Here is a 142,402-nt window from a genome sequence, read left to right as displayed (position 1 = left end):
AAGGATGTGAATTTATACCTCATTATTAATGTAAAGATTTTATTGGTGAATATTATCAACGTTATTTGAATCTTTCATGTCTGTTCTGATTTTGTAAATCTTTATATATAAAATCACTTCAACTTTTATACACAAAAAAAGAAAAAGAATGAACAAAAAAGAACAAGATTGCCTCTACCAAAATCCTTGGTCCAAAAAAGGACATACTAAAATTCCTGGTTTCCAATTTCAACAGCCTTGAATGCTTTAGGCAGAATACCAATTGTTAAGTACAACAATTAATCAATTCCACGTCATTATGATCTGTATGGGAATGAGTAGATGATATGGTCGGTGAGTTGATGATTAATCTTCGTCAGCTTTGTCATTCCAATAATGTAAACACAAAGTCAAGGGGGGTGGTGAGTGGGGAAGGAATGAACAGATTCGCAGGTTAATGCAGGATATACCCAGCAGTTACAACTTAGGCAAAAGTAAATGTTACTAGTAAAAAATAAGTGAATTACTTACCTTTCCATGCATTACTCAGAAAGAAAAATATATACTCATGGAACATGTTCTGTAATGAAAATATATTTCATGGAAGAGTTAATTCTATGTTTGAATGTTTGTCACTCAAACCGAATGTGATTTAAATTAAAAAATAAATAAACAATTTCATTATTTGGACATAAAATATCTTAATACCATATGTGATATCATGTATAATCATCTCTATCTATCATTTATTTTCTGCTTTTTTTCGTATATACATATCTCAAAACTATACTCTAAAATTAGAGAAACAACATTTTAGTTGTTCTCCAATTTTCTAATTAATAAATGTTTTCCTAAATTAAAAGTTAATGATGATAATAGTAAAAGTGGATTATGATTTCAAGGGCACTTTATCTATAATTATAAGAGTTTAAATCCTTTTATAAAAAAAAGAGTTTAAATCCTGAAATCATCAATATAAGGATAGGCTGGAGTTAAAAAAAAGGATAGACTTTATAACCACAACTTTCGACCCACGAATTAATCTCACAGGAAACAATTAAAAGCAAACTTTTTCTACTTATTTATATTTTAAAATTATATAGAGCTTTCAAATGGATTACTTTTGCCCAATTCTTTTCTAGCTATATGGGCGTGGGTCAAAAGTCCATAAAATAATAATAAAAAAAACCTTCAAGGCAATGGAAACTTAGGGACTATTTATAAAATTATTTAGCAAATTAAAATTAGATGCTAGAATTCCAATCGCAGTCAACCCTCATTTGTGTCTTTAGACTTTTGAGTTTTGACTATACTAATATTTGACTAAAAGTTTTTATTAATTCACCATTTTTTCAACTAATTAATAAAAGGTGGAAATATATATGTAATTTACAGAAGGCCATGCATCGCAACTCACAAGTACACGTAGAATGCGTATCCTTAAGATTGGAGTGCATATCCAGCAGTGTCAAGACTTGTGATTTTGCAAGTGGTTGTTGCAACTTGCAACAACTAGTTGAGTCAACAACAACGCATTGAGTATGAAAGAAAAGGGCAATGTTTTACTAGACTTAAATATGCATAATAATGAAATAATTTTCACCAAAAGGAGAGTCAACAACAAAGTTATTTCTGTAAAAAAAAAAGACTAAACTTATAATTAACTAATGTTGCATTTGGATTGTTGGAAATAGGGAAAAAAGAGAGAGATAAGGGGAGGAAGATAAGATAGAAATATTAAATTTTATTATTTAATTAAGAACAAAATTAGGATGAAGGAATTTTGTGCACTTTCATTTTTGCTAGCAGCACCAAAATTGCATAACAGACTAAAACATTTTCTTGTCTAAATTGACAAAATTATTAAGTTCACATTAATGATAAACATATAATCATCACATATCAATCAAGATATATCAAAAGTATATATAAATTGAGTTCTTTCATTTAATATGTTAGTAAACCTAACATAACTAGTTGAGTTCTATTAATACTATTATCAATTAGTTTTTGCATCTTCTATGAAACTCAATGAAAAACTAAACAAGAAAATTCTAAATTATAAAACATGAGAACATAACACTTGTTTAATGCTTTAGATATAGCAACAATGAAGTGCCACTTGATAAAAGAATTAAAAGACTGAGGTGTGAGCTTGTTACCCAATCAATCACCCGCCAAGCCTCTTTTGGGAGAAGCCACGGAGAAGCGGGAGAGAAGGCAAGTAGGAGAAAATAATTTAGGAATTTTTGGAACTTTACCCCTTTTTTGGTCTTTTCATTTAATATAATTTTGGGAAATTTTCCCTTTTTGGAACTGCCACTCTGCTTTTCTTTCTATTATTTACATTTTTATTAAAAATTATCAAATAAGAATATATATAATATTCTTTTATTCCAGCTCAACGGTGTTTGACGGAGGTCAACCACCATTTTTGGTGGTTTGCCTAGCTAAGAGGGGCACTCCATCCAGTGCAGAAAAACATTATCATGCTTTGCAAGATAATATGCGCAAGCATTGCCTTCCCGTAACGTGTGACGGAACAAAATAACCCAATCCAAAGCCATGAGATCATGAATGAATGAAAAAAAAAATGAGGATGATACTGATCACAATGATGCTGAATTAACTCCAAAGTAAGCTTTGAATCTGATTCACAGATGACAGACCTGAAACCTTCATTTCATGCCTTTTGAAGACCAAATGCCTTCATTGTGAAATAAAATAACTTTGTTTTTTCTCCTAAACTTCTGCCTTAAGAAAATTGGACAATTATGAATAGAGTGAAAAAAAAAATATTGAATGGATTGGAATTTTGAACTAGGACTAGAGACGTCCATCCAAATGTATGGTCTACTGTAGATTTTAGTTGTCATCAGTTTTTTTTTTTTTTTTAAGAAAATAAACTTAGTTGTCATTAGTTACAAATATAACTTAACTTTTTATTTATTTATTAGAAAGTGCTTCTTAACGCTCATCACGATTTATGGTTTATGAAAAGATCCGAAAATAGTTTTGCATTCTTTGTGGTTCAAATTTCTTAACCTTGGCGATAAGATCAAAACATTACTTGGGATGTATAAATTTGTCATCAATTACTTTACAAGTTTGTTGTCCCCAGATCGAGCTTACCGAATATAAGGGCCCTATACAAAAGGACATGATTAATGTTATAGGACAGAAGTGAGAGTCACATCCTTAATTAATCTTATAGCACATACTCCATCTTATTACTACGGCATTTAGCTAAGTCCAAAATAAATATTCTTCTGGAATATTAAAACGGAAATTAGTAGATCAAAACGGAAATTATTATCATCTATAAAAAAAAATAGGAGTTTGTAGATCGAATCTAACATCTAATTTAGTAATTAGTATTTAAAGATCCTCACGGGATACCGTCCGCATTAATTTGAATTACGATTAAAACTGCAAAACAACACAAACTTTAGTAACATAATCAGAATTGGAGAAAGAGGCGATTGTTTTCTTATAGATAAAAGTAATATAAATAACGATTACCATTCTTTGTTAAACTATACATTGCTTGTTACAAAGAGGAACAAGATCGCTTAAAAATATCAATAATCAAGAGATTATGACAAATTTAGTTTGGAAATTGCGATTTGCTATCATTTTAATTCTCGGATTTAAGGACATTCAAAATAAGTTCTAAACTATAATTCGTTTAATTTAAATACTAAAATTTAATTACCTATAGTTATTTTAGTCTTAAAATATAGTGTGTTAATATTATCATTTAAACTGCCTGTAATCTAGAACTGAAGTGAGTGAGAAGGATATTTTTTTCAATCTCAAAAGGTCCATTAAGAAAAAAGACGAATAAACAAACTATTCTAATATCCTCTCATGATGAAGAGTCAATCTTACTTCAGAGTTTAAAAAAGAAACACACTAAAGAAAACAAAATTTAACAACAGGTCGGCGGCAAAAAGAAATAAATACAAAGAGACTATTTAAACAAACAATTTTTGAAGTTTTATTAGCATAACTTTTATGCATTTTAATGTTATGGTTGACTATTTTCCTTTCATTATATATATTTCACATTATGTGTTTTATTGTGTCAATTTCATTTTATTCTTATATTATTCTTATAATAATATTTATGTATAACACTTATTTTTACCTTCACATTACTCAAATTTAGTTGAATGATCATATTTTAATTTTAAAATATTTCCTTATAAATATATAAATAAATATAAATTATCTTAATTTATACATAATTTTTTTTAACTCGTTTAACCGTGAATGATATAAAATATAAAATTATTTATAAACCCGTACATCGCGGGCTCTATGTCTAGTTCCCATAATGATGAAACTTTTCAACTGGTTTGATTATTGTGAGGGCAGCAGGGTAGAAGAAGAGCAGCCATGTCCCAGACGGCAAGAAAAGCTCCCAATCAAGTCAATTCCTTGCACCAATTATGGATCATCAAGCCACCAAAGTGTAAAGACAACTTGAATTGGGACATGCAACTCAATGAAAACACTGAAATGTGTCCATTGTGTGGGTCAATCTGTCCCCAGCCACATGGTAGAAAATGACCTCAATGAAAGTTACAGTACCCTTTAAATCAATATTAATGCACGTATGACCAAATAATTAAAAAGTATCTTTCCAATTGTAACCACCACTCTAAAATAGGAAACCCATAATCTTCTCTAGGCAAATCTCTAGAGCACTTCATGCATTTACGTAGTCCAGACAATGAAGATTAGTGAAGACAAGCACCCAATACAAGGTACAAGATGTGAAGATTAATGAAGATAAGGTTCTTGTTAGATCATTACAAGATAAATGATAATTCTGTAGTTATACTTTAACTAGCTAATAATTTTTTGAGTGGCAACGTTATTAAGTTGGATGAGGAGAAGGTTCACATTATATTTTGTGGTGTATATATTATTGGCGACTATTTGTTATTCAATTAGATTTAAAATCTCAGACGAACCTTATTAATTATGATAATTAAGATCTAGAGAAAGTTCATTTATATGGTACCCTCCAAAATTTAAGGATTTTGGTATTGTTACTGAAAATTTCTTTCTTCCTCCATTTTTATCCTTCTTTTTCTTTGTCTTGGTGTGCGTATTGGCCCAGTACCATAACACTAGGATTTCTAAAGATACCCTAGCAACTCTCTTACTATAAAGCATAGATTAATATATATACCCTCAAATTTTTTTGCTGCTGTAACTTTTTTTTGCTGCTGAAGATATATAACCTCAAATGATTAAAAGGAAATAACACTTATTCTTCGTATACAGGACAACAGTTACCTAATTGAATAACCAATAGTTGTCAAGCTTAATACTCTTCTTCCTCATGAATTGTACCTACAATAGAGTTAGCTACTTAGTTGTCCATGAACTGTAAATATCCAAGCTAATTTTACAGAATGGAAGAACATATGTCAAAATCATAAATTCATAATTAATATTATAAAACACTTGAATTGAACAAATCATTTGAGTTACCTAACTACAATAGAGTTAGCTGTCACATAAACAGGACAACAGTTGAAACATAACTAAATAACATGATAGAAAGATTAAAGAACATTTTTGTAATTAACTCTTAATACATATGAATCTTTCAAGGTAATGAAGGTATGCTTGCTGGTCCAATTAAGTGGCTCTGACAAGGGGTGAGTGAGGCATTGGTGAATGGGGTGACATCATGTGAGGTGACATAAGATTCTCATCAAATCTTCTAGAGTTGGAGAAGCTGAGTCTAAGGTTACTTTTCCAACGTTTGAGTTCCTTTGGTGGCTTCCCTGTCTCTTTGCCAACAAAAGCCCTGATTCTCATGAGTGCAACATCCACAGTTTCATCATCCATGTTTGCAAAGCACACCCTATACCAACCAGGCTCAGGACAATTGAAAGCTGACCCTGGTGACACATTGAGCTTCACCTCATTGATGATCACACGCCACAGCATCATTTCACCCTCAAACGTTTTCTCCTTCAGCAAACCCTTCAAGTTCATCCAAAAGAAAAGCCCTGCATTACTTGGCAAGCAAGTAATGTTCACCTTTTCAAGCCCCTTTGTGAAGTGGCTGTGCCTTGCAGCCAACCTTCTTGCACTCTCTGCCAAAAACCTCTCCACGAACTCGTCGTCGGAAAGCAATGCAGCAAGAAAATGCTGTGTCTGAGATGATACCAATCCAAAGCTAGACATTTTCCTCCCACTGTTCACCACTTCATCATTGTATGAATAAACTATGCCAACTCTGAACCCTGGAAGCCCCAAGTCCTTAGACAAACTATAAATAATGTGAATTAAGTCTTTTTTGCAATGCTCCATGTCTTGCATTACTTCAGAGACACTCACAAAGCTAGGGGCTCTGAACACCGTTGCTGCATAGATTTCATCACACACCAAATGGATGTTCTTTTCATTGATGAACCCCACAATGCTCTTAAGTGTTTCCTTGTCTATGGTGGTTCCTAAAGGGTTTGAAGGGTTTGTTATGATCAACCCTTTTACGTTGATGTTACCCTCTTTTGCTTTCCTATATGATTCTTCAAGAGCCTCTCTTGTTATCTTGAAGTTGTTGGAGCTGTGACACTCCACAGGAATTAGTTGTGCCCTTGTTCTCCAACACAAGTCGCGGACAAATCTGAAATTAATAATAAAACATGCAGAATATATGTCAGTAAAATCAAACATGTTTTTTCTTCTAACACGTGATTAAACGTTTGATATAGTATAATTTAAGTGGTATATGTTAACTTTGACACTTCTTATTTAAGTCATAATGTATGAAGCTATGTTCAAATTTGTTGACCGATTGAAGTGTGGTGGTCTTTGGGGTCAGACAAATTAAAGATTTAAATTAGTTGACTAAAGATTTTTCCACGTACTGGTAAAAGCTAAGAAACATTCATTACTCGATTTTATAGACTGCAATTTTAAAAAAGCTGTGACGATTAATAATATTCTTGGCTTAGCCAAAAACAAATGTCATATGAAATTTCTTTAACTAATTAAAATTTCAATTATTTTGTGAAGATGTTTTTGACTGTGCAAAATTTCTAAAGATACAGTTGTTTGGGATTTCGATATTGCTAAATTCCAATTTGATAAATTCAACGTGACCGTGAGCTATGGTCTGGTCATGGTTTCAAAGGTCAAAGGCAAATGTCCACTCAACCATGTGTATGATTTATCAACTGTCTATTTTGTATTTACATCTGGGCAAATACATGTTTTTTTGTTGACTTTATTATCACTTGGTAGCAGCCTAGCAGGTTAACTATTATGAACGTGCATTTATTGTTCTTGGAGTACATCATAAAAATATTCATTATGATTAGTAACTTTGATTAAAATGCAGTAAAAAAAAACTCTGATTAAAATTATTTTGTTTTAATTATTGAAAATTACAGCAAACTAAGAAGAATATTAAATTTTAATTGTGTGTTAAAAAAAAGGACCTGTTGTCAATCGAGGGTATTTTGTCTTTTAAAATTAGAAAAAGACATTGATAATGACTACTGGTGGTGGGTAATATTTCTGCAAGAACTTGCTTATTTAAGCGCAACTCTTAAAAGCTTGTTTGTTTTTTTTTAACAAGTGTTCTAGGACACTTAAAAATTATTTTTTAATAGAAAATCTTGACCTAACTCATTGAATCGAATGATATATATATATATATTACTTTTTTTTAAGTTGAATGTGTTGGGTATCATGCCACTAAAATAAATACACGAAACCTTTTAGTTTACGATTGAGAGTACACCTCCGTAGTTGGTAGGAGAGTTGATCAAGTCTTTCTGAATTTATTTCAAATTTTCATAATATAATATTAAGTTGCAAAGACTGCAGTACGTTTTAATAAGTCTTTTTTTTTAATTTCCATTTTAACTGTACAGAACATAACAAGGATTTTACTTGAGCCGTGGCAACTTTAAGGTTTATATATGATGGTTAAAAACAAAAATTTTGTTGAATAATTTACAATTCTGAGCACCACTTGAATGAAGCCACCGCCAGGGATATACCCTTTTAATCAAGACAAAATAGTTATTACTCTTTGTGGTTGCTTTAATTTGTGTCCACTTTTAACGTTTTGATGGGTGTGAAATAGTGTGATTCATTGAATGAAAACAGGCGTGATGAAAGAGAGGGCACATACGCTGGATAATAAGGGCTAGGAACCAGAAAAGCATCTCCAGCATCAGCCAAACAGAACATTATTAGCTCGTTTGCTCCTGTGGCCCCTCCACTCATCAATATACGGTCAGGATCAAATCTCACTCTCCCACCTCTCACTTTTGACATGAAATTTGCCACAGCCTGCATAAAATATCAAAAATCCATCTATTAATATTATATGATATGATGATAATTGATAAAATATCAATTTTAATTTAGTTTCCTAGCTAAAACATGTTCTAAATCATTGTGATCATATATAGTCACAAATTAATTAGTTAGCCTACATTTCTGAACTCTGGCAATCCATGATAGTCTTGAAAGTTTGCAATATATTTGAACTGGTTCACTCCTTCAGCAGTGCAAATGGAGGCCTTAGGATTGTTCCTTATCCACTCTTGAATCATATCAAAGCACAGCTGCAAATTTAAGAGAAATACTTTAGTCAAATTATCAAATCTCATTGTGGGTACAAACTGTAAATATAATATAAACTATAAAGTATAAAAATATATATTGAAACATTTATGTGTACCTGATTTTCTGCAAGACCCATCTGGATGACACCCTGAGGATTTTTTGTGGGGTGGAATGGGTTTGAATCATAGGCCTTCCATCCATCAAAGTATGGGGAATTTTCTCCATGCTTGTCGTTGGTTGCAATTTTCGACAGAAGCTGGTGACTGTTGTTCCCCAAAGCCATGTTAGTTTAGTAAGTTTTTGTTTTGTTTTGTGGAGGAGTGAGGTTACTCTTGGTATAGTAGCAATGGGGATGCAATTTGGAAAGTTAAGTGGTGCAGGGAAATGGGAGGGAATTATGAGAATTTATAGGAGGGAGGCGTCTGAGATTATTGTTGGTATAATAAGGAGGAAAAGTCCACTTCAAACATTATGAATGTTAAGTTAGACTGTTCACCAAGAAAATAAATATGTGACGGATTTTATTATGACTCTTTATTTTTTGGTCAAATAACTCCCCAGTGCTAGCTAGTTTCCGTGTGTTCTTATGATGTCTTGAACTTGCCACATGGGGAAGAAAAATAAAGTGCACCACAAAATTTAATAACACATTTTTTAATCACTATTTATTATTGATTAAATTTTATTAAAAAGCTAAAAATTATTATACATTACTCATATATATTTTATGTGCAGGTAGATATCAGGGAGTGCATTTATAATTTTATATCGTGTTCATTTATATATTTGATGTATCTATTTATTCTATTGAATAGTAGAAATAACTGTTTTATTCATGAAATGGTAAGCACACATATTAAATCTCGTTTAATTATTGTATTCGTGTGTATGTGTGTTTATTATGTTGTTTAACAGAAAAAAGTAAAAGTAATTAAGCAAGAGATAAAACCCATAAAATTTGTAACTTTTAATAATTTTTTTAAAAAAATGTCTTAAAAAAAGTGTTACTAATTAACCTTTTTCAAAGTGCCTAAGAGGAAAAAATGGTTTTTCATTTGTCAAACTAGCTAGCTTCGGACTACATTTCTAATATGCTGACTTACTTTAGCCTTGAAACGGAAATTAACAAGAAGGATCCAACCTCTAAACAATTTAATCATAGAGACCCTAATAATATACTGTGAGCCATCTCAATAACATATAGCTCCAAGGATAAAATTTAAATACAGTATAATAAATATTATTAATAGGGTTTTTAAATCAAAATTAATATTTTATTTTAGTAATAGTTTCTGATTTAAACTATTGAAATAAAAGAAACATGTACCCAAATGAATATAAAATTAATTAAAAATTGCATTAATAATACTTATATAGCATTTTATCTAGATTTGGTTCATTAAATTATAGGTAAAAAAAGAATGTAAGTTGCATATATATATATATATATATATACGTATGTTTGATAACTTTTTCTTTGGGGAAAACCAGGTTAACATGGAAAAACAATATTATGGGGAAATTTTTGTGCCGCGGGAAGTTTCCTCTGAAGCTACCCATGCTTCGTTCAAAGCTAAGGTAGAGAAAAAGAATTAATACGAGAAATAAGATGGAAAAGAGAAAGAAGAATAGCATAAGAGAATAAAGGAATATGTACTTATTGTGAGAATCGATGTTACTAGACAATAGTACATGTCTGGTTCAACATAAATAGTGTGACAACTTATTCACCTACGTGAAATTAAACCCTCCCTCACGTAGAGAAATTCTAACATTTGGACGGCGTACCATAAACGTTTAAATTAACTGTTAGCATACATAAATACATTTTTTAAAATTATATATTTAATATAGTCAAAATTTAAACTATATTTTATTTTTCTACTTGTATATAGATTGATTAGAATACCCTTATATCGAGTATAAAAAAAAAAAAGAATACCCCTTATATTTTTAGTGATAAAATGTATTTTCCTTTTAAAAAAATATAAAGCTTTTTACCCCTGGACTTTAATTAGACTTGCACATCACATTTTCTTTCATATAATGTAGTTGTCCCTTTTCTATTTTTGTCCCTAATATACAGTAGTATTTTAATTCCGATAATACTAGACAAACAAAGGAGATGAGATCGAAATTTTGGGTCCGTAATGGAGTCTACTCCCAAAATGGCAAACCAATTAAACATTTCCACACATATATAGGGAGCTGAGTGTCCTTAAATTATGCGACAACATGTATATATTGCAATGATGTTAAGGGTCAGTCCCCACGCTTAATTCCACATTTTTCGAACGTTACTTATTTTGGTAGCTTGCTTCTAAGCACATGAAGTCTTTGTTGCTCCATTTAGTAAGCACGAAGTATGATGAAACACACCAATTTTGCTGGGATAAGTTGACACTTTTTGGACGTGTATCACACACTGAAGTGATTGCATTTGCAACTCATTGAATGCACAGTACAATTTAGGTATAAAAGGGAAAAACCTCACTTGCATCAAACTTTGTGGGGATACCAAGTGAGATCCGCGCCACGATTCTTACGCGGTTGATTATTCATCCTTTTGAAAAGCATCCCATTAATATTATTGCCAAACTTTCCTTCTAGTTAATTGTTCAGTTTCATCAATTTTAGCTCTTTTCATAATGTTCTGGTTTTTCAATCTTTGTGCCTAATAAAGATCACGCTGGCTCCAAAATAGCAAACACTCTCCCCTTACTAATTAGTTGATATGAATGGCAGGATATATATGTTCAGCTTTTCCAAGATAAGTTAACTTAATGAACATCTCTTTATATATTAATGTTTTGTAAAATATTAATGCCGTCATTTGGGAGCAAACATATCTTACAAAATCATTCCTTACGCATGTTTTTTTTCCCCTTCATTTTCTTCACTTTAGCTAGTTTCTTCTAATATGTTATACCAGATTCGAATTCAGTCCCTTATAAACTTATCTCACCGATAATTATCATACAGATTAAAAATGCCGATATTTGATATAGTATCTAACAAGACTAGCTTTAAACTATATATTTTATTTATGTAAATATTAGAAGTGAAAAAAGCGTCTACAAGATAAAAGACAGATCATATGGGGAATATGGATTAGATATATATATAGAAAATAGATGATGATAAAATCATTCTTATCTGCTACATGTAAAGAAAGAAGAAAGATATAGAAGATTTTTCTCTACTGGATAATATTATCCATTACCCGCCTTTATTTTTTAAGGAATATTAATAATATATTCTATAACACATTTTTTTCTAATACACGTTATATCATTGGTTAGATTAATTTAAAATTGTAAAATTTTGGGTCAGAATCCTAATTTTTGCATTTCGAATAACATTTTTAAAATGATTTGAGAAGGATTAATTTTATATGAACGGATTTAATTTTTTATGTGTAAATACATGTTTTCGAAAACTTTACGTGTCTTATTTGTTGGGAATAAATTTAAATGCACACAATCCAAGTTATCATCTAATTAATTCTAATCTTAAAATATTATTTTATTTTTATTGTCATATTTCACTATTTAATTAAATGGTCCATTTGATAATATCCTTGATTAAAATAAAAGATTTGTTATTATAATATCGATTATGATAATGAGAAACAAGTTTGTTTCAATTTTAATCTAAACCGTTCTTGATCATAGAATTATTGTAAATATGATATCAATAATTCGGATAGATTAATATATATGTGATGATATTTATTAGATAAATATTAATAGATCTCATTTATTAATTTACATATATAGATGAGTCACATGTTGATCTGATCATTGAACTGACTCCATTAAAATTTTCTAATGGTTAAAATTTACCATAAACTTTCAATAGAAAATTTTTAAGAAGAGATATAATAGTTTTCTTTGACATGAGATTGTCATAGTAATTAACAGGTTATTTGTTGTATTTTGATTTCGGACACCTAATGCTTTAGAACATGTTGAATGGATATTGAATATGATTAAATACCTGTAGAATTAATGATTAATCAAGAAGGAATCCATCAACTCTTGGTAATGATTTTGAGCTCTATGAATAAAATTATATCCTGATCAGAAAAATTAAATGAAAGAAGAAATGAGTTTTTAAGTCATTATGAGTTAACTCAAAAGGATTTGACAGTAATATCATACCCTAGAGTTAACTCAGAGCGGTAGAAATGGAAGAAATTATTACACTACTTTTCTAATGGTTCTTGAAAGTAAAATGTTACTTCATGCTATCCGGACGTTAAGGAGTGTTGTTATACGTCTACCTTGATTAGTATATTAATTTGATCAATATATTACCGGCTTAGTATTGAACCTATGGGTCACACACAAACGAGTATTCTAATCTCTGTTAAAGAAATTATTTTAATATTTGATGATTAATTAAATTAAATAATTTAATATGATCAAATGATTAATTGATTTCAAAAAGGTAAAATATTATTATATTTTTGCTAGCATTGAAAATATAAATAATATGAAAGATTTAGTGAAAAAAGAGAAACAAACATATATGATTTTGTATTTAGAATTTGGGTTGAAAAGGTGACTAAATACAAGTTTGACTTGGTCAATTATTATTTCAATTTTAATTGTTAAATGGTTAACAATAAAAGGTAACAAGAAATAATATAGCTTAAAAAAGGATATTATCAATAATGATCTTGATTTGATCATAAATTTGGTATCCTTAGTGTTCTATGGGTAGAGTCTTGGGTTGCATGTTGAAATAATCTTAATATCACTTCTCTATTCTTATTTTTTCACTTTTCAAAGTTGTTGACGAATAGAGGTCAGTCTCGGTGTGGATATAGAATCTTCACACTATTGAAAAAAAGTTTATACTTCAAAAACTCATCAACAAGGTACATTTTTAATTAATACGTCATCTGTTTATAATATAATTTAAATACAAAATAGATCTTTTTATTTCACAATGTGTGTTTTTTGAACACCTTTTTTCTTACATTATTTGTATAATCAATTCTAAATACTCAGAAAAAAAATCTGTAATTTTTCTCTCTCAAAATCAATTCTTTTTATCAAAAAATAATTTTGAGAAACCAAAATCATAATCAAACAATGCACATTACCGTAGAATCTCATTTTTTGTTGATGAAAGCGCTGGTTCAAAATTAGCCAAAATAATGATACAAGTAGAAGATTGACGAGTTAAAAGGATTAATTAAAAATGGAGAATCCTTTTTCATTTTAGAAACTATCCCTTTGTCTTTCTCCCTGTTCTGCTTTCACTCACTTCTTTCTTCTAAAAGTTAATTTAGTACTAAAATTGAAAATTTGGCATTATTATAATAGCGAAGAAAATGTTTGTATATAATACGCCAAAAAAGATTAATTAAATGGGTGTTAAAAATATTTGGCATACGAGAGGGACGATATAATTAGTAGAATGTCATAGATTCAAGTTGTGATTCACTAAAAAAAATCTAGTGAAAAATCAATTTATTGGAGCAAATAGTATAGCCACAAAAATTGCATTTTGTCACTAAATTCAGTCACTAATAAGATGTCATTGCTATTAATTTTCATTACTAGTGTACTAGAGAGTTATTTAATTCTTATGTTTGTTTTAACATTGTAATAGGTCAATTAATGACTTCTTAAGTTTAATTCTTTTACATATGACTGAGTTAAGATTAAACATTGTGTGGAAACCCTTTAAGAATGAGTCAAAATGTTTCACAGAAGTTTCCATTTCCTTGAGTACCATTAAGAATAATTACTGTTTGAAGCTAGGATATAATTAAGTATCTTAAACACAAACTAATATGTGAATGAATTGACTGAAAATTGCTGGTCTTGGTTTCAGATAACCTTGTCTACCCGGCTCAGATATGTATGAAGACTTTTGAGGTTGGGCGTGAATCTTACTCACCAAGGTTTCTCTTTGTCACGTGACTCCACTGTTCATTCATTGCTTCCATGACTGTGCTTCTTAATCACAATATTCACACTGAATTCAGGAACTCAAATAACATGTGGGGAATTAAAATAAGAAAGAGGGAAGAAAAGAACAAGTTACATGTAATAAATCATTGATATCACGTTATATAAAAAGGCATACACCAACAGAAAAAATTAAATATTATATATTTGGTGAAGGTATATGCCTTCACTAATATCATTTGTTTATCATAAATTACATTATTAATATATATACTGTGAATCTACACTAATAGTACGATGTACGTACTAATAGTATACATCAATTTTCATGTTAATATAATTATTTATTAGTAATATATAATTATTTTATTTATTCCAATAATTTAATATCAATTAAATAATTACTGTTTAATATAGGCAATCTAATAACCTAATGTATATATGACTTTTTTAATAACACTATATATACAGGAAAAACAAAATTATTTGACAAACTTAGTGTGTACAAATAGCCTCTTAACACTTTATTAAGGAATAAAAGGTCATCTCCTTGTACTTACCTTCACTTTTTTAAGCTTTGTATAGTTCACAAGGAAGACAGTGTGCTTTTAAAAAACAAGACAGTGTAAAGGGATACAAAAAATTTACAATAAAAACTTTAAATTACAAAAGTTCAATTTTGATTAATTCTTATAGTTCAATAAATGTGTAGCACCATTTATTCAACCCCACAAGCCTTTTAAAAACCAACAAGTCAATGTGTATATATCTCCGAGACTGGTTGGACTTCCTATATATATAAGGAAAACATGGAGCAAACACACATCGACAAGACCTAGAGGAGTGACATGTGCGGCTTCAAGAAAGAGTGCACAACATTCTTGCATGTGTGTCATGCTTATCTGAAACCAAGTTCATTAATTATAGTCAATTAATCAAGCCGTGATATGCTGACATGTCGCATGGAATTATATTAAACTTGCATTCCATTGAATTATTTTTTTAATAGAAATATTGTATTATATTATATTAAACGTATTAGAATTAGTATCGTGGATGATAATCTCGAGTTGTAGCATATATATAATATATATGGTGCGTGGCACGTTATGCAGCATGCACACGTGTGCCACATTTTCCTTCTCCTTTATTGTATACCCAATACTTCAAAACATAACCCTCACGATTTATATATGAATAAACAGATGAGTTAGAAGTACTTTCTCTTGTTAGCAATATAAGTGGGTGACACTTGACAGCTACTCTGCATGCATATGCCATATCAGAAATTTGGGGCCACACAACAAAAAGTTAACAAATAACAACAAACTGCTATAGATTTTTCTTTTGTTTTGTGGATTAATAAAAAAAAAAAAAGGACGGTAGCATTTGAAATTAGGGCTAACAAACGTGAATAGATTTTTAGGTTGGATTATAATAGATAGATTGAAACAGTTTATTATTATTTCATTTTGATGAATTAAAAATTCATTAAAAAATCCTATTACTTATCTGAAAATAAAACTAAGTGCACATAAATAACATTCATAAACCAACAATAATGATGTTCATAAACTTTGACACTATTTTAATCTTTTTGTTTTTTTTTTCCTTTTGATCGATCTCTTGTTAATTTTTTCCTATCATATATGGCATCTTTTATTAATTAATTTATTTTGCTGTTCAGTCACTAAGTAGGTTGCATATATTCATACGACGTACGTGTACGTACCAATCGTTTTTTCTATTATAAAAGCCAACACATTCATATGACAATATGGCATGCCTTTTCATATTTTCCAACGTGACCCTAAATGATCCAAATAGTCGTGCTACATATCTCTGCAGGTTGAGCAAGCGTGGTTATGACTTTTGGATGTTTAATGCTAGCTATCTACCAATTGTAAAATTGAAATTTTAACTTGATCGAATATTAAATGGAAAAAGGAGTAAACGAAAGTTAACATTGGTACAAGGGTTTGTATTTACATCATTTATTGTCCTCTTTTCCTTTAATTATCTTCCCCACCATACACCTAGCAGAAAAATAAAGTAATAAGCGTAGAAGAAACGGAAAGAAAAATGTTGAGTTGTAAGGCTGATGTTCGCTGAACAGAAGAGGAGTGTCCAACTTTAGTTACAAGATTGTGCAAGGTAAAAAAAAAAATGTTTAAAGAGTAGTTAGGACAAGATTCTGAAGATAAATATTATATTGGAAAAAATAGTATTTATGAAAATATTATCAGTTTAAAACTTTAAAATAAGTAACCATTTAATTAATTGAAAATTCTTAAAATTAAATAATAGTGAAGCATGTTATTCACTTAATTAATTATTAATCATTTTAGAGGTAAATTCTTTATCAATGAAAATAACTTGTATCAAATTAATGTTTCTCGTCTCCAAAAATAAAATATGTTTCAGTGCTTCACGCAACTTGGGGTCCAAGTAAATGATTTACAGCTCGTGAGTTGATCAATATGTAGCTTTACCTGATATCTGTTCAGATGAATCCATATATATTTGTCTGCGTGAAATTTTTGAAGTCAGAAAAGTTCTAGGAAGAAATTGTTATGTAATATATGATTTATGCTACGAGACTCTAAAAAAGTGAAGTCTAAAAGGTCCTCTTTAATATATTATGTGTTTTCAAATAATTACTCTTTAAAAATGACAACTTACTTATTCACCATTTCAAAAATTAAGCAATTCATTTTTTATGTTATCGTTATCTCTTAATACTTTTATTAAGGAAAAGGAAATCACATATAGCTGTACACTTTTACAAAACAAATTAATTTTTTTTCTATTTTCCATATAAAATCTCAAATTAGAAATAAAATAAAAAATATTTTGTAAAGTCAAAAAGAAAAACGAAACATCGTATCAATACCCTTTTGACTAAACCTCTTAGTATCAAAGTGTATCAATGGGCAAGACCACAGAATTTTGATACCTTTTATTTATATATTATTTTATTTATGCCATTATCACGACCAGAAATTGCAATGTTAGAAAGTTCCGGAGATATGCTCTCTCAAGAAAGACAATATCAATTTTTATTCTGTTTTGTTGATGTAGTTAAAGGAGTTGAAGCTATACCTAGGACTATGCCGGGACCAGGGAGAAAAGCATACATAAGCAATAGAATTTTAGGAATATTTATATATTGAAGCAAAAGTAACGACAATTAGTAAAAGAAAACTGAGAAAAGTAGGGTTGATCAATATTTTTTGGGTAAGCTATTAGGATTAATATGAGTTAGTTTACTTGCGCGAGATTGAATAAGATTAATATAAAAAAGTATAACGCGGTTTGTGATAAGATTTATTGATGAATTATTCATAATTGTCATTGTAATATATTAATCCTATACGAAGCTTCTAGCATGCATGTATCTTCTTAATTTCAAGCATAAAATTCGAAAAATGGAAAAAATATCACTATATATACACATTATTCGGTCAAAAAAAAATACACATTATTAATTTCAATTTACTCATGTGTATGACAGTATGGCTATATTTATAAGCCTACAGCCATCACAAACCAATGCACGTCAAAAGTGTGTTAACAAATCCAAAGTGGAGTTGGCTTGACTTGTGAAAGTTGAAATCAAAGCCTTCACAAAATTTAGTTTCCACACGAACGCATCCATATTCAGCATGCTAATTTTAGAATGAGCTATTTAAACATGAATATATATATATCACGGTTTCTTTAAGATATGGTGGCATTTGTATTGTAATTTTGGGTCAACGATATCTATAATTAATTAAAAGCTTAAAATGTGTGTTAAAGTATATTTCAAAACTAAAAATTATCTCATCTTTTTAATTAATTAAGTCTATAAATTTTGTCTATGTGTCTCAACACTTTTCAGCTTAAGATTCGCTTGGGCTAAGTGGTGGAATGGTCTAAGCCTTCACAACATTTATCATCATTGCCGTTGTTTTGTAATAGATTAATGCTGCTAATGCCCACTGCTTTTTAATAGATTAATTAAAGTGCTGTTAATGCTTCGACTGAGTAATGCTGCTAAAACCCACTTTTTGCACGGACTTGAAACCTTCCATGACTTTATTAAAAACCCATATCATTTTTAAATCATTATTCTTTGAAATCTAATATAAGAATTAAATAATTATTGAATGTTTCAAAACAAAAAATAACGACTGAATGGCATTCCATTTTATTAATTTTAGTTAACAAAATAATAAAAAATAAATATGAATTTCTTTATCATATTATTGATGGGAATTACCCACCAATTTTATTAATAACTAATTTCTTCTAAAAAATTCTAATTAACCATCCATAATGAATGTTTTTCTTTCAATCACTACATATTTGTTCATCAAGCACTTGGACAAACATAATGTTGGTATATAAAACTTAAAAATAATCAAAACCATTTTAATTTTATAAAAAATATTTTAAAATAGAAAATAAATTATTACTTTCTCTCACTCTTATATATAAAGAAATAAAGTTTTCAATAAAAGAAAAGGACTTAATTTCACTTTTATTCCTTCTAATTTTTCATTTTTTTTGTGATTTTTCTCATATTTTTTTATCTCATTATTTTAATTATATAATTTTGGTTCACCCATTAACTTTGCAACTAATATTCGATAAAAATATCAATTCCACAAAATATTCACCGACTTTGTCAATAATTAATTTCTATCGATTAATCACTTTTAGTAAAATCTCCCCTGCAAACACAAAATTTCAGTTTATAAGACTTTAAACTTAAATTTTTCTTAAGAATCCCAATTTAGTTTCATTCATACCAATGTATCATTGAATAATAAAGGTCCACAATTTTTTTATATATAACAATCTATCACTCCTTAAAAAACAAAAAACAAAATCATTGAATACTAAAAGTTAATAATTTTTGGGATGAGATATAAAAGTCAATAATTTTATTATATATTTTTTATAAGCAAAATATTATTAAGAAATAGAGTACAAATAATATTCTAACTAATAGATGTTCATACTCATTGACAAGTGCACCAATTCGTTCAAGTAGTAATTAAAACGGTAAGACCGAGTGCGTATCGTATCCACAGGAAATTTCTTATACTTCAATGACACATATTCAGTTTATAAACAATTTATAATTGGAGTAAAGTGAAATTCAGCCAATCATTCATGTCGTAAAGTAAACTATAACAATTTTTCTAACTTAAGAATGAATACTAGAAATAAACGGTGAGTTTAGTGAACGAAATAAATACCAAGTTTAATATGTCGGGGAACAATCTACTAAACTCTCTCTTGACATGATTATAAAATTTTACTCTAACTACAATTCCTCACATGAAAGAGCCTAATCCTCCTAGTTTCATTCTTGATACCTCAATGAATTCAGTCTAAGCGGGCCACATTACGAATTAGATGCAAACTGTACTAAATTCCTTCACACTATTCCTAGAAATGAAGAATTTTAGTTGTTCTACCAAGTTCTAAGGATTAAAAGCATTTTTCAACACTAAAATCCTAACAAAACATATAAATGGATGATCAAGCCACATATATGAAAATAACCACAAATAAAAGCAAAGACACTAACAATAATATTAAATAGATAGTAAGAGTTTTTACATCAATAGTGCTCAGTGAAAAACTCCTTAACAATGGAGTGTTTAGCCCTCCATTAGCATGGAGAGCTCAAATACAATGGCAAGAACAAGGTAGAAATGGAATGGTGAAGCAAAAATAGGAAGAAAGCAGCTTGCTTGTCTTCCTTCAACCTTGGTGCTCTATTTTTCGTGCCTAACGCTGCAAGTGTCATTTCATTTGCCCCTTTCCTCCAGTTTTAAAGACTTTTGGGCTTCTCAGTTTACGAATGTGCGCTCAGCGAACAATGTCTCACTAAGCAAGAGTTAGTGACTGGGCGCTGAGCAAATGTGGATGCGCTAAGCGCGAGAAGCAACAAAAGCTTCGCTGGACGAGCTGGTTGTGCATTGAGCGCACTGTTCTCTAACTTTGTATTCTCTAGGGTTCTTTTTCGTACTGGGCGAGTTCTCTTCCACGCTTAGCGGGTCACCTTGCTTAGCGAGATCTTCAACATGCACTTCCAAATCTTCCTTGCTTGAAACCTGAATAATTCAAATGAAAACAATATCAATCATCAAGATGAAGCCTCCACTGTGTAAAACTCACAAGAAATCAATTATTTATAAATCTCACACAAGAAACCATAAAATTGGAGACACATTGCTACTTTTCATCTACTTTTTGATGCATTATGTGCTCTTGAATAGCAATTATCAATATACAAACGTCTTAGATGGTAAACCAATCATATAGATTAAGATAAACAAAATATAGGATCAAAATATTAATTAGAAAAAGAGTAATGAAATATGTTCATCTTGACTTTGAATCATGTTTAAGATCTAATATTTATGAAGTCTAACGTATCTTTAAGATTAAAAGGAATATCTTAAAAGAAATATCAAGTCTAATATTGTTAACATAATCAAAGTAGATCATATTACAAGATGTAAAATAAGATGTACACAAAAAGATATAACTAAATTTGATTTGTCACTAGACAAAACCGTAAAAGATAACAATATACTTTTTCATAGGATATAAAATGCACTAGATATACCCTGTATTTGAGAAATAATTTTGCCATACATAATAACCATTTATTACTGAATAACAACATAGTTCTAATATTAAATTTTAGAATTAGAGGACAAGATGTGAATATATGATAGTGAAAGTGTGACCACATTTGTCAGAATCGGATGGCGTTGTTATAGTTAGACACAGCACGCAAGTAGCAACAATGTGTGGCTTGGGCTCAGATATATAGTTAATTGGAAAACGTTATCCAATATCCATCCTATATGGTCGTTATCTCATGGTTCCTTAGAGAGAAACGAATGATGGATGACAACAAAAACAAGGACAGGAAGGAGAACAAGACAGCATATATCACTGTTTAGTGTTAAAATGTTGTTTTGGTTTTGAGTTGGAGTGGTAGGAAGTTAGGGACCAAGCATTATTATTATTAGTATTATTAAACCTAGGAGCCAGAAAGGGTCAAAGAGAGAGAGAGAGGGTTGGGACTTAAAAGTTGTGAGAATTTTGGGTTGGGTTGGGTCAGCAGCAGCTGCTATGAAAACCTAAGACTTGGGCCTGTCTGCGCTATATGCTAGTACTACTTCTTATGGCTGCCTTCAACTTTTCCTTACTAACACGTGGGCAGCCGCAGACGCACGTGACTATTACTCTCTCTTCACTGCTTAAAATACTTCACGTGGCTTATTTATCATGTTGCCATTTACCAATGATATTAATTTAGAATATTCTAATAATTTTAGACTGTTACTGAGGATAAATTATATATTTTTTCATATTGTAAATATTTTTTTATAGTGAATTACTTGAAACAGCGAAGTTTCATGAAATTACATAAATATTTTATATTTTTTCAATCATTACAACAATCACTGGAAGTGTTAGTATAATATAATATTTTTAAATATTGAGGGAATATTGTGCATAATTTATAAAAATAAAAATAAAAATTCAGGAGTGTGAGTATAACTTACACATGCGTGTTTTTATATTATTTTTAATTATTATTTTTATATAATAAAAGAAATTATATAAATAATATTATTATAAGTCTTAATTTCGTAACAAAGGTTGCATGAGAACAAGCTAACAAAAAATAAAATAAAAGTAAGATAAATATTAATCAGTATCCTAAAAAATTAAAAGTAGAATTTTTTTATTGGAATATAGAAAATTGTGTTTTTTGTGGTTTTTTTCTATGCTTTTTCTCTTATTTACACATTAAAATTTTTCTATTTTTTTAACATTTGTTAACAAAGACTCTAACATAGTATTTGGTTTAAGAGATAGAAATAATATAGAAAGAATGTAAATAATTTTGAATATTTGGTAAAGAAGAAATAAAAAAAAAGTTTAAAATTGATGGCAGCCACTTTTACTATATATTTATTACCTATTTATACTCATCTCTCCATTTCTCTTTTCATCTCTTCTTTTATTTCTCTTTAACTAAACATTATTTATCACTTTATTTCTCATTTATTTATATTTTTTTTCATCTATTTTATTTCTCGGTTATCAAACCCAACCTAAAAGTAATAATTAGTGTAGGGAATCGATACTACCATGAATAAATTCTTCGCAAAATTACTAAAGTATGATGTCCTTCTGTTTCACTCTCCTATTCAAGTTTTCTAGAATGATTCAAATATGATTATCTTACAAGTTGTGAAAAGATTATAAAAGTCATTAATGAAAACATGTGCAAGTATTGTCACCGAATACTATGTTAGAGTCTTTTGAAGTTCATTAGCTTTCGTAGACTAGACAAGTTCAACAAGCTCTATTTAGAAACAATTTAAAATCCAAATTAAGTCATTATTTTTTAATTTTCTTGTAAGTTATTGCGCACGTTTTATTTAAATTAATAAGAAGTTTGTAATAAAATTATATTATATACGTAACAATTCGCGGATGATCACTACTTAAATTCCTTTTTGTTATAATTAGCACTATTAATTTTAATTCCAAATAAACTTTACCTAATTAAAAATATAAATTTTAATCTCTATTCCCGTGAAGTAAGGGGTGTTGATTAATCAATCTAACCCACTATAAATTATATGGTAAGTGAACCAAACAAAATTGTAATAGGAAAAAAATGATTTTTTTTCATATATAATTTAATTATTGTATTTCATAATTTATTTTTCACTCCAATTTTTGCTTTAAACCCTATTCTATCTTTAAAAAAAAATAACCCAGAAACCTTGACAATGATGGTGTCAGAGACATCAACAAGATCACCCACCTTGAAAAAATTAACTAAAATGAGATGAGATGTTGATTGTGGCCAGGTATTGATGGTTTAGAGGTAAAACTTCTCAAGACGGCGCATTGGAAAATGTTAATTTGTTGGAAAAATTTAATTGATTGTGTCTACCATGTTACTTTTGGGTTGTGTCCAATCAAGTCTTTCTCAATTCTTTTTAATGTTGTGTTTGGAACAAGGTAGAAAGGAATAGAAACAACATGGAAGGAAAGATGTTAAAAAAACAATTTCATCCACTTTGACTTCCACGGTTTGGTTGCTCAAAAAATAGGAAAGGAAAAAAATGTTTAAAGTGGATCCCAACCTAAAATGCAATCATTTCAATTTGGAGAGTAAATGAGGAGAAAAAAATTGTCCTAAAATATTTGTGTAATTACATACACGGTACAATTTTATATTAATAAAATGAAATGCACATCTCATAAATAAATAATAATAATTTATCTTAAATATGTTTATATAACAAAATAATTATAATATCATGTTATTTTTGTTATTATATATATTTTCTCTATTCACTTTTCTCTGGTAAAAGTATTTTTACAATATTTTCTATTATATTAGTAAATGGTATTCAACCATTCCTTTTTTTTATTATTTATGTCAACATTTCTTATATTAGTAATACAACCACAAGGAAAACAATAACTTTTTTTATGAAATGCGATAATTCTGCTCTTATAGAAACTAGCTAGACCTGCTTGTCTAAATAATCACTAGCGTTAAAAGAGAGAGAAAGCAAATTATACTTTTTCTCTTGCTAGTCACTTACCAAATCGCCCATCCTTCTTTCTTAGCTTCCTCCCTTGTTCTTCATGAATAATGTACATGAGTGATTGGTTGCTAAGAAACCTCTCACCTTTAATTTCTCAGCTAATTAACTGATGATGCATGACCAACTATTATCGGCTTTGCTTTAGATATCACCTAGAAGAATCGTATGAATTTGTCTTCTAGAATATTATATATAAGCCACCTAACGCAGTCAACAACATCGATCATGTTGTCATTAGCCGTGCCAAGGAGTTGCTAATTTGGAGCCCTATTTCAGTAAACTATAGCAAAGGAAAGGAATTACTCAATCTCAAGTAATTAATCAAGTGGCATTTTGTTGGAATCCTTCCATAGAAGACTTCATAAAAATAATTTCTGGTGGGAGAACAACCTACAGTAGGCATTTTATTTTACCGTGTACCAACCCACCTCCTCATACAAAACTTTCATTGAATGAAAACAATAGTGAAGTATTTCATTTAAGTTGGTTCCCTGCTTTTCCTCATGCTTTGGTTGCTTCAATGTCCAATTTTATATAGGGTCATCTTCATTATGTTTTTACTACCAAGTCCGTTTGAGATCGAGTCATATATATATATATATATAAAATCATATTTTTTTTAGTAATCACATGTTATTAAATTTTAATCATTTATGTTTGATTATACAGTTTAAATTTAATCATCTCACTCTTATATAAGATATCTTTCTCTTATATATGATATGTCCTCTCTCTCTATATATAATTGCATTAAATAATTGATTATAACATTTATTTCTTTAGAGTGATCATCCTCGGTTCTAACATAAACCTTTAATGAGAATACTCTTAATCTTTATAAAAAAAACATTTAAAATAATTAGGTTTAAAAAGACACAAATAAATTAAAAGTTAATGTGGCTATATATATATATATATATATATATATATATATATATATATATATGAAAATATGAAGATTTTTAACATGTAAGGACTAAATTATGATAAAATTCAGTTTTTAAAGGACTAAAGAAAATTAAAAGGCACAACATTGTCATTGTCTTGTAAGTTTATTAAATTTTATAATAATTATTTTAAAATTGATTTTAAAGATAATTTAAATTCATTAATTTTATACAAATTTTTATAATTATAGTTCATCAAAATTAAGCTTCTAAATTAATAAAAGATGTGTCTTGTAGGGACTAAAATAATGTTTCATTAACATTCTTTCTAGAAGAAAATAATTGTTGGGCAAGTGGCTAACCCTCCCGTCTTGCAACCCATGCTAAGCTTTTATTGGGCCGAAACAATACGTGACCGAAGCTTGATAACCACTTGATACGAATTTATTATTTACACCCCAAGTTTGTTGAGTACACCCTCCCTTTCCTTTATATTTTCTTCTTTCCATTTATACACTTTTATGTGTTAAAACATAGTTTCATGAATACTTTCTTAAACAACATATATCAATTTTAAAAAGTAAATTTCACAATTATATATTAACAAAATACACATAATTCTAGAAACTATTGTATAGAACAACATATATCAATTCTGCTAAGTAGTTTATGGAATTATATGTATTTTGTTAAAACATAATTTTGAAAATTACTTTTTGAGATATCATATACCAATTCTAGAAAGTAATTTGGGGATCTATATTTTAACAAAATACACAGTTTTGGAAACTACCTTCCAAAATTAATGTATGTGTTGTTTTGGAAAGTAATTTTCAGAAGTCATTTCTGGAAAGTAATTTCCAAATGTCATAAACAAAATATGAAACATCAATTGTTGGATGCATACTAATTTCAATGCTAAAGACTGAGAGACAAATAACCATGGATGAAACATGAAGAGACACCTAACTTTACTCTTATTTTCATTGTGTAAAAATAATTGAAGTATCATGTACACTTTATAATAGGTGAAGTTAATCATGAATGATCCTTGAAATATAGTGCCACATGAAGGAAAACATACAATGTTACAAAAAAAAAACTTGATAGAAACATAGTATTACACAAACAAGATTTAAGGAATAATGAATACAAATGATGATGCATTGGGTTTAAAATTAGGGTTTAAATAATAAAAAGATAGGGTAAAAAATAAGATTTAAAAGGTAATAAACAGGGGGCTTATATATTGTTCCAAAAAATAATTTTTGTAATTGTATATTTTGTTAAAATACAGTTTCAAAAATTACTTTTCAGAATTGGTATATATTGCTTTGAAAAACATTTTTCGGTATTATGTTTTAACAAATAAAAGGGTAAACTGAACAATAAAAAATATAGATATTAACACAAGTTCAGTTTAAAAATTCTCTTGTTTTTATCTTTTATCTTCTTCTTGATGTTTAATATACGTTGAATGTCTATACATTTCAAAACAGATACTTATCTTTAAATCAGTGGGATGTGTATATATTAATGGACGAAATTTTAAAATGTGAAATAAAGAATTATAATAATTGTAATTTATACAATATCGATTTCATGGATGGTGGATGTTGTTATAAGAAATTTATACATCAGTTCTAATTAAAACTGATATAGAAATATTTTTCTAAAAAAAATATGGCTTGTTCTCTTTGTTTTTCTCCCATTAACCAATTGCACGTCCTGCTACAATGAGAATGCATAGTTACATAAAAAAAATGCATTTGAATAAATAAAACAAATCTACAAATATTCAACCAAAAGATACGGGTTCAAAAGTAATCCGAATGTAGTTCAAATAAAGCTACAGGAGTTCCTATTTGCCTGTCCACTCACTTGAGTCCCCTTTAGTCTTGGTTATGTTTTTCAATTTCTCATTTGTAGCCACGAGTTCATCAGTTATGCTGGTTCATTGGCTGAATGCCCTGCATCTGGAACCACCTGAAACCATTGTATGATTAAGTAACTTGACCATGTTTTGCTGAATATTAGTATGAGTGTCTTGATAAGAAACAAAATATTAAAAAATGAAACTTTAAGATCTCTATCCTGAAACTTGACACTTAATTATCATAGCATGCAGAGAAGTGAGAGAACCAATGTATGCAAGAAAAATGAGCAAAAGCAACATTCTAGTTTCACCCTAAAATCTGCCTCTGGCCAAGCTTTATGAAGACTTGAAGTCCCAGCCAGAAATCATAAGACAACAAACATCATATCTTCCCCACAATGTTAAGAATAAAAAACATTAAGAATCTATGTTTTAAAGAATGCAGTATAAAAGTTATTTACCTGAACAATTGTGGTGTTCATATGCCTTATTTTATCAATTCTGTCCAACATTGTTCACAAAATAGTGGTTTACAATCCTTGCAAATGCCTGATAGAAAAATGTAAGTATTTGTTATCACTCATCAGTATAAGTTAAAGAATCTCAACCACAAACAACAGCAAAACACAATCATAAACAAATCCTAAATTAATAAGGGAAAAGATTCTACACTTCTTTTTTTGAACTTGTTTTCTCCCTTGTTAAAATTTGTAAAGTCAGACAATCCCTAGTCAAATAGAGTTACTTCTTTATATATAAAAGAAAGTCATCACAATCAATATCACCATGGTTCAGTTCTTCACTGCAACAAATTGTCCTCCTTCTACTCTATTCATCACAATCAATAACCAGGCTTTCACTTAATATATCAGTGAACAAATTAAAAGGAAACTTTTATTATTTAACTTTCTTTAACAGATCCAGAGAATTGTCTGAAGAAGCTAACCTGATTCGAGCAGAGTACAAAAGCATGAGGAACTTTGAAATTAATTTACGTGTCACTTGCAAACTAAAATCTCGAAATTCAGAATTTAGCTAAAGGCTAATTAAGAGATTTTTTTTTCTTCTAATAAATATGTCCTTACCATCCATAAGGAAAATGATGACTGACTCCACTTATTCAAGTGCCTTTGCCCAAATGTTGTGTCCTTTGCAAGCCTGAACCTCTTAGGAACTGCAATACGGAGATGGCCAAGGTCGGAGTTAGATACAAAAAAAGAAATATAGAAAGTAGAAAAGTATATTTGCCCCAATTTTCAAAATTGTCTGCTCTACTTACGTGGGATTGCATCAAACTTTATTAATTTGTATCTTATACTCATGGTGGATAAGTATCAGAAACCACCCAATGAAGGATTAAATTCTGATTTTTGTCCCATTTTCTCTATTCTAATAAGTTACAAATATTAGCACTAATCACGGTACCTATGCTTTACAAATGATATATCATGAAAAATAAAACTGACTACCTATAAGAACAATAATGCAATCAATGATCTGAAACAGGATAACCATGTTTGGGATAAAGGAAGGATATGCACAAGAACAATGCAGACCAACATACCAGAACTTTGGCACTCCCAAAATCACATAATTGGTTTAGTTAAAAAAAATTAAGTTATTTACCATGTGGTCGTAGGTTTAATTCTCACAAAAGGGGCCAATGATGTAGTTCAGTTCGAGATATTCAACTTTGATTTTGACTGAGTTCTGAGATGCACTAGTGATGGTTTCCTCCTTTGGGACAGTTGAGTTTCAATGGAAATGAGTTGGGATACCTTTAAAGACACCTCCTAATGTATATAACAAAAGTTTAGTAGCTTGATATTGCTAACCCTAGTTGTTTTTACATGGATATCCCCAGGCTGGATTAGAATACATAGTGCAGGACCCAAGATATTTATAAAAAGAAAATTACCCATTCTAAAATAAAATGCTATTAATTTACTCCAAACCAAAGTATATTTTCAAATTTCAAGATATATCAAAGTTGTCTTACAACTAAATCAAGGCAATCTATTTCATTGAGTTAGGTTTCTATATACCAGTCTAAAACAAGGTAATCTATATGAATAAGGTATATATACACACCAAGAAAGTTGTGAAACCAATCCTACTCCACAATAAATTAAAACATGGCATTAATCATTTTGCCATATGATTTGCATCTATTTATTATCCATCGATTACACATGGTAAGGGAATACAATATAAAGTAATCGATTGAGACACATGGCATTAATTGCTCTCACATGTGGTGGGACGCCTCTGCCAGTCTGCTATTGTGATACCTTCCTTCCACCATGAAATGCTCTCCCTGTCTCTCTTTCTCTTTCTATTTGATGAGAAACTAAGTGGGAATTCTGTAGTTAACTAGGTTTCTTATCCTTTCTCATAGAGGAGGTACCTTTCATGCATATATATGAGACCTTAATTGATTCTGCCAAGTGTTTAACTATGACCTCTCTTGTGGTTATCCATTATTGTATCTTATCTTTCTTTTTTTTTCACGGTAAAGAGAAATCGAAATTAGGGTGGGTGCGGATATTTTGTTGGAAATTGAATATATTATATAATCTTTGTACATTTTTCTTATTATAACATGTATAAAAAAAATTCAATAAGGATATTTCCCAACTGATAGTGAAAAATTAATTACTTTTCGAGATATAAAAGTCGCCAAAATATATTTTGTCTTCCTAAACAAAATATTTTTCATACACATACATAATCAATCAGTAATCGAAGCTCAGCATTTGACCTTGTTAGTATTTATAACATGTATCATATACTAAATATTTGTCATTTGGTTGTTGGTCACATCTTGTGCCAAATCCATCATAGTCATTTCATTAGTCACTATACTAAAATTGGCCAATTTTTCCTTTTTTTTCTTTCTTTCCCTCTATGGAAGAAAATACCAAGACCCTATGTGATTGTGCATGTGGGTTGACCATCAAACTCGACTTTAATGTCTCTATCAACGCATTGCTCTGGAGTCATTAACCTCTGAAAATGTCTTGAAATCATGTTCCATATCAACCTCTTGTTGATAAGGAAAATGAAATCTTTGTTGTTCAAGGGAGCGTGGTTTCTAGCATTGTGGAAGTTCTGTACCAACCACATGTCCCCTTCTACTAATGTATAGTCTATGCTCCCCACCTCCTTCAATTCTCAACTTGTAGAAACAAATAAATGATTCTCGTATGCATATATATAAATGTCAAAAAACACGACAAGAGCCAGAAAAATTGCAAAAAATATATATATATCCTTTGGTAGTGCCAATGGAGTCCCTACTTCTAGAATAACGTTTCTCTTCCTCATCTTCAACAATTAGTACTATCATCATATAGTAATGTGAACTTTTATTTATTTACTTGTTAAAGAGAAAGTTATACTAATGATTTGGGTTTTACTCTATTGAGTTTCATAACCGAATGATGGGTAGAGAAAAGGAAAATTTGATTATGCCTAGCTATTCATGTATTATTATATGAATAACTTTTGTTTTTAACAAAATGTTTAAGTGAATAGAGTTCTGGACTCACTAGAATCATGATAGACTTCAAGATTAGAACCTTTACAAATACATTTATAAATTATCCATCAATAAAGTTTTTACAAAAGATAATGAAAATAAAATTTGCATGTTTTTGAAATAAGAATTCATCTTTTATCAACTGAATCTATCTCTGTTGGCATTCATATTTTAATTATTTTTTTACAATTGTATATTTAAGTGATCCAATGTAACTTAATTTTATTAGTAAGTCAAACGTGGTAGATGTCCGCTGTTATGATTACAGGTGGTGTAAAATGTCGTAGATTCCCATAATTATGATTTTCTTAGAAATGGTAAAATAATATTGCTACTAATTACCAAATAATCAGATAATGTAGTAGTTCTGTAGTTCATACTTCATATATAGTTAATCGCCTCTTGTATAGACCAAATTTTACAAACCCAAGCACCAACACAAACACAAACACGTTGCCACTGCAAGGATATAGTTGAAATAAGTTTAAGCCCAAAACCATGTGGAAGTTACTGTTTCTCCTCTAAATTAACAGCATGATATTGTTGCTAGTTTCAAAGGTCTGCAAAAAATTCTTGTAGTTGTAGTGTTTTCCACGTTAGAAATTCATTAGTTTGGTGATGACCGTTTGTAGTCACTGGAGCATTAACATTATCATTAGGGTTTTATTAATAACAAATGTAAATTTCTTTTATTGAAAATTATGATGAGTACAACTTTCATATATATATATATATATATATATATATATATATATATATTATCGAGCAAACATTAATAGTTAGTTTATTAATTTTTTTTATTAACGAAAGGATTCGCAATTTATCTTTCCTTCATTTTTTTATTTTCAAATGAATCTTATATCTTTGCTTACTTCCTATCATATTATTATCAGCAAAAATAAAAAAATAAAGAATGTTAGTGTAAAAAAAAATATTAATACGTACGTGCGCATACTAATTAATCAATAACCATGAAAGTTGGAGTCCTTCTCGTAAACCCACTCTCTGTGTTTTATGAATCTGTATGGGGTCACAAATAAAAGTTTGGAATATAAATGAAGTTTCAAAAGGAACCATCAAAAGGAAGGTGGTGCGGGGCCAAGGCGATCATTTTTTCCCAATTGAGATACAGTTTTGCTTTTTGTTGAAAAAAAGAAAAGGAAAAGAAATAGAGTTTTATTTAATACAACACTTCATTTGAAACTTGTAAAAAAATATATAAAAAAGTGGAAATAGGGGGGAATAGATGGTTATGGGTTTTGAGTTTATATTTTATTAAATTTGATTTTGAAAAAATTAATATTGAAATGTGAAAATACTAGGGTATTGACTTTTTCGAGAACTAATTTTACTGCTATTTTTAGTGGGATATAAAAATTCTTAGAACGAAAAGTGTTATCTTTAATTTAAATAAATTCAAATTGTTATTATGCACTAATAGCATGCAAGTGTTATTCCTTTCCCACGGCACATTTTTTATTGAATACCTCGTGCACCCACGTTTTCGATTCGAAACGCGGTTCGCATTCGCCTGCATTCGTGTGCAGTACCTCCACCATGTGACTCAATCATTTACCGTGAAACCATCTCTCGCCGTTAGATCTTACACCATAGGATTCTGATGCTGTGGAAGCCGTTTAGATTTGCGATCTTACTTTTTCCCAAAAGCAAAAGTGGTTAAGTGTGAACTTCAGAGCTGTGTCTGAAGCCGCAGCCACACCTAACCGTCGAACCAACGCAATAAGAAACGTCAGTAATACATTTTTATTAAATGATTTAAGTTACTCTTTATTAATAAGTTCGTCATCAAATTTTATTTTAATATTTTTAAAACTGTTCTATTCCACTTGCTTGAAATTAATGTCCAGATTCAAACTTTGACTATTATTTTTTTTAATATGTAGGAACTTGTTAAAACTCTTCTTTATTTTTCTTCTTTCTTATCAATGAATTCCTTGAATTCATACATTCAAAAATGGAAATCATTAGATAATTTTTTTTTTTTGGTGAGTAGAATGTTAGGTGCTGAAAGTTGCAGAACTGGTTTCGAAGACCAATGACCTCCAGAAAGAAAAAAGATAAAATTCAGGAAAGACTTATTTCATTCATGATCCTTATTTGCTATTTACATCATTATATATAATACTCTAATAACAAAATTGATTCTAAGAGAATATTGCAATAACAGAATTGATCAAGCTGTTCCCTGCTAGCAGAGCATGATCAAGCCAAGGATCTTCTAGAAGTTAATCACTGCTGGCCTCACCAATCTTCCTAAAACCGTTTGTGACTTTTCTCTTGGACTTCCCTACTATCCGCACCTCCTGTTTTGCTGTTGTGCCTCCTGCTTCTGCACTTGTTTTGCACGTTCGTATCAGAAGTATCACTAGGTTAGGAGTTATTTGAAGTTAGATTCATCAAAATAATTCAATTTGCATTTAACAGTTGCAATTAGCTGAATGTAGAGAGAATCTCGATCCCTTTCTGACTCACATTCTCTTTTTCTTGACTCTTAGGCTAGTTTTGATGTGTGGCGTGTTAAAACAAAATGGATTAAATCTCTTTGTTACATTGAAGTAACAATATACCACGACCAACAATTCACATATTTTAACGTGATTTTTTAGGATCCACCACTTAACCAAATATAGACTTAGTTTCTTTGTCCTTGCTCTTTGTGTGAGACACGTCAAAACAAAATCGATTAAATCTTTGTATTGACATTGAAGTAGCAATGTGACACGATAACTATTAACGTATTTTACGCGATTTTTCAAAATTTACCGCTTAACCAAATATAGATTTAGTTTTTCTGTCCTTGCTCTTTGTGTGCTCTTTATTGACATTGAAGTAGCAATGTGCCATGACCAACTGTTCATATACTTTATGCGCCGCTTAATCAAATTTAGACTCATTTTCTTTGTCCTTGCTCTTTATCATTCTTATTAGGTCTTCTAATGTTTTTACTTTTTGTAATCTCTTAAATGTAAAAAAAAAAATTATCAAATAATTTCTACATTTTTTATTTTAATCTTTAACTTAACAAACAACTCCAACATCTATATAAAAAAAAAATTAGTGTACAATAATTACACTTATTTAAATTTACTTAAATCTCCCACCACTAAATTGAGTATAATAAAACTCAAAGAATTTACGAAATAATGTAAGATTTCACTTTATTCATAGGAATGAAAATGTTTTATTTAACAAAAAAATCATATTTAATTTTAGTATATATAAAGTTTCCAGAATTAATAATAACTACGGAACACAGTAAAATTAATCATGATCCAATAAATTAGACGACCTCCATTCGAAAAAAAATTGAGCCTAGTGGTTGCCTCAATGTCCATATATAAATGATCCAACTATTTGTGGCATTATTATATTTTATATGGTGTCGGCAAAACTTAGAAGTTAGAAAGAAATCCTTAGACCCTCATCATAAAGTGCGTGGGGACTTTCTCTACATCCGCCATAAAATTCATAGCCTAGTGTGAAGTGTCACCCCCCTTTGACATTTTCCAAAGTCAACCCCCAAATCACAAAACACTGTCTTCCAATGCCGAGTGAAACAAACAGGAAAAGATGAATTAAATAAAATCAATTAAAGTAAATAGATAAGCATAGAGATGCCAAAATGCCAACCAAACAGTCTCTCTCTCCATTGAAAAAAAGAAGAGAAGAAGAAACAACTTTTTGAGTTTTTTTCCCTCTCTCTCTCACTAGACTTTGTGCAAAACGCCCTCTTTCTCTTTCTATAAATACAAGTCCATCCCCACTCACTGCACCTTATCATCTCTCTCTCGCCAAAAGTCAGCGCCTTCTTTTGTCTTTTCTCTCTCTCAAAAAAATTCCACACACTGCAGAGTTTTTGTCTCTCTATGGCGGAAGATTGGGATCTACATGCGGTGGTTAGAGGCTGCTCCACCGTTACATCATCGTCGGTGTCTTCCTCATCTTCTTCTTCCTCTGGCTTTGCCTCTTGTTACTTCCACCCTGAAGCTGCTGCTTCTTCTTCTTCCTCTTCCGGCTTCAACATCTTCAAGGGTGAACAAGGAATAAGCCAAGCTTTGTCGCTTTCTGCGTACCCTTTTGAGGCAAGGAGCTCCATTGAGGAGTTGCATGAGCTTTGCAAGCCTTTCTTCTCTAAATCTCAGCCTCTAACGTTGCAGGCCTCTTCACCCTTGTCCTCACTCTCTTCCTATTCCTCTGCTCCACCCAAGTCTGTTTCAACGCAAGAGAAACAACAACAGAGGAGTAAGCAGCCACATGCTGTCACCACCCCACGATCTAAAAGAAGGTACAGATGTTTGTGCTTGCTTGGTTTTGATACCCCAGAGAAAAAAAAATGATCTTGGACTTGCCCATGTCTTAAAAATCATGTCTTTGGTTGATAATTTTGTGTTTGTTAAGGTTTTAAATTGCGGTTGTGGTCAAGATTTTGTTGCGATCTTTGATATTGTGGAAAATTGTGGTCAAATGCGAGTGATGAGACTGCAATTATGTCACTTTGTGGTTGCAGACAGTTTTTTAAAAACTTGGTTTGTGCATTTGTGAGATGTGCTTATGATTGTTTTTTTTTTTTTTTGGTATTTTTCAGAAAGAACCAGCTTAAGAAAGTTTGTCAAGTACCAGTTGAGAATCTCTCTTCAGACATATGGGCATGGAGGAAATATGGCCAGAAACCCATAAAGGGGTCTCCATATCCAAGGTTAGCCTACAAGATTTTCACTTGCAATTTTCTAAAATTTGGTTGAAAAAATTCATGATTTGGCTCTTTTAATTTGATGGCCCTTGATTTGAGATTGTGAGAAAATATGTGCATGGATTTATAAAGTAAAGGTGTTTGAGATCTCAATAGAGAATTTTGCAATTAATTATCACATGGCATCCCACTTTATGCTTTAAGTAATCAAATCCAAATTTCCAAAGTTGTGTACTTTAAGGTCTAATTGAGGTTTGATTTCGTTTTTGTAGGGGGTACTATAGATGTAGCAGCTCAAAGGGGTGTTTGGCAAGGAAACAGGTTGAAAGAAACAGATCAGACCCAACAATGTTCATAGTGACTTACACTGCTGAGCACAACCACCCTGCACCTACTCACAGAAACTCTCTTGCTGGTTCCACACGCCAGAAGCCATTGGCACCTCAAACAGCCACCACCACTGAAGAAGACTCTGAAAAGAGCAAGAGCTTCACAAAACCCACTTCCCCTGCCACCTCAGGGGCAGAGGAAGAGGCTCCAACACCACCACAAGGGGAAAAATCTGAGAGCAGAGAAGAGAAAGAGGATGTGATGGATGACGAGGAAGAAGATGAATTTGGCTTGTCTGATATGGTGCTTTCAGATGACTTCTTTGAAAGTTTGGATGAGCTGAGCCAACTCACTGCTCCTTCTGTTGTCACTGGAGACTGCTTCAGTGACCCCTTTTCTGCAATTGCAATCCCTTCTTGGGTGGCTAGTGGTGCTGCTACTGCTGGTGGATGTAGATGATTCTTTTGGGGGAAGGAAATCATCACAATGCTTTTCATTGATGACAATATGGACCTTTTATTTATTTATTGTTTGTAGAGGAAATGAAACATTTTGGAGGAATCTTTACTAACAATGGTTTGTGAATTGGAGGAAAAGTTTTCCTTAGTAGAGTAGTAGTGACTAGTAAGGTAGATCAATCAAAGCATTAATCTTGTTAAAAATGAATGATTATTATTAGGCATTCATAGTTTTATTATTTATGTCATCATACCTATGTGTTAATGTAAAACAATTTATTTTAGTAAGTTTTTTGTATGCTCCTTGAGTTGTGGTTGAGTTCATTGTATTTGACATTGGTTTTGTGATATAAATTGGCAAAAGCACTTTTGGGTTGACTTATAGTTTTTTCTTCTTGGTAATGATTATTATTATCGTGTGACTGTGACATATGGGTTCATGGTTGTTGCTTGTTGGGTATATATTCTAGTAGTACTGTGCATGAGCACCGATAGTAGTGAACCTTTTTTGGAGACACGAGGGGTTAAGGTAATCAAGGAATTAGATTCCCATCAAGCATATGCGTTTTGGTTTATATGGTATCTGGCTCCTATCTGTTTTATTCACTGAGAAGCAAAGTATTTCACGTCCCCTTCCCCAAATGAGAGCCACGTTAGCTTGAAGTTAACATGTTAGGCTCACCATTTTAGTTTTGTGCCATTTGCTTGGCTCCCAATAACTTTGCATCTCATGCCTAGTGGAAGGGGTCAATTTACCAAACATGCATCAGCTGGAAAATGATTTTTTTTTTATTTTTATAATTAAGTATATGAAGAGGTATGGATAGGACACGGGATAAGATGTTATACTTCATAGGTTAATATCTAAAATATATGATATTGGAAAATTCTTAGAAGGGCCATTTCTACATGCTAGATCATGTAACCATATATTATGAGTAACATATTAATAAATCTAAATTGATAATCAATATTATTTTCTAGTATATTAATTTTTTTAAAAAGACCATCAAGAAGTATTATTTTATGATGAATACTTGATATCTTAACTGAAAATTTCAAAACAAGATGAATCGCATCTTCTAAAAAAAAAAATTCACCCATCAAACTAACTTGTTATATTTTACTTTTTTTCTATAATAACAAAACTCACACAAAAGTTAAGAGATTTTTTTTTACATTATATTATATTTTAAGCTTACTTTTCTTAAAGTTAAAATAATTATTTTAATAATATTAGTGTGTTCATTTATATGGAGATGCCAATTTAAATAGCCAAATAAATAAATAAATATTTTATTTAATTCGACACCTATCAACAAGTGGCTAACATGTGTAAGATAAATGTCAAGTCAAAATAATGCTTGACACCAAGGTATTTCAAATAATTTTTTTATCAGGACATTTCTAATAATAGAAGTATTCGTACTTCATAGATTCATCTTATCATTGTTGCTAAGGATAAACCACGTGATTTACATTTTACAGGATTTTGAAATATCCGTTACTAACCATAGAAAAAGAATCATTTCATACAATTGGAAGGAAAGTGAAGTATCGAATTTGGTGATGTATATACGCAATTAAAGCAAGAATTTTACAAGTAGCCGTGTGAAGGTGAAAATGTTAACAAGTTGATTTTTCACCAATCATTTTACAAATTGTAAACCAAGTGTTGAAGTTGGACAGTGGTACGCCCAATATCATGTCACGAATAAACGATACTTATCCTTCAGGTTTTATTGTAGTTGGAAAAAAAATTGGATAGCATAAATTCGTTTTCTTTTTTAAGCACATGAAACAGAAACACTTGGTTCCCTATTTTAGAAATCAACATGGAACTTCTACTCAATCCATCACTCCATTTGAAAAGCTTGGTGGGAATTACTTTTAAACGGCTTTCAAAATATTGAAATCCAAAGTTATATATGGAATGTTGGGAACTCTGTCGGTAATGGAGCAAAGAATTTACCTAGAACATCATCATCATCATGCCTTTTACCTGCCGGAATTTTATGATTTTTGTAGGACACAGCTTAACAATATAACTGATAAACCAACATACAATTCGTTTAAAAGCCAAATTTGAAGGATACTGGAGTGGAAGAATCCTCAGTTCAAATAATAAACTATATATATTGCAATTAAAAAAGAAAGAAATATACCTTTTTTTTTCTGAAAAAGAAACTAAATCATAAGGGTAAGGTTTTTTAGTGGATTGTTTAATGTTATTACTCAATTAGGGACATCCTATGGTTCAACCTCACAATGTGTCATACCTTGGGAACTTTACAAACTTTAGGAAGGATCTTGTGGTGGGCAAATCCCAACTTTACTAGACAGAACTGTGTCACCAATATTTCACCTTCCACAAGCATCGGTGGTAAAGAATCATGGCCTCAAAAGTTGACCTTACTCAAGCGCACTTAAGAGCACATTAAGATAAGCTTTTAAATGAACACAGCACATTGCAAAATTATACACTCGACCTACATGTAATTGACCTTGGTCTGAAACATGCATTATGTTTGAGTTGGATACATGCGTCTAGGTTCAATATATCATGTAAGTATTATATTGTATGGTTATGTTTATTATGTTCATTGTATAATTATTAAGTCTCTAATGTAATTATGACACACGTTTTCTGGTATGGTTCTGTTTTCTCTCTCTTTCAAGGGACCAAGCTAGCAAATTGTTTTACTAATGGCAATGCAATGTCCTTCCCTGTAATTATTCATCATGAAAGAACGTGTCACTCTCTCTTAAAAAAATATGATTTGCAGGATTTGAAGAGATTGAAGAGTTGAAAAGACTTAAGTTGGTAGCACGGTTTTATACTTTTACTGATAGAAACATTTGATAAGCCAGAATTAGAGTACAGCAACACAGTACAAGTTATTCACTTCGTTGATAGAAACTTTGTCGCTTGTTAGCGTCAACTGTATCTTTATTAAATTGTTCACTTCTTGAAAATTAAAGACGATTTTGATCTCTGAAAAATTTGAAATCTATCATATTACTCTTTGAAAGATAAAAATCATCATTTTTGTTCCTGAAAGATGAAAAAATCAAACAATTTAATCCCATTTTAACGGTAATTCAGTCTCTGAAAAGGATTAAAGTGATCAACTATTTCCCCTTTCAAGGATGAAAATAATGATTTTCATCTTTCAGGACTAATGTGATTGACCTCAATTTTTTTAGGGACTAAAATACTGTTTTAGTCCTTTGTTGAGTTTCCTTTACCATTTGATTTGGAAGTATCCATATTTTGAACTGCTTCAACTGCTGCAGATGCTGCCTTGTCCAAACCCAATCTTTGCAATTCATTTATAAAACCATTTGCTTCAGCTTCACAGATTTTATATGGGATATGGAGAGAGCCAGGAAATGAACCATTTATCACATCTTCCTTGTATTCTAATAAGGCTTGTTTGATAACTTTTCCAACACAGGCATACTGTTTACAAAATTTTGGACTAACCTGCAAAAGATGGATTGTCTTGAATTTAGCAAAGAATCCAATAATAAAGGACAGAAAAAAACTAGGTAACATTTTCAAGAAATACTTTAGCATGAGGGTGTTGCAGCATACCAAGCAGATCATGGAAAACTAGCACCTGTATGAACAATGAATTAGAATTTAATTATGACTACACCAAGAATCATTCATAAATAAAAGGGCAGAGATTACGACTAGTTAGCATATGCTATAATATTACTGAGGTGTAAATAATTCATACGAGTACATAACTGAACGAAATTAGTTCACGAAATATACATGTCTAGGTTGGTTATTTATATAAAGGAAGATTTCTTGAAGTTAAACAAGAGGAAAAAGGTTGTTAAATTATTTCTCCTACAATAATTATTGTGACGGTAACAAACATGCTCCATTTAAATAACAAGGTAAAAAAAGAAAAAATGAATTGAAGATCTATCATTTCAAATTACAAGTAGGGATAAATCATCCAAGTGAGTCATTTGCTCATAAAGCAACAATTCATCTCAGTGGCAGAGAGATGATAACAAATTACAGAGATGAAAATCATGTAACTTACGCAAATCCATCCTTCAATAAAACCACACCATATGCTTACAAAATCATCAACTCCCTCAAACACAGAAAAGATCCCCAAGTTCTCAACCCCAAAAGATGTGAAAATTTCACTTCAAATAGTAGTTCCTTTAATATTCTCAAATCAATTGAGGGTTGGTCAAATTTGAAAGTGCACACAGTCTACTAGCAATTAGGATCAGCTGAACATCTCCAATTCAATATATATCTACATACATACACATGAAAATGAACAGAGAAAATATGTTATGGATTGACAGTGTAAAATAAATTTTTATCATCATTCAATCACAATTCATTATGTATAATAAATTTATTGACTTTTATGATAATTAATCATATTAAGGATGACTTGTAATTGAAAGATAATATAAAACCATTTTACAAATACATGACCAAAATTCAAATAAAAACATCATGTAATTAACACAACAATTTATCATGAAACACAATTCCCTACTTTGAAGTTGGTGAATGATAAATGCCTCAAGATAAAGCAATAGTCAAGTGTTTTTTAACTACGAAAAAATAGTGGCTCTAGTCTAGGCCACTCCACTCTTAATGAAGTTCTCAAATCTCAAGCATATAATATTAGGTAAAAGGTCAGCATGACCAACTTACCTGGCCACTGCAAAATGGACCAGCCCCAATTCCAATAGTAGGAATCTGAAGTGCTGCTGTAACAGCAGCCGCCACAGGTGCAGGCACACATTCTATAACAACAGAAAAGCACCCAGCTTCCTGAAAAGCCAATGCCATCTCCACAACCTTCATAGACTTATTCCTATTAGGATGACAATAAAATCCTGCAAATGCCAATTAATTAGATATTAAGGCCTAAATATGTTTCTTGTCCTTAAAATTTGGATCATTGTTGTTTTTTATCCCCAAAATTTAAATTTTCTTTTTTTTGTCTCTGAATATAAAAAATTATTCTTTTTAGTTTTTCCAGATTGATTTTTGGCAGTTTAAATATATAATTTTTGGTAGTCTTTGAATATATGAAAGATTAAAAAGAACATTTTTTAAAACTAGGAGATTAAAAAAAAAAATTTAAATTTAAAGGATAAAAAATAACAATAACCTAAATTCGAGGAAATAAAAACATATTTAAGTCATATATATTAATAAAGAGAGTTAATTAGATAGACCTTGATAGCACTAGCAACAGTCCTTCCTTGAGGTCTAAATCCCCCCAAAACACTAATGGCCTGAGGAGTAAGTCCCACATGTCCCATGACTGCTATTCCAGCTTCAACAATGGCCTTTGCTGCAACAACCCTTGAAGTTGACCCTCCTTCAAGCTTTATGGCATCCATGTTTCCTTCCTTTAACATACGTACTGCTGTATCAACTGCCTACAACTTACAATCAAATAGAAAAATTTACAACCACTGCACACACCTGAAAAATCTTTCATACTGAAATACTTGTCCTTGTTTTTCCTAACATTTTGATTGACCCAAGTTCTTGTTCCCTAACATTTTCCTTCATATTTCAATCCTGGTGAGTACTAAGAAGTAACAAAATGATTTTCATAAAATAAAAGAAAAAAACATAAATAAATTCTTAACTCCAAAAGAGCACACGAGCATTTTCAACTTCAAGAATATTTCAATTCCCACGCATTACTAGTATATTTTAGAAAGTGTTTTGTTGAATATATATAAGATAGAACTTAGATGTTGCCTTTGATTTTGAAGCATATTTTTAAACTATGTATAATTTTTTTTTATATAAATTGCAAGTATTTTCTGAGAGAATCTTGATTAATTGGCTTATAAGTTGGACTAGTGCGATAAAATTTTATTTTTTATTATTTTTAAAATACTGTAAAAAAATAATAAATAAATAAAAGATAAAACCAATCATATATAATATTAGATACAGTATTGGATTTTTGCATGCTTATGTATATGTTTTTACACCACCTCCTGTACTTCCTTTTAACGGTAAAAAAAGACAAACAGTGGGATTATGAAAATCCTATATATTTAGCATAAAAGGTGAAGCTTGACCTGAAACACTCTTTTTATACTTTTAAACTTTTTTGAATCTTAGAAAAATTACAAAAAATATAAATAAGAATAAAATTTCTCTTAATAAATATAGTAGCTCTTGGTTCTTGCAACTTTTGAAGAAACTCGACCAAAACTTTGGTTTTATACGTACGAAGACTTTTGAACTCAACGTACACGAGATAAGTTAAAGTCCTTCCTCGGGCAACTTCGTTTGTCAACTCAAAACATACCTCATTGGTTAATTAGAGACCAAATTCTATCAATACAGGTGCCATTTCAGTCCATTTTGTTTAAAGAAAATATTGAAAAAACATCAAAATTGAACAGAAAAAGGAAAATGATTGGAATAATAAATTAATTCTTAGGTACCCAAAGGTAAGACGTTGATAAAGCCAGCCAAATGCAACTTAGAGTCTGGACGTAAAATTATTCATGTTTTCATCTAAGTTTTTCAAAAGGTTTGTTCTTAGCCTCAATATATTGAAAGAATTTTCGCTATTACAGTGGAACCAAATGACAAGGTTAAAATCACGGTATACCTGATTGGAGCTGGATTCATAGGTTCCAAATGGCAAGTCTCCAACGAGAAGAGGCCTCTTAGCAAGCATTTGTTCGAGGGTGATCGGAATGGTGGTGTCGTGTCCATGGATCACCATGGACACAGAGTCTCCGACGTGGCAGACATCTATGCCTGCCACGTCGACATGCACCGCTGAAGGGTAGTCGTGGGTGGAGACCACGGTGATGGGTTCTTGCTTGCGGTGCTTCTGCTTCAACCGGGTCAGCGTCACCTTCTCCGCCGCCACGTTGCACGTGCTGCGGAGGTGGCGCAGACAATGGTTGGTTACAGTGGAAGAAGCTCTTGAAAGTGCTACTAGGAATTGCATTATGGCAAACACAGAATTGGAAATGAGTGATGCTGTGATTTTTTGTGTGAATTTCACTTTTCTGGTATTCGGTGAACAATGGGTGCATATGTTGGTTACGTTATTCGCATGTCAATAATCTAGCCTTTGTTTTTTCGAATGGCCAACAAAGACTTGGTATTTAAAATGGTTAAAGTATATTTATTTTCCGTGTAAAATTGAAAATGTTTTTTTTATATACGAATCGTTGCAATTTAACTCAAATAATAATATATTTTAATTTTACATAAATTAAAATATATTTAATTTTTTATAAGGAATAACAACATGCTAAAAATTTTACATACATGGATCAAAACGAATATTTTTTATTTAAAAATTCTCTTTTTATTTTTTCCGCCAACTCCGATTATCCTTCACCACACTCTTCTCTTTGTCGGTGTAATTGACAAAAAGGAAATTGAGAAAATTTTCTTACATCAAATGATCTAACGGAGAGACACACAAACAATGAAACTATGAAAGTATAGATGGGATATATGGAATAAAATCTCAAGCTTGTTGTCGAGGATGCCGTTGCATACCATTGTGTATTTCTAAATACTATTGCATATTAGTTTATCATCCTAATCCATTATCAATATTTTAAAATATAATATTAAAATAGTAAAATAAATAATCTACACATTATAATGCTTAAAATAAATAACTAATATAAAATGTATCTAAAAAATTCCTAAAAATCTATAAAAAAAGAAATGACAAAACTAAAATAAATTTAATAATATTTAAATAAGAAGTAAAATATAAGAAGCTAAAATGCTACCTAAAATAATGTCTCACAAAAACTACACCATATTAAAATAAATTTATTTACCAAATACGGTTGAATGGTAAAAAATTAAATTAAATAATATTTTTTTTTTGGTAAAATATCATTTGAATGATGGTATGTAAATATCTGATTAATTATATTTAACTCTGATTAAAAAATACTAATTAAAAAAATTAAGGATACTAAAAATCTTATTTAATTAGAATACTAATTAAAAAAGTATAAAATAACAATTTAATGCAAAAATAAAATCGCATAAACAAGAGTCATTGAGTCACCACTAATAAACGGCTGAGATAACTTTGTTTCTCCGAAACCAAATCATAGCCGTCCTAGCAATTCAGTCAAAGTTAGAAAAAACCGTTCAGATTTTATCCACTCTCGCTTACCCTCACTTCGTCCCACTCGCAACACAACAATGCTGTTACTCCACGCGCCACCACTACCTTTTCTGAGAACATTGCTTCATTTCCCTCTTAATAGTATTCATCATTCTTCTCGCGCTTTCTCCTCACTATCTCACTTCACAAAACCCTTTTCTGTTTCCAATCGTTTCTCCTCACATTCTCGCCGAAGCTCACTCCAAATGAACGGAGAAGGCCTCGCCGCCGACGACTCCTCGCCGGATCACGTCACCAAAGACTGGTACTCCGTGCCGGAGCTCCGGTTGCGCGATCATCGCTTCAAGGTTCCTCTCGATCACTCTCTGGGACCCCATTCTTCTCCCAAGATCACTGTTTTCGCTCGTGAAGTCGTTGCAGGTAACATTAGTCAAAGTCAACTTTTTTTTCAATCGTTTTCCCTTGGTTTGATTGATTGCATTCGTTGTTTCTTCGTTGCCCTTGATTTCCTTTTTGCATGGAGGTTGAGTGATAACGAAAAGTTTTGTTTTTTGGTTTTAATCGTTTTAATTTGTGGGGCAAAAACTGGAATTTTGATGGTGGCTAATGAGTCAATGTGAGAATTGAAGAAAAACCCAGATGGGGTTTTTGTGATAGTGTATTAGGTTTGGGTTTTTGAATATTTTGTCAATGGGGTATCTGGGGCAGAATTTAATAGTGGCTTTTTGGATTATATAGTAGTTTTGAGTCGTTTATAGGCTGTGTTTGGATTGGTGTAAGAAGATGGAATGGAACGGGTTTAACATCCATTTTTGGATTGAAAAATAATGAATAGAATATGGAAGGTGTTGGAGCCCTTTAGTGTCATGGTATTGCTTCATTTTTAAAAGGTGGAGGTGTGGAACCTACTTGAGCTTTATAAATTAAAAACAAGGACTTGGGCAGTACCATAAAGTTTTTTGTGTTTGTGTTTGCTTACAATTCCTCAAGATCTCACTTTTCTGCGAGGGATGAGTGTCATTGGAGCAAAAGAGATTACGTTCCTTTCAAGTGAGAGACAAATAAACTCTTTTTTTACTATGTAATTGGGATGGTGTGCTCGGGAAGAGAACATGAGAGGAAGTTGACATGGATTTATTTGGATAATGAAGAAAGCTTTACATGGCATTACTGGTACTGGTAGAATATGTTACTTACGGGCATTGGGCAATTAATAATCGGTTCCCACAGGTACAGCCATTATGTTTCAGTGAGAAACATGGGTATCTTCTAGGATGCAAATCATACATTTCAATGATTTCATGATTGATTGTTGTGTGTTTTTTTAGTGTTGACCAGAACACTTAGGTATGTTGGCAACTAGAGCAGCATTGCATACCTCATGTCCAGAAGCATAAAGATTTCTTTAATATTCTGTTCATATTGTTTTATGTTTTAATTAGTCAGTCTTCAACAAAATCAATTTGATCCCAGTTTTTTTAATTTATTTTGTAATAAATTTTCAGTTTATATATTGCTTATTGGATGAGTGCTCATGCTTAGTCTTGTACATCACCCATTCATCCCCTTCATCACCTTGGCATGCTTTCCTTCAAAACTCAGTAATTTTGTTGCAGTTGGGAAAGAAGAGAAAAACTTGCCATACTTATTATATTTGCAAGGTGGACCTGGGTTTGAGTGCGGGCGGCCAACTGAATCAGGTGGATGGACTAAAAAAGTCTGTGAAGAATTCCGTCTCATCTTAATGGATCAGGCATGATTTGCTTGGCATTGATGTCATTTATCTTTGTGATATTGTAACAACTTTTTTGTATAATCTGTTCTGTTACTTTTGTACTTTTCTACAGCGAGGAACAGGCTTATCAACTCCGTTGACTGTGTCATCAATGTCACAGTTCAAGTCTGCTGATGAATTAGCTGACTTCTTAAAATATTTCCGAGCGGATAATATAGTAAACGATGCAGAGTTTATTCGAGTACGCCTTGTTCCAGATGCTGGTCCTTGGACAATATTGGGACAGGTATTTGAGTTATTGTTTTTTATAGGTATTCATTTGAGTTGCTGATTTTGATGCCTAACCAGTCTGGCTTTGCAATCTGTAACTTCTTCCTTTCCTTTCTTTGCCCGTCTCCTTGAAATTTAAAATTGATATTTATGAGTCCTGCTGTAGGCATTGCCTTATGCTTTTTTGATTTAGGAGCTTTGGTTAGAATGCCTTTGTACCTTTGAAACCAATATAGCCTTGGAATTCCATGCTTGCTTACTCTTCTTCCGTTCTTTTTTAATTGTGATAGAGCTATGGTGGATTTTGTGCAGTCACATATTTGAGTTTTGCACCACAAGGACTGAAGCAAGTCCTTATAACTGGAGGAATTCCTCCGATTGGCAGTGGATGTCCTGCAGATTCAGTGTACAAAGCAGGCTTTGAGCAAGCTATACATCAAAATGAGAAGTACTACAAGAGATTCCCTCAAGATATTAAAATTGTTCAAGAACTTGTTAATTATTTGGCTGAACAAGAAGGAGGAGGGGTGATTATCTGTCTCACATTTTTCTTATTGTTGTTAAACATGAAAATGTGAGCTATGTTCTGTCAAATCCTAATTTGCTTCTCTCTTTGTGCAGGTAGCTCTTCCATCCGGTGGCTTCCTAACTCCAAGAGGGCTGCAGACTCTTGGTCTATCTGGCTTAGGATCCAGAGCTGGTTTCGAAAGCATGCACTATTTGTAATGCATTATTACCTTGTGTGTTTTAGAACTATCTTGAATTAAATTTATTGATTTTTTTTGTACTAACCTTTCTAGGTTTGAGAGTGTATGGGATCCTACTTTAGTTCCGGGAGCACCAAAGAGAATAAGTTACAACTTCCTAAGTTCTGTAAGAAAAATGTTTGCTTTTCCGTGATTATAATCCTGAATTTCAAGTTTCCATCTGAATTTCAAGGGCCAATTTTCATTCTATGCAGTTTGAGAAGTGGTTAAATTTTGATACCAATCCACTCTATGCTCTTCTACATGAATCCATCTATTGTCAGGTAGATTTCTTTTTTGGTTCCTTGTTTATTGATGTTCTATGGTTCTCCTTCAACTCTGGTTGCTCATTCTCTCTGTAGGGTTCTGCTAATAAATGGTCTGCTAATAGTGTAAGGACTGCAGTTGGAGACAAGTTTGATGCAATTAGAGCTGCCAGAGAAAGACTCCCTGTACTTTTTACAGGAGAGGTAGGGTGTAAAGAATATCATTTTTCTTTACTTTGCACAAAGCATCTTAAATTATGCCATAAATATTGCATTAAAGCTATTCAGAGTAACAGCGGTGCATAGTATAGTATGTCTTTTTTTTTTTATTCTTCCACATTTCCTAGTGGAGAGAAACTGATTCTTGGTTAAAATAAAACAAAATATAAGAATATATAGCTGCCTGTAACCAAATATAGGTCTTATTTAGATAAGCTTCTCAATAAGAACCTATTAGAAAAGAAAAGAAAATAAGAAGGCAAAATGAATTAAGTTTCTCCTATAAGTTAAAACTAGCTCATGCATAAGTTAAAATCTAACTTTTGGAGAAGTTAAATGAGAAAGCTTGTATAAATTAGCTTATGCATAAGTTAATTTTAACTTGTGGGAAAAGTTTAACTCATTTTACCTTCTTATTTTCTTCTCCTATCAATGTTCATTGAGAAATTTATCCAAACAGAGTCGTAGAATTCAGTAACTTGATTGATGTTTGATGTGAATAATTCAAACCTTTTGTACATCTATAATGTTTATCAATATATGCATTCATTTAATGAAAAGATTTGGTTACAATTGGCATGCCATTTGGATATGGAGCATTATGCATGGCATTGCATTTCCCATATAGGTAATTAACCACTTAGTTGAATGCTAATCTGTTTATTTTCTTTTCTTTACTATTTTGAGGAGAAGATGATTACCGTGTTCATTTGCTTTTATAGATGATTTTCCCATGGATGTTTGATGAGATTCATGCATTGAAACCTTTCAAAGAGGCAGCTCATATATTGGCAGAGAAGAAGGACTGGCCCCCACTATATGATGTTCAGGTTCTGAATAACAACAAGGTAGCTTAGTTATCTGTTATACCTACAAAATTCCTAGCAAGACATGAATTATGATTGATACAACCTTAACAATTGAATATGTATATCAAGACAAGATGAAGGTGAGTCTCTTTAAATTTTTCTGTTGTTAACTTTGATCCAATGCTGGCAGGTACCTGTTGCGGCAGCTGTGTACTATGAAGACTTGTACGTGAATTTTAAGCTGGCCATGGAAACAGCTTCTCAAATAGCAGGGATTAGGCCATGGATAACTAATGAGTTCATGCATTCTGGCTTGCGTGATGATGGGAGCAAAGTTATTGATCAATTGTTGGGGATGCTAAATGGAAGGAAACCTCTATTTTGATCACCATTATACGTGTTTGAAAAAACAGTTGAGAAATAAGAAATTGCGTCTAGGATGTGGATGCTATAACTATTAAGTTCTCCCTAAATGTGAAAAATTATATTTGCCATGTGGAATCAAATACACTATACATCTCTTCTTTGCCTCCCACCATGTTTTATGCTCTTGGTTTTGGCTCCTTAGCCTTTGAATTTTGAAGTTTTATTTTCTTCGAAGTTGATAGAATCTTCCATTCTTCATGTTTAAATCGTAACGTTTTGCTTAGATTTCTTGAATGTCAGTGAGGTGTGGCCTTGTTTATGTTATTGATTTCCCAAACAAAGTATCTTATTTTTTAGTCAACGTACATATAAATGCTTTTAGTTGAATTTCGTTGACAAATTATACTATTTATGTATTTTAAGGAAGTAAAAGAGAATTTTTTTTTTGTTGGGATGCTAAAAAATGTATTCTCTCGTGATTTTAAAATGTATTCATGATTTTTAATAAAACTCTCTTTTAATTCTTTAACCAATATTTTTTTTAGTTATAACTTACTAATGTAACACATAAATTATTTATGTTAGTAATTAGTTTTTTTTATAACATTAGTTAAATAATTTAAATTATAATAATAAATAATTAAATTTAAATTATATATTTTATGAAAAATATGATTCAACTTCTAACTTTTTTTTTTAAAAAAAATTCATTCATTTTATTTTATATATTATTTGAATCGAAATGTAGTTAAAGGTTTAGTATATATAATTACTTAAAAAAGCTACATCTATACCAAAAAAAAACTTTAAAAGTTATATTTCAAATGAATTTTACTTAACTGATAGTAAAAAACAATGAAGTGTATGGAAATTAAATTTTTATAAAATAGAAAGAAATACAAAATTATTTTTTAAGGTCAAATAAAATATTTTTATACATATTTAATTTATTAACTTTTTTATTTTGACTGAGAATATTTTGACTCTATCTTCTTCTTTCCCTAAAATAACACAAGAACGAGCTCCCCAAAGCGATTTACACAGCAGAAGACACATTTAATAGAGTTAGTTGCGGCGAGGATTAGTACTGAAGCGGAGTGTTGAATAACAGTGATTTTACTGACTCAGAGCGATGCCAATGAAATGACAACAAGTCGCAAAGATGAGTGATATCTTCAGCAGAAGATAGGACCAACAATTCCTTTCTTCGTTTGTTCTTTTCTTTCTTTCCAAATTCCGCATAAGATTGCGTGCCATAGTTATCTCCAACATCATCATCATGATGGCATTGGGAAGAGGAATATATGTTGCTCACAACGTGTGTTTCAGATCAGAGCTTCAACCTATGGCACCCGACCGCATTGGTTCTTCCACTTCTCGCCAAAGGGACCTCGTTTTCGTCGTCAATCCTCTAGGTGTGTTGAGAAAATACAAATTTTTTTTTACTTTTTTCTTGTTTTTGAGCTGAATTATATTGTGGGGTGTTGGAATTTTAGCCACCCGTTACGAAAATGTACTTTTACCTAGTAAAGTAGAATTACCCGTTATTTCTTTGGGGATAAAGTTTAATTTTTTTGGAAACATTGGACCATAATTGGCGCTCAAATCAGTAGAGTTCTCGAATTCAAATTCTAGATATGCAGCAATTTTAAATCCTCGGCTTGAGCAGAATTTCTTTCTCTGATGATTGATGAAGGATAGCTGTGGTGTTTACAAAAAAAAATCAACAGTTAGTTTGAAAAAAAAAAACTTTAGAGGGAATTACGTTTCTGACATGATTTGTATGACTTTACACATGTTAATTGGTGATGTGAGTGCATATGTGAAGTAGTGTCTACTTACGAATTTATCAAAATTTTGAAACCAGAGCTTGGGTTGCAGGTGCTAATGGGAGGACGGGTAAGGAATGGAGGAAGTTAGTTCCGTATCTACGGTCTCGTCTTGGTAAAGAGTGCAATGTGAGTGGGTCTTGTTACTTCTGTCAGTGCTGTGTTATGAGTGTTTGTCTATTTGTTTTTGAGATGAACTCTGCAAGTTCATTTGCTTTGAGTGTTGTGTTTATTTGCAAGTTCATGATGTTTTTTGTTTTTGGGTAGATTTGTGAATCCATAACGTCAGGTCCTTGTCATGCTATTGACATAACGAGAGAGGTCAGTTTGGAGTGTTTGAGATAAGTTGGTTTTATGTCAATTGCTTCCAATGAGTTGTTAAATCGTTGTCCTTGCACTATGTAGGCTATAAGGGAGGGGGCTGATGCCGTCATTGCTGTTGGAGGTGATGGAACTCTTCATGAGGTGAAGACTGTTTTTTTATTTTTTTATTGTTGAGACTAAAGAATTTTCCAAGGGAATTCTTGAGTAGCATCCACCTTATCAGAAAGGGTTCATGTTCAACCAAGCTTATCTTTATTATGTTTGTTATAAAGAGAAATACTAAGTATACTTAATAATGAAAAGTGCTGTGGAAAGAGTGTATTAGAGAATATGTTGCAGTTATTTTCCTTGTTATAAAACACGTTTATTTTTTTGGTATACAATGGGGGCAACAAGGTTAGAACCTAGGACATTGTGCAGATTACCCAGTCTCTTCCACCACTAGGCTGACCCTAGTGGGTATAAAACATATTTATTTGATATCAAGTGAAGTTATTGATGAATTGCAACATTCTTTCTTAATTGTTCTCCTAATGCACCTCAGTTTATTACAAGCAGGTTGTTAATGGGTTTTTCTGGGCTGGAAAACCTGTTGTTAGTCAAGTGAAAGAGTCTACGCATTCAACTGCTCTTGGTGTGAGTACTTGCCACCAGAATGCAATATTCTCAGTTTTTATTTAATGCCTGGCATCTTAGATTCTGTCATCTGTAATACTTATACTGAATGGAATGCTTATTGAAAAATATAACTATGTTCTTGCTTTATACAGCTCATCCCCTTGGGAACTGGTTCTGATTTTGCAAGAACATTTGGGTGGTTAGTTTTTGTTTGTATCTTCATTCTCCTTGTGCATCTTATTTAAATGGAGCTTATTATCTCTATATAATTGAAGTGAACGGAACCATCTGTTGAGTCTTTTCCAGGAAAAATGATCCCCATGAGGCCATTGAACGTGTTGCTAGAGGTTTTTCCTTTTCCTTTTTCTTAATATAATATATAATTGCTTTATTATTTTATTGTAGCTGTGTAATAGCTCAAGCATGTTGATGCTGGCCTCAAATATTATGTTTCCATATGTTCTTTTAGTTTGTCTCGTTACGTTCTAATTTAGGTCTTCTTTAGGGTTGAGATCAAGGATAGATGTTGGTGTTATCACAGGAGAGAGTTGTGATCATCATTACTTCATAAATGTCGCTGACATTCATTTGTAAGGCTAAATTGGAAATTTCAGAATAAGTGTAACACATGGATCATATCTAAAGCATGCTTGACCGAATTTTACAGGAGCGCAAAGGCAGGTTTTTATGCTTCTAGGTACAAGAGATTTGGCAACCTGTGCTATATCATTGGTGCATTGCAAGCCTTCATCGGGCATCAAAACCAGGATCTGAGAATCAGGGTTAGTGGTAGTAGTTTGAGGTCCTGTATAATTTTAGTTTTTTCATGGTCTATGTTTGTGCACCAGAAGTGTCATGCTAGTTTTATAACATGAAAAATGCAGTTCAATGATGGTCCGTGGGAGACATGTCCTCAAGTGACAGCCCTTTGCATTGGAAATGCAAAATACTTTGGTGGTGGCATGAAAATTACACCAAATGCTGATCCTTTCAGCAGAAATTTAGAGGTGTAATACCTTTCTGTAAAATGTCAGATGAAAATTATCATCTATTTTGACTATACTGGCTAAACCTCATCCTAAATCCTGGTCATCTTTTTTTTATGAAGTTCATTTTTTTTTTCCATAAATTTTGCAGGTTGTGACTCTTCAGAACTTCAAGTGGTATGATTTTATCTTGAAATTACATAAGCTATATAGTGGGACACATCTCTCAGTTAAAAATGTATCTGATAGAAGGTATAATCTTTTCCAAAGAAGTCAATCTACCATTCTTAATGTTACCTTCCATTTCTACTTTCTAATTCTTGATGTTAAATATCAATTAATAAGTTTAGATGACTAATGAAATTTGATTACATGGTTTTCTCAAATCTGAACATGACAGAGATATTGAATATTGTTAGTGTAAGGTCAATTATCTTCTTTTCAAATTACCTGGTTAACTATGATCCTAATTATTTAAGTGGTTGTCAAAACCTACTCACTATCCTTAATAACCTGCTTTTATTGTAATGATGCAAAAACAAAAACCTTATCCCATTAGTGAGGTCGGCTACATGAATTGCACAACGTCGGTAGGAAATATGTTGTGAATGATCCATGTTTGGTATATCAACAAGTTTTAAGTTTGCTGCAATTCAGACAAAAAATTGTCTTGGATTTATTATTCTGTATAATTGTTTTAGTTGGATATAACTTTGTGTGTGGATGTGCCTTAACTGTACTAAATTACAACTAACAAAAAATGTGGAGGTAAGTACCTAGCAACAGGATTTTGTAGCGACCTTCAACAATTTACCATGTGCTAACTTTTTCAGCTCATGGAAGCTTAGGATTGTGCCATTGTGGTGGTACTCATCCAGATTGTTTTTTATATTGTAGTGTACTTTCTATTGAGGTGGAGGACATCTCAGGCAAGGGTGGTATTTATATTCAATCTGACGGGGAGCATTTGGGGTTCCTTCCAAAAAAGATTAGTGTTGTGCCTGCTGCTATTGAGATGATATTGTGATTTAACTGGAGAATGACAGAATCTGTGAAATAGAGATGATGCTGTTCATGCCTGTAATTTGGCAGATTTAGTAGAAGAAGGACGAGTTTGTTTTAAGTGTGTAGGCATCAGAGTAGGCTTCTTACATCTTTTGCTGTGGCCTGAGGGAGAGTAATTGCAATTTTGAATCAGCAATGTGTTGTCATATAATTTATTTTCTAACTGTAAAAACATTTTACAGTTATAGAATGTAAAATAAAGGTATAAATTAGAAAATCAATCAAGTTTATCATGTCATCAATATTTTGTATACTTTTCATTTGTATGACAATGTCAATTACTACCTCTTGTAGTATAGTTTTTTTACTTCAGATCTGATATTGCAGGAAAGTGATCATTTGGTTTAGAAAACTTTAGAACCAGTTCAATGTCAATACTATAAAACAGTGTATCAATTCTATTTTTTTTTTTTAAATTACTTGAAGAAACATGATTTTGAAGTGGAAAAATCACAAACAGAAATTTCTCTGAACATATTGAACCTTCAAAGCAATGGGCTTTATAAGCTGGTTAGCATGGTATAACTCTGAATCTGAACTTCTGGACATTGCTTCCTATGTTTTAAAATCTAATGGGGATGCTCATTAGAGGGATCTTGAACTTGATGAAGATGGGTCGGGCTGAGGGTCCAGAGCTGTCGATCATGCTACAGTTATGGATTTTTCATCATCATTTCCAATTCCTTGATATTGTTATATGGATGCTCTAACAGCTTTGGAACCTAGCTTTTTAGGTCTCCTTAATTAGCTTTTTTGAAGATGAAAATTCCTTGCTTAGAGCTGGAAATCTCAATCCCATGGAAATATTTTAACTTCTCCAAGCCCTTCATTTCAAAATGGTTGCTTGTTGGTCCTACAAATTTTGTTTTTCAGCTTATCATCACTTGAATTCGAAATCACTATTTAAACAAGAGTAATCCAGTGCAACATATCCATAGTAACTAAATGGTATCAAAGTCGGTGGTCTAATACCATGATATTATACATTTGAGCAAATGCGTGCCTTTGCAAATATATTAGGTTACTTGAGAGCACTTAGGAATTTCAGCTGTCTAACCGCGAACTTTCCACCTCCACAAGCTATTCCTTTTTGCTTATTCTAGCAAGGTATCTCAACATGGCATTATCTTTGTTTTCCTTCCCAAAAAGCAAAACAAAAGTATTACACTTACTCGTCTCTTATTTTAAAATAGTCACTTTTTTCATTTTTTAAAGAAAAATATATGTTGTATTTGAAATCATTTTAATACAAATTAGTCTTTTACATGATATTTTTTCTATCAGTGATTCTAGACATGATTAATAGTTAGTTTTAAGTATTTGTTATCAATTTCGTAACCTTATAAGATGCAATAAAGATTTTAGATGATGTTATGAAACTAATAATTGAGATATATTGAAAACTTCATTCTACATTCTAAAATAATAAAATCAACAATAACTGAAGTTAAACTTAGTTATTGGTGACACTAATAACTCTAATAATTGTATGAAGGACAAATATTCTAAGGAGGCATTCATAATTATTCACTTCTGTTAAGAAAATTATTTATATTAAAGAAGATCAAAGTGTAACTCATATTCTTCTTTTAAGAAAGAGAAATGTAATTTAAGCATATACGAATGGAGGAAAGAATTAAAAATTTACTCAACGAAAAAAAAAAAAGATAGCACATGTTCAACATCACCTAATTCACATATTTTTCTTTCGTGAAATTCATTGAGACTTTTGGTGTAATTGATAATCAGTTCTCATATAAAGTTAAAAATGATTTTTATTGAAAATAATTAATAAATTTATATGTTTGATATAAAAAATACTTTTTTATAATACTTTTTATTTTTAATTTATAACAATAATCTGAAAAACCGATGTTGACAAAACCCTAGAATATGAATCGCACAAAAATTACTAGGGCACATTTGACGTAAGCAAATTATTACATTGTGCAAGTTATATTGGTAGGTAAACAGTACATTATTTCATCTAGTGTGAGGAGAATGTATCCTTAGAGATGTACGAATAGTATGCTATAAGCTAGTTCTCTATAATCTTCCATATATCTTGCACCCAATGTTAAACTCAACTAAATCCAACTACTTCTGTTCAACTGCCTCTTAAGTTCACACCATAGCACATAGGAGACGTGTCCCACATGCACTATTTTTTCGTTATCATCAATGCATACACATTAGTGTATATATATGTACATGCTAGTGTGTATGTATGTGATGGCTGCCAAACCTCTTCTACCCTCCACCATCTTGCACTTCCCCTTTATAAGTTTCAACGCCAAAACATTCCCATTTTCTCTTCAGTCAATCTTCTTCTCGTACTTCATTGTGGAATTAAGAGTTTAGGACCCAATGGAAAGCCAAGACCCACCAAACCCACCACCCCAAAACAACCCTTTCATATTCACTCCTAATTCGATGTTGCAAAACCCTAATTGGGACCCTCAAGAGCAATCAGGGCTATGTGACATTGATTGGGGTAACCTTTTCTCTGCCCAAAACGGCTTATTGCTTAATGGGGATGCTAAAGATGCAATTGAATGTGCTTCTTCTTTTTCTTTTGTGGCTCAAAATAAGGGAGTTTGTGAGGAGGAAAAGGGAAACAAGGAGAAAAGGAAAGGTGGGAGGATGAAGAAAACAACACGAGTACCAAGGTTTGCGTTTCAAACGAGAAGTGCAGATGATATTTTGGATGATGGTTATCGCTGGAGGAAATATGGTCAGAAAGCTGTGAAGAATAGCACATATCCAAGGTATATGTGTGTGTGAAATGAAATTGATTGGTTTAATTTTCTTTTTTGTTGCATATATGCATGCATGCATGGTTTATGCAATTTTGTACGGAACAAGGGAGGATGATTCACGTGGGAACATACAAAAAGATGGTTCTCACCACATGAACTTAGATACGAAAACATAGTGAATCAATTGGAATAAGAATGATATTAATTTGGTCTAGCCACTACAAGAAAAATGGGATTTACCTGCTGTTGTTTTTGACTTTATCTTCAGTTTTAATCCTCGTTAGATGAATCTGGGACAAGTTGATAATTAAAAGGGAAAACTTAGATACAATACATAAAGTGCTGTTTGAATTGTTTTCTAATCAGAACTAAAGTTTCACTTCAATAATAATCTACATAATATTTTAATGTAAATTTTTATTATACAGATTATCAAAATATAACTTCAATTCTAATTTGAAAATAACATAATCTGCACCTAAGAAATTGTTATATCTAATTAAAAATGTTTTTCTTATAATGTTATTAAATTGATGATTAGAGGTGATATGTATACAGAAATATGCACTAAATTTTCAAGATGCTTTCATTAAGGTATGCATTTTCTCAAACAGGATAGCTAAAATATGTGATGAAATAAAAGTGATATTCATAAATTTAAAAATGATTCAACCAATTTCTTTAAACCATAAAATTTAAAATGAGACTACTGAATTAATAATTTGCATCTTGGTTAATTTTAATGAGATCATACTGAATGGCTTTGTGCTTCATTCTCATTTTGCATTGCGAAAATGGTCAATAAAGAAGCTACTACCGCTGCACGCATCACACGTGCAATGTGAAGAAACAAGTTCAAAGGCTATCCAAAGACACAAGCATTGTGGTGACGACTTACGAGGGAATTCACAACCACCCGTGCGAGAAGCTCATGGAAACTCTAACCCCTCTTCTCAAGCAAATACAGTTTCTTGCTAGCTTGTAACGTGGAACTGTGTTTCTCTGCTACAACTACAATATGCGTGCACGTACATATCAAGCACTAGAATTAAGTTTACTTATTCATATATATGTTCGTTGGCTTTCTAATTAATGTCACAGTACTCTCTATGTGTACTATATATATATATATATATATATATACTTCAAGTTAATTAATTACTGGTTTGATTGTGAATTTAACTTTTTTTATGAATCAATGTGTCCATATAGATCATGATCATGTGTCTGGGTAAGCAAACTTCTGTAAATTTTACAAGGTATATCATGCTTTACTTTCGAACTTTAGTTTTTCTTTGGATTCCTTGACCCGATTGTGTAAGCTTTGCATCCACACATTATGTTAAAAGAAAATTTGCTTATTTTGTGGTTACCTAAAGAGTGGTGTTGTACTGCTAAATAGTAGATACAACAGATATTGTACACCAAAAGTGGTGTTTAAATATTGGTTTTAATTAATGAGATAAATTGTGATTATATATAGGGATAGAACAGAATTACACAAATATTATTAATTTGCAATATGTATAAATTACTTGAGACTTGTTTTTAGAGTACAATTGCCACAAATGAAATTTGAACTTAGAGTTTCTTGCAAATTATTCTAAGCTGAGTACTTGCTCCGGTCTCTATTATAAACAAGAAAAAAATTATATAAATTTACTTTCTTAACAGTAGTACATTGTATGAAATACTAAAAGAGTGATAAAAATTTAAATCAATGCTTGAAAAAAAGAGAAATCAATGGAAAATAAAAAAGAAAGGGCATTTTAGGCCGAGTTGAAATTTGAAGAGGACTTAGAGGGGACTGCGTGAAAAAGTTCCGCGTAAGCTATAAAAAAACTCCTTTTACTAGCTTAATTAAAAGCTACTTATTTTAAAATTTTACTCTATAAAAACAATTATTTTATCCTTTAAGGGCTTTTTATGAAAAGTGTTTGACTAAACTTCTTTTATGGAGAAAATAAGTTAAAAAGAGTTGTACCAAACATTTCTAACAAATGTAGTTTTTGTAATCAATTTCACTATTACCCACATTGATTTACATTTACGAGGGTTTGGTAGGATAATTTTTTTTTCAATTCATACCTAGAAATCATGATTCTTGTAAACTATGAATCTTAATGTTTAATGTTTTATGCGAATAATAAAATTTATTTACTTGGCCATTATAAATATTTAAATAAATTCTTGGGAATTAAAAGAATTATATAATATTTTTATTTGTTGTCTTAATTTAATAAGAGTAACATGATATTCTTTACTGTAGAAAAAGAAAAATTAATTTCATAAAATAACATTCTCACCTCCTCACATGAAAATTTTTGTGAGAAACTAGTTAAAAAATATTATTTCCCAGAAAATTTGTTTTTAAAAAATAGATATTAAACATGAGAAATTAGTTAGAATTTCCAACCTTCCAAAAAATTAAAAGTTTCTCCACTATCAAATGCCTTAATTTTATTTATTTGTAAGGTATTTAATTTAATTTGTTATAAAGTAGAAGATAAACTGTAATAAAATAATTATTTTCTATTTTTAAAAGTAATTATGAAATATATAACAAAAATCAGATAAAATAAGTCAGAAGTCTATAGTTATTTTTTATATTCACCAAATTAATTAGAGATATCTTGTTCATCTTATATAACTTATCATTTCAAAATTTAATTCAATATCTAGCTAAACCATATTAATTACCATAAATCTCATCTACTAAAAAAAATAATACATCTAAAAATAACATTATCATAAGTCTCTACTTTGAATTCTAAAGATATTAATATAACTGCACTAAATATTTAAAAAGTGAATTTTACTATCTAATAATGGTCTTGCTATTTTTTTGCAGTTATAGTCGTACTTAACTTAAAAGATTAATTGTCTCTCTTAAATTATACATATAATTTTGTACCAAAAACTATTGCCATCCACCATCAACTAGAATTGTACTGAATAGAAAATGTCCAGCCCCGAGCCCACAACTCTATTAACTTTTGTGTATTTGTTATCAAACAAATCACAAATATCTTTTATACATGAGAATTCCATTCAAGAATCAGAGTAGTATAACTATGAGCGGTACAGTAAATTTTGTGTATTTTACATTCATCATCAAGTGTTACACAATAAAAACTTAAGTAATGCAATTTTTCTATATTACAAATATATTTGCACTTCTCTCAAAGATTTTTATTTATTTATTTTTACATATAAAAACCTTGAACTCAAATATATACCATATTAGCGACTGAATCAACCACCATTAATATATATATATATATATATATTATGATTACTAAAAAGATTTACTGATGTTTTTTTTTACTGCATTTACTTATGTTATATACCTATGAGTGCTTCGATCACAACTTTGGTACATAGCCAGAAAATGCCAAAGAATGAATAATTTGTTTTCAACTTTTTCATTAATTATTGCAGCACTTTATCCGAAAACAAAGCCAGATTCTACGTTTTGTTCTCTTTTCCGATCCCCTACATTATATACGTTTATTTTTGAATTAAATATACGATTTCTTTTCTTTCTAAAATTTCAAATAGGTATTCAAATATATTCTTGGATATCTGTACAAAAAAAAAAAACGATATTCTTGCATAAACTACGTTATCTAAACTTTTTTTCCGTTTTTTCTGGTGGATTTTTTTAGTGAACGGGTGTTATTTATTGTGACAAATTAATATAGGAAAAAGAATTTCAAAAGTCATACACTTTGCCAACGCCCAACGGAACATGAAAGTGAAGAGTGACCAATGAATCTTGTTGTGGCTCTCTTTTTAATTTCCTCCTTAATTTGAGGTTAATATTCCCAAAAGAAGAGAGAGAGAGAGTATCGTTCATCCTTATTACAAGGACTGGGCACGTTAAGCTTCACAATTCATTCACATTCACATTGTAGCTCCGTTAACAAGATTCACTTTCATCTATCCACTCACTAACGTGATCACACACTCATCATCATCAATAATGGCGGAGGTAAGTTTTCTCAGCAAAATATTTTCCCCTCGCTGCCCCCTAGCTTCTTTCGGTTCCTCCTTATTCCATGTTCAATAATTAATCATTCCTTTTCCAAATTTTTGTATCTGCAATTTGCATGTTGTTAATCTTTAACCTATCTCTTTTAGAAAACCGATGCATGTACTTGGATCGATCTATATATAGCGGATTCAATCATCGATTCCTGCATAAAAGCATTATGCACCAACCAATTTTACATCACTGCCAATTTTCCAAACAAAAAGATAATAATAAGGGAGGGTACTTGATTGTGTTTTTATTTCTAGCTTTTAAAAATTAGTTTTATTGAATAGAATAATTTTTAAGAAATAACTTTTATAAAGTAAGAGCGAATAAGAAAGATATGAAAGGAGAAGAAAGAATATAAATAATAAAAAAAAACAACTGCAGTAGTAAATCAAGATAATCTAGAGATGTTCTGTTTTTTTACTTTAAGAATTAAAAGAAAGGCATTAACTTTGCAAATAATTTTTTGAATTATTCTGGTCAAACAATTTTTTAATTGCAAAAAATAAAAATATGAAAAATTGTAATTATTTTATTTTTTTTATGAAAAATAACAATACATTAATTTTTTTATAATTAAGAAGAAAAATAAAAGTATTATTTTCATAAGGTAAAGTTTGGTCTAAATGGGTTGGTGTGCGGTAATTACAAGACGTGTAACACGTGTACACACTTCACTTACACGGATACACGACATGAAACGGAATAAAACGACGCCGACATCTTGGGATCTAATCCTATTCATCCAGATCCGCGAAGCCGGAGGGGACCACGTGCGACGAGACGTGGTCACGTGTCGGCAGCGTGTTACTGTTGGGCCTTTGCGTGTGTGTGCTGTTTATGTATTATTATAAGAATGCGTGTTGGTTTGGGGTGTGAGTCTAATATTTGCAGTGCTGAAAATGTCGCAGTTGTTGGAAAAGGCCAAAAACTATGTTGCGGAGAAAGTCACCAACATGCCCAAGCCAGAGGCGAGTGTCACCGACGTGGACTTCAAGCGCGTGAGCCGCGACAGCGTCGAGTACTTGGCCAAGGTCTCCGTTCAGAACCCTTATTCCACTTCCATTCCCATTTGTGAGATCAAGTACTCCCTCAAAAGTGCTGGCAGGTTCCTATCACTATTCGCTACCCCCCCTTTTTAATTATTGGATTAATTGGTTTTCTTTTGTCTTTGTGATCGAGTTAATCATCCACCATCAACCAATCATGGATCGGGTTGATTTGTTTTATGGTTGTTGGATTTTTTGCAGTATCTGCTTGTTCTTAAATGATTTAATACAAAGATCAATCTTCGGTTTGAGCTTAATCAAACTTAAACTTTCTCGTCCTTCCCCAGAAATCTACTGTGTGAAAATTGAATACAGTTCTCTCCCATAAATTTAGTGTGTTTACATTAATTGGAATTCGGTGCAGTGTTTTAATTTGTTTATTGTTATTTTATTTATTTATTTATCTTCTATATGTTTCTTTAAAACTATTTTTCATTTTTAATATAATCCATAGTATTATAAAAATCATCTATCCACAAACCACGTGTCAACATATTATCAATTTTATATGGGATATAAATATTTATTTGATTGTTGTGCTGATTTTAAGGACTCTTTTTTCAATTTGGGTGGGCATCAATTATTTTTTATTTGCCTTGTGCTCTCTTTTTATCTTTTTGTATGTTACTTTTCTGTTTTCATTGAAATGATTTCAATTGCTTCTTTTGGTCACGCAAAGTATATATATGAGTGATTGTTGTTCTATTTTTTTTAAGTTAATAATTACACTCTTTATAATATGAAATGTATATAACAAAGATATATAAGGAATGATTGTGGCTAGAAGGAAAATACCATAAAATTTATTCTTTCCACAATTTGGAAGCTCTTAAAGGATAAAGAAAGAGCTAAAAAAATTACTGGTTGTCGGTTGCACATACTTCTTCCAGATTTGGACAGAAAAGAGAGAGAGAGAGGAAGTTGCACATAGTTTGCATTCTTTAACTTTTTTTTTTTTTCTTAAAACGAAACATTGCATAAAGGAAGAATCCACTCCCTTATATCCATTGAAAAATCTGCATTTTTTCGTGTGATCGTTTAATTTTTGGTTTACATTATTTTTGTGTCCTTGATTATTTGTTACTTTAGATAAGAATTGATATTGTGTTAGTTATATTAATTATTTATATTTATTTTTGTGTTGAGTGGTGAAGGGAGATAGCAGCAGGAACAATACCTGACCCAGGGTCATTGAAGGCAAGTGACACAACAATGTTGGATGTGCCAGTGAAGGTGCCTCATAGCATATTACTGAGCTTGGCAAAGGACATTGGTGCAGATTGGGACATTGATTACCAATTGGATATTGGACTTGTTATTGACCTTCCTGTCATTGGCAACTTCACCATTCCTCTTTCTCAGAAGGGAGAGATCAAGCTCCCTACCCTCACTGACATGTTTGCCTAATTCCAACTAAAGGCTTAGAACAAAGAAAATAAATCAATAAATACATCCTCCATCATATTTTCCTGTTGTATCAATTTTGGATTTTAGTTTTGGTTTTCTCACTTCATTTTGCCTCTTTTTTTTTCTTTCCTGTATGGATGCGATAAACTACACATCATAATATTTAAAACACATATGGTTTTTGGTAATTCTCTTCTAAAAAATAAAAACAATAATTGTACTCCAAGAATTTGCTAAGTTTCACTCATTCAGAGGATAAATTATTAAATGGTTTGAGGACTATCATATTCTGACAAATAGTTACTTGTATTCAAAGTTTTTCTTGTTTGAAAACATACTTCCTAGCGACTGTGACCGTAAACATTGATGGTATTGAATAGTATTTTTCTCAGTCATAACAAGTGTATTGACGCAGAAAAGCAACCCTGCACATAATTCAGTAAAAAATTGAATTGAATTAGTTTTCATCTGGTTTAATCGATTTAATTTTATATTTAAATAGTTAAATTGATTTAAAAATTGATTCAAAATTAAATTAATTTTAAAAAAATGATTTTGAACTGAAGAAGTGAATCAGTTTCAATTTAATTTTGAAATTATTTTTTTAAATAAATAAATATTTAAATAAAAATTAGTTCGATCAATCAAACTAATTTTGTAAAAACAATTCGATTACTCGAATTTATTTTATAAAATAATATACTAACTTTTTCTTGAACTTAAAAAATAAAATCAATGGAAATCAACACAATTTGATCCTAAGATCGTGTTAGCTTTCATTTTCAAATGACCACTAATGAAAGTGAGATATTAGAGAAAAGATTGACAAATGTAATAAATATGGTGAAAGAATCTGAGACTTCAAGAAAAGATCCAGGGAGTGGCACAGCATTAGTTCTTGAGTTAATGTCTGATGTGACTTGTGACATGTTAGTTTTTGTTTTCTTTTCAAAACTGAACGTGACTAAGTAAGCCTAAAAAAAATACGAGCTGATAAAATCAAGAAAATTAAAGTTTAAGTACCAAAATCAAATAATCTTGTTTTACAGGTACTAAAACGTTTTTTTTAAGCTTCTTAAAAATAATCTAATTTAAACCTTTTATTCATTAGTTGTCTTTTATGATATTATTTTTTTAAAATATTAATACTAACATTATTTAGATCATTTTCGACATATTAAGTGTTGTATATAAAAAAAACTTAAATATATGTATTCATATAATATATCTTTTTTATTTTATTACTTAATATATATATATATATATATATATATATATATATATATTATCATATTTTTAAAATTTTACTATGCATGTCATTGATTTAAATCCATTCACAAACATGTCATATCTTTTTAGTTTGTGACATCATCATTTAACGGATTTAGAAATTTCATATAGTAAAAAAAAATTAAATTTAGGTAATAAACTGAAAAGATAATATATTATATGTATGAAAAACATATTTAAGTAAAAAAAATTCTACCAAAATACATAAAAAAATTATGAATTTGATTAAACAATCATATTTTATCCAAAATCATATGAAATTTTTTTAGAATATTCTTGTGGAAAAAATTTCAAGTGAATCACAAAATTCATTAAAAAAAACATGAAAATTCCACAAGAAAACATCATACGCAAGAAAAATCTGAAAATTCAAGTCATATTATAATAGCCTTCCAGTACAAAATGAGGACATAAAAGTCATGGAAAATGAGTTTGAAAATGTAAAAAAGAAAATAGTTTTATATTATGAAAAGACAATCAATTAATGAAATAGGCTGAGATTATGATTCCATCTTTTTTTTCTATGTTCTTCTTTACTTGTGCCCGAGTGCAAAGTAGGCAATGTTATCTTATGCTAAGGAGAAGATATATTGTTAATTTGGAGGTTAAGTAGAAAAAGATCCATACATAGTGAAACATTTATTAAAATAAAACTGGCAAGTGAAAGATGCCGGACTGGTCATACTATTATTATTGTGTTTATTTATAATTTATTATAGGCGTTTTTTGTTTTCAGTTATAGTAAAGTATTGTCTTTGATAAACAATGTTAAGATAATGAATTGCGAGAGGTAAAGGGATAGATACCCTGCATCTCCATTCTTCTTTTGAAAATTGTTGAAATTGAAAGCAAGTAAAGTGACCAAAACATACTGATTTTTTTTGGAAGAAGTTAAGTTGGCCGTAACATAAATTGTTCATGTATAGATTCTTTCTGCATAGGAGTGTTGTGGAATCAGATTCATTCTAGCATATATTGCCATTCAGCTGCTTTCTAATGGCTGTGCAGATTCTCATTCGTGCTATGCTTTTGGGTGTCAGAATATTGCTTCTTTCAAGTGGCCAGGAGTATTTTATAAACATTAATTAGCCCGGCCATTTCATTATATCTTGTAACTTTCAGAAATGCTTAGAAAACTTCCACTGGACCCTTAGAAAGTCCACCAATCATGTTCCAACCAGTAGCAATAAAATAAACCCCTATCCCCCTCCACTAACCCACCACGTATCAAAGGCACCCAAAGCTACACACCACTAAACCTCATAAAAGCCACTAATTGCGGACATGTCCCTATACAGCATCACCATAAAGAATTTCAATACCATTCATAGAAAGAGAAATGAAACCCCTTAAGTTTTGCATTTATCCAATCCCAAGATCTATCTATATTTGATTTCAGAAGCCGCAGAACCAATTAGCTTCTTCGTCACCAAAGATAATCTAATTTTTAACCGGATGTCAAATCATATGATGATAATATGATAAACTAATAAATTGTTATTAAGTGATGATATGATGACAAATTAATAAAATATCATGTTATTAAATAAATTTTTATTAATAATAAAATCAAACATAAAAAGATAATTATTTTACAAGTATGAAATTAACCCAAAAAATTATAAATATATATGCAGTGACTTTCCTTTTTTTTTTCTCTCTCTTTTTTATCACAAACTATTTTATCTATTTTTTTTTTTGTCGTCTTTTCCTCTCTTTCAACCCTAATTCATCGCATCCCATGTTAGAATTGGGGTAAAGTTTATCATTAGTTCATCCCTCGTTAAGAAACCAACGTGGACTTCAAGCGCGTGAGCCGCGACAGCGTCGAGTACTTGGCCAAGGTCTCCGTTTCGAATCCTTATTCCACTTCCATTCCCATTTGTGAGATCAAGTACTCTCGTCCTTCTTGAGAAATCTATTATGTGAAAATTGAATAAAGTTCTCTCTCATAAATTTAGTGTGTTATTACATTAATTGGAATTCGGTGCAGTGTTTTAATTTGTTTATTGTTATTTTATTTATTTATTTATCTTCTATATGTTTCTTTAAAACTATTTTTCATTTTTAATATAATCCATAGTATTATAAAAATCATCTATCCACAAACCACGTGTCAACATATTATCAATTTTATATGGGATATAAATATTTATTTGATTGTTGTGCTGATTTTAAGGACTCTTTTTTCAATTTGGGTGGGCATCAATTATTTTTATTTGCCTGTGCTCTCTTTTTATCTTTTTGTATGTTACTTTTCTGTTTTCATTGAAATGATTTCAATTGCTTCTTTTGGTCACGCAAAGTATATATGGGTGATTGTTGTTCTATTTTTTTTTTAAGTTAATAATTACACTCTTTATAATATGAAATGTATATAACAAAGATATATAAGGAATGATTGTGGCTAGAAGGAAAATACCATAAAATTTATTCTTTCCACAATTTGGAAGCTCTTAAAGGATAAAGGAAGAGCTAAAAAATTTACTGGTTGTCGGTTGCACATACTTCTTCCAGATTTGGACAGAAAAGAGAGAGAGGAAGTTTTAGAATACATAGAGATATAAAAAAATTACTGGTTGCACATAGTTTGCATTCTTTAACTTTTTTTTTTCTTAAAACGAAACATTGCATAAAGGAACAATCCACTCCCTTATATCCTTTGAAAAATCTGCATGTTTATTGGTATAAGAATAAATTTGAGTCCGTGCGACATGCGTGCATATATTATGTCACCACTCACCAACTCTCTCTCTCTTTTTTCTAAGAAAGTCATTACTCATTAGCTCTTATTTGACGGCAATGCTCTTAATCTATAAAAGATATATGGTGTCTAAATGTTCAGCATGAATATATAGCTAGGCAAAGAAGAGCAAAAGAAAATCACATTACCTGTCTCTGAAATCAGATTCACTTTGTTCTTCATCAATGGAAAGAGAACAACTATCCCTTCACATGAATGGTGGCAAGGGACAAAGGAGTTATGCAAACAACTCCTCACTACAAGTACTATATATCTTTATCTTCATATAAATATAATCAGATTTAATTAACTATATCATTTCATCACTGCTTGTAATTTTGTTTCCTTTTCTTCTATATATATCGATCTAATTAACTTCGATTTTCTTGCAGAGAACAATAATACGTAAAACCAGATCCATACTTGAAGAAACTATAACGAGGTTGTACTGTGATACTTTTCCTAATAATTGCTTAAAAGTGGCAGATTTGGGTTGCTCTGTAGGATCAAACACACTTCTTGTGACATCAAATATTATTGACATTGTTGATAACAGAAGCACTCAATTGAACCGTGAACCCCCCACCTTCCAATTTTATCTCAACGATTTATTTGGAAACGATTTCAATACCATCTTCAAGTCACTCCCTGGTTTCTATGAAAGATTGCTAGAAGATAAGGGTCACAAGTTTAGTCCATGCTTTATTAATGCAACCCCTGGATCCTTCTATGGGAGGCTCTTTCCCAGTAATTCCATAAATCTTTTTCACTCCTCCTACAGTCTACACTGGCTTTCTCAGGTAAAATAAACTAACTCGATCTTTTTTGTTTTCGTATAAGCTGTGATTGATATGTTATAAGGTAGTCATATTCACCATTGGTAGCTTCAATTGCATCTGATGATTCCATGAGATGCATTATAAGTTTTAAATCCGTATATAGAGACTAGTTAAATGCTCGTGATCCTTGCATGTATTTTATATTTAAAAATCGACGGCATATCTCTATAGTTTATATTTAAAAGTAATTAAAGTATATAGTTGGGTTGTTGTAGAGTATATGGTTGGGTTTGATATTAAAAAAATAAAAATTGAAAAGTATAATTAAGGTTTAGGATTTTCGTTGTACCTCCTTATATAATAATATTAATATAATATAATAATAATAAATAAATAACAAATCAATTAAACACCCTCTACATATTTTAGTCTATTTATTACATTTTGATTATAGGATCCATTATTGAGGTCTAGGGAGGTAGCATCACTTAACAAGGGCCATTGTCACATAGTTAGCACAAGCCCTCCCGAGGTATACAAGGCTTACCTTAAGCAGTTTCAACAAGATTTTAAATTGTTTCTAAAATCACGTTCGGAGGAACTTGTGCCTGGAGGAGCAATGGTCTTATTGTTTTTCGGTAGAGATGAAACTCCTAGAAGAACCTCTTTTGAAGTAACTAGCCTAATACTCAACGACATGCTCTTGGAGGTAAATAACATTTTTTTTAATGAATTATGCCTCCTGAAATTAATTATGTCTTTAAACATTACACAATAATTAATTAAGAAGGCATATATATATTGCAGGGTTTGATTGAAGAAGAAAAAATGGACTCCTTTAACATACCAGCTTATAAACCAACGGTTGAAGAAATTAGGCATGTGATTGAGGAAGAAGGGTCATTCTTTGTTCAACGGTTGGAGATTTTAATCTCGCCTTGGTACGAAGGCATAAATATTGAAGGTGGTGATGGTTTTTTTGTTAATGGAAATGTAAGAGCCGAATACATTACCAAGAACATAAGAGCAGTAATGGAGCCTCTCTTGTCTACAAAGTTTGGTGGTGAAGTTATAAATGAACTATTCATCAGGTTTAAAAAGAAAATTGAGCAAATAATGGAGGTGGAGAAATTGGAGGGTGCTACTTTGGTGATATCCATGACAAAAAATCATTGAAGATCATATCTGTTGCTCAAAAGATCTTAAAAACTTGTTTTTCTTCGTTTTGTGAACTTGTTTTGATTTGTTAAAATAAAGTTATGGAGCAGTGCATGATATAATAAAAGATGATTTTCCACAGAACATTTTCAAGATAACATAACAGCTATTTTGTGGGTTAGTAGAGAACATTGTAGAAAACATACTAGACGATTTTCCACAGAAATTAAATTAACGATACAAATATCGAGTGTTCTAAATAACAATTCAAATATAAAATATCTCATAATATCATATGCATATTTTAGCATCTATGTTATAAATGTTGCTATAGGTTATAATTTTACTAATTGTGAAAATGTTAGACAATCAGATTATTTTATTTAATTATTTGGCCTTATTGATTATTGAACGAATGACTGGTTCATATAATTACCCAATCTAAAAATTCTTTCAAAAGGTAGCATTTTCCTTAGATTACTGCATTAAATTTCATCATGTTTAACAAGGAACTTATACAACTTAATAATATGTTTTACTAGAAAATAAGTATATATACAAATCTCATAAGCATTTTTTAGTATGAGTTTAAATTATTAATGTATTTTAAGACAATATCTAGTTATAAAAGAAAAATTAAGAGAAAAAAATTAAAAAAATCAAAGTAAAAAAGAAAGGAGAAAAAAATTAAATATTTGTTTTTAAGTATCAAACTTTTATTTTTTTTTAATCTCTTTATATGTCCTTTTAGTAAAAAGAAAATATATTATTATTTATATATTTTATTTTCTCACTCTTTTTCATTAAAAAAATAATTTTCCCTTTTTGTCACTTTAATAAATTTTGGATAATATATATATATATATATATATATATATATATATATATATATATTTAGTTCCTTAAAATATAAGTTTTAGTTTCATAAAAAAAAACAGTGTATTATTAGATCATGATAAAAGTCTAAAACTATACGTCTATACCACTTTTAATAAACTTAAAAGACTAAAAACGTATTAAATTTTTTAAAGGACTAAAAACAACTTTTCATATGACTTTAAACCAATTGGAGTAGCTATTATTCTCTTTGTTTTTCTCCTGAGGTAAAACGTCGTTCTCAAGTCTCAACCACTGTTTCAAGCAAGGAAATTCTCAAAAGCTGGTAGCTTCTATCACCACTCTTCCACTTTCTTTTTCAGACCAGTCTGTTTCTGGTAAGGGGGAGGAGGTTTGATTCTTATTTATTTGTTGATTTGATCTCAAAGTAAGTGGGTTAAGAGTAGAGGGAAACCCCTTCATCTCTCTTTAGTTTGTTCTGATTTGTCTCTGAAAACAGATTCACTACGTGCTTCATCAATGGAAAAAGATCAACTATCCCTTCACATGAATGATGGCAAGGGAGAAAAGAGTTATGCAAACAACTCGTCACTACAAGTACTATCTTTATCTTCATATATATATATATATATATATATATATAACTATAGTTAACCAAACTTAACTCTATCACTTCATCATTGTTTGTAATTTTATTTCCTTTTTCTTCTTTATTGATGTATATTTGATTTTATTGCAGAGAACAATAATACGTAAAACCAGAACCATACTTGAAGAAACTATAATGAGGCTGTTGTATTGTGATTCTTCTCCTAACTGCATGAAGGTGGCAGATCTAGGTTGCTCTGTGGGACTAAATACACTTCTTGTGACATCAAATACTATTGACATGGTTGCTAAAGCAAGCACCCGCTTGAATCGTGAATCACGCACACTCCAATATTTTATCTCAATGATTTATTTGGAAACGATTTCAATTTCATCTTCAAGTCACTCCCTGATTTTTATAAAAGATTGCTAGAAGATAAGGATCATAATTTTGGTCCATGCTTCATTAACGCTACTCCTGGATCCTTCTATGGGAGGCTCTTTCCCACGAATTCCATAAATTTTTTTCATTCCTCCTACAGTCTACATTGGCTCTCTCAGGTCAAATAAATTAACTCTTTTTTGTTTTCCTCTAATTTGATTGAGATGTTATGCTCGACTAAAACTAGCCAGCATATTGTGTTTGATTTTTTTTTCTTTTCTATTTCTAACTTTTATTTAAGTTAATGTCCAATGCTTTTTCACTTAATTTATTTGTCTTTTGGGTTTAAGAAATAGTGTTGAAACAAACTAAAGTAAAATACAACGATATTTTTATAATTACTATTAAAAATATGACAAATGCTAACACCACTCTTACAAATATATTTTTTTTGAACCATTGTCTATTATAAATTATAATTTATTGAAAATCACAAAAAAAAATTAGGTTCCACTACTTATTCATTGAGTCTTGTAGTTTTTAATAAATTGTAATCAATAATAATAAGATGAGTGTTAAAAAGGAGTGTGTTGAATAATGTGTTTTCTTTTTATCAATTGGATAATGTGTTGTTAGCATTGCTCTTAAAAATATGCATGTTAAAAATGAAAATAGCAAACAAAACACTTTTTACAATATGTATACATGTTGGTTTTACTTAAAATAAGGCATGGCGATTTGTTTGCTTTGCCATATTTGGTCTATATGGTCACGTATATATATATATATATATATATATTTTAACTTTGAATGTTTGTTTGAGTTGGCTAAATTTAGATAGTGGGCATGACTATCCATCCAATGGGATTTGGAATTTCTCTTTCTGTATGAATGGTCAACGAATCCCATTCATGTATGTTTGATGGGATTGTAGGGTGAAAAACATTGCATAGTTGGACTTACTGTGTACTTTAATTTGTATAAGGGTTGAGATATCCGTGTACTTCCTAATATAGTATACTTTTTTGGTAAAAAAAAACATATTGATCAAATCATCTTAACACCCTCTAAAATGTTTGAATTTATTTATTATATTGTGGTTGTAGGATCCATTATTGGGGTCTAGCGAGGCATCATTACTTAACAAGGGCCATTGTTACGTAGTTAACAAAAGCCCTCCAGTGGTATACAATTCTTACCTTAAGCAGTTTCAACAAGATTTTAAATTGTTCCTGAAATCACGTTCGGAGGAACTTGTGCCTGGAGGAGCAATTGTCTTGGTGTTACTTGGCAGAAACGAAATTCCTAGAAGAAACGGTTGGGAACTAATTAGTCTAATACTCAATGACATGTTCTTGGAGGTAAATAACAATTTTGTATTAGTCACGAATCTTGCAATCAAGTTTCCAATTAAGTTTTTATGAATCAAATCAGTGAATGAGTGAATCAAGTTAGTGATTGAATTTTGTGAGTTGGAGTGAAATTAAATCTCTTCCTCTGTCTCGAGAGTGTGTGAGTGTGTAGTGCCTAAGAAATTTTCTTCTTCTCTTTCATTTCCACTGCGTGTACATGTGTGTTTTTGGGTTTTTATTTATCCTATTGATATCAATAATTAAGAATATATACATTTCAGGGTTTGATTGAAGAAGAAAAATTAGACTCCTTCAACATACCAGTGTATGAACCTACATTAGAAGAAATTAGGCATGCGATTCAGGAAGAAGGGTCATTTGTTGTTCTACGATTAGAGATTTTAATCCTGCCGTTGGATGAAGGCTTGAATGAAGGAGGTGATGATTCTTTTCTTGCTGGAAATATAAAAGCTGAATTAATAGCCAAGCACATGAGAGCAATATTGGAGCCTCTCTTGTCCACAAAGTTTGGTGCAGAAGTTATAAATGAACTATTCATCAGGTATGAAAAGAAAACTATGCAACTAATGGAGGTGGAGAAATTGGAGTGTGGTAATTTGATGATATCCATGATAAAAACTGCTTGAAGATGTGTTACTCAATAAAAGATCTTAAAAACTTGTTTTTCTTCCTTTATGAATTTGTTTTGATTTGTTGAAATAAAGTTATGGAGTGGTAAAGACAGGACATATCATAATAAAAGATGAGCATCTCTGTGGGTTAGTAGAAAACAATTTTTTTCCTTTCTATCAATACAGCATATGATCATATCACCGATAAGATAAGAGTTATTTTTATCTAGATTGATTATATTTAGCGATATATACATGTTAGAAAATGAGTGATGAGAAACTAGATTATAATAAACATCATATATAAACTTTTATATTAAATCATCGAGAATATAAAAATAAGACCAGAATGGAAACGTATTTGTATTCATAGATGTTATCAATTCCAATAAATTTACACAAGGAGTTGAGTGAAAGGATGAGAGAAGCGATTAAAAAAAATTATACGATATCTCCTACAATATGTGGTTACAGTTAAAAGCATTATAAGATTGAACTTGTATTTGGTCTTAAGGTAAATTTTCTCAATAGAAAATTTGGAATGATTGGAGACGGTTTGAAGGAAACAGAAAGTTACATGCTTCCTTTTTGAATTGTAAGGTCTTAAAATTTTCTATCTATCTTGGTATTTCTATTGGTACAAACTCTAATACGAATTGACCCAATCAGATTATTGAAGAAGAGAAATGCTTAATTGTACAATTTTCTGTTCGTCATATACGCACGATCGTGCTTTTCATCCAATTATCATTTTATATTTTTTTTTAACTTTTTAATTAATATTTATTTTAAAAAGCAATATTCTGGCACGTACGTGTATTTTCATACTATTCGTGTACAGACTATTCGAACTTAATAGCAGCACTGCTACTGTTTGAAGCATCAGTGTGATAAATGCATAATGAAAACAACCTTCTAGACAATTAATCAAGAAAAAAGAGAGGAAAAAAAACGAGTTTTGAACTCATTGTGGTCCAAATCAATTTGATTAATGTATTGTCTGAACACAAATGTTTAAACTCACTTTTATGTATCACTATTTCTTTTTTATTTATTTATTTTAGAACAATAGTTTTTATTTCACTTATTTTCAAGTATAAAAATTTGCAAGTACTATAAGTCTTTTTTAAGATTTTTGACATACCGTTACAGATCTTGAGCTTCAACAAGAGGAGCATCTTACACTCAACTTAAAAACAAATTCAGAAAAGAAAAACTAGTACGTTTTTAAGATCTATTGAGCAGCACCTCTTCGAGTATTATTATTATTACTTTTTTGTTAAGGATATCACGAACATAGCATACTCCAATTTCTAGCTCCACCTTCATTAGTTGCACAAGTTTCTTTGGAAACCTGATGAATAATTCATTTACAACTTTTGCCTCGAACTTTGCAGATAAAAGAGGCGCTCCATTACAGCTCTTGTGTATTTGGCTACGAATTCGGCTCTTATATTTCCATCTAGAAAAGAATCATTTATACCTTCATCCCAAGACATGGTGAAAATATCTAGTCTTTGAAGAAACAATGACTCTTCTTCCAGAATGACATGCCTAATTTCCTCAACTGTAGGTTCATACACTGGTATGTTAAATGAGTCCAGTTTTTCGTCTTCAATCAAAACCTACAGTGTATACCTAGTTAATTACATATGATGTGATATGTTTTAAAGCAATAATTAATTTCAAGGTACACCTATTGGTAAAAATAAAAGCTATTTACCTCCAAGAGCATGTCATTGAGTGTTAGGCTAATTACTTCCCGAAGGCTTCTTCTAGGAGTTTCATTTCTGCCAGGAAACACCAAGACCATTGCTCCTCCAGGCATAAGTTCCTCCCAACGTGATTTCAAAAACAATTTAAAGCCTTCTTGAGATTGTTTAAGGTAAGCTTTGTATACCTCTGGAGGGCTTGTGCTAACTATGTAACAGTTGCCCTAGTTGAGTGATTCTGCCTCCCTAGTCAACCCCAATAATGGATCCTGAGAAAGCCAGTGTAAACTGGTGGAGGAATGAAAAAAATTTATGAAATTACTGGGAAAAAGCCTCCCATAGTAGGATCCAGGGGTGGCATTAATAAAACATGGACCAAACTTGTGACCCTTATCTTCTACCAATCTTGTATAGAAGTCAGGGAGTGACTTGAAGATGGTATTGAAATCATTTCCAAATAAATCATTGAGATAAAATTGGAATGTGGCTGGTTTACGATTCAAGCGGGTTCTTGCGTTATCAACCATGCCAATAATATTTGATGTCACAATAAGTGTATTTGGTCCTACAGAGCACCCTAAAGCCACCACTTTCATGCATTTTGGAGAATAATCGCAATATAGCCTCGTTATACTCTCTTCTAGTATGGGTTTGACATTAAGTATTTATTTTCTCTGCAATAAAATCAAAATTAATTATATCAATATAGAAGAAAAGGAAACAAAATTACAAGCAGTGATGAACTGATATAGTACCTGTAGTGAGGAGTTGTGCCGCCATTCACGTGAAGGAATAACTGATCTCTTCCCATTGATGCGCCGAATGAATCCATGATCAAGCTAGCTAGTATCACCCACACCGACTAATATATCGCGTACTTCAACTTTAACTTGAGGATCGTCATGCTTTTATAAACTATTTGGACACGTTTTTTTGTAGGAATTAGAAAGAATACAAGTAAAAGAGAAATATGTTGATATGTATTCTATAAAATGCATAAGCTAGGTCGAAAGTGATAGACAAGGACACCTTGTATTTATTTAAGACATCTTAAGTTCTTAACATGGAAATTAAAGACATAAACTAAAATACATCCCACTTTTGGGATGTATGAGTGGAAAGAAGAAAAAGATAGGGAAAAAGATAATGATAGATATAATAGATGATGTGATGGAAAATGAAAAGAGAAATAGAAAAAAATAGAGTGAAGAATGAGATAGAAAAGAAAGTAAATGTATGAACATTTCTCCTAACATTTTTATTAAAAAACTTGTGACACAAATAATTTCTCTAACATTCTTACTGAAATCTGGGGTGAATTTATGCAGGAAAATTGTTAAATTCTTCTAAAACTAGTTTAATTATACTTGTGATGTCCAACACGTAGAAATAAATGAAAAGGATGTGACTTGCCGTCAACACAGGTCTTAACTTCTGGCAAACCACAAAGAAAATCAAAAGATAAATCCAAATTAGGCATATAATTGGTTTTCCACAAGATAAAATTAAAACTCATATTAAAAAAAATCATGAAAACAAGTTTATTTTTTAATTTAATTTACACTTATCAACTACTTCAAAAAAATTACCAAACAATTTTAATTCATAAACTAATTCTTAACAACTTTTAGTTCCCAACTAATTTTTTCCCTACCAACTAGATTTTGCATCATTAAATTAGTTTATATTTAATTACTCTCACAAAAAATCCCTTATATACATCAAAGTCTATTTATGCTCTCATTATTCTACTCTTCCTTACCTTTCTTCTCATTTGAATACTCTCCTCTTATAAAGTATTAAATTTCATTCTCCATATACTATATATATATATATATATATATATATATAACTTACATGTTCAATAAAAATTTTAAGACAAAAAGTCATTTAACCCTTCTTTAATTTATTACTTGTTCATTTTGATGATAACATATAACACATTTTTCACGTTCCACGAAAGATTTATAAACTTCTTTATCTTCTTTACTTTCGTCTCCTCTAACCCACCATCGTCATGACATCACCATTGACATTTAATGTCTCTAACTTTTGCTACTATTGACATTACACACTCTCTTTGTCCTATCAATGGGATGATGGACACGGTTAAGTGTTAACCATTAATTAATAAGGCAGTCATGTATTGCTTTTGTTGGTCACTCTAACCTCGTGTTCCATTAAATTGAAAATAAGGTAATTAATTACCATGGTTTGTATGTTAGCATCAACTTTTTTTTTTTTTATTACAATTTTGGTATAGGAAGCGATACTCTCATTCTCTTATTGTTGTACGTCACACATTAGCCCTGTAATTAAGCAAAAAAAAATTCTTTACATCTCAAATTAACATGCACTTTAGTGAAGCACGGAAGTTCAAAAGTGGCTGGCGATCTTTTTCATCTCTTTCCTTGACCGACCTTATCTAACTATGATATCTATCTTCCTAATCATGATCAGGACAGTGCCTGCTTATGAAAACCAAGCGACCGTGATTGAATGATTAACCTAGTACTATCTTATCCCAACTGAATACGATTTTTCTACCCTTTCGATTTAACATACATAGGATTCTGCATATGATACAACACGTGGATGACCCACTATTTCCTAAACCCTTTCAGCGCAAATCCACAATCTATTGGTATAGAGCCGCTTAGGGCCCTAACAAAAGTAAGGGTTAGAGATAAGATAAGGAACATGTGAGAGGGATGAGGAAAGGGTGTAATTAAGAACATGGACTGGGTAGAGAGTGGAACTGCATGTGTTATATGTTATCAATCCGATAATCTGAACTAAATCAATTCTATCTTTTTTTTTTAAAAAGAAAACCAACTAGAATTGATTTAGTTTAAATTGATTAAAAAAAATTAAAACCCAAACCAAGGTAGTTTCTACAAGATGTTCTAGAAACTATATTTAATGTAACTTTTATAGTACGTAGATATTAATATATAGAAGTTTACTTTTGAGAAACATTTTCTGAGGTTCTTTCTTTGATCCGGGAACCAATTGGGAGTTTGGGATGGCTGTTGACTAGCTATTCCATTCCCGGTCTGAACACAATGATTAATTAAAAATATCACTGCTATCCAACTACGCGTAATTAATGTCATACGTTTTGTTTGAAAATTAATTTGTCACTGCCATCCAACTAGGCGTAATTAATATCATCACGTTTTGTTTGAAAATTTGTCACTTCAATTCACTTAATCTAAGCTAAGTTGACCAGTGAAATTAAACAGTTATTTTATCAACCCAAATTAAGGAGACGATCTATAAATACCGAAAGCTTACATTAAGGAAGTGGAGAGACAGGATATAAAAGCAGAAGCAGGTGTTTTGAATAGAGAGAGCAAGGCAGGACTCAATTTAATTGTAAGACTTTTCTCATCCTTTCTTGCTTAATGCTGTGCGTTATACTACATGTTAGTTCTAACTCTTTCTGACACAACAAGGAGATATCAATATCTCACAACGTAGTTTCCAAACACAAATATTGATTTGGATTGATTAGAATCGTGGTTAATCTTGTTAAAAAAGAACTCTTTCAATATATATAAATTAAAATAGTTATCTTAAATATACTTGTAACTCTGAGTATTTTTTACTGTCATCCTCGAGGGTATATTTTTAGCTATTTTTTTTTGACAAAATCATTTTTAGGAATTTTTAAAATCTCTTATATCTTGTCAATTTATTATTTTCATTATCTGTAGTTATAACACCACTAGAGAAAACAAAATTTATGAGGGATAATATTCATCATAAAATAGTCAAAAATCCGTCACTATTGAAGGACATAAATTCACCACTGAAATTGCCATGGCAAACCGTTTGTGAGGGATTTTATTGGCCGTCACAAATTGTGAAGGAAAACAGTCCGTCCTAGATATATATAATCCGTCACTATTTAATAAAAAATAAATATTAAATTGACGGTAGATCTATACGTCCGCCACAAATTAGAGAAGATATAAATATGTCACTTGATCAGTGAATGACTTACTTTCCTCACATATTTGTGATGAATTGAAATCCACCATTGATTTGTGACAATCTAATCCGTCACTAATCTATCACGGACCTTCAATAATCAGTAATTACTAGTTAATCCTGATTCCTTTCTATAACAAAATAATATTCAAAGTTGATGTGGCATCTAAAAATATTAAAAAAAAAACAATCATGATACTTTACAGAATAACAAGAAATCACATTTCAATAGATATTTTGGAATCATAACATAATATTGTACATTAATTCATTTCATATTAAAAAAAAAACACCACAAGATACACTAAAATGCAGTCTTTAATCATATCATATTCTTAACAAGTTAAAGAAACTAGAAGCAAAGTCAGCTCATTGGAGGTAGAAGAGAGTTGTTTATCAAACTTCAAATGATATATTGGCCAGCATGGCAGAGTTAGAAGCATTGTCCTTAAAAGCATTTTTTTTCTAAAGATCAAACTTATAACATGCTTTCATTTAAAATACTATATATGATTGATTCATGCCTTCATTTAAAATACTATATATACTATATATTGGCGCTATTTTTGACTCATCCCTCCTGCATCAAGGACAAACATCATGCGTGTTTATAGGTTGAATACGTTTAAATTTAGAATAAAATTAAATTCAAATCAATTAAATTCAATTATATAGATTTGATTTGGATTTTAATTTTTTAGTCCATTTGAACTGAATCAATTACATCAAGAATGAGTTAGTTTCCTTTAAAAATGAAAAGATAAAGTTGATTTAGCTCGGATTATCGGGTTATAATAAAATAAATATCTTATTATATTTTTTTTCCAGTTTTTATCTCTAATTATTCTTTATTTTATATAAACTAGTATTTCGGTCTGATTATTCTCAATTTTACAATTTTTTGCGGGTCAAATCTAATATGTAAATTTTATAATTATAATCATATATAAAAGGTAAAAAATTATTAATATGTCCAATAATTAAAGTATATATGTACTCACATATATTAAAAGACCTCGATAAAGTTTAATAAATTTGTTAACCGAAGAACATTAAATATATCTAAATATGATATATCAACATGATAAGTAAAAAAATCAATAATTTATCGATTTTCACAAGCCACAAGTCATGATTAGTATTTTTGGGATTAGTATTTTTGGGTACAGTTGGAATAAAGAAAAGTCATGTTTAGTATGGTCAAGATTATGAAATACCCTAAAACTAAAATGAAATATATTATTTATCTATACATATTTATTGATGTATCATACTCAAATATTTTATAATTGTCAGACCATGACAAAAGTCGCCTATGACCTATCCTGTTGAATAGACGGTTTGATCTATTTAAGGCTTATCATTTAATTTAAAAAATCATTTATTTAAATAGGTTGGATTTAGGCTTATCAAAAAGGTTATTAGGCCGGATAAACTAGCCTATGTATCTATATAATATTATACAATTAATGATTTAGATAAATTTAATATATTAATAATGTATACTAAAGTAAAATAAATTTGTAAAATAAAAATCAAATTATTATTATCGATAATTCAATATGCATTCTCGTAAGTCCGTAACATAATTCTGAATCTCCCATCTCACTTCACGCCTTCTTAATGCTACTTTTTATATTTAAGAATGGATTTGAAAGTTAGCTTGGTATTGGTTTGTTTTTCAAAGTATTGAAATGTTAGAACATGTAGCTAGCTGCTTCAGTTCATAAGTATAAAAGCCTCACCACATTTCAATAACTTGACCGACTTAAAGAAATCTCACAAGTATAAATCTGAAAAAAAATAGCTATTTATATAACATAATAAAAATTGGTTCGGAGAGTTATTTTTTTAACACTTTTTTTCTTCAAAATAGATTCCTTTTTGGTGATATTTTCAAAATAGATGATATAAAGTAGACTTTAAAATAGACTAATAGACTATATCAAACTTTTAAAAATGTCCTATCAAAGATCAAACTTAGACTAATTTTATAAAATAGATCAGACATAATCATGCAAAGTTTAGGATGAGCTATTCTCATTACTAAATGGGAGACAAGACATTGAATGTGCTTCACCAACATGTTTTCTTTTCCCACATATAAAAACATGGACGTTTGTCACTAATTTTAGTTAAACGACAATAACAAGCATACTAATGAAATAAAAAATTAATAATAAAATTTAATAGCTATCTATCTTGCAAGGATCTTTCTCAATCCTTTGTACATCATTATCAATGAATTCTTTTTTTTTTTGAAAAATTATAAAATAACTCATCTAGTGTCATATATAAGAATGAGATAATCACTATCTTAACTAAAGTAATTAACATGCATTTGTTATGAAGTTTCTATTCTTGGCATTTGATCCAAAATTATTTATTGTGAAGTTTCCATCTCTTTCGCTATTATATATATTTCTATTGATGCAAATAACACATCTTTTCGATCCTATCTCTCTTTTAGTTTTATTCTCTCAATATCTTAACAAAGGTGAGATTGTCTCAAGCTAATTTTGAAGTATGATATCTCAGCAGTCAGTGAGTGATACTTGATAGACATTTGGTGCATCAATGGAAAGCAAACTATTGCTTCACATGAATAGTGGCAAGGGAGAAAGGAGTTATGCAAACAACTCCATGCTACAAGTACTATATATATATATATATATATATATATATATATATATATATATATATATATATATATATATATATATATATCATTTATCTTTATATTAATTTATTTACTTTACTTCTAGATTAATTATCTAATTAACTTTAATTTTATTGCAGAGAAAATTAATGATTAAAGGCAAACATATACTAGAAGAAACTATAACGAGATTTTATAGCAATTATTCTCCAAGCTGCATGAAAGTGGCAGATTTAGGTTGTTCTGTAGGACCAAATACACTTCTTGTGATATCAAATATCATTGACATTGTTGATACCACATGCACCCGCTTGAATCAAGAACCACCCACGTTCCAATTTTATCTCAATGATTTGTTTGGAAATGATTTCAATACCACCTTCAAGTCTCTTCCTGATTTCTATAAAAGATTGGATGAAGATAAGGGACACAAGTTTGGTTCATGCTTTATTAATGCTACCCCGGGATCCTTCCATGGGAGGCTCTTTCCCAATAATTCCATAAACCTTTTTCATTCCGCCAACAGTTTACACTGGCTTTCTCAGGTAAAATAAACTAAATTCTTTCTTCTTTTTTCTTGAAAGTTGATTAAGAATTTGGGATGTTATATATGATCGACCAAAACTAGTATTTTGTATGGTTTGGTTTCTGTTTGAATTTCCAACTTTTAATCAAAATTAATGTCCAATAGTGTCCACTTTATATTTTTCTTTTGGGATTAAGAAATGGTGATATTTTTAACATGTTAAACAAATCAAACACTCTAAATGCTTGTGTTTATATTTAACTCATATTTCAATTGTAGGATCCATTATTGGAGTTTACTAAGGAGGCAGAATCATTTAACAAGGGACACTGTCATATAGTTAGCACAAGCCCTCCAGCTGTATACCAAGCTTACCTTAAGCAATTTCAACAAGACTTTAAATTTTTTTTGAAATCACGTTCGGAGGAACTTGTGCCAGGAGGAGCAATGGTCTTATTGTTTCTTGGCAAAAATAAAACTCATAGAAGAACTGGTTGGGAAATAATTAGCCTAGTACTCAATGACATGCTCTTGGAGGTAAATAACAATTTTTTTAATCAATTAATAACAATAGGTGTCTCTTGAAATTAATTAAGTCTTTAAAATATTTACACATCATAACTAAGAAATATGTACACCACAGGGTTTGATTGAAGAAGAAAAATTGGACTCCTTTAACATACCAGTGTATGAACCTACAGTTGAAGAAATTAGGCATGTGATTCAGGAAGAAGGGTCATTCTTTCTTCAACAATTAGAGATTTTAATCTTGCCTTGGGATGAAGGCTTAAATGAAGGTGTTGATGCAAATATAAAAGCCCAATTCATGGCCAAGGTCGCAAGAGCAATAATGGAGCCTCTCTTGTCTGCAAAGTTTGGAAGAGAAGTTATAATTGAAGTATTCATCAGGTATGAAAAGAAACTTGCGCAACTGATGGAAGTGGAGAAATTGGAGTCTACTACTTTTGTGATATCCATGACAAAAAATGCTTGAAGAGGTGTTGCTCAATAGAATATTTAAATACTAGTTTTTAATTTCTTCCTCTGTGAACCTGTTTTGTTCTGGTGAAATAAAGTTAAGGCGTATAGAAGAGGCTGATCTAGTTCAAGCTTAAGATCTATATATATATTAGTATGTCACAGATCATAAAAATGAATCGTAATACCTATGTTTCTACTTGAAAAATATGAGATAAAATCTTATAATTAAGTGCATAGTATAATATCAGATGAACACAATTTGGAAAAAATTGAAAATAAAGGGGAAATGCTTGAAACAAATTGAAAGGAAAAATACACAAAATCATGAAAGTAATTATGAGTTTGAATTTATTAAAATTTGCAGAGTTTCAAGTCAAAAGATAAGTTACATGCATATTAAAAATTTGATTTTTATCACCAAGGTTTAAGTGACTTAAATGCAAAGTGAAAGATTGTATTTTATTAGATGAACCTTAGTTGAATAGATGCATTGAAACTATTTTTGTTTCAACTTTCAAGAGAACTTATTTATTATAGTTGGTGACAATCTTCACGATAAATAGAGAGTGTCTGAGAAGAGAGATTGTGAATCAAAGTCACTTTATTGAAAGAAAAATGTCTTTTCGTGAGTTGTCATTTCTTGTGACTATTGAGTAGAGTATTCGAGTTTGTAGGGTGATACACAATTTGGGGTGTGTTATAATCTTGTAATTATTTTTATGATAATAAAGTATTTTTTGAGACGATTAGGTAGACATAGGTAAGAGGTGTCGAATCATGCTAAATTCTTCTGTTTGTTATTATTTTTTTACGGTGTAATATTTGTATGTTATCACTATCTTTTGTGGGTATGAGTAATTTTATTTATGGAAGCCGTTGATTACCCAACAAAATTTTTATGTGAGAGTTCAATTTATCAATTTCGCGTAACATGTTAAGTAGTTGGGTATGGTAAATGGATGTTTTGACTGAGTCATGCCTTCAAACCTTAGGGGCGTCTCTATTCATGCATGCTTTCAATTTGGCCTAGGATGCTAAGTTGTGCCTATTAACACGTAGGTCATGAAATACATTCTTTGTTTCATTTTAAAATTGTTGGGCTGATTCACGCAGATCCAGGGACCAATTGGGAATTTGGAATGGCTGCTTCCATGCTGTTACATTATTGCCTTTCTGCTACTATGTTCCTTGCAGTTGCAGTCTAATAGGAAAATTGAAGACTGCAATTAAACTAGGTGTAACATCATCATCATCATCAGCAGACTTGTTTGAAAATTGATCACTGCAATTAAACTCATCTAAGCCAAGTTTTCCCTGTGAAATTAACCAGATTATCAATCCAGAAGGGTCTATAAATACTAGCAACAAACATGCGTTGTAAAAAATTAAGCAAGAGATGTAGCTACATGATATGTAGTAACCTTTTCCTACTGAATTTTCTAGTAGAGTTTAAATCGACAAATAAAAGAGACAATGACAATCATTTAAAAGAAAAAATAAAATGACAGAGCCAGTCTGTGAAAGAAAAGAGTGCGCTCTTGAGTTGTAACGTATACAACCATATCTGATTTGATATTTACTAACACAATGAAGATTGATAAGGAATCGAAAGATATAATAAGGAAAGGTATAATATTTTTTTTGTGTGCACAGGAAAGATATAATATTGTAGTATAGAATAATTTTGACAACAATGACTGGGGAGGGCTTAAAAAAGATTAAGACAGAGTATAATAATATCAACGTAAGCACTTGAATAACGAGGGGATGAAGATATTGTAATAAAATGGAGGGTATGGGATCCAAAGAAGATAAGCCTCCATCCCAAAATGGAAACAGTGCTTTTTCTTTTAAATATCAATTTTTATATATGTTCTTATTTTAATTTTTGTTGGTGGGGAGGTCCTAACCCTTATCTGATGCATTGAATGTGGGAGAAAGGAGCTGAATTGAATCCATACTTATCTTTTCCTTTCTTTTTTTGATTTTCTGTAGATATCTATCTTTCTTTAAAACTTGGTTTAAACTTGGTTCGGTACATTACGAGAGACTAGTCTCTTTCGCTAGACTAACTCTTGTTAGTATTTCCTCTTCTATTTTCCAGAATTTGAATGTAGAAGTAGAATATATATATGTGTGTGTGTGGGTGGGTGGGTTTATTCAGTGCATCAACCGAAAGAAAGCTATTGCTTCACATGAATGGTGGCAAGGGAGAAAGGAGTTATACAAACAACTGCTTGCTACAAGTACTATCTTGTTTTATCATTATATTAATTTGTCTCCTTTTCTTCTACATGGATCTAACTTCTATTTTAATTTATTGCAGAAAAAACTAATGCTTAAAGCCAAACCCATACTTGAAGAAACTATAATGAGACTATATCGTGATTTTTCTCCAAACTGCATGAAAGTGGCAAACTTAGGTTGCTCTGTAGGACCAAATGCACTTCTGGTGATATCAAATATTATTGACATTGTCAATACCGCTTGCACTAGCTTGAATCGTGAACCACCAAAATTCCAATTTTATCTCAATGATTTATTTGGAAACGGATTCAATACCATCTTCAAGTCACTTCCAAATTTCTATACAATATTGGTAGAAGATAAGGGACACAAGTTTGGTCCATGCTTTGTTAATGCAACCCCTGGATCCTTCTATGGGAGGCTCTTTCCCAGTAATTCCATAAACCTATTTCATTCCTCCAACAGTCTACACTGGCTTTCCCAGGTCAAATCTCTTTTTTGTTTTCCTCTAAGCTGATTAACATGTTATGGTCGACCAAAACTTTGTGTTTGGTTTGTTTTCTGTTTCTATTTCTAAATTAATGTGCAATGGTTTTCACTTTATTTTGTTTTCTTTTGGGATTAAGAAATGGCTGTAAAGTAAAAATATACATGTTAAAAATGAAGTAAACAAAGCAAGTACACCCTAAATGATTGATTATATATATATATATATATATATATATATATCTCATATTTTGGTTGTAGGATGTGTTATTGGGGTTGACTAAGGAGGCAGAATCACTTAACAAGGGCCATTTGTCACATAGTTAGCACAAGCCCTCCAGAGATATACAAAGCTTACGTTAAGCAGTTTCAACAAGATTTTAAATTGTTTCTGAAATCACGTTCGGAGGAACTTGTGCCAGGAGGAGCAATGGTCTTGGTGGTTCTCGGCAATCATGAAACTCCTAGAAGAATTGGTTGCGAATTAGTTAGTCTAAAACTCAATGACATGTTCTTGGAGGTAAATAACAATTTTTTCATTAATTGTCATTAGGTATCTCTTGAAATTAACTAAGTCTTTAAAATATTACACATTATATTCATGAATATATACCCAGCAGGGTTTGATTGAAGAAGAAAAATTGGACTCCTTTAACATACCAGTGTATGAACCTACAGTTGAAGAAATTAGGCATGTGATTGAGGAAGAAGGATCATTCTTTGTTCAACGATTTGAGATTTTAACCTTGCCTTGGGTTGAAGGCCTAAATGAAGGTGGTGATAATTCATTTCTTGATGGAAATATAAAAGCCAGATAAATGGCCAAGCACGTAGGAGCAGCAATGGAGCCTCTCTTGTCCACAAAGTTTGGTGAAGAAGTTATAAACGAAGTATTCATCATGTATCAAAAGAAAGTTGTGCAATTAATGGAGGTGGAGAAATTGGAGTGTGCTACTTCTATGATATCCATGACCAAAAATGCTTGAAGAAATGTGGCTAAATAGAATATCTTCTCAGTTAATAATACCCAATTAAGTTAGTTTGGTTGTTAAAAACTGTTTTCTATTAGTCAGTCGGGGGTTATTAGCTTTTCCTGTATATAAACATTCATGTATTGCCACAACAGTCCTAATAATGTAAAAGTTTGTTTCTCTTTCATGTACCGGCTTAATGTTTATTCCTAACTCACAAGTCGCAACAACAAATCTCAAAAGCAAGGATAACTTTCAGCAACAAATTATTCCACTAAATTTCAAATTGTATTTGATGATTTCAGACTAGATCCGATTTTTCATGTGCCACAAAGTGTTCATGCAATGCACTTCAGATGTGAAGTGAAAGGAACAAGATCAAGTAATGCAGTTAGGATGTGGAAGCCTCTAATGATTCTAATTTTCAGTTCACACCACAACAATATCAAGCCTTGTTAGCCCTCATCCAACACTCTGACAAGAATGTTTTACTAGAGGCGCAACCTCTTGTCACTAATCAGCGTAGCACGTCACAAACCTCTTCTCATTCCCCAATTGTAGGTAACTTTTCCACCATTAGTTGCATAGTCAACACTTCACTGATAAAAAAAAAGGCCTTTGAAAAAGAATTTTAACATTAGTTTTGAGCGAATGTTGAAATAAGGGATGTTAAAAGACACTTGAACATAGGTTGTGCTGAAAGATATTTTGAACATTGATTTTAGACAAAATCGATGTAAAAAGAATATCAAATATTTTACCCACATTTTTACATTAATTTTGGCTTAAGCCGGTACAGAAAGAAGTTATACATCGGCTCTGAGCAAAATCAACACTATAAAAATACTTTTTACATAGGTTCAAATTAGAACCAATATAACATGTGTCAATTTTTCTAAAAAAAATATTTTCTACAATCAGTTTTATCTAAAAATAATATAGAAAGTCATCTTAACAACATTTAAGTTTCTAACATGATCCTACAACACCAATGGTTACTACGGTGCTCTGTTTAAGATCAATTCCAGCCACATTAGAAAAAAAAACATAGATTAAATGCTAGTTCACTTAACAAAAGTCAATTCAACAATTAACAAAATTAGATAAAATAAATTATTTGACATGTACTTTTAGTGGCATTGTCATCAATTCATGTCAGCGCCATGGATATTACATGTCATCTCAGCGTAAGAACAATTAATACGTCAACAGCCAATAGTGTCACATTAAAGTCAACTAATGATGATAGAGTAAATGGTAATTTAACATATTAACACAGTTTTCAAAATTTTAAAAATAAGGGACAAAATGTGTGAAAAAGTTGAGAGGCAAAATATATAGAATCATGAAACTAATTATGAGTTTAAATTGAATTTTTCACATAAGAGAGTTCAATTTATCAATTTCGCATAAGATGTTAAGCTGGGCCATTTAACATGAACAGTCATGCCTTGAAACCTTGAAGGCGTCTAGTCATGCCTTTAATTTGGCCTAGAATGCTAAGTTGTTCCTATTAATTAACATATGTAGGCCTGGGAAACGTTCTTTTCCAGTTCAATGTTCTTTGTTTGATTATATGGCTGCTGCCTTTGCTGTTCCATTATTGCCTGTCTGCAACTTTGTTCCTTGCAGTTGCAGCCTAATTTGAAAATTGATTATTGCAATTCAACTAGGCGTAAAATCATCATGCCTTGTTTGAAAATTGGTCACTGCAATAATAATTCAACTCATCTAAGCCAAGTTGCATGTCACTGTGAAATTAAACAAACAGTAGTATTTATCTCCAAAAACTCAATAAATACTGAAAACTTAAATCAAGGAAGTGGGGAGATATATAGGTAACAATTGCAGAAGTTTGCAGATCTTTTGGCTAGAGAGGGCAAGGTGTGCATTATGTTTGTTTCCAAACACAAATGATGTCTTAAAATAAACAGTTTTCAATGTTTTGGACTAATGAAAATCGTAGTTAATATTGTTAAAAAAATTAAATGAAATATATATATATATATATATATATATATAAGGTATGCTTGATCCACGCGTTCATTTGAATACCATATTGCTGCTGTCATTGGACTCGGCTCTTCTATATTAGAATTTCTGCATGATCAGGGGTTATTTATCTCAAGAATTCAAATATTTACGGGTCATTGGGTCTATGAACCTTACATTTTGACTGGTGATAATGATATGATATATCATATATATGATTACTAGTTGTTTGCATAACGTCTGGATCATCCAGCATATATTGGTCCGAGAGGAGTATAATTTAGCCAAAATTTTATAGCATGAAATATTTTCTTTATATCCTAACTCTTTAATATTTTCCTTATATCCTAACTCTGCTTATAGTTTAATAAAAAAAGAGTTGTGCTTATAGTTTTACCTGGATCCTCCTATGAGAGGAAAAAAATCAAACGAAGGGAAATCAACTGTTGCCTAAAGATAAGAAAGAAAAAATCAAAATAATTCCATAAAATTAAGTTTTTTAATTAATAAATAAATAAATCATTTTACGAGAATCTACGCGATCTTAAGTTTCTAACTGCTTGGGAAGATATGGAAGAGTAGAGATCATTCTTGTTGAAGTCAAACTAAATTAATGCTTAAAGCCAAACCAATACTTGAAGAAACTATAACAAGACTGTGTCGATATTCTTCTCCAAACTGCATGAAAGTGGCAGATTTAGGTTGCTCGATCTGTAGGACCAAATACACACTTCTTGTGACATCAATATTATTGACATTGTTGATACCACATGCAGTCGCTTGAATCGTGAACCACCCACATTCCAATTTTATCTCAATGATTTATTTGAAAACGATTTTAATACCATCTTCAAATCACTTCCTGATTTCTATACAAGATTGCAAGAAGATCGATAAGGGTCACAAGCTTGGTTCGTGCTTTATGAATGCTACCCCAGGATCCTTTCATGGGAGGCTCTTTCCTAGTAATTCAATAAACTTTTTTCTATCTGCCAACAGTCTACACTGGCTCTCTCAGGTCAAATAAACTAATTCTTTTGCTTTTCTTTCCCCTTTGTTTAAGATGTTATGGTCAAATAAAACTGTGTTTGGTTTGTTTTGTGTTTTTATTTCTAACATTTAATTAAGTGTCAAATTGTTTTCACCTTTTTTTTTCTTTTAGGGATTTAAAAATGGTGATAAAAGCCAAAGTTAAAAAAACAAATATTTTATAGTTAGTACTAAAAATATATATACATGTCAAAAATTAATGAAAAATGCTCAAAATAGTAAGCAAATCAAACACCCAACGTTTAAGTTTATTTATCATATTTTGGTTATAGGATCCATTATTAGGGTTGACTGAGGAGGAGAAATCACTTAACAAGGGCAACTGTCACCTAGTTAGCACAAGCCCTCTAGAGGTATACAAAGCTTACTTTAAGCAGTTTCAAGAAGGTTTTAAATCATTTCTGAAATAACGCCTGGAGGAGCAATGGTCTTGGTGTTACCTTCCACTTGAAACATGAAACTCTTTCAAAAAGCCTTTGGGAAGTATAATTAACCTAACACTCAATGATATGCTCTTGGAAGTAAATAACAATTTTTTTATTGATTATTAATTAATTAAGTACTTGGAGGTAAATATAACACATTATAATTAATTAAGAATAATGTACACACTGCGCATGCAGGGTTCGATTGAAGAAGCAAAATTGGACTCCTTTAACATACCAACCTATGAACCTATATACAATTGAGGAAATTAGGCATTTGATTAAGAAACAAGACTCGTTGTTTCTTCAAAGATTAATTAGAGGCTTTCACCATGCCTAGGGATGAGGGTGTAAGTGAATGTGGTGATGATTCTTTTGTTGATGGAAATGTAAGAGCTGAATTCATCACCACATATCTTATCTGAAAAGTTTGAGACAGAAGTTATAGATGAATTATTTATCAGGATTCAAAAGAAACTTGTGCAAATAATGAAGGTGGAGAAATTTGAGACTGCTAATTTGATGATATCCCTGGAAAAAATTGCTAGAAGAAATCAGAAGTGTTTTTCAATAGAAGATCATCTTAAAATGTAGTTTTTCTTTTGTATTTTTTTCAAAATAAGATGAGACTGATATATTAACAAAAGGTATTACGAGATGTAATCCCCAAAAAAAAATACATCAACATGAAAATATAAAAAATAGAATGAAAAGAAAACAAAAATACAATCAACCTACAACATTAAAAATAGAACAAAAAAATTAAAAACACAATCAGCCTAAAATAATAAATAACTACAAATACCAATTAATAAAGGAACAAACCAAAGTTTCATGACTCATATACAGAAGTTCAGACAAGGTTTAAATCTATCACAAAATCACTTGTGCATTTGTTATCTCTTCATGAAAAATAATACAGTTCAAGAATTATGTTTATATTGTTCATCCGTGTTTCTCAATGGGTGAGTCATGCATTTTTATTTTTTTCCTGATAAACATCACAAATATGAAAAGTTTTAATTTATACCTTACATTTCTATTTTTTTATATATTTGTTTTTTTTTTATCAAGAATAGCCTCATCTTAAAATTTGAGATAATAAAATTATTGTCATTTTTTATTTTTCCTTAACTAATTTCTATATGTATTAGATTTTTTATGTTTGTTATTGTACAATAATAATATATATTTTAAATTTAAGGTTGTTTCTACTGAATTTTGAAAATTTTGAAAAAATGTTGTATGTTCAAAATTGTAAACAAATTTATAACTGCTGACTCACTAAATCGATACCTAGTAATCCAATACTCTAATCGAATTGATAATAGTCCAGAACATTAGAAGAGAGACATATATACTTGTTATCACACGTGAGTGTTTGTCTGGGAAGCAAAAACCAAACAAGAAGAGAAACAATAGCATCCCTGGAGATTAATAAGAAGGGAATGAAGAGTGTCAACGAAGAATAGGAAAGGAACGAAAGAGGTAATAATGACAAGTGTGAAAGAAAAAAAAAAAGGAAAGGAAGAGTGGAGGAATAATTTGAATGGATGAAGATAGGTTAAAAACAAGGAAAAAAGATTACATTTAAGTTATTGGGGATACTTTTTTTTAGTGTACATGCATCGTAATATAATTAAAAATATATAGTATTTATTTATTTTTACTTATAATTTGATTCGTTCAAATATTTGATAAAACTCAAAGAATTAACATAATAATATAAAGATTTTGTTGTATTTAGATAAGTAAATGATTTATTTAGGAAAAAAACTCATGTTAAATTTTCATCCACCCTGTTTAAAATTTTCTGAGTGGAATTATTTTCTGACTTAGTGTATTAAAATACAACAAGTCTCTCAAAATTAAAAAAATAATATTAATATATATATATATATAACGATATTAAATAATTTTATAATATTATTTAAATTTTTTAAAATTCAACAAACTTATTATATATTATGAATTATATATTATGAATTGGGATTGGATAAAAGTCGATCATATGTCGTTATATAAACTTTCTTCTCTAAGAAACAATACGTGATAAGAAATTTGTCCACTATTTTTTTTTCATCTAATTCTATCTGACAGTTAATTTTATCCTTTCTATTTCCCACAAACCCGGTGAGATTGTCTCAAGCTAATGTTGATGTGCAATATAGATATCAGCGGTCGGAGGGTGATACTTGATAGACATTAATCATGGGTTCATTGGGTGCATCAAATGGAAGAGAGCCATTGCTTCACGTGAATGGTGGCAAGGGAGAATCGAGTTATGCAAACAACTCCTCGTTCCAAGTATACTATATATCTTTTAATAACTTTATGTTAATTTGTTTCCTTTCCTTCTATATATATTGATCTAACTTTGATTTTAATGCAGAAAAAATTAATGCTTAAAGCCAAACCAATACTTCAAGAAACTATAACAAGACTGTATCGATATTCTTCTCCAACTGCATGAAAGTGGCAGATTTAGGTTGCTCTGTAGTACCAAATACACTTCTTGTGACATCAAATATTATTGATATTGTTGATACCGCATGCACTCGCTTGAATCGTGAACCACCCACGTTCCAATTTTATCTCAATGATTTATTTGGAAACGATTTCAATACCATCTTCAAGTCACTTCCTGATTTCTATAAAAGAATGGAAGAAGATAAGGGGCATGAATTTGGTTCATGCTTTATTAATGCTACCCTGGGATCCTTTCATGGGAGGCTCTTTCCACTAATTCCATAAACTTTTTTCATTCTGCCAACACTGGCTCTCTCAGGTTAAATAAAATGATTTTTTTTTTCCTTTTCCCCCTCTAAGCTGATTGAGATGTTACAGTCAACAAAATTGTGTGATTCGTTAATTTTCAAATTTATTTCACTTTATTTTTTCTTGTTGGGAATTTTAAAATTTAAAAAGATGTTGAAAAGCAAAGCAAAACGATATTTTTATAATGAATATTAAAAATCCATTTTAAAAATGAAAATAACAAACAAATCGAATTGAACACCTTGATGTTTGAGTTTATTTATCATATTCTGGTTATATGATCCGTTGTTATTTGGGTTTTGACTAAGGAGACAAAATCACTTAACAAGGGAAACTGTCACATAGTTAGCTCAAGCCCTTCAGAGGTATACAAAGCTTACCTTAAGCAGTTTCAAGAAGGTATACAAAGCTTACCTTAAACATGTTATAATTAAGAATAAGGTATACATTGCAGGGTTTGATTGAAGAAGCAAAATTGGACTCTTTTAACATACCAACTTATGAGCCTACAATTGAGGAAATTAGGCATTTGATTAAGGAAGAAGAGTCTTTGTTTCTTCAAAGATTAGAGGTTTTCACCGTGCCTAGGGATGAGGGTGTAAGTGAATGTGGTGATGATTCTTTTCTTGATGGAAATATACGAGCTGAATTCATAGCCACATACACAAGAGCTGCAATGGAGCCTCTCTTATCTCCAAAGTTTGAGGCACAAATTATAAATGAATTATTTATCAAATTCAAAAGAAACTTGTGCAAATAATAAAAGGTGGAGAAATTTGAGACTGCTAATTCCAAGACAAAAATTGCTTGAGGAAGTGATTCTCAATAAAAAGATCATCTTAAAAAATGTAGTTTTTCTTTTGTAATTTTGTTTTGATTTGGTGAAATAAAGTTAAGGTCTAAGGAGTAGAAGATGAGACTGCTACCCTTGTTGAACCTTAAGATCTGTACCAGTATGTCACAAATCTTAATAAGTATTGGAATATATATATACTTTTTCCGGCTTGAAAAAATATCGGTGAAATAAAATCTCGTGTTTCGAATAAACTTGTCCCAATGGCTGACTTGTTAGGAGTGGACTCCTTTATATGCCATGCACGTTCAACAAAATATTAAAAATATATAACACAAAAAAATAACATATGAAATGGCTTGAGCGTAAAGAGCCTTCATAAGAAGGCCAAAATGAAAATGAATTAAAGAAGGAACAATAAGAAATGAGAATAGTAGACAGTGGGAGCGTACAAGAGGAAGAAGAGAATGTGAGAGATGACAAACTATAGTGTTTAGTACGTAACCCTGTTAAACAAACAGTGAAAATCTCATTCGAGTAACGCTCGTTGAAATCATAGATAATATATGTAGCAGCCAATCCACCAGAACATAACTATTAGGGTTATCCTTTCATAAGCATAAAGTAGCTACACCAAATTCAACCAAAAGAATAGTCATTTACCATCATTGGCAACTGCTGCGGCCTTCATGTTGCCACTAAAAATGGCTAACGTCTAACGGCTTGCTTGGACATGCAGGTCTACTTGGAAGACCAACTTGGGAAAGACTAACATGGAAGGTATTTTAGAGGGGCTGAATGTTTATGGAATCATTTCATTTTTTTTCATCTAAAACTATTTTACGAGAAACTTACTATAAAAAATACTATGCGAGAGTCTTACATATTAACTAAAGAAATAAGAATATTTTGAAGCATAGATCAAAACAAACTCAATTTCTTAAAATTCGTAACATAAAAATATTTGATTCTCACACACTTTAAGCAAATCATTTGACTTTTCACTGTATTTATCAAAACCCATTAGTAATCAAAAACCACTCAATCAATTTTAAGATTTGTCCATAAATATTGTTTTCTGACAATTTCATGTTAAAATTATTAACCGCATTAATTCTTAATTAACAAAAGAACCAACTTGAACCAATATTAAAATATAAAGAATCAAATTAAGTTTTATTTTAAAAATTAAATTTAAATAAAATAAAATACTTAAAAAGTAGCTTAGCCAATGATAATAAAAAATAAGAGTGTGCAATTATACTAACAATTAAGTTTATTAAAGGGTTAAATTGAGTAATAGAATGTATAGACTAACACTAAGTATTACTATTAGAATTGTTATATATTATAGATTATTTAGTCCTAATCATTGTGGTTACCAAAATAATCATAGATTATAAATTATTTATTTATAATGAAATTTAAAAAAAAAATGAAAGAAGTTGGAACAAAGATTGCATTGCTAATAAAACGCAGGGATAGATATATAGATTCGAAGGCGAGATCCAGCAGAAATTGCAGCGCGCGCACTTTCAGCCAATCACACAGAACAATTAAAATCTCCCTCTCAACTCAACCATGTGGGGCACAATCGCCAACTTCAAAGAGAACTTGAACAAGATTGCTCTCGACGTTCACTACGCCGCTTACGACGACGATGATGAAGACGACGTCGTTTCCCCTGCCGCCGTCTCCGATCGCCGCAATTCTCACAGCTCCGCGCATTCCATATCGCTTCCTAGGTCGCCGCCTGCCACCAACGGAACATCCGATCACCCCTACGCTCCTGAGGTATGTTGTCATCAAATTCGCTGCGAGGCTCTGCGATTATTATTTGCTTTTGCGATGCGATAATGGAAAGTGGCGCTGAATATTGGAATGTTAGCTAGCGATGTGTGATTGTGAATGCTCAACGAGTTATTGAATAGCTGAGATTTCGAATTTGAATTGAGAATTTGAGAGTGGAAGCAGAATAACAACAAAACATTGCCTTTATAATTTAGGAGTGGTGTTACTGAACCCTAGGTTTGACATCATGTAGATAACTCAAGACAAATTACCTAGAAGACAAACCATGAAACCACTTAGAGTGTGGCGTGGATCAACTAACACAAAATTGTTCCAACTTTAAGCTTGTGGATTGGAGTTCATACCCTAGGTATGTAGTTGCAGTAATTACTTGGACAGAGAGTTTTGTTACACATAGTGGTCTCATCAGCTTATGTAGGATTGTCTTGTGTCAGGTGGTCTCATACAAAAAATTAAGACAAAATTATAAATAACTACATTACTACATATGAAAAGAAGTGGCTCCAGAAATGTTACTATCACACGCGGAAGTTCTCACACTCCTCAGTCCTGATTTCTGTGTAATGTGTAGAATGAGTTCTGAATCTTGTTCGTATTTGTTTTTGCATTGCCCATCAGCATCTTATCAATGGTATAAATTGTTCAGTGTTTTTGGTGAGCACGGTTTGTTTGTCCTGTGGACCTTCAAAAGCTCCTATGTGTTAATTTCAAAGGATTTATTAGTAGCAAAGATGCCAAAAGCTTTGGGGTGTTCTCAGGATGTGGTTCTTTGGTGTGTTTGGCTGGAAAGAAATGGGAGAATCTTCTCATGGCAATCATCTATTGAGTTCATTTGGGATCGAGTAGTTTCATTTGCTTCTTTGTGTTGTTATGCTCATGATCTTTTTAGTTGTGTTTTCTTTAGTTCTTGAGGATTTCTTATTCCCTTTTTCTATATTAATAAATCCCTTTCTCATAAGAAAAAAGGAACATGGTAGCTGGTGCAAATTTATAGAATTTTCTTTTACCTGATGCATGAAAGTTTAATGTATTCCCATTTTATGCCACATATTTTCCCCTTAAATAGTCATAGACTCATAGGTAGCTTGTTATTATGGTTAAAGATGTCATTTTTTTATTTTATTGTATTTTTTTATAGATAGAACAATATAAAGCAGAAATCAAGAGACTTCAAGCATCCGAGGCAGAAATTAAAGCACTATCTGTTAATTATGCAGCTCTATTAAAAGAAAAAGAGGTATGGCCGGTTATTACTTTTCTACATATATTTACCGGTACTATGTTGAATTTTCTGTTGTTCTGTGTAGCTTTTGATTTTTAAAATCCTTAAGGACCTAATATTTTTTCTAAACAATAGCAGTCCTAATTATTCCTCTATGTGGATTTGCTACATGGATCAACCAATACCACTGGCTCTATTTCCTGCCAAATTTTTAGGAAAACTAGTAGATCTTTTTAATGGTTTCTCTTAATGTTTTGTTAGGTATTCCCTTGCTTTTCATCAGATTATCTTTCATTTGAGCCACTTTTCTCACTTGGTACTCCATTGGTGTTCTTATCACATGATCAAACAAATCATAGGCATATTTCAATTATCTTCCCAACAAGCAGCACTCCAACTTATTCTCAAATAATTCCATTCCTAAATCTTCTAGATCCTCTTGTCCACCTTATATTTATCTCCACTACACTTAAGTTTTGCTCTTATCATCAGCACTTCACTGCTCAACTCTCACTGCCATATAGCATTGGTTATCTTGTAGCTATCTGATATAATTTTCTTGATTTTTTATAGGAATTTTTTGTCCACAAATTATGATTAAGAAGCTGCCAATTTGATCCACCCACCTTCAATCCTAATATTATGATTAATCTTTCTTTCCAGCACATTGTAAGATGGATCCATGACACATTGTAATACTCAATTTGCACCTTAGATTGTGTTTGTATAAAATAAGGTGAACTCAGCTCTAATGCATTATTTGAAGAATATATGATATTTATAGAAAATTTGGACCTTATTTTTCTAAGGCTCTGATCCCTTCTCCCCTATGCCCAAACAAAAGGTTCTTTATTTTCTCAAATATATTGTTGGATTATATTTCATTATGTGATATCTATCTCAGGCAGAGCAGAGGTTCCATAAAGAATCAATTAACAGTTTGTCTAGCTTATTAATTTGAGATATTTTGTTACTTCCCTTTGTTAAGTCTCAACTATCCGACCCTTTCAACTTCACAGGATCATATTGTTAGATTGAATAAAGAAAATGGCTCATTAAAACAGAATTTGGAGGCTACAAGTCCAGCATCTGCAAATGGTGCTTACACAGTCAAGGTAATCCTATATTTTAAATCACTAGACTTGTAAAACTATGAGTGTTATATTCTTTAGTAACTGTTGGAAATGAATCTTAGATATTGGGAATTGCTGTATTGAAAGTCTAGGATACATGAATGTTCAGATCCATGCATAGTGCTTATCTTATAAACTTAGGGAATTGCATTTATGTTTACTTCTCTAAAAATTAAGCATGGAGTGTATGAATATATGCCCTGTTGAGTGGTTTTTCACTCAAGCAATTCATCTAAATATGTTAAACTAAGAAAAGTGTACGGTAAAAATTGTGTCTTTTCCTCTGTATTCCCCTATAAATATTGCTTATTACAAATAAATACAAGCTGATTTTCAGCCCTGTAAATTAGCAAAACTACCATAAATCCCTATACTGCAGCTGTTATATTCTAATTAAGGAAAGAAGCACAGATTTGCAATTACATATAGGCTTTTAAATTGCTTTAAATATCCAGCTGTATTATGCTGCAATTAGAACATTTCCATTTCCATTGACAAAATATTCAGTCTTCAACTTGGTATCGGAGCTACCTCTTTAGGAATTTATATAAGAACAGAGGACACTTCCACTGTAGGAGCTAAGCTCTAGGGGGTTGATGTGTACTTGTTTTCTAAACTATCGTTTAAAACCTTGTACTCTTCATTCCAGTTGCAATAAATTTTTTCTTTCTAGTTTCTAGTAGCACTACTGAATCAAGATTCACAACATAACTAAGGATTCTTGTTGATCACTTTAAATATTTATGCAGGGAAGTAATGACCAATCACCAAATCGACTGCATAGGTTCACAACTCAAATGAAAAATCGTTATGCTACAAACAATGGAACCACATCTGCTTTGGAATCTGATGCTAGTCAAAGTAAGATGGTATCTAAACATTCAAACTTACAAGTAAAGGGCAAGGTAACTACATCATGGATATTTTGTCATCCTCAAATAATGAATTTATGTAGAAAGATTTACCATTAGGTGGTTTCATTTATATTACTTGTCTATTTTGATCTTTTTTTGTCCAAATTTATATTCGTTTTTCATGGAGTCCTAAGAAGCATGATGTGCACTTTTTTAAAAAATAAAGAAAATAAGTTTTGGTTTGCTTTTCTATTTTTGTTTTTGGTTCTGGCCATTTTTATTTAAACTTTCTGGTAGGATTTATATTTTTTTTTTAGTGATGAGTGAACTTGACAGCAGATGTATGAATGCCTTCTAGGAGCAAGCAGATATGATAGAGGGAAAAAGTAGTCCCCCAGCAGCAGTACAACATACTCATGATATACGAAAAATGAAGTTGGAACTAGAGCAAGAACGCAAAAAGTTGGTAAATATTCAGCTAAAACTCCAGGGTAATTATTCTGCATTTAGAATATCTAGATTGTATTATCATTTCACGTGTTTAAATAGAAACTGCTAACAATCTGGATCTTTCTTTGATGCCAGAAGAAGAGAAATTGAACAAGTCTTTCCAGGAGGAGCTTAAATTGCTAAAGTTGGAAAGAGACAAAGTGAGTCTATATAAATTTGATTTATTTCTATAAGATTTTGGCAAAAATGTTTTCACATCATATTAGTAGAGACAATGAATAGATAATATTTTTAAAAAATAAAATAAGATACTAACCATGCGTTAACTATGATTTTTACCTACCATGTCATAACTATATTAGATTGTTTTATGGTTTGCCTTTGTTAGTTTTTTTATCTTCAGACTGAAATATGTTGAAATTTATTTTCTTAGTGTTTCCATAATATTTTGTCCCTAATATATTATTAGTTTTTTTATTTGTATTCGGATTATTTAGCATTTTTGTATGTATTTTATACTTTTTTTAATATAGCTACAATGCCACCTTCCATACATATATGGCTAATTTTTGGCTCACTGCCATAAGCCATCATCCACAATTGACAGCACTGCTTTGGTTGTGAATGGAAATTGATATTTAATCAAGAGAAAACAATGGAAGAAAATCAAAGAATGTTTTGATATGAAGCAAATGAAAATATATATTTGGGAATAAACACATTGCCTAGATTCATGAAAACTATAGGATTAAAAATTAAAAGAGTAGGGTCAGCTTTCTCGAATGATTTCAATTCTCAATCTCACTATTTCTTTAGATAATATTTTTTAAACAGGGAGGGAATATCTAGAATACTTTCTTGCTTACCTTGATGACTTCCATTGCATAATTGAGTAGTATATTATGTCTTTTCAAGGAATCTGGATGTTGGTTTTGTTGTACTATCTAATGTGATAAGCTAGGTATATTATAGTTTTTGATTGTCTAATCTAACTTCTAACCAATACATATGTTGTATTATTGCTTGGAAGACAAAAAATGAGGTGAGCAAATTACACAATGAATTGAATGAGAAAATATCTGAAATAAAATGTCTGCAATTGGAGCTGACTAGACGAGAAGATGAAGAAGCAGGTGATTCTGTGGATAGCTTCAAAAGACTAATTGAAACTATAGAGAAGGAAAACACTACTCTTAAGGTTAGTAAATTTATGCATTAATGTTTTTCATTGTAATACAGAAAAATCTACTGTCTTATATCACTCAAAATTTGATAATGACTTTTTTATATTGAGTTCCAGATTGCACTCTAATAATTTTTATCTTATTGTTATTAGTTGGAAAAGGATGAACTTGAGGCTGCGCTCAAATCACGTAGGATGGCTAGTCAAATGTCACCTGATGATTCTCAGATTCAGAACAAGGTTCCAAGCAGTAACAGTGATGTGAGCCAAAACTTAAAAGCAATATTTACTTTACAGGTTATGCCTCAAGAATCATGTTAGTAATCGTTGTCTTCTTTTCTTCTCTTTTGTGGGGTTTTGGAATTTGGCTTTTCAGGAGCAGTTACCAGATCCTTCCAAAAGTTTTCCAGGGAAAGAAGACTTGGAAAGATCCTTACATAAGCTAAGTAAAGAATTGAAGGAAACACAAAAGGAGAGGGACAAAGCAGTACAAGAATTGACCCGTCTTAAACAGCATTTGTTAGAAAAGGTTTCATTTTTCACTTTATTTTTTTGAAGCGGAATCAATGACGATTGAGCATGATTTTAAAAGGACAATGTACTGATTATCATAATCCATTTGTCGTGTTTATCCCAAAATATATTATTTCCCACTTGTATTACATTTTGTCCCCTCAAACCTCTAATAAGCGTGAATGAATGTATTTGCGTCCATTCCAGATGAATTTAGTATATTAATCTTTCTGCAGTACACTCAAAGATGTTCACCATGCTGTTTTTTGCCTAGGAATTTGAAGAGTCAGAAAAAATGGATGAGGATTTCAAAATCATTGAAGAGCTACGTGATAGCAATAATTATCTGAGAGCTCAAATAACACATCTTGAAAGAACTCTGAAACAGGCAACTGCAAGTCAGGAGAAACTGACGATGGCAAATGACAATGAAATTCTAAAGTCCAGGGAAATCATTGATGACCTGAACAAGAAGCTTACAAACTGTATGAGCACAATAGATGCTAAGAATACTGAACTTTTAAATCTACAGACAGCTCTTGGACAATATTATGCTGAAATTGAAGCTAAGGTTGTTTTTAATTTTTATTTACAAATTTACTCACAATGATTTGATTTGTTAACATTCACTCACTTTTTTTTTTCATCAATATCTTTGTATGTGCCTTTCTGTCTATTGCTGCATGTAGTAAGCTTATATCCACTATAATTTGTTTTCTGAAGGAACATTTAGAAGGAGATTTGGCTCGTGCAAAGGAAGAAACATCTAAGCTTTCTCAACTGTTGAAAGTATGAAACCCTGTCTCTTACTGTTTCTAAATATAATTTTTAGACAACCCATACTTTATTTTTTAGACTTTTGCTGAACAGCATTGTACCCCTATGATGATGATTGTAATAACAAAAGAATATGATCTCTGCTGACCGTGAGTCTTGGTCTGTATTATGTTGATCCAATCATTTCTTTTGTTGAAAACCGATAGAGTAGAAAAATGCGGTAGCTTAGCTTACAAGCTTCCCTCCAACACTTAAGCAGAAAGAAGTGTATTTTTTGTTACACAGTTTCATCCTTATAGACAAAAGAGAATTATATCTGGGGAGAGGTAAGATAATTTGGAAGCTTTTTAGTTTAGGCTAATTTCAAAAAGATAATAGAAGGAAATTGGTGGTTATGTAGAGTGGTGGTTAGTGCCAATGGTTATCAGAAGAGAGGGAGCTTGTACTAAGGGAAAGCTCAAATACAAAATGATCATCAATACTTTCCTTTATAGGAAACTATTTAATTCAATCTATTGGTCAGTTGAGCTAGGGTAGTGCCATTTCACCTTGTCACGCTAGGCTGAAGATTTAGGATCTTATTCAGTTAAGGTGGGTATGTGGGAACAATTAATTCAATATGATACAACTTAAAAGGACTGGTTTGGGATAATTCCATTGGTGAGGACTGGGGGAGCTTAGTTTCAACGTGTTCATTTCACTTTCTATTGTGTGTATTTGATTTTTTATTTTATCATTTACTTTTTCGTATTCCTTAAAGCTTAAACAATCTTATAGTATTCCCCATTATTCCTCAACTTTGCTACATTATATTGATATATTATTTCGTTTTCCAACTCAGAAAGTATAAGTTAACTTGGCATTTCCAATCAAGTAACATGTAGATTAAATGGTTGCCAGGATGCAGATTGCAGAGCGAATGTATTGATCAGTGAAAAAGAAGAAATTTTAGCCAAGCTTTCTCGATCTGAGAAGGTACAATCAGAATGGAGAAGTAGAGTAAGCAAGCTTGAAGAAGACAATTCCAGATTGAGGCTAGCTGTTGAGCAGAGTATGACACGGCTAAATAGAATGTCAGTGGATTCTGATTTTCTTGTTGACAGGTTGGCAGGTTTTTCATCAAAGTAATTTTTAATGCAATATCAGCTTTTGGCCATGTGACTTGGGAGCTCCCAATATTTCTAGCTGATTGGTTTTAAATGAAGATGAAATGCTTGAAGGGACTATTGTCTATAATATTTTCGTTATCTGTCATTAATTTCCTAAAAAGTTTTTAATTGGAATTGGAGTCTTACAAGTATCGTGTTGCTTCTGCTAGAGAATAAATTATTATACTAATCTTGTATTTTTGGCAGGCGCATTGTGATAAAATTACTTGTCACTTATTTCCAGAGAAACCACAGCAAAGAGGTATGGAAGCCCTCTAATTTGGTTGCTTAAGATACCTCATGCAGGACTGTATATTCCTTTCTTAATTTGGTTGCTTAAGATAACCTTTGGTGTGTGCGTGCACTGGGGGGATATTCATGGACTCGGCTTTTATTTCATTGTCTGAGCTATTAATTATTTTATCCAAGTAAAATTGTGTTGTCCACCAGTATTTGTTTACTCCTTGCAGTACATGTAATTAAGCAGTGTTCTTTTATCAGTTTTGTGTGATCTCTTGTTCAAATTGATCTTACTCATGAAGTGTGATATTGGGACAGGTTTTGGATCTAATGGTTCGCATGCTGGGATTCTCTAACGAGGACAAACAAAGAATAGGTGTTGCTCAACAAGGTCCAGGAAAAGGTGTTGTCCGTGGTGTTCTTGGGTTGCCTGGCCGCCTAGTTGGAGGTATCTTGGGAGGAAGTGGTTCATCTGAATCAGCTGCAAATGTAGGAGCAGATAACCAGGTGATTTCTTCTCATCTTGTACTTATTATCCGTGGGGTTTACTTAAAAATTAAAATGCAGAAAAAAAATGACAAAACCCTTGGAGAACTACACCACAAAAACTAGTTATAGTTAGAAAACCCAAGGCTTTAAACCCTACACTGGAATCCCATAATTCCAAATGTGGGACTCAAATCTCATACTTGCAATTGAATCCTAACAGAATTGTGGCTTTTCTTCTTTTTTTTCCTTTTGGGGTTGCTGGCAGCTGAGAAGAAAGGAGAAAATGTTTGAAGAATGGTGTTAAAAATTTTATTCTAACTGGAACATTGTCTTTCTTTATCTGTTCCATTTTTTTTTATCGGAAAATGTTGATTGTTAGTGTTACAGTAGATACTATATATATGTCGTTCCTTGGGTCTATAACATTTGTGGAAAGAATCTTAACACAAATGCTGCACCTCGTTCTAGATTGTCACATTCGACGCAATTTACTTTGACTTTGATTTTTTCTTATCATGAATTTGAATTTGTACTTTTCCCCTTTCAGTCCTTTGCAGATCTGTGGGTTGATTTTCTTCTCAAGGAAACACAAGAAAGAGAGAAGAGGGAGTCAGAAGAAAGAGATAAATCAATGGATGATTCACATGATAAAAGTCTTAATACTAATTCTTCTTCTCCACCCCCTTCCAATCAGAGCTTTAGCACTAGAACAGCATCAATTAACTCACCCACTTATCAAAACATCAGTTCTCACCCTCGTGGGTACTTTAAACATTCCGAACAAATTGGTTCAGAGTTCTCAACAGTTCCCCTTACATCATCAGATAGTAAAACAACTAGTTCAAGACTTCCTAGATACTAAATATACATTTTTTTATGTAATTAAACAAAAGGTATAGATCAATGATAAGTTGTAGACGTGTAATGTTGTTCAATTAATTCTTTCATTTCATTGCCTGTCATCATGGGTGGCTGGCTATTCTTGCATAATTTGAAACACCGGAACTGTGGAAAATTATCCTGATGTATGTCATATAATGCCACACTCTTATCTCTGTAATACATGTAATATATAATATATGATGCACTATGATTCACTAGCCTACGTGCTACTCCCTTTATTAATATTTTTTTTCCACTATAATCTCTCCTCGTCTCTAATTAATATTTTTGAAATTTTAGTTTTTAACTGTGTCAAATGGTGTTATATGATTCACCTAATCGACTTTATTTAGTGAGATAAAGCTTTATTTTTTGTGTAATCTCTGACGGTTTTTGTTCCCATAGCAAACGACTATTTTTACAGCATGAGGGTTGGATTAAGCTGTCGGTGGCCATTGAGTTTTGATAAAGACTCTAGCCGGTACATCATAGCTCAATGCATCAATAATACCCGAGATGAAAAGCTGAAGCTTTTACTATAAATGAACGGCCATTGTGGAGTCAAGCCAAGGATGAAAAACTTGATATGAACTCAGTAACAACTAAAAAGCATTGATGCGACTTGACAAATGCTGTGGTTCGCCAACGATAAGACCCTTTTCAACATTGATGCGATCATGGCAGTTATCCATTCAACTGGGCCTGAAACTGAAAAGATCCAATTATTGGTTTAATGGTTTAAAATATCTGCTTATTACTTATCAACTGGCCGCTTGTTCAAATCCATGGACACTCAACAAATTATAAAATTTATTGACTTTTACTATATAAGAGTCTTAAAAATTATATTCATTAGTTGATAGCATAAAAACTTTTGTAGTGATTGTACATAAAAATTTAAATTCTAATCTTAAATTGTTATGTATCCAAATTAATTCAAATTGTAGGTTTCTATTAAAATATGTTTTTAATTAAATAATAATATTTTTTTTCAATGTCAAAATATGGTGAGAACTTTTCCGAAAGCAATTCACTCCTGCCAACTCCTTTGTTGCCGTCATATGTTTGTTGTCTATCTCGTACCGAATTTTCCCCCCAAATACTTTCCATTAGATTATCATGTGATGTAATCTTTAGATAGTTTGGTGTGCTGTTACTTCGTGTCAACTGGGATTCTTTTTTTTTTTTTTTTTTGTAGCCTTTTATTGAGTCATCTTCATAGGATTGATGGAATTAATTTTTTAAAAAATATATTCGTTTTTCTTCCCCGCAAGTCCACATTATATGTTAAATATTTGAACTGATTAATGTTAAAATAATTCAAACCATCCAATCATATTAAAAAAAAACAAAAAAAAATGCACTCAAAATTAAGTCTAACCAATTCAAATTTAGTAAAGAACCAACAGTGCTACTTATGAAATATTTTCTGCTTCAACAAAAATATTTTATAACTAAATAAAAGTTCATATATGGTTCCCACATTTTTATTGTTTATTTTAAAAAACACTAGTTTTAGATTTTTCCTACCTTAATCGGTTATATAATCTTACTTTAATACATAAATGTTTTAATAAAAATACACTTAAATATAATCTAGAATAAATAAATTACCCAAACATGAGATTTATTTTCATAGGGTACATTATATCCATCTTTTTTTTTTTATCCTTGCACCACACCGAATTGTTTGAATAACATTACATAAACACTAAGACCACATGTAGCCTCCATAAAAGGTGATCCCTAATTTTGTTCTAGACACAAATATCCTAGTCTCCACTATAAGCGGCAATCTTGTTCAAGCAAAACTCGGACTCAAGATCACGGATCAACTTGGATAAACTAACATTTCTTATAAATTATATTAATCTCTTTAATTTTTTTTCGAAAACTTCACATCGTATACCTCTGTTAGAAAGATATTTATAGACATTTAAAAAATAAATAAATAAATCTCGTGAATAATCTAAAAAATCTCAAAAAATCTACTATAAAAACTACTACAAAATTAAGAGGAAAATGAATTAAACTGTTTTCATTTAAACTTAAGTTATTTTCATAACCAAACCGATATTTTAAACATTGATCTACATTTACAAGCCTATGAACCTAACACTAAAACACAGACGGTAACGAATGCTACCGAAAAATTAAAAGAAAAAAAAAAAGACGCAAGTATTTTATCATACAACAACAATTATTTGATTGAACAACTCATACAAACCTTAAAAAAAAACCAGTAAAATCCATATGCTTGAACAGTTAGAAACTACTATTTGAAGATAAACCAAACCCATTGCCATTGACACCATACCACAGCCTAAAACCAACCCAAACATAGCAAAGATCGACATTCAATAAAAGACACTGGCCCTGGCAACTTCCTTGAGCAAACAAGTGGAGCTCTTTCTTTCAGATGTTACAAAGATTAACAACTAAGATAACTTGGCTTTCAATGGACCCAATGGGATCTTACTCAAGACCTTAGCATCAAACACGACATATTGCTTTTTAATCTCAATAACTGCCTTCTCTGCAAGTGGATCTATCTTATCCTCGTACTTCTCATAGAGCACAGGAACCGTGTGCGACAAGACAAAAGCTGCCCATGAAATGAAGAATATGTAAATGAATAAAATTCCATACCAAATTTAAAAAAAAAAAAAATTACACAATTTAAAGGAGTACTAAGTATTCTTACTTATGTAGAACAGGGTCAAGAAATTGCACCAGTTCCCCACAATTGACAGAATCCATACGCCAGCAATAATCTAACATCAACAACAGAATCATCAAGATTACAAATAACATCATATAAGAATAGTATAGTTCGTAATTAAACTTAAGCAAAATCAAAATAGGCACACCCATTTATCCATTAAAGCACAGCAGCTTGCAAGACAGTAAGAAGTGGTAACATCTTGGTAAGTTATAATCAGTTGGCCCAAAAACATAACAGAGATTACTTATAAAATATCTTCTACTTAGTATGCATTTAATGGTGACAAAAAAGCATTAAGTTACACACCACTAGGAATTTCTTTAAGTCCCTTCCAGAGCCAATACTATGCAAAATAGCAAATCCCCGGTTGATTTCAATTCTCAATGCAGACGCAACTTGCTGGAATGGCTCCTCAGGAAGATGAACTTCCGGAATGCGAGGCGGAGATCTGCAACATAATTTGACATTCCACACAAAAGGTTAGATGATCCAAACCCTAAAACACACTATACTGCCCCTCTGTTCAACAGAGGACGAAGTTAAAGAGGCTCACTTGTGGATAAAAGTATGGGCATTAGACCACAAGAACAGAACTGCGAGCAACAGTATCAGAATGTGACACACCAGAGTAAGAAGGTGATACTCAAGCAACTCAAAAAGGACCCAAACAGCAGTGGCTCCGCCAAGCACGCCAGCAGATATTTTCTTGTTCCTCCACAATAACACATCAGCAGCTGCAAAAAATGATCACCAAAAACAAAGCCATAAGATAGTATCATAGACTGAAACTTCTTTTCTCCCTCTATATAACCAAACACAGTCGCATACAATTCTCCATTCAATGACAAACAACTCTTCAATTATTGACTAAACATCCCAATTTTCACATATGCAGCCTTAATCAAATTCACATTACAAGCTATTTATCATCATTAAACTCAACTCATCTAGAATTAAAAAAAAAAACTACCTGAAAAACGTAATGATAAATAATAAACTAAAACAGGGTAAGGTTGCAAACATTAAAAAAAAATATACAATTTTGAGAAAACCTCATTAATTTCATTAAGCAACAAGAGAAACACAAGGCATTATTTAATATTATAGTAACCCAATCAGTGATAAACGACATGGGCAAAGGCAAGGCAAGGCCGAGTCTTTTTTTTGTTATTTTTTTCTTGCCAAAATATGTTTTTTCCTATCCAATAGTTACATCCACAGCATTCCCACATTGAATCTGTCACAAAAACCAAAACGCAATAAAACGACAACGAAAATAATAGAGCAAAAATAATGAACAGAAAAAAGAGTTTTACGTTTTCCGGCGCCGAAAACGGAGTGAACGGGTCTCTCCCTTCCGAAGAGGCGAAAAACCCTATCCTTAACGGACGAAGTAACGGTTTTTTCGGAATCGGAATCCGAAGAGGAAGAAGAGGAAGAATCGTGGCCGTGAAGCTTCTCGGTGATCTTATCGAGCAGCGATTCGTCGGGGGCGCCGGTGGTGACGGTGCTCTCCGGTTCCTCCGCCATTGAGATCGGAAAAAACCCTAACCCTACTGCTTGGATTTCGGAAAGAAGAAACTCTTTTTTCTTCTTTGGTTTTCGTTGTTGCAGTGTGTGAGAGTAGGGTTGGAACTTGGGAGTGTGAATCCCAGTGTGGCTTTTATTCGCGTCCCGAGTAATGAGGTTCGGGTGTCCCGAAGCTGAGGCTCGGGAAATTGGGGGTGAGTGTAGTAAGAGGACCCGGGTTCTAGTTTCTACCTAGCCTCTTTCTCTATTTTCTCTCTCTCAAGTTTTTTCTTCTACTTCCACATTTCAATTTTTATTTGATTTGAAGAGTCAAATAAGTTGATGTTATGCACCTAAATTCAAGTCATTCTGTGTTGAGTCACTCAGTTTATGAGATTATGTTATGGAGGATATTTTCAAACAACTCACATATACTTTTAATTGGTCTAAAAAAATATACAAAGATTCATATAAATGTATAAGAAGAAACCTCATATCATTAGGATGCTTTAAAATTTACTGTTTTTTAATATTAAACCTATCTAAGTCAACCTCAAAGCTAATAACATTAGTGAGACAAGTAGGGTCATACCACCCTAATGTTGAATTGAGATGTCAAGGCTTGCCATTTGAAGTCGTTGTCATCTGAAAACTATAATTTAATGTTTTTTTAATATTAAACAATGATTTTAAGAATAATCTAAATAATTTAAAGAAAAATATTTTCATTTAATATACTAAATATTATATTTTATGAGTATTATTTTACTTAACAATAACAATTAATATTTCAACTTCCAATTCCAACATTATTAATATGTTTTTCACATTTTACTTTTTAACGTTTCAAATTTTATAAATGCTTTGCAATACTTAAAACAAATATCTGTAAAAGTATATCAATTTTCAATAGATATTTTTTTTATTACATATATTAACCCTATATGGAGAAAAATATTTATTTATTTTACTTCTTTTTTTAGTTATTTTCAAATTTTTAATGAAGTGCATTGGTGATTAACAAATTATAAGAAACAAGTATTATTTTATAATATGTATCGGTCTTAAACAGAGAAAGATAAAGGTATACATTAAAATAATATAAATAATTAACACTTTAACCTATTTATAAGTTTTCCTCTAAAAATACTTATTTGTAAATTTAATTCTCACTACAATTAAAATACTAATTAATTTCATATTTTTTATGAAATGAATAAATGCATGTAACATACTCAAAATCAAACTATTTTACAAGTTTGAATTTAATTAATTCCGAAAAAAAATATTGAACTCAAGTCAAGTTTTAAGTTGAATCAAGTTCAACTCAAATTAACTCATCTTTAACCAATTGGGCGATAATCAGTTGGATACATAATCTTTCAATCTTTCAGCCTCAAAATATTGAAGACACTAAGAGATTTAAAGCGACACAGATCTATGATCGATGGTTCATATGATTATGTCTCAACAATTTGAGAATTTATATATAATCACCCAAATTCTTCTTCAGGGCAATCAAGCAGAACAAGCTATCAGTCCTTACAAACCTTACTTCGGCCTTAAGCAATGGACTGAAATGGAAACGGACGTGCATGTTTGGAAGAATAGAGATTGTGAGAAAATAAGTTTGTGCTCAATTGGTCTCACACAAAAGAGAGATGCTTGTTGCTTGTTCCTCATGCAGGTGACAAAAGCACTAGTCAGTGTTTATTGACCTTTTCTGGCCTTAATTGTACTAATTGCAAAAATAAAACAATTAGGACACAATTATAACTTCACATTTTTTTTTAGAAAAATCTCTCTTATTTGTTCAAATAAAACAATTTATAATTTTCATCCACTTTATTTCTTATATATTTATCTTCCGACCAAACAACTTAACATTTAACTTTATCTATTTATTTATTTATTTTAAAATTATTTCTCTTATATTTTTATCAACTTTATTTACATTCTCACAGCCGAAGATTACATAAATGTGCTTTTGTTTCTTCGTTTAAGAGATTATAAAACTCACGATCCTTACTCATCAGTAAAAGGAGCATTGGAGAATTGAACTCAATGAGTATAAGGTGTATCATCTATGTATCCCATTGTCATTGTACAAAAGATAAGTACACAAATCATCCGTCAACAAATCGTGTTGGGTCAATCAATTTATTAGAGTATCTACAATACATCATTCTTTAAATAAGTTATTTATTTTAAATTTATATAATGTTATATAAATTTAAAAATTTTATACAAAAATTTAACTTGAGCAATATTAAATTTTATAATTAAAAAAATAATTCTTTAATTCATAAGAATAAATTAAACAACAGTTAAGTAACTTACCTAACTAACGCATTATCAAGTCAATTGCTCCAATTATAAAAACTTATTAAGCAACCTTGTTTAGTTTAAAGTAACTTATGAAATACACTTATTAAAGATGTTGTTAAGTGCTTATTTTTCTCACAAAATCAATTATTAGGTGTTAAAAGCCTCACAAGTAGAGACAAGACACATTTGTAACATGCTATACATATATTAATTAACAATAACAGATATTTTTATTCTGAAATTATATTTAAAAATTAACAGATACAAATATGATACTTTTTAATTGCTGATGAGGGATGATTACTTGTATAGACAAGTGTTGTTAAAAAGCATCATTTCCTTGTGTTGACAGAGGATCACCCCACGAACGGATTCAGATCTTCTACAATTTCAATTTTCAAAAGAAACTGCAGGATGTGCAGTTATAAATTCAATGGTTAAAATTAATAAAATTTAATTTTAAAGTATTAACTTTTTATTTATGACTATAAAATTAAATAAATTTAACGGATGGAATTTTTACAGTTCCACTAGAAACTATAGGGGATATATATATATATATATATTCTAAATAAAACTATAGGGGATCAGAATCCCCATGAACCACTAGTTTTTTAAGCTAGTTTCCGGTCAAAATTAGAGTATGCTAAAACTTTATGCTTCTAGCATTATGCTTTCTCTAAAATATGGATATGATAGAATTATACAATAATTTATCTAACACTTGTTTTTTTTTTCTCTATCTCGCATATTTCATCCTACATTTTTCTTACATCTCTTATTATCTCTCTTATTTATATAAATTGATGTAGTACATACTGTGTGATACTATAATTGTTTCGCAGATTATTCAACTCATTATTGTGCATGCCTTCAATGTCAGAAAGAAAGGCACTTTTCATTGTTTCGGTACAAAAGCTGATGATGTTGGATCTGGTTCAGTATACATCTCTGCTCCTGAACTTTCTGAAGTACAAATTGCAGTTATCCTCAGTTCATTTCGAATTGCTTTTGAACCCCTCAGGATTCAGGATTCAGATGGGTGAATATAAAAAGATACTGAAGATATAGTGTACCACCAAAATGGATAAAGATGCGAAAGTATGATGGAGTGTGTCTCAGAAGCTACGAAATCAAAATGAAAATGTTGAGGATTAGATTCCAAGGTCCAACGCATGCTGGTAAATGGGGTTTGGCACTTACCTAGTGGATTATTCAAGCGCTGTTGTGACTGCTTAACAAATGCTTAACTTCAATCAGTAATAATAGTGATGTCAACTCAACAAAAATATCTTATATCGGGTACTCACTCTCACACTTTGTTCAAAGTAACATCTTCAATTTAACTAATGCATGCATCAAAGTGGAACACTAATAGTAAAAAAACTAGGAAGTGCAGCTGAGTATAGAAAGCACTATTATACATAAGGCTCTATATAATTAGTCAAAAAGGCCTCCCATATGCTCAACATTCCAAGTCTTCCACTTACTCGAGAATAAAGAAAATAAATTAATAAATGCCACGAATTTAATAATATATAAGCTATCTATCACCTCATAATAATGGGATATTGGGTAAAAACATGATTAAGAAACTCAACTATTTAGGATGTTTTTGGATTAATTATAATTGCATCCAACCGAACCCACGTTAAATTCAATGCATCACTCACATAGCTTTTTCTTATGTGCATAAGAATGTCTAATTATTTCGTTTAACATGGATAAAAATGCTTATATAAACACACTCCTATCAATTGCATTAAACCTTGTTGGTAAAGTGAGTTTTTCTCTGAATTAAGTAATCTTGTATCTATTTTTAAAATATTTAGTTAGTTAAGAATTAAGATAACAATATATTTTAAATTAAATTACAGATAAAAACTCTTTAAAGAATAGTTTTCTCTTTCTTTTTGCTGAACTGAAGCAAGTATAAAATATCATTGACTACTCATACCACAGAAGAATTTCGTTGACCACTTCACCAGGTCTTCATGAATCATGATAAAGTAGAGAAGAATGTTTGATAAACCGTCCGAAAGGCTAAAAAGCACCCGTTACTGTGGCCTTGCATATAAACGTGTCAGGGATCCTTTGACATTCTACACGCGGCTGAAAAGGATGTTTCATCTAATTCCTTTCACACAACAAGAATATTGAGAGAAAACAGGAACAGAGTGAACGGATATCAAATACAACTGTCTTTGAATCACGACAAATAAATGGGTCCACTAGCGAAGAAAAAAAAAGGAAGCTAGAGAACAGCAATATCTTTCTGTCCTGAATGAAGTGGAGGCAAAAGCAATGAACAAAGCTAATAAAATGAAATTCCTCTAATATGGGATTTTGCTGCTTAAATTACCAATGACATGAGAAAGTACTCGACTAAAGAAACTGGTCAAGACGACAAAAGTAAGAGAGAAACTGTGGTAGAACACGAAGGCATGACAATATAAGAACGTTAGCAAAGACTTAATTAGAAAATTACTATACAGTATACGCTAATAATTTTATGCAATCATAGCTACTTAATTTCTGAACGCAAAAAGAAGGTTGTCACCAAACAAAGATTTTAGTAGTGTAAGAGTAATCGAGGAGGAGGTGGATTTCCTTACAAAAAAGATTTGAGTGATGTGAGAAGAATTGAATTCAATTAAAAATGAAAAATTAACTCCAAATCCGTTGAGGCATTTGTATCAAGTATCAACAACCCACGTTGATAGAGAAAGGGATTATGAATGTCATATCAACCAAAACATACTTCTGGCAGTTTGTTTTATCAATTAAAATCAAAATCATCCGTGAAACTTACAATTCGTAATTGAAATTAACTTCAATTCACCTCTCAAGTGCACTGAGATTAGTTGAACTTCACCTTTCAAATGTATTTAATTTAACATTGTAAAACAATTTCAATTAGTCTAAAACAAACACAATGCAATTTAGGGGACAAAAAATGACAAGCCAAGTCTTGTCAAACCAAAAATCACACAACTTTATAAAGAAAGAAGCAAAAACATTTACTTGAATTATTCTTTACTAGAACATTTACTTGAATTAATCTATTTAAAAGAGGGGGGAAAACGAAACAAAATAGCCCTATGGAAGAATTACATAATCAACCAACTAGCTCTAATAATTTTTTCCCATTTCCCTCACATGATCAAAGCTAAATCGAAACAAAAAAGAAAAAGATAAAAACCCTCTATTTTCTCCCCCTCCCCCTACACCTACCCAACCTCTAAAACTAAGAAAGTTAAAAACTTTAAATACCCCAACAACAAAAAAAGCAAAACCCACATCACCAATTAACCCAAAAAGTTATTTTTTTTGTAAAAAAAGATTCACCTATTTCTTCTCCTATCAGCAGCATACTGAGAGAGCGGCACCACCTCCTGCAGCGGCGTAGAAAGCGGCGTCGGAAGCGGCGAGTTTCTGCAAACGGGGCAAGAGCCATTGAGCTTCAGCCACGAATCGAGACAACATAGGTGGAAGTAATGGCGACACTCCGGCATCATCCTCAGCATCTCCGAATCCTTGTACTCGCACAAACATATCGAGCACGTGGTGTTAATAATATTATTGTTCCGTGCGTTGTCCCTGTTGAACTGGAACCTCGGATACGAGTTTATCACGCTCTGGTCGAACCCCACCGCCACGCTGCCATCCTCGTCCTCGTCCTCCGCCACGAAGATGACACGTGGCAGGACGATGCCCCCGTCGGAGGTGGCGGCGGCGGTGGTGTGGCGGAGGCGACGGCGGTTGTGGCGGCAGCAGAGGTAGGAGGAGAGGAGGAGGGTGGAGAGGAGGAAGAGGAAGGCTAGGGCTATGGCGATGGAGTAGCCGAGGCCGAGGTGGGGGAAGTGATCAGGGGAGGAGGGAATGGAAGAAGATGACATGAGAGTGAAGAATAAAAGAAAAAAAGAAGAATAAGAAGAGAATGAGAAAAGGGATTGTTAGCCATTTGTGAAGGGAGAGAGAGTGAGAGAGGGAGAGGGAGGGAATTAGGGAGGGTGTGATTTTTTGAGGGGTAAAGGGTGGGTGAGGATCCCAGCTGCTGCATTTAATACTTTGTTTTTGATTTTGTTGAGAAACTCTTTTTTTTCTCAGCAAGGGAGTTAGTCTGCATTTAATTCTGCTTGGGCAAGTGGAAAGTGGAAGTGGGGTTTACTCACATTATGATGCATGTTTTGACTTTCATTGCTTTTAAGATTTTGAGTTGTTTAGCTTAAGAGTTTAATAGGCATAACCACTGGGATGGACATAATGGGAAGAAAATTTTAGTAGTAGTCATGAGGCCATAAATTTTAATTTATTATAAGTATTATACAAAAGAAGACAAATTATTTATACTATCAACTAATTCAAAATCATCATAAGCATTACTTATAAGGTTGTTGTTCAACTCTTGCCGGTGCCAATTGTTTTACGATGGGAAGGATCAACTAGATAATGACAAATCATTTTGCTTCAAAGTTGGGAGGATCAACCATATTGACAAATTGTTGTCATCTAGTATCAAGAGGATTTATTGGAAGAGATTTCGATGCATAAGTTAATGCTCGATAGAGTAACGACAAGAGTTTATGAATCAAACATATCCAGTAAATTCTACTAAAGTGATAATGACAATATTTATCGGAGTTAATGAGTGACATGTTGGGTGGTTTAACGTTGTTATTCAATCCTATCTAGTAAGAGGATTATTTAAGATCATGGATTACGTTAGATGTTTCCTAGCCTGCAACGTTCATGTGCTTGCCCATGTCATTGATGGTTGCATGTTTTTAGAGGAATATGCACTAAATGAGTCTTTAAGTATATAGGGTGAGATGATGGTTGGACAAGATTGGTTTATCCAATAAAGTTGGTTCTCAGGGGTTACCTAATAAATTAGTTAGTGTCAAGCAAGTTTGTAGTGATGTGAGACTTATTTGGAATAATAATTATTGACTTAAATATATTTTTGATCCGTGATATATACTCGAATTTTGTATTTGATTTTTAATTTTTTTTCTTTTTTATCTATTATCTGATATTTGAAAAGTTTTGTTTTAGGTCTATGTCGTCGGTTAAGTGATGATGTGTCTATTAAATATTTAATAACACGATTTATGGTGGCTCAAAAATCATTAGTATTTGTTTCAAAATCAAATTTGAAATGAATTTCTTTCTCTCTTCTATTTCACCCTTCTTTTTCGCCTCTCTCCCTTCCGCCCTCTTCTCTTTCTTCCTCCTGGGCTAAGTAACAATCAAATGTTTAAGGAATAATTTCTATAACGATTTGCAACCCCATGCAACGAATTCGTCTCCTTTATTCTTTCTCTATTATCTTCCTATAGTGGTTCTACGACGACGATGTACGAGAGAAAGAGGAGGTGGATGGAGTCGAACTGCGAGTCTACACAATAATTGTGGATGAAGAAGCAAAAATTGACATTGAACCTTCCCAAACCAAAACGATGACGGGGCTAAACCTACCTAACATATCGTTCACAACGAAAACAAAAATGATGCCCAACACCCATGAGTACGTCATAAGGAAAACGAGGATCACTCATCTATATGCGACAGAGAGGATGCTCACCAAGAAGAACAATGTCGTTGCGTTGTGACGGCCCACCTCGATCCCCTTCACAAAGAATTGCAAATCTACTTTCTCCTTCATCGAATCTTCCTTCTCCTCGTCATCTCCAGAGAAGAAGTCATCGTCTAAGGTTCCAACACAGGTGAGGTGGAGGAAGGGGCGATAGCAATGGCTGAGGTTGTTAGGAAAAGGAAGGTAGTAGCGGTTGTTGGAGTTTTCGGCTAGTTTTATTGTTGATGTCCCTAGTGTTTTGGTGAATAAAGAAAAGGAATGGTGGTGTATGATGTTAAATTTTAATGACTCAATAGAGATTTGTTTCCTTTTTATAAAAGAAATTGAGATCTATTTTAGAAAATGAAGGTTGAAGGGAGAAGAAGGTAAGTGAATGGCTAGTAGATTTATTTATTTATTTTTACTTTAAGTGGTCAATTGTCAGAAAACTTATATTTAATTTAGAAACAAATACTGTTAGTTTTTGAGCCGCCACAGATCACATTATTAAATATTTAATGGACACGTTATCACTTAACTGATGACAAAGATCTAAAACAATTTCAAATATTAGGGGACAAATGTGAAGAAAAAATTTATCAGGAATTAAACGCAAGATTTAGGTTATATCAAGAATCAAAAACATATTTAAGCCATAATTATTTTAAGGCAAATGTAATCCCTTATAATTTTTAATTGCACTCCCATATAATTTCCAATAAAACCTTTCATCTTTTAATTTCTTAATCAATTGGTTAGCAAAACCCTTATTTTAATACTTAACAAATTTATCATACACAATATTTGTAATTAGATGTCAATGGAAGACCTATTACACTTAGTACTATTTATTCTAAGCATAATTATGAGGTATTTCTAAAATAGTTTAAGTCATGAACTTTGTATTAATTAAATGTACCTGCACAAGGTATTAAGGCGATTTTGTCCTTTGCGTATTTGAATCTTTCAAGTCAATCCCCCATCATGTCCTGCAATAAGATCGAGTACCTATAAAGACACTATGACATTCACGTTAACACTCTTTCCAAACACATAAAATCAGAGTAATAAATAAGAATGGACAATGTGTGTTATCTTAAGAATCTAGCTCTTTATATACACATTCTAATGACACAAATTGTCTAGGACCTTACCTTTATCTAAATACGACTCTAATCCAAGATTATCTATAATAATGTTTTAATAGCAAATGGATAAAGATAGATTAGATTCTTCTCTGTCCTTGGTTAGATTTGTAGAGTCCTTGAGAGACTAACATGTTTTGATTTTATGTTAGGCTAAGATTCCTTAAGGTATGGCTAGAGGTTCTTGGCCATACGGGTGCGTGAAATATATCTCATAATAAAAATTGGTTTTAGACATCAAATAAATAGATTCTTAATTTTTGTGTGTGTATATAATAAATATTTGATTAAAAAAACTATTTCAAAAGAAACTATTCTCCATCTATTAATGGGAATACCTTCTTGGTGTGGTGTGTTAAACAAAAATTAAGAGGAAGTTTAGAAGTGTTTGGTCAATAAAGCTCTAAATCATGATTTAATTTGGGAGATAACTTCTTTGCTTTTTCATCTACGAGGTTAAGGCATCTAAACATAAATTCAGACATGCGATTATAGTGTGCTAGAATGGGAGAAAGTTTGTGCTAGAGTTGGAACTTAGCACTTTCTTTTGTTACGACTTTGCCTTTCTCCACTTTGGTTTTGGAGGTTGGTACTTGGCAGTGGAGGGAAACAAGGTTTTGGTGTCTGTTTTATTTTTTTTGTCTTCTTTCCGGTTTTGTATTCTTTTTTATTTAAATTAAATCATGGGATAATGGTTTGGAGGGTGATTGCGTGATGGTGGTGGTGTGTGAGGTTGTAATGTTGCCGTAAGAAAAGTGTTTGGGGGGTTCACTGCTAGCTTTTGTTCGTGCGTGCCACAACTGAGAAAAAGTTTGGTGTTGTGTTTTTGGTGTCGTGGGGTGGGAAGAAAGCGAGTGTTGGAACAAATTGGTTCACCAACATGTATTGTTGAGAATGAAATGACCTAATCAAACCTCAGCATCATGAATTCGAGTTAGGCTTAGAAAATTACAATATTAATTCCATTTAAACAAATACAATATATAAGCTAGTTCATTGATATTTGTTTCATTAAATATTTATTTTCACCAAAACATCTTAGATTTATTCATCTATCTCTGTCTTCAATTCATTACACAACCCTATATTCGACGCAGTTGATTTTTGTGAGTTTTGTCCCTGGAAGCATTGCAAACATTGTTTGGCTTTTGCAAAATGAAACTATCAATTACTATTTTTTATTTTGTTTTGTTTTTTACGAATTTCCCTTACAAATTTCTACTATGTGCACACGTGATCATGGACCAAGTGTAAGACATGAAAAAGGATTTGAATCTTCTAAACCAAAGCAACGTGTAAAATGAGAAAGTAAAAAATTATATTTATAGTTGATTTCAGTTTAGGTATTCCGTAATTTTCTTTCATTTAATTTAGAGATTCTAATTTGATTAGTGGTATAAACAGAATGTGTATAAATGAGATAGAATTTTTATTTTATTAGTTAATTTTTTTTTTGGCATCTAAAAGTGTAGGTGAAATAAATTCTAAAAGTTCATTAAAGCATCTTAATTTAACAACAAATCTTGAACAATGATGTTAAACTCAGAATCTGGTCTTCTTCAGGATATCTTTCACCAGAGGAGGAGTTAAGATCTCTGGGATGAAGAATGAGGTCTTCTAGAAGATACTTAAAGATATGCAGATTTATAATTTTGTTTACTTTGTCTCTCCTTATAACAAGTTCTGGAGGGAAGCAACGGGAAGGGGGAAGAAGAAACATAACATGAAGAGGTGTAGCCCGTGGTGGAGCCGAGGTAGGCATGATGGCCCTTGCCGGTGTTTAGATGATGCGCAACGACGTTGAGCAGATCTAAAGGAGGATGGAAGCTATGAAGGAAAGGTTGGGGTAGAGGAGAGAGTGGAGGATGAGACAGACAAGGAGGTTTTGGGCTCATGGAAGGTTTGGCGGAGAAGGAAATGTGAAGGGAGAAGACAAGAGGAAACATCAAGGGGGAGAGGAGAAAGAGATTAAAGTGGCATCCATCTTCTGATTCAAAAAAATTGGTTTTCAGATCTCAAATTGAGATTTACCATTAAAGAAAAAAGAGGCAAGATCTTATAGCACATGTGGCATTGTGTAACTCAAAAAAAAAAAATGGTCTTAAGATCTCAAAATGAGATATTGTTAAAGATGCTCTTAAATTAAACTTTAAAATCCAAGGAACGTACTTAAATAGATACTTAAAGACTAGTCACTTACAAGATTTTTATTTCGTAGTTTGAATCAAATCTATGTCCTCGTGAAATAAGTCTATTTTGTAGTGAATGAATATTGGCTTCATGATGAGTTAGTTTTTGATATTGACTTAAATTTAAATTCAAATATATATTTTTCCTTGGAAAATTCCAATATGTCATGAACAGTAGGTCAAAAATCCTAAATTAACTAATAATGTGATGAAAATAATATACAAAAACTAACTCAAGAATTAAAAATAAATAATTTCAAACTTCCGAAAATTAACTAGATGTTCATTGGTAGCTGATATCTAACAATCTACTAGTACTTTATTTGAAGTTAGTGGAATATTTGGATTGGTAACGTATCTCATTCATCTAAAACTTTTTAATAAAAAAAGGCACAGGATTTCAGTGAAATATAAACATCAATCATTACTCATCAAACCAGTTTCCATTTTGTCGCGGAAATCATAATTATGGTTCAAATTTGTACCCATGGTTCACGTTAATGGAACAGTGGAAGAGGGAACAAGAATCCATGATGGCAATATAATTTAAAATTCTATGGAAAATTAATCCTTACTAAACATTAATTATATTTTTAGTCTTTGATTATTTTTAAATTTTTAGTTTTAGTTTTTAAACAAATCTTTTATCAGTCTTGATTACTCTATTGTATGAGAAAATGATCCTCATAATAAAGAAATGTCTCATTTATATTTTTAGTTTCTTTCGTCAAATCTTGATTATATTTCAAAGGGAGTTAGATCCAATGCATCAAATTGAATTAAACTCAAATGATGTTCTTAAATCATGTAAAACAATAAATATATGTTTAAATCTCCCCTACATAAAAAATTAAAATGACTTTATTTTATTTAATATTTTTATTTGAACATAAAATACCCAAATATAATAGTCTTGTACAAGGTACAAATTACATACCTAATTTTCATCTGCTTAAAAACCCATTGTGTTCTGTAGAAAAAATCCATTGTGAAAAATAATATTTTAATTAGTTTTTAAGTTTTTTTTACCTTAGTTTAAATGGGTAAATATAGGTAAATTTAAACAATATAAATTAAAATCAATTCAAACTTAATTAAGATTGAGTGAATTTCTAAATACACACAACTTGAAGCATAGAGTAATTAACTAATAATTTTCATTCCTGACAAAAAAATACATATTTTCATACATTTATTTTCTCTTTCATATTATTTTCATTCAATTTTTTCTTTCTCTTTCTCTTCATTACCCATCACATATAACATATTTATCACTTTCTCTCTTTTTCTATATTATTTTTCTGTTTATATGTCTCTTTTCTTTCCACACATATACCTAAAAAATCTACATTTCACCATTTTTTTTCAAAAGGTATACAACACAAATTCTCCAACTAATCAATCTCCTTAATACTCTAAACATCTACAGCTCACGGTTTCCCAAATGTCACCTAAAATCAAATTAAACTAGAAGATCGAATTACCGCAAGAACAAGAAAATCCTCTGCAAAACTACTTCCCCACATATTGAATTATATTATATTAAACGTAATTTAAGGAAGTGTCATCATTGTTACGAACTTCCACGAGTGAGTTTCTACAAATGGGACATGACGTCTTGACCTTCAACCACGCATCAACACAATCTTTGTGAAAATAATGACGACATTGCGGCATCATCCTGAGCATCTCCGAATCCTCATAGTCCTCTATGCATATTGAGCACGTGGTGTCATGGTCGTAAATTGTTTCCAAATTATTGGTCTTGCTACTATAAGTGAAAGTCTGATAGGAATTTATTACGTTAATGGGTAGTCCCGTGAGGTGATTTTGATTATCGTTATTATCATCACCATGATGGCTCAATATATTTTCATTGTCTTGTTGGTTACAACGCATGGAAATGTAGACGTAACACACGCGAAGAAAGAGACACAAAAAGATGAATAAAAGGAACAACTTGGTGAATAAGTCTAGATCATTGCTTGTGGAGGTGAGGGTCGTGGGTGACAAAATGGAGACGGAGGGAGAGGGAGATGACGACATGGGGAGAGGAATGAAGGTGGAGTTACGGAAAAAAATTGTTATTGTTATGATTAAAAGTTGTGATTAGAGATATTTGGTGATGATGTATAGGGAGCTGGGTTGTGATTGAAAGGTTTAATTGGAGTTTTTTTTCCTAGGGGGAATTAGCTATGAATGTGTTGGGTTGGAACAGATTTTGAAGCTAATTGAAGTTGTACACTAACGGAATCTAAAATTAACCTGTGATGTTTGTCTTAGCTGTTCTAGGTAAGGTGTGCAAATTAACTTGAAAATGCTTAATTATTACTCGATTGGTGTTGTATTTGCTATTTATTTCACTATTTTGGGTTGTATATATATGCGGATGCATGCAGTTCGTTGGTTTTGACTTGAGACTGCCTCGTTGCATCGATCATCAGCTTCTCCAAGCTTTATGTTGTGCTAATTTTATATATATATTTATTGTTAATTTTTATAGATATGTTAGAAAAACCTTTCTTAGTGCTTTCTTTTGTCATTGAGAATTACAAGCCAGCATGTAAATTTAGAAGTCAAGCTGACTTTAATAAATAAAGTACAAGAATTAATGAAGTTTAATTGTAAATAAATACTTCCAAAATGTTTAAAATAGTATCTTTATATTAATAGAATAGAATTAACTGATGATCAATTATTTTCCAAAAAAAGTTAATTGAGTATCAATTTAGATCATGTTAAGCAAAATATTTCAACTAGTTTTTAACTTTTTTTACTAGTTGAAAAAATCATTTAATTATTATTTTTTAATAGCTTCTAGTATTTTTAAATGTTACTTGAAATAATATTTTTTTTAAATGTTGATTTCTAATTTTTTATATTTTTTTATTTTTATCCTTAATATATGTATCAAATTTTTTATTTATCCTTTCTAATTAAATCATGATTTTATTATTTTTCAGTCATTTTATACTTTTCAGAATTACTTTAATAGTTAATTTTATTAAACATTTATAATTTAATAAGTTAGTTATCAGGTTTCAACTTCTTGCTACCTTTCCAACTAATTTTTTCCAAAATAACTTTACTATTTTAAAAATAGTTTCAATCATATCAATTTTCAAAAAATAATTATTATTCACAGATATTTTTTTTAAAGAAAAAGAGAATTTGTTCAACTTGACACCTTCATTGCTATTGATGCTCTTTCTTTTTAACTATCCTAACTGCACTTATTTAACTATCTAGCTCTCTCCCTAAAAGTATTAAAAAAAGAGTTTAATTGTGTGTTGTTTGGTTTCTATTTTAAGAAAATATTTATAGTTTTCGAACGGCAACTAAACTAAACAAGGTTGAGTATGTAAAATTAAGGAAGAGGTTGAACAAAGATATGAAAAAACATCTCCCTAAACTATTTTTCTAATACACTTGTTTAGGATTTTTTTAAAAAGATTTAATAGATTTTGAATAAAAAAATTGATTACTAAGTAGTGTAGAATTATCTTGAAAACAGTTTTTAAATAAAATAAAAAAGTAGAAAGAGAATCAAAAGAAACAAACTTAAACGACAAATGTTAGTTCAATTAATAATCATCATGTTCATATCTAATAAAGACATGAGTTTAAATCTAAATATACTGCTGTGAAGATTTTATTAATAAATAATTTATAAACATCTTTTGAACGGATATCTTGACCTAATAAATCCTCAGTATCCAACTCTCTTTAACTTTCTCACGTAAACAAACCCACTCTATTTTTTAAAAAAAAATTAAGAATATGAGTACAATGTATAAGAAACTTTCTAGTTGGATTATAATTAGATCCAAATCTAGAATATCATTCAAAAACAAAAATTTATTAATAGTGGTGGCCATATTCCCCCCACCCCCAAACTAGATAGATTTGTTTATTCGAAGATGTTACCGAGTATATAAAAATTTGGAATTAAAACTCGAACTATGTCTAATTCATATCTTTAAAACTATTTATTAATCTTAAATTTTAATTATATAAAATAATATTTATTAATCTTGTCAATTGCACATGCTAGAATATTAGTTAAGAAAAAAAATCATATTTTTTATCTAAATTTAAAAATGATAAAAAAAATATTATATAATAAGAAAAAAAATAATATAAAAGTGAATTAATTAATATATTTTTTGAAAAATAAATATTCAAATTTATAATATAAAAAATTCATTTACTATTTATAAAAAATGTGTGAAGCTTCCAAAATCGAGTAGAAGCTAGAAACAAATATGTTAGGATATACGCGTACAAATTAACGCAATTCGACAAGTTAGTGACTAATAATAGATCATTCTTTTCCTTTTCTGAGTCTTTGACGTTAATTAATACCAACACGTCTCCTATAATCGCGATGCTTGTTGTTTCTACTCATTGGAAAATAAATGCAATTATGGATTTCCGAGGACACTATTTGGCTTTTATATATTCTTAGGTGTTCCCTAACCAACGGTATTGTAAGAACATTAATTAAAGAGTCAATAGATATTTAATTGTTAAAAAAATTTACAAAAAAAATTACGTTAAAGATGCATTGTAGATGAATAGTTCAAAATATTGTAATAGATCTTCTTACTAATAATTCTAAATAATGAAATTATTGAATGTTTTTAAAGATTACACGAGATATAAGATTTAATCTAAATTTTAATTACAAATTTAATTCCTTACTTATTTGAGTTCATGAATTTGATTTTTCTATAATTTAATTTATTGATTGAGTCTCTTATTTGTTTGTAATTTCATTATTTTAGTCTCAATCTCAATATTTTACGTTGAATACGTTGATAGTCACATATGGTGTTTTTATTGAAGGCACGTTTAAAAAAAATTAAAAGCTCTTTTCTCTCTCTGCGTTGCCCTCTGCAACTCATTTCTCTCTCTTCTCTCATGTGTTGTTCCACAGGAATATTACAATAGCTGGTGTTGCTGGGTCAAAATGATACTCTTGCAGCAGGTACAAAATCATGTTTACATGAAGCCCCACGTTTGCAACTTTTTCAAAGGTCTCGTTTGCTAAAAGCAGAAAAAAGCATAACAAAACAAATGACCCGGTTAGAATTTCTGATACATACTTCACTAACAGTAACTCACAACATTGTGCCTAAAGAAATTAAAAGACCCTGATTTTTAATATATGAATGAACAGAAAAATGCTTTGAAAGGGGTCTATATATTTGACGTATGTAAAGAAAGGGATCATCACCTATGATAAATGGCATGACTCTGAAACCACCTTTTTTTTCCTTTCAACCAGTTCATTTGCTTTCTTTTGCTCCATTGACATCTCCATTTTTCTTCTGCGATATACACATGAGAGAAGAGAGAGAAATGACTTGCAGAGGGCAACGCAGAGGAGAGAGAAAAGAGCATTTATGGTTTTAGTGCTGTACTATCTTCAGAAGAGTTAAAGGCTATTAAGAACACTCATGGTTTAGTTGCAGCATATCCAGACAGAAATGTTACCTTAGACACTACTCACACTTCTGAATTTGTCTCCCTTGACTCTTCCAGTGGCCTATGGCATGCCTCAAATTTCGGGGAGAATGTGATTGTGGGTGTTATTGACACTGGTGTGTGGCCAGTGAGTGAAAGCTTCAAAGATCATGGAATGACCAAGAAAATTCCAAACAAATGGAAAGGGACCTAGCCTGTGAGAAAGTACAAGACTTCAACACTTCCATGTGCAACTTAAAACTGATTGGAGCTAGATATTTCAACAAGGGTGTCATTGCAGCAAATTCCAAGGTTAAAATCAGCATGAACTCAGCTAGAGACACCTCACGTCATGGAACTCACACGTCTTCAACAGTTGCAGGCAACTATGTTAGTGGAGCCTCTTTGGCTATGCTAAAGGTGTGGCTAGAGTCATTGCACCAAGAGCTAGGCTTGCCATGTATAAGGTCATTTTTTACGAGGGTCGTGTAGCCTAAGATGTTTTGGCTGGAATGGACCAAGCCATTGCTGATGGAGTTGATGTGATTTCCATCTCTATGGTGTTTGATGGTGTTCCACTTTACGAGGACCCTAAAGCAATAGCTTCTTTTGCAGAAATGAAAAAAGGGGTGGTGGTTTCATCTTCTGCAGGTAATGAAGGTCCTGATCTTGGTACCTTGCACAATGGAATCCCCCGGCTTCTGACCGCGGCTGCCAGTACCATAGACCGCACATTTGGTACTCTAATTCTTGGAAATGGCCAAACCATTATTGGTTGGACCTTGTTTCCAGCAAATGCCTTAGTGGAAAATCTTCCACTTATCTACAATAGGATTATACCAGCATGTAATTCAGTAAAGCTGTTATCCAAAGTGGCCACAAAAGGGATCATTGTATGTGATTCAGAGCCAGACCCTAACTTGATGTTTAAGCAAATGAGGTTGGTTAATAAAACCAGTTTGTTAGGGGCAGTTTTTACCTATAATTCTCCTTTATTAAATGAAATAGGAAGTGTGAGCTCTCCAACTATTGTAATCAGTGCAAAGGATACACCACCTGTGATCAAGTATGCAAAAAGCCATAATAAGAAGCTAACAGCCACCATCAAATTTCAACAAACATTTGTTGGAATAAAGCCGACACCAGCTGTTAACTTTAACTCATCAAGAGGTCCTTCACCAAGTTATCATGTGGTCTTGAAGCCTGGCATAATGGCACCTGGCTCTAATGTTCTTGCTGCTTATGTTCCTACAGAACCGACAGCTACAATTGACACCAATGTGATGTTTTCCAGTGGCTACAAGTTGCTGTCTGGAACATCCATGGCTTGTCCTCATGCTTCTGGTGTTGCTGCTCTTTTGAAAGCTGCACACCCTCAATGGAGTGCTGCTGCTATAAGGTCTGCACTAGTAACCACAGCTAGTCCTCTTGATAATACACAAAATCCAATTAGGGACTATGGTTACCCTTCTCAATATGCTTCCCCTCTTGCCATTGGAGCCGGTCAAATGGACCCCAACACAGCACTTGATCCAGGTTTGATATATGATGCCACCCCACAGGACTATGTTAATCTCCTTTGTGCTTTGAAGTACACACAAAAAGCAAATCCTAACCATTACTAGATCAACATCTTACAATTGTGCAAAACAATCGTTTGATCTTAATTACCCTTCATTTATAGCTTTCTACAGCAACAAAACAAGGCCAATTGTTCACAAGTTTAGGAGGACAGTGACCAATGTTGGAAGTGGTACTGCCACATATAGAGCCAAGGTGACACAACCTAAGGGCTCTGTGGTGATAGTGTCACCTGAGAGATTAGCATTCAGATATAAAAATGAGAAGCTGAGTTACGATGTTGTGATAAAGTATAGCAAGTACAACAAGGAAAATATTTCATTTGAGGATCTAGTTTGGATTGAAGATGGTGGAGAACACAGTGTTAGAAGTTCCATTTTAGTGGCACCAAGTGGAATTGTATGAGTTCTAGTTTGAGTTTTCCTTCTTCTGGCCATAAAATTGTGACTCCTTCATGGCACCCTCAAAATAATTAATAATTTGATGGTTAAGTAATTTTGTATGAGCTTCCATTTTCACTGCCTTTATCTAAAAAAATATCAATCTAGTTGCATAGGATAGTTTTGTAGAAATTTGATTCACAAGGATTTGTACTAAGTGTTTGATAATGAATGATGACTACAATGCACCATCAGACTAAAACAGGTCTCTTCTCCAACACACTGCGTTTCTTCAATTGAATTATAAACCAGGAGGAGCCACTTAGAAATGATTCGCATGCAGGGTTAGCTCACTCTTGCACTGCAAAGCCTTTTTAGTTGGGAATGTTTAATGCAAGTTTTGCAAGCAGAAATTTTGATTTAAAGTTTATATCAAAATATAATGATTTTAATATTTCAACTTAGTTATTATTTCTTAGAAAACAATAACGTACATAATATCACTTTTGGCTTACGGAATGATATTCCATAAGATACCCCCCATTTAGAATTAGAATAATTCACACTTGAATAGCTTTCATAATAGAATTACTTTCTTAGGAGTATATTATCACACACATGGCCAGCGTACACACAAAAAAAAAAAAACATAAATCCTCAATTTGTTCTTAAAATATTCGATGATGGACACATTAATCCTTAAGAATGTGAAAATCCCACCTTAGACCCTAAAAATCATATGGGTCGGACATATTAGTACTTTGCTCTCCTTTAATATATCCTTTACTTGAAACACTAATGTGATCAACATATATAATGCTTTTATATATATATATATATATATATATATATATATATATATATATATATTATCAACCTTAAATGATTCTATCATACTCAAGTTTGATTGATAGGAGCGGGAAACAAATGAATGATAGGACTTCTTTTAGCTAATATTGTCATAATTTTTTTTTTGCAAGTTCAAATGACTCTAATCCCTCTTTCTATTTATTTTAGAATAACTGTCTTGAAGACTTGAGCACTCATGAGGTTTTGTTAAATTATCTTGAAGACTATAAGACCCCTGAAGTTTTAGCTAACATTGAATAATTTTTTTTGAAGCAATATGAACAAATTTTATCAAAAAATAATATACAGAAATCTCGTTCCAAACAGACCAAACTTGTCATTAATTCAATGGTTTCATTATTATTTTTTATTACGACGACTTTATTTAATTTTAATTTTTAATTTACGACATTTGGTTTCTTGTGAAGAATAAGGCAATAAGTTTGGGATTGGACGTAACTTGATTTGAGACCTTAATTTGCCCGTGAACCAGAACGTGAACATCGAATTGATCAACTAATTAAACCATTATTATTTCATCACGAGGCGGTGAAAACATGCATCGTGTATTAATTTATTCTTTGCCCAATATTTGCCTCGTTGCAATGACATAAAATAATTACTACTATGAATGTATCTGATTATGCAAATTTCTGTCTTATTTGACACTGAAGATTCACATCTTATTTGATAGTGATGGTGTTCTTATATTACTTTTATGACATTAAATCTAATTTATATATAGATAAAAAAAATTATATATATGATGGTTTTCAATGGGCAAAGTTGCTGCCGCTGATAAAAAAAAAAATGCATCAATAGCGATGCTGGATTGTATGAAAATGATATATTTTTTTCTTAAAATAGTAAAATGAAGATTCTACCATGTAAAACAGAGAAAGGCACGAGAAAAATATTACAAGGAATTTTGAAGTTTTTTTATTGGTATATAATTAAGCCTACAAGTTATACTTCTCTTACTCGATGCACCATTTTTTATTGTTATAAGCCTGCAATTTCATATTACATTTAATTATAAACTATAGAGAAATTTATCCATTTACATTTAAAGTGATTCCAGAATCATTCATCTAACTGCAAAGAATTATTAAATAAACTTTATTATTAGATAAGTGAATTTGATTATTTGAAGCTAGAAACTAATAACACTTTTTAATTCATCATCCCACAAGGCGAAGCAGTCAAACTTTTGAACTTAGTCAGATTATAGGGAATGTCTTTCAACAAAAACGTTGCCCTTTTGGACTATGACCTGTGGCCACTGTCTTTTCAATTGCCTTGCTAGATGTAAATTTGTCCCTAACGACCCAAGATAATGAAATATGTATCATCTAATTGAAAAAATAAATTATTACTGTTTTGGAAATCCCTCCATAAAAGCACCACATTCAACAAATCATGATAACATTAAATGCATATAGAGAATAAAAGATGAAGATTTTAAGGTTTTGTAATGATATCACATTTATCTTAAAAAAATAAAAATAATATTTTCAAGAATTCAATTATAAAAATTGAGATCTTTCAAGAATGAAAGAATTTTTTTGTAATTCTTTTCAAGAAAACAAAGTTATATTTCCACTTTCAAAAATACTGTAAACTATTTTATTGAGTGAAATTAATATTATTTTAATCCTACTTTATAATAAAGATATTTTTTTGAACTTGATCCCGAAATTTTTTTCTTTCATTCTGAGAGAACTTTTCATGTTAAAAAATTTATTGGTGTTATTCTTCTTATCTTATTTTTTTAATTTATTTTTCTTATTATCTATTTTAATCACGGAAAATTTTATTTTCCTCAAAATTTATTCTTCATATTTTCTAACACTTTGTAGCCATTTATGATTGGACCACTAAGAGTACACGACACAGCAAGTAACAAAAAAAATTTCTTGTTGAATTCCTTGACATTTCAATATCAATAAAAGTCATTGTCATCTATACTTGAAAATCATGTCAAGAGTTAACCGACCTTCTTATTCTGAATATTCGGCACACCAAGACAAAGTATAAAATGAGCCATACCGCGTGATAAGAATCAAAGTATCAAACTAGCTCTTGAAGACTTAAACATATATAGAAGTCAAAAAACAATTGAAGTGTAATTCATCATTGTCTTCTCTTAAGATTTGTTCATGGAACTTTTTCACAACCTCAAAATTCTCAGCACAATTCTGCTCCTATGCATGTTTCCTCACTCACTCAAGTGCCAACAAGCATACCTCAATGGCACTGTCTATGACTGTTCTGATAACCCTTCAGTCCCAAAAGGTTACCTTTGCAATGGCCTTCAGAAGTCATGCACTTCCTTCTTACTTTTCAGGTCAAAACCTCCCTATGATAGCCCCGAGAAAATTGCTTACCTTCTTGGCTCTGAGGCATCAACCATAGCCTCAATCAACATGATTTCAAGAAATGACAAGATTCCTTCCAATAAGTCAATCATTGTTCCTGTGTTCTGTTCATGTTCAGGAAACATCTACCAGCATAACACACCCTACACTGCAAGCAAGAATGACACCTACTATGAGTTGGTAAAAGAAACCTTCCAAGGCCTCACCACATGTCAGGCAATGATGGGTCGGAATTACTATGCTCCTGTCAACATTGTAATTGGTGCTGAGCTCACAGTTCCAAAGTTATGTGCTTGTCCAACTGAAAATCAGACAGCAAGAGGGATCACCTCTTTGCTGGTTTACTTGGTGAACTATGGTGACACTATTAAGTCCATAGGAAGGGCTTATGGTGTGGATGAACAAAGTGTGCTAGAGGCCAATAAGTTGGCAGAGCCACAAAGTTCAAACAGGAGCATGGACCTCTTTGCCTTGACACCTATTTTAGTTCCTTTAATAGGGAAGAGCTGCAAAGAGAACCCAGATAAATTCTATTGTAGATGTTACCAAGCACCAGATGGAATCCTCAAGGGGCCCTTCTGTGGTGAATCTGACGGTCAGAAATTCCCAGCCAAATTGGTTGCTGGTTTAGGTACTTTTGTCTAAACCCTCTTAAAGAAGAATCAAAACATACTTGTATCGAAATTTTCGTTTTTGATTTTTAACATAGCATAGCTTTTGTTTGTAAATGACACCCCTAATGAGATATGGTTTGGTTGTTTTTGTGTATCACCATAGCAGAGTGAAGACAATAAAGTAGAATAAGGTGTTGTTTGTTTCCAGTTTTCAAAAATAGCTTTCTGTTTTTTTAAATTTGTGTTCCTGAGCATATTTGAATGTGTTTGTTCTCTGAGCACATTTCTGTTTTCTAAAAGTTTTTCTATGAGCACTTGAACATAGTACTTGAAGAAAACAGAAGAGAATGAGAAAATGTTTTTCAACTGTTTCTGTTTTTTAGTTTTTAAAATAATTGTTTTTTAAATGACTTTTAAAATTTAATATATTTCTGTATGAGAAGTTGAAAGCTAAGTAGTGTGAAAATGTTTTAGAAAACAGTTTTTAAATTCAAATAGTGATGAAGAAATCAAGCAGACCCAAAATGATCAGCAAGGATATCATGGCAAGACTTAATTTTCACTAAATAGATGGATTACCTTGAACTTGCAACTTGTTATTTACTAATTTCTCTAAAATACAAGGATGTTTGTTGCAAGCCTATGCTTCCACCTGATTTTTTTTTTTTTTTTAATTTGCAGGAGTTGGAATTGGTGCAGGCTTTCTGTGCTTGTTTCTTTTGGGGTACAAATCATATCAATACATACAGAAAAAGAGAGAAAGTATCCTTAAAGAAAAGTTATTCAGGCAAAATGGTGGCTACTTGTTACAGGAGAAGCTCTCTTATGGAAATGGAGAAATGGCAAAGCTTTTTACAGCTGAGGAGCTGCAAAGAGCTACAGATAACTACAATAGGAGCAGGTTTCTTGGTCAAGGTGGCTATGGCACAGTGTACAAAGGAATGTTACCAGATGGAACCATAGTTGCAGTTAAAAAGTCAAAAGAGATTGAAAGGAACCAGATAAAGACTTTTGTCAATGAAGTAGTCATTTTATCTCAGATCAACCACAGGAACATTGTAAAACTATTAGGTTGTTGTCTTGAGACAGAAACTCCAATACTAGTCTATGAATTCATTCCTAATGAAACACTTTCCCATCACATACATAGGAGAGACAATGAACCCTCCCTTTCATGGGTTAGTCGCCTTAGAATCGCATGTGAGGTTGCAGGAGCAGTGACATATATGCATTTTTCAGCTTCTATTCCCATTTTCCATAGAGACATCAAACCCACCAACATACTTTTAGACAGTAACTACAGTGCCAAAGTGTCTGATTTTGGAACATCTAGATCAGTTCCACTAGATAAGACTCACTTAACCACAGCTGTTGGAGGAACTTTTGGGTACATAGACCCTGAGTATTTTCAGTCTAGTCAATTTTCAGATAAGAGTGATGTGTATAGTTTTGGGGTTGTGCTTGTAGAGCTCATAACTGGGAGAAAGCCTATTTCATTCTTATATGAAGATGAGGGTCAAAATCTGGTTGCTCAATTCATTTCTTTGATGAAGAAGAACCAAGTTTCTGAAATTTTTGATGCCAGGGTGCTCAAGGACGCAAGGAAAGATGACATTCTTGCTGTTGCAAATCTTGCAATGAGATGCTTGAGACTTAATGGGAAGAAAAGACCGACAATGAAAGAGGTTTCAGCAGAATTAGAAGCATTGAGAAAGGCACAAAGTTCATTACAGATGAGCCATGATCATGAGCACACAACTAGTAACATAGTTCAAGAGTGCACAGAGGAAAGCATATCACTGTCCTTACATCTAGAGTCCACATCCTTTTAGGAAGCCATATTTTTTTTAATAAGCTTTTAGGAAGTCAGATTGATATCCGATTCTTTTATTAAATATGCTTTAGTGCCTTATTTTTACTTTTCAGTACAAGTATAAAAGTGTATCCCCTTAGATAAATGACAATATTGATATTTCTCCACAAGAATATCAGTTTAAACTTTGAAATACTCGAGCTTGGTAGACAATTGAAAAATCTTCATTCATACTTGTCAACTTTGTTGTTTGTTGTTGACTTGAAAAATCTCCAATCATTTTCAACTTCATGCTTGTGGAAGATTGCCGTTGTGATGATGTGAGATTGTAATGTTAGAAAATATTAGTTGAGAATTGTGACAGTGGAAGACAATAATTAATAGGAAGGGGCAGAGATTGCAACTATTTAAAAGACAGAAGGACAAATTGTAACTGTTCAGACGTCAGTAAATTATAATATAGGGGGAGGCTTGTATAAATAGGAAGGAAAGAGTTAGTAACACTGCAGATTTAGATTGAAGATTATAATAGTAGCAAAGTCTAGGTCTCAAATACTTGGGTGGGATATTTTTGTTTTTGTGTTTATTAATTATCTCTAACTCAATTCATATATCAGTCCGCTATTGGGCTACAGTCTGAGGTGTGTCTTAAATTAAATTTTTCTACTTTGTCCTATTTATTATGAACTAGTTCTATCAATATTATGACAGATAAAAAAATGTTCCATCAAATATTATGCATGATCTCTTCCAATGAGGAATGAACATATACAGTAGCAACAAAATGTTAATTGTCTTACACTGTTGCATGATCTCTTTGTATGGAATATCATTTCGTAAGCCCATTCCCCAAAGTACTATTTTGTAAGCTATTTTTTCTAAGAAAAAAAAAGTTCAAATATGGTATAAAAAAAAGTTCAAATACTAAAATCCTTAAAAATATAATTGGTTTAAATATTTTTTTTATTTATAATAAATAATCAATTTTTAACACATTTTTTTCATTTGCTCCCTGATAAATATTCTTTTTATTTGTAATTAGTCAAAACTAAAATAAAATTTATTAATTTATCAAAGAGCAAACACAAAATTCGTTAATTTATCTAAAACAAAAACAAAATATACTTGATAATACGGTATGGGATACGACTCGTGTGACAATATTTTCTTATGTGAGAACATGAAAACAATTAATAGTAACCACTAAATAAATCATAAGTAAAAACAATTAATGGTTGAGATTAAAATATTTAAAAATTTAAATTAAAATATAATATAACCATTAAATCTATAAAAGATTCATAAAAGAAATCACGTTTTAAGATATCTCAATTATAGTTAAATCATCACCAATAGACACCACCTTTATTGTCATGATTGTCATTGTCATTGTTGTCACCATCATCATTGTCATGGTAGCGACAGCAGTAACAGTTGACAACGGTGGTGATGTAATTGATGGCAATGGTGATGGCTACAACGATAGTCATAATGGTAGTAATGACAACCACGAAAGTCATGACAGTGATAGAGGTGGTGACGGTTGATGACAATGATGATAGAGGCATCTGTTATTTTTAATCTTAATTTGATAATTACTATTAATTATTTTTATGTTGTCAGATAAGGCGTTGTAATAGGAGTCGTGCCCCAATGGAACTCAACTTATACGTATCCATTTATTAGGCTCATCATTGTTTGTTTATGCAACTAAAAATGAAAATTTCGGAGTTTGAACAAGCTGATCAGATCATGCAGCATATATAGGATTTTTCGGTCAGTAGAACATATCAATGATATTGACATACGTAATTATTACGAAATTGGGGATAATATCATTGCAAAATAATTGGACAGAACTTTTCTTGCATTGATGGTGGTTACTTTTCTTATTGATGCAACGTAATAAATCTAAAGTAAGATTTCTGTATTGCACCAATCATATACATATGCTTACGGTATATATACCCGTGATTTTATTTGAGAATAATACTATATTGTTGTGTGGATACTGATACATACAAGTATTATCGAAGGAGGAATAAGAGTATTATCAAAGGAGGAATAAGAGTAATGAGAGAGACAGAAGTGCATATGAAACTAGAAATGAAAAAAATGCAACTCAAATAGAGCAATTATAGGTATATGAAAATGCAACTCAAAGACTGATGTAGAATAAGAGAAGATGATCAACCTGTTTTTTCCTCGCAACCTATACATGACAACAAACTATTGCATTTCACTTTTTATGAAAATGCAACTCATAGATTGATGTAGAATAAGAGAAGAAGATCAACCTGTTTTTTCCTCTCAACCTATACATGACAACAAACTATTGCATTTCATTTTTTTTCGTTTCCTCAAATAAATGCCAAGCATTTAATATCCCAAAAATTAAGTTAAATATAAAATAAATGTTCATTTAGCAGCAGGTCACATAATCTTCTACGTTATACAGATTGCTCATCTACAAAACCATGCATCATTCATTCACCTACAACCTTTCTACAGCTTACAACAGTTATTAACCAGGGTTATCATTTTATCAACATCAACATCAAATCCATTATTCTGATCTACAAGCTGGAACGGTGATCATCAGATATGGTCTCTTCAGAAGAAGTGTCACTATCAATGATGATCAAGTTATCCGGTTTGTGGACACGTTGTTCCAGAGACTTGTTCATCTTCACCACCCCATATTTTCTTCTTGAATAGGTTGAATAGTGAGACCCATTTGACATGTATATCTCATTTGGCGTCAAACCATTGAACCAATTTTGAGGCACAAAGCATGACTTACCAGCACTAAAGCATCGATCTGAAGTTCCTGGTATCTCAGGATGAGAACTCAACGAAATCGCTGCAGACATATTTGGTTGAATAGGAGGAGTGTTAACTGCTTCTCTGAGCCAGTGAGGCAAACTATTTGTCACAGCCGAACAATTAAAGGAATAATCGTTCGAGTAAGAGTTTTCCCTAGAAATGCCCAAGCTTCCTGGAGAATTGAAAAATCCTAATTCATACTTGTCTATATTGTTGTAAGAGGCCTTTCTGGAATGAATAGTTGGCCTATGACTGTGTGCAGTGGTGTTACTTTGAAAATTATATCTGGGAAGAGATTTCTTCAAGGGGTTACTCTCCCAGAAACTTGATTTAGGATCCAAGTAGCAGAAGTTTCCTTGCAATGACGCCGCTGCTGGATACATGAACTGTGGAACGCTGATATCATTCAAAAGTTTTAATTGTTCATCCTCCCACCTCTCGGCAAGGTCCCCTGGTACCCTTAATGGTGAAAACCACAATCTCGGATCCCTTAGCATGGCATCCCAATTGCCCCTACCATGTCTCCTCACACCAATCCAGAGAAAATCCAACTCCTCTTCAGACCACATGATAGGGTGTGGCTTCAAATATTCTTGAAAATTTCCTCTTTCATTTAAAGCTCTTGTTCTGTGTACAATGTTGTCAAGCACTACCTGGTGCCTGGGAAGCAATGATCTCCGGTTTACTGATGAAGACCAACAGAATCCATCTTGGACAATATCTCTGGCTTCAGTGGTTGAATTTGACAAAGACAATACCGACAAACTATTAACTGAATCACTGCATCCAGTTTTGTGCTCCATAGGTAAAGACAAACCCAAAGAAAGAGAAATCACTGGCATGAGTTTTGGTTGATCAGTTTTTGTATGCTGAACATTCATTCTTTCTTCAGACATCATTAACTGAGGTTGAGTACTACTTGAGCAAACACCATCTATAGCCTTTCCTTCTGATATCAGCTGAATATACAAGAAAGCAAGGAGAAGCAGATATCAATAATGGGCAAAACTATCATCTTGAAAGGGAAGATATAGCACGAACTTTGTAGTTGATATTCACAAACAGCCCCATGCAACAAGCATAAAAAGAATGAGAAATGTTGCACTTGGGAAGTAAGACTAGCTAGCAGTGCACAAACCATTTTTAAAAAACAATCCCATTAAGGAAGTCTTGGCACACATATTTCCAATTAGGATAAATTAAAACATTTAGGGCCTGTTTACTTTGAGAAAAAATTTCTGCTTTTACTTTTAATTATAAAAATGTCACCTTGTTTATAATTTGTTTCCTGTTTTCAAAGATTTGTACAAGAAATAGTTAAAAACAACTTTTTTTTTTGTTTCTAATACAAATATTTGAAAACAGGAAACAGATTGAAAACAAGATGACAATTTTGTAATAAAAAGTGAAAATAGAAAATGAAAACAAGAAATGAAAGCAGAAGTAAACAGGCCCCTATTTTCCAATTAGGGAAAAGAAGCAATGTCTTATTCTGTCATTATTGGTTAACAACGGCTTAACCATTATTTCAAATTTTGGTTTATTCTTCCTAAATGGGAATATGTTTGCCAGGATTTTGACATTGTAATTTTCTCTTTCTAAAATATAAAATTATCTTTGAAGTCATGGAAATGTAAACTGTAAAGGCATCCATTTGTACCTGTGTATTTCTAGAGTTTAAAAAGTCTAGTTCAGAAACTTGATCTTCAGCAATGGCAGAACTACTGCTTGTTGACTCCAATTTGGCACCAAGAGTTCTCATCCTCAAATGAAGCGGATACTTCTCAGCACCCAAGTTCAAGTCAACAGTGTTCTCTTCTGTACCACATGAAAATGCCACATGAAGTCTTTGAATAAAATGAAAAAATGCATGTTGAAGCTTTTGAGAGGAATAAATAACATCAATAACAACTTTTACAGAATAAAATATTCAGATTCATCGTTTCAATGTTTAAGGCTAAGTGATAAATCATACCTGCAGAGTTAACAGGAAGGTCAAACTGAGGTTGATGTTCTCCAATTTTTTTCATTATGTCATTGCACGAAACATTTTCAATGGCCTCACATGGCAAGAGCAGGGACTTTTCTAGTTCTTGATCAGTGGTTGTGGCAACAGGATAGGGACCTCTAGAATCAACTATGATAGAGACTCCCTGGCAATCCTTAAGAATATGTTGGTCTTCATTGTGAATCAAACAATTGTGGCTCGGTTCTCCTGTTTTGTCTGTATGAGAGGCATTTTTTACAGAGTCTTCCCCATGACAAGGTTGCTCTCTCATGTCTGTCATACTGTTAGAATGAAAACATTGACATGCAATATTACCCCCACAGCAGCTAATGATTTTCTATTGGATTTATAATATTAAAAAAAAATATTGCAGAGTTGAGTTTTATGAAAATATACCACGTTTCAGAAACAACTCCAGGGGGGCATGGAGAATCAGTAATTTTCACCTGTCATAAAATTAAGAGTTACTGTTATTCACATGAGGTCTGTAATCGATGATGGTCAGCATCAAAACAAGTCACAAACTCAAAATCTCTCTGAGAAACTGAGTAGATTTTAAGATCAAGATTACCAGGAAGCCTTACTTTTTCTTCAGTTTGACAAAGCTCCCCTCTTTCTGAAAGCTCAGCAGATTGATTAAGGTCTGTTTGGAAAACCATAGAGCAGCTTCTACAAGATGTTTCATCTTGAGTTTCACTCAATGCCTGCCCTCTTTCTGAAAGTCCCACTGATTGATTAAGGTCTGGTACATTATCTACTGGACTTTCCTCACTAGATGACTCATTGCTCAAACCTGGATTGCCATTTGCAAGCATACTCCATTTGGTTAATGCCGAAATGCTTTCCTTCTTGTGCGATAAGTTGCTCTGCTCCAAACCCTTTTTTCTTTTGTAACATCGATTGAAGGTTATTATTGGACTGGTCAAGTTGGTCTGCAAAACCATGTCTCCAGATGGGTTTTTGAAATTAACATTGGAGTGTGAATCAGTAGGTTCATCCACTGAATTATTTGAAACAGGAGATTTATTGACACATGCAGAACTGAATTCCCTTATGATCAATGTTTCTGATTTGACTAAATTTAAATCATCGCCAGCATCCAATTCAACTGGAAGGGAATTAATATTATTAGAACAGTTGTCACATCCATTACCAGAGCTTTCATCGGCATAGGAATTTCTCTGGGTATCACAATCATTCTGTGAAGCATTTTCTACTAAGGGTAATTCACTAACATCCCTCTTGATGTTATCCTCACTTGGATTTGTTGCTGAAGATGATTCATGTGTAGTAGCCCTAATTTGTGTTGCATCATAATTTACAAGCTCTCCTGTCTTAGGGTCACAAATATTTTGAAGTGGAAGCAATGATGAACAAATTGGCTGTTTGAAACATGGCCTTTTCCCATCACTAGTAGTATCCTACAAAATATACATATGAGTAAGCCTGTCAGCAGCAATACAAAAGCTCTCCAAATAGCAGGCAGTTAAGTGTTATTCCAATAGATACTCTTTTTTTTACCCACAGAAATAATTGACTTGCTCAGGAATTGACCAATTATATGCTTGATGGCAGTTATCGCAATGCATCACATCACCAGGGAAACAAATTATATTTTGTCACTTGGGTTCATCTTATAAGAGCCTGATGTATCCTAGGAGGTTTTCACATTATTAAAAAACATTATGTGAAGCAAATAAACCCCTAGGCTTTGTTTTGATAAACTTCTTCACAAACACTTACAGGAGAAGAAAATAAGAAGGTATAATGGATTGAGCTTCTCCCATAAGCTATAATCAACTTGTGCACTTTTTTGGAGAAGTTAACTGAAAAAGTTTCTATAAAATCAACTTATGCACTTTTTTGGAGAAGAAATAAGAAGGTATAATGGATTGAGCTTCTCACCATTGGTTTTTCTTCATGTTTTTCTGATGATTTCTCTGCGGTTTGCTTGTCATTGTGGGCATCTTCATATACCGAATTTTTGCTACAATTCCCATGGATAAAACTACTATTTAGAGATTGCCGCTTTCTTTTGTAAGTTAGAAACACTTTGTTGCCAAACATTTATACTTCTTTAGATAAGAACTCCTGAACTACTGGATGCTAGGCTTCGAGCACTAAAGACAAAATTAAACATGGGTCACAAAAGATTGAAGTCCACTCCATATGGAAGTTGAGTGTTCAGAACTGATCGGTAGAGAATATTAAGAATATAGAGAGAAAAAATGACAGATAGAATGTATCTCACAAATCACAGGACACATCTCTCAAAGATTTTGGATTCTGATAGCATATATCTTCAGTCTACAAAACCAGTTTAAGTCCTTTTTTTGTAGCGCCTTCCTGATTTAACCTGCAAGTTAGTTAAAAAGTTCTTAAGGTGTTGTAATTGGTATCATCTAATATGAATGAATGCAAGAAGGGTAACAAGTTTTACTGCAACACAAGCATTTGAAATATCAATAATTTAAGCTCCACTAGAACCTTACAGGAGCATATTGTGATGGTCGGAAATCTTAAAATGGTTTGTGTCATGAATTTTTCATTTTTATTATATGCAAAAGCAAAAAGAAAACTCATACTTCTTATAATTTATACAAAGAGAATGACCAGCTAAGCATGGCACCTCATTGCTGCAAAGACAATGTGGTACATCCAAGAAGCTAAAGCAAAAATGTTTATCTTTCTTTTACAGAGAAGTTCAAGACACCTCTGAATAAGGCACAATATTCATAAACCACAAGAGTCCATGATTCTCTTGGACTTCTTTCTCCAAGGACAGCCACAAAATCAGAAAGAACCTTAGCCAACAATAGCATCAACTGGACCAATAAGGCCCTTTATGAGGTTCTCTAACATAAAATTCCACAATGAGGCAATCCCTAAGAGGAGAAACTTATAAAGTTGCATCTTCAAAACAAGAATATTTTTCTTCAATGACCATACTTCCCAATTCCCATTGACCTTGAACACTTATTTACCACATGAAGCCATACAAAAACACTTTACTAACCAGACCTCCACCAAGTCAACATCATTCACACTCCATGGTTTTCAAAGAACAAGCATGAAAATGCTCAATTTAACACAGCAAGAGTTTGTAAGCAAAAAGGGAAAGAAAACTAACAAAAGCACAGCAAAACAAAAAGAGAGAAACTTTGCTCATAACCTGAAGCTTAACATACTTCAGACACAAACCCCACCATTTTTGTTTCTTTAAACCCCACACAAAAAGAAAAATATTCCTTTAAGCTAACCTAAGAAGAGAATGGGTCCATTCACACTGAAGAATCACCAGTTTCCATTCACTGTTCAACCATTCTCCTCAGCACCCAAATGAATTAGTGAAATTTTAAGCCATGCAGTTAGCAAAAAGAATCAAACTTTGGCAAGCAGTGAACCAAAAAAGAAAAGCAAAGGATAAAAATGAAGAACTGAAAGAAAAAAAAAAAAAAGCAGAAGCAGGAGCTTACAAAAGATGAAAGCAGAGACAAGTGAGTGGAACAATAATACATAAAAGTTGAAAGCTCTTGCTGTTGTCAGTATCTGTCTCTACTCTCTATAGTACTTTGAGAAACGTAACAGCAGTCCTTGTACAATGTATTTGGTTCATGGTTTTTCATTTTTCTTGCTCATGTTTTTTCATTAGTAATTATTAATAAATAAAAATTAATTAATAATTAGAACAACACGAGCCACACTCCTGACAGAAACGTTTGCTTTTGCTTGCATTTTCACGCCAACAATGACACGTCACTTCCCTGGTCATGGACGGGCCCACAAGGCCCATCAAATCGTAAGGCCCATTTCACAACCCAATTTGAGGGGATTGTTATCTTCACCTCTTGCTTTGCTGAGTTCATCCCCAAACCTTTTTAATGAAATTTTTTTAAACAAAAATATGCTTGACAGAAAAACGTCTCCATCGTGTATCAAAGAAAAGTAGTTTGTTGTTATATATTGTGAAATCTGACTTTTTTTTAATCATGGTATTGGTATAAATAGCCTAAAACGCAAAATGAATATTTCTCTCACAACATAATTTATTCAATATTAAAGATTAATCAGGATTCAAATCTTGTATTAATTATTTAAGAAACACAAACAATTGATATCACTTATATCAAACATATTTTAAAAAATAGATATTCGTTATGTATTTTGACAAAATCTTGTCTAGCTATACTACCAAAAAAGTATTATTTGGGGTGTAATTTGGTGTATATTTCAACCGTGTATAAATACTAAACACTTTTAGAAAAAACTAGTATGATACATGTGGGTATGCACAGGCGGAGAGCAAGTATGTATTATTTAAATTATTTATGTGAGTCATGATTGAAATATAATTTTATTTATAATTTGAATAAAAAAAACAGAGTTTAATATAAGTTCACAATAAAAATATTACATATTTATAGTTATAATGAAAATGTTATTAATTTAAAAACTTTATTCTTATATATCTTATATTATATATTAATTATATTCTTACAAATTCATACACATGAATTATTATCACTCATTTTCATTTTGTTAAACCCAACATATATATTTCATCAAAAAAAATTATTCTTATTATAATATATATATATATATATATATATATATATATATATATATATATATATATATATATATATATATATATTATATATGATAAAAGCCAAAGAAAATAAATATAAAAAAGAGCCTATACTTTTATTTAAATAGAACTTAATAAAGTTGCTTTTAATAAAACAAATTATTTTATAAATATAAATATAATATATATATATATATATATATATATATTAAAACAAATGTTTGAAATGAATTTATCAACATATTAAACTAATAAAAATAACTAAATTTTATATATATTTATTATATATTAAAACAATCGTCTAAAATAAATTTATTATATATATTTTCAAATTACTTCCTTGCCTCCCCTTTCCATTTTCCTCTAAACTTTTGCCGCCCAAAAGCTCCCATGTGGAGTTGTGAGTTTCAATGCTCATCCTTTTTTTTATGATATTAGGACGTCGAGTTGTTGCTGATATAAAGGCTTTGGCTGTTTTTGGTAAGTTTTTCGGAGTAAGAATCTTTCATTTCTTTCTTGCTTTAAGAAAAATGCATATATTCACATGTGGCCATATGTGTTTCGTACCATAGAACTAGCCATATTCCCTCTCATTATGGAATGTGAGCATTGACAGCAGGCTTGCAAAGAAATCAGCATATAAAATATAAGACTCAGAGCACATTGTTATAGTATACAGCTATTCTCGCTCGTGGTTGAAATTTCACAATGGACGGTAAGCAATTGTTTG

The 142,402-nt window shown here is 31.5% G+C and overlaps 16 protein-coding genes, 1 long non-coding RNA gene and 2 pseudogenes across 23 annotated transcripts; 12 read left to right on the top strand and 7 right to left on the bottom strand.

The window, feature by feature from the left end:
• Positions 1-5,529: 5,529 nt before the first annotated feature.
• Positions 5,530-8,968, bottom strand: LOC100500423 (1-aminocyclopropane-1-carboxylate synthase 1). The gene is made up of 4 exons (XM_003534492.4): positions 8,708-8,968; positions 8,460-8,591; positions 8,153-8,313; positions 5,530-6,634 (listed from the first exon to the last, which is right to left on the bottom strand). The coding sequence occupies exons 1-4, from the start codon at positions 8,873-8,875 to the stop codon at positions 5,638-5,640; spliced, it is 1,458 nt and encodes a 485-aa protein (XP_003534540.1). The 5' UTR covers positions 8,876-8,968; the 3' UTR covers positions 5,530-5,637.
• Positions 8,969-26,812: 17,844 nt separating this feature from the next.
• On the bottom strand, positions 26,813-29,375 carry LOC102664552 (uncharacterized). The gene is made up of 4 exons (XR_416138.4): positions 29,191-29,375; positions 28,024-28,112; positions 27,400-27,487; positions 26,813-27,048 (listed from the first exon to the last, which is right to left on the bottom strand). It is a non-coding gene; the product is annotated as an uncharacterized lncRNA (long non-coding RNA).
• Positions 29,376-34,103: 4,728 nt separating this feature from the next.
• LOC100798084 (WRKY transcription factor 22) lies at positions 34,104-36,302 on the top strand. The gene is made up of 3 exons (XM_003534491.5): positions 34,104-34,785; positions 35,086-35,196; positions 35,463-36,302. The coding sequence occupies exons 1-3, from the start codon at positions 34,367-34,369 to the stop codon at positions 35,977-35,979; spliced, it is 1,047 nt and encodes a 348-aa protein (XP_003534539.1). The 5' UTR covers positions 34,104-34,366; the 3' UTR covers positions 35,980-36,302.
• Positions 36,303-38,799: 2,497 nt separating this feature from the next.
• On the bottom strand, positions 38,800-43,096 carry LOC100820119 (3-methyl-2-oxobutanoate hydroxymethyltransferase 1, mitochondrial). 3 transcript variants are annotated; one of them, XM_003533546.3, is made up of 5 exons: positions 42,620-43,096; positions 41,211-41,417; positions 40,681-40,827; positions 39,551-39,601; positions 38,800-39,465 (listed from the first exon to the last, which is right to left on the bottom strand). In XM_003533546.3, exons 1-5 carry the CDS (start codon positions 42,965-42,967, stop codon positions 39,202-39,204), a joined length of 1,017 nt encoding a protein of 338 aa, XP_003533594.1. In that variant the 5' UTR covers positions 42,968-43,096; the 3' UTR covers positions 38,800-39,201. The 3 variants fall into 3 exon arrangements, with proteins under 3 accessions (XP_003533594.1, XP_014617883.1, XP_040861099.1); XM_014762397.2 differs by having other exon boundaries at positions 39,324-39,465; positions 39,577-39,601; XM_041005165.1 differs by lacking the exons at positions 38,800-39,465; positions 39,551-39,601 and adding an exon at positions 39,610-40,267.
• A 1,063-nt stretch (positions 43,097-44,159) lies between these two features.
• LOC100797553 (proline iminopeptidase) lies at positions 44,160-48,697 on the top strand. The gene is made up of 10 exons (XM_003534490.5): positions 44,160-44,542; positions 45,739-45,875; positions 45,970-46,143; positions 46,418-46,654; positions 46,749-46,849; positions 46,928-47,000; positions 47,089-47,157; positions 47,236-47,343; positions 48,081-48,206; positions 48,358-48,697. The coding sequence occupies exons 1-10, from the start codon at positions 44,200-44,202 to the stop codon at positions 48,550-48,552; spliced, it is 1,563 nt and encodes a 520-aa protein (XP_003534538.2). The 5' UTR covers positions 44,160-44,199; the 3' UTR covers positions 48,553-48,697.
• An 831-nt stretch (positions 48,698-49,528) lies between these two features.
• LOC100797012 (sphingoid long-chain bases kinase 2, mitochondrial) lies at positions 49,529-53,593 on the top strand. The gene is made up of 12 exons (XM_003534489.4): positions 49,529-49,948; positions 50,415-50,491; positions 50,630-50,683; positions 50,768-50,827; positions 51,245-51,322; positions 51,457-51,503; positions 51,611-51,651; positions 51,810-51,894; positions 51,972-52,086; positions 52,189-52,311; positions 52,442-52,542; positions 53,188-53,593. The coding sequence occupies exons 1-12, from the start codon at positions 49,813-49,815 to the stop codon at positions 53,315-53,317; spliced, it is 1,047 nt and encodes a 348-aa protein (XP_003534537.1). The 5' UTR covers positions 49,529-49,812; the 3' UTR covers positions 53,318-53,593.
• Positions 53,594-55,589: 1,996 nt separating this feature from the next.
• LOC100796481 (probable WRKY transcription factor 43) lies at positions 55,590-57,414 on the top strand. Its single transcript, XM_003534488.5, has 2 exons — positions 55,590-56,123; positions 56,922-57,414. Exons 1-2 carry the CDS (start codon positions 55,723-55,725, stop codon positions 57,097-57,099), a joined length of 579 nt encoding a protein of 192 aa, XP_003534536.1. The 5' UTR covers positions 55,590-55,722; the 3' UTR covers positions 57,100-57,414.
• Positions 57,415-61,039: 3,625 nt separating this feature from the next.
• On the top strand, positions 61,040-62,667 carry LOC100795960 (desiccation protectant protein Lea14 homolog). Its single transcript, NM_001289232.1, has 2 exons — positions 61,040-61,264; positions 62,360-62,667. The coding sequence occupies exons 1-2, from the start codon at positions 61,059-61,061 to the stop codon at positions 62,610-62,612; spliced, it is 459 nt and encodes a 152-aa protein (NP_001276161.1). The 5' UTR covers positions 61,040-61,058; the 3' UTR covers positions 62,613-62,667.
• Positions 62,668-66,610: 3,943 nt separating this feature from the next.
• Positions 66,611-68,723, top strand: LOC100819588 (S-adenosyl-L-methionine:benzoic acid/salicylic acid carboxyl methyltransferase 3). Its single transcript, XM_014762396.2, has 4 exons — positions 66,611-66,908; positions 67,038-67,445; positions 67,879-68,133; positions 68,232-68,723. The coding sequence occupies exons 1-4, from the start codon at positions 66,831-66,833 to the stop codon at positions 68,598-68,600; spliced, it is 1,110 nt and encodes a 369-aa protein (XP_014617882.1). The 5' UTR covers positions 66,611-66,830; the 3' UTR covers positions 68,601-68,723.
• An 802-nt stretch (positions 68,724-69,525) lies between these two features.
• On the top strand, positions 69,526-73,992 carry LOC106794229 (probable jasmonic acid carboxyl methyltransferase 2; annotated as a pseudogene).
• On the bottom strand, positions 73,744-75,247 carry LOC102667160 (probable methyltransferase TCM_000168). Its single transcript, XM_041005511.1, has 3 exons — positions 74,408-75,247; positions 74,097-74,293; positions 73,744-73,998 (listed from the first exon to the last, which is right to left on the bottom strand). The coding sequence occupies exons 1-3, from the start codon at positions 74,679-74,681 to the stop codon at positions 73,744-73,746; spliced, it is 726 nt and encodes a 241-aa protein (XP_040861445.1). The 5' UTR covers positions 74,682-75,247.
• A 2,114-nt stretch (positions 75,248-77,361) lies between these two features.
• LOC100795434 (S-adenosyl-L-methionine:benzoic acid/salicylic acid carboxyl methyltransferase 2) lies at positions 77,362-86,138 on the top strand. Its single transcript, XM_003534486.4, is given in 9 exon segments — positions 77,362-77,463; positions 80,620-80,733; positions 80,881-81,285; positions 81,546-81,803; positions 81,910-84,493; positions 84,574-84,978; positions 85,242-85,295; positions 85,297-85,500; positions 85,601-86,138. Coding segments are annotated over 5 exon segments (975 nt in total). The 5' UTR covers positions 77,362-77,463; positions 80,620-80,733; positions 80,881-81,285; positions 81,546-81,803; positions 81,910-84,379; the 3' UTR covers positions 85,799-86,138.
• LOC121172705 (monomethylxanthine methyltransferase 2) lies at positions 80,959-83,526 on the top strand. The gene is made up of 4 exons (XM_041005510.1): positions 80,959-81,285; positions 81,546-81,626; positions 81,910-82,175; positions 83,442-83,526. Exons 1-4 carry the CDS (start codon positions 80,959-80,961, stop codon positions 83,524-83,526), a joined length of 759 nt encoding a protein of 252 aa, XP_040861444.1.
• Positions 86,139-94,427: 8,289 nt separating the features above from the next.
• On the top strand, positions 94,428-103,910 carry LOC100794376 (golgin candidate 3). 2 transcript variants are annotated; one of them, XM_006587763.4, is made up of 16 exons: positions 94,752-94,783; positions 95,940-96,038; positions 96,597-96,692; positions 97,043-97,138; positions 97,906-98,061; positions 98,369-98,501; positions 98,596-98,660; positions 99,491-99,658; positions 99,797-99,904; positions 100,020-100,172; positions 100,431-100,727; positions 100,880-100,945; positions 101,834-102,036; positions 102,289-102,343; positions 102,640-102,828; positions 103,358-103,910. In XM_006587763.4, the coding sequence occupies exons 3-16, from the start codon at positions 96,666-96,668 to the stop codon at positions 103,670-103,672; spliced, it is 2,031 nt and encodes a 676-aa protein (XP_006587826.1). In that variant the 5' UTR covers positions 94,752-94,783; positions 95,940-96,038; positions 96,597-96,665; the 3' UTR covers positions 103,673-103,910. The 2 variants fall into 2 exon arrangements, with proteins under 2 accessions (XP_006587825.1, XP_006587826.1); XM_006587762.4 differs by lacking the exon at positions 96,597-96,692 and having other exon boundaries at positions 94,428-94,783.
• Positions 103,911-105,703: 1,793 nt separating this feature from the next.
• On the bottom strand, positions 105,704-108,319 carry LOC100793862 (reticulon-like protein B5-like). The gene is made up of 5 exons (NM_001252724.3): positions 107,734-108,319; positions 106,971-107,151; positions 106,724-106,865; positions 106,397-106,466; positions 105,704-106,297 (listed from the first exon to the last, which is right to left on the bottom strand). The coding sequence occupies exons 1-5, from the start codon at positions 107,945-107,947 to the stop codon at positions 106,131-106,133; spliced, it is 774 nt and encodes a 257-aa protein (NP_001239653.1). The 5' UTR covers positions 107,948-108,319; the 3' UTR covers positions 105,704-106,130.
• Positions 108,320-113,273: 4,954 nt separating this feature from the next.
• LOC100793332 (RING-H2 finger protein ATL67) lies at positions 113,274-114,453 on the bottom strand. The gene has a single exon (XM_003534482.5). It carries the CDS (start codon positions 114,151-114,153, stop codon positions 113,599-113,601), a length of 555 nt encoding a protein of 184 aa, XP_003534530.1. The 5' UTR covers positions 114,154-114,453; the 3' UTR covers positions 113,274-113,598.
• Positions 114,454-116,009: 1,556 nt separating this feature from the next.
• LOC100816911 (subtilisin-like protease SBT3) lies at positions 116,010-126,621 on the top strand (annotated as a pseudogene).
• A 2,896-nt stretch (positions 126,622-129,517) lies between these two features.
• Positions 129,518-132,417, top strand: LOC100792803 (wall-associated receptor kinase-like 2). Its single transcript, XM_003534481.4, has 2 exons — positions 129,518-130,454; positions 131,119-132,417. Exons 1-2 carry the CDS (start codon positions 129,605-129,607, stop codon positions 132,267-132,269), a joined length of 2,001 nt encoding a protein of 666 aa, XP_003534529.1. The 5' UTR covers positions 129,518-129,604; the 3' UTR covers positions 132,270-132,417.
• A 2,151-nt stretch (positions 132,418-134,568) lies between these two features.
• On the bottom strand, positions 134,569-140,715 carry LOC100792279 (uncharacterized). Of its 4 annotated transcripts, none has more exons than XM_006587760.4 (8): positions 140,561-140,715; positions 139,336-139,440; positions 138,990-139,204; positions 137,669-138,505; positions 137,481-137,530; positions 137,052-137,365; positions 136,737-136,894; positions 134,569-136,035 (listed from the first exon to the last, which is right to left on the bottom strand). In XM_006587760.4, exons 3-8 carry the CDS (start codon positions 139,149-139,151, stop codon positions 134,827-134,829), a joined length of 2,730 nt encoding a protein of 909 aa, XP_006587823.1. In that variant the 5' UTR covers positions 139,152-139,204; positions 139,336-139,440; positions 140,561-140,715; the 3' UTR covers positions 134,569-134,826. The 4 variants fall into 4 exon arrangements, with proteins under 4 accessions (XP_006587823.1, XP_006587822.1, XP_006587824.1 ...); XM_006587759.4 differs by having other exon boundaries at positions 140,345-140,567; XM_006587761.4 differs by lacking the exon at positions 140,561-140,715 and adding an exon at positions 139,798-140,550.
• Positions 140,716-142,402: the final 1,687 nt, after the last annotated feature.

This window comes from Glycine max, chromosome 9 (genome assembly GCF_000004515.6).
Source record: "Glycine max cultivar Williams 82 chromosome 9, Glycine_max_v4.0, whole genome shotgun sequence".
Taxonomy (NCBI): Eukaryota; Viridiplantae; Streptophyta; class Magnoliopsida; order Fabales; family Fabaceae; genus Glycine; species Glycine max.
This window is presented reverse-complemented; position numbering and strand designations above follow the sequence as displayed.

Bases quoted from the DNA above. Each gene is read 5' to 3' on its own strand.
- LOC100500423 (XM_003534492.4), bottom strand. From the start codon at position 8,875: ATGGCTTTGGGGAACAACAGTCACCAGCTTCTGTCGAAAATTGCAACC. The intron at 8,592-8,707 runs GTACACATAAAT...TTAAATTTGCAG, and splicing joins TGGGTCTTGCAGAAAATCAG to CTGTGCTTTGATATGATTCA. The intron at 6,635-8,152 runs GTATGTGCCCTC...TATTAATTTCAG, and splicing joins CCTAGCCCTTATTATCCAGC to ATTTGTCCGCGACTTGTGTT.
- LOC100798084 (XM_003534491.5), top strand. From the start codon at position 34,367: ATGGCGGAAGATTGGGATCTACATGCGGTGGTTAGAGGCTGCTCCACC. The intron at 34,786-35,085 runs GTACAGATGTTT...GGTATTTTTCAG, and splicing joins ACCCCACGATCTAAAAGAAG to AAAGAACCAGCTTAAGAAAG. The intron at 35,197-35,462 runs GTTAGCCTACAA...TCGTTTTTGTAG, and splicing joins AAGGGGTCTCCATATCCAAG to GGGGTACTATAGATGTAGCA.
- LOC100820119 (XM_003533546.3), bottom strand. From the start codon at position 42,967: ATGCAATTCCTAGTAGCACTTTCAAGAGCTTCTTCCACTGTAACCAAC. The intron at 41,418-42,619 runs GTATACCGTGAT...TGTAAGTTGTAG, and splicing joins ATGAATCCAGCTCCAATCAG to GCAGTTGATACAGCAGTACG. The intron at 39,466-39,550 runs GTATTTCTTGAA...CATCTTTTGCAG, and splicing joins TGCAACACCCTCATGCTAAA to GTTAGTCCAAAATTTTGTAA.
- LOC100797553 (XM_003534490.5), top strand. From the start codon at position 44,200: ATGCTGTTACTCCACGCGCCACCACTACCTTTTCTGAGAACATTGCTT. The intron at 45,876-45,969 runs GCATGATTTGCT...ACTTTTCTACAG, and splicing joins GTCTCATCTTAATGGATCAG to CGAGGAACAGGCTTATCAAC. The intron at 47,001-47,088 runs GTAAGAAAAATG...CATTCTATGCAG, and splicing joins GTTACAACTTCCTAAGTTCT to TTTGAGAAGTGGTTAAATTT.
- LOC100797012 (XM_003534489.4), top strand. From the start codon at position 49,813: ATGATGGCATTGGGAAGAGGAATATATGTTGCTCACAACGTGTGTTTC. The intron at 49,949-50,414 runs GTGTGTTGAGAA...CTTGGGTTGCAG, and splicing joins TTTCGTCGTCAATCCTCTAG to GTGCTAATGGGAGGACGGGT. The intron at 52,087-52,188 runs GTTAGTGGTAGT...TGAAAAATGCAG, and splicing joins ACCAGGATCTGAGAATCAGG to TTCAATGATGGTCCGTGGGA.
- LOC100796481 (XM_003534488.5), top strand. From the start codon at position 55,723: ATGGAAAGCCAAGACCCACCAAACCCACCACCCCAAAACAACCCTTTC. The intron at 56,124-56,921 runs GTATATGTGTGT...TGGTCAATAAAG, and splicing joins AAGAATAGCACATATCCAAG to AAGCTACTACCGCTGCACGC.
- LOC100795960 (NM_001289232.1), top strand. From the start codon at position 61,059: ATGTCGCAGTTGTTGGAAAAGGCCAAAAACTATGTTGCGGAGAAAGTC. The intron at 61,265-62,359 runs GTTCCTATCACT...TGAGTGGTGAAG, and splicing joins TCCCTCAAAAGTGCTGGCAG to GGAGATAGCAGCAGGAACAA.
- LOC100819588 (XM_014762396.2), top strand. From the start codon at position 66,831: ATGGAAAGAGAACAACTATCCCTTCACATGAATGGTGGCAAGGGACAA. The intron at 67,446-67,878 runs GTAAAATAAACT...TTTTGATTATAG, and splicing joins GTCTACACTGGCTTTCTCAG to GATCCATTATTGAGGTCTAG. The intron at 68,134-68,231 runs GTAAATAACATT...TATATATTGCAG, and splicing joins TCAACGACATGCTCTTGGAG to GGTTTGATTGAAGAAGAAAA.
- LOC102667160 (XM_041005511.1), bottom strand. From the start codon at position 74,681: ATGAAAGTGGTGGCTTTAGGGTGCTCTGTAGGACCAAATACACTTATT. The intron at 74,294-74,407 runs GTAATTTCATAA...ACTGTTACATAG, and splicing joins CTATGGGAGGCTTTTTCCCA to TTAGCACAAGCCCTCCAGAG. The intron at 73,999-74,096 runs GTAAATAGCTTT...TATACACTGTAG, and splicing joins TCAATGACATGCTCTTGGAG to GTTTTGATTGAAGACGAAAA.
- LOC121172705 (XM_041005510.1), top strand. From the start codon at position 80,959: ATGAAAGTGGCAGATTTAGGTTGTTCTGTAGGACCAAATACACTTCTT. The intron at 81,286-81,545 runs GTAAAATAAACT...TTTCAATTGTAG, and splicing joins GTTTACACTGGCTTTCTCAG to GATCCATTATTGGAGTTTAC. The intron at 81,627-81,909 runs GTATACCAAGCT...TGTACACCACAG, and splicing joins TTAGCACAAGCCCTCCAGCT to GGTTTGATTGAAGAAGAAAA.
- LOC100794376 (XM_006587762.4), top strand. From the start codon at position 94,571: ATGTGGGGCACAATCGCCAACTTCAAAGAGAACTTGAACAAGATTGCT. The intron at 94,784-95,939 runs GTATGTTGTCAT...ATTTTTTTATAG, and splicing joins ATCACCCCTACGCTCCTGAG to ATAGAACAATATAAAGCAGA. The intron at 100,946-101,833 runs GTATGAAACCCT...AATGGTTGCCAG, and splicing joins AGCTTTCTCAACTGTTGAAA to GATGCAGATTGCAGAGCGAA.
- LOC100793862 (NM_001252724.3), bottom strand. From the start codon at position 107,947: ATGGCGGAGGAACCGGAGAGCACCGTCACCACCGGCGCCCCCGACGAA. The intron at 107,152-107,733 runs GTAAAACTCTTT...CATTTTTTGCAG, and splicing joins CGTTTTCGGCGCCGGAAAAC to CTGCTGATGTGTTATTGTGG. The intron at 106,467-106,723 runs GTGTGTAACTTA...TGTTGATGTTAG, and splicing joins ACTTAAAGAAATTCCTAGTG to ATTATTGCTGGCGTATGGAT.
- LOC100793332 (XM_003534482.5), bottom strand. From the start codon at position 114,153: ATGTCATCTTCTTCCATTCCCTCCTCCCCTGATCACTTCCCCCACCTC.
- LOC100792803 (XM_003534481.4), top strand. From the start codon at position 129,605: ATGGAACTTTTTCACAACCTCAAAATTCTCAGCACAATTCTGCTCCTA. The intron at 130,455-131,118 runs GTACTTTTGTCT...TTTAATTTGCAG, and splicing joins CAAATTGGTTGCTGGTTTAG to GAGTTGGAATTGGTGCAGGC.
- LOC100792279 (XM_006587760.4), bottom strand. From the start codon at position 139,151: ATGTTTGGCAACAAAGTGTTTCTAACTTACAAAAGAAAGCGGCAATCT. The intron at 138,506-138,989 runs GTGAGAAGCTCA...TATATTTTGTAG, and splicing joins AACATGAAGAAAAACCAATG to GATACTACTAGTGATGGGAA. The intron at 137,531-137,668 runs GTAAGGCTTCCT...ATTTTATGACAG, and splicing joins TTTGTCAAACTGAAGAAAAA to GTGAAAATTACTGATTCTCC.